This window comes from Triturus cristatus, chromosome 4_2, assembly GCF_964204655.1.
Source record: "Triturus cristatus chromosome 4_2, aTriCri1.1, whole genome shotgun sequence".
Lineage (NCBI taxonomy): Eukaryota > Metazoa > Chordata > Amphibia > Caudata > Salamandridae > Triturus > Triturus cristatus.
This window is the reverse complement of record NC_140586.1, coordinates 614364292-614508470: the sequence shown is the minus strand read 5'-3', so window position 1 is coordinate 614508470 and position 144179 is coordinate 614364292.

The window sequence follows — 144179 nt, the reverse complement described above, 5'->3', positions numbered from 1 at the left end:
GTTTTTGATATATGTTAGATTAGATATTTTTGTGATCTATATTTGTTTGTACAATATTAGTGACTTTTTTATTAAGTATAGGATCTCGATATTTTTGTTAACAATATTAAAGTTTCGATAATTCAGTAAGTCGATATTTGTTCTCTCGATATTGTGTCAGTGAACCTGCACTGACCAACACAAGACATGCGGCGTTGGAAAATGGACAATGCCCCCTTTCCAGCTCTATCTCTACTAGTAGATTTCAGTAATCAAACAGGATCCCTCCCACTAGACACTAGGGACTTATTTTTGTGAGGGGGGAGTGGCCCCTTAGGCAAGGGCCAGTGCTACACCAATAAGGGCAAGAGAGTCTTGGTGGGTTTGCCCTCAATCTGCCACCCTTTGGGGGATAGAAAGCTTCCTTTTATACATGAATAAGTCACCACTAAGTAGGCAGGAAGCCTGGCATTTAAAATTTAAAAGCTGGTTATGTGAAAATGTAATGTTAAATATGTCCCTACAGGTACTTGAACCTAAAAGCTATTTTCACTGTACCAAGGGTGGCCGTTCCATAAAGAAACACTGGGAAACACTAGGATTCAAAATTACATTTTATAATGTTATCTTCAGTTTGGAAAGACCTAGAAATATCATTCTTGTTCACATTGTACTGTTTATTAAAAGTCCAACTCATTAGTGATTTCCGTTTTTTTTTTTTAAATTAAACTTTTTATTAAACATTTTGCAAATTATGACAGCAGTATTTCTTTCACATGACATGTGGACTTAATTGTTCCGGTATCACCATAATCATTACTGTGCGTCTCATAGCGCCCCCCTCCTCGTTCCAACTCTGGCAGCTTTGCAGTCCCTCTACATATACCCCTTGTGCGTGTGTCCCCTCTAATCTGTTGATATACTTGCATCTGATTCCGATTCGTCCAGCGGGGGGCGGGGGGCTCACAGATATTGCCGCAATAGATGTTCCATCCTCCCCAGACCTTTTCCCATTTTTTAGGACACCCCCGGTGGATGTATACTGACTTTTCCGCCACCATTGCTATATCCATGTCTTTGCACCATTGATCAAGTGTGGGGCAGTTTCTGGATCCCCAGCGCTGGGCAATGTTACGCTTGGCTATCGTCATCCCCAAAGTTACCCAATCTTGAGCCACTGCATTTAAATCTGTTGGTTCCCAAATATTGAGCAGGCAACACCTCAGGCTTGGAGGTGTGCCGATTTGTGTGACCTGGGACAGCATCCGCATTACCGCCATCCAGTACTGTATTATTTTGGGGCATAGCCAGATAGTGTGGTAAAACATGCCCTCCTCCCCGCACTGCCGGAGACAGAGCGGTGTATCCGCTCGATGTATTTTATGTAGGAGTGTCCTAGTGTAGCACGTACGGTGCAGGATTTTTAATTGTACTAGTTGCAGTCTTGATGGGATTGCAACTTCTCTGGGGCAGGCTAGCTCCTCCCGCCAGTCTGTCTCATCAATCTCTCCAAGTTCGAGTTCCCACTTGGCCTTCAGCGCTACCATGGGGTCTTTCCGGTTATTAACTATTTTCCTGTATGTCAATGAGATTGCCTTTTTGCGGAGGTGGTCTGTTAGGAGCTGATCCTCCAACATTGACTGCTATGAAATACGCATCTGGGACTTGGAATGGTGTATTCTGTAGTGCGTACAAAAGCCGGGGGAGCGCCATCATTTTAAATAGGGCTCCCCGCCCTAGAAGCGTCAGGGATAGTTTACGCCAATGCTTAACATCTCTTTTAAATCGCACCAGGGTTTGGGCCAGGTTTTTTTCCGTGAATAGCGCGTGGTCATGTGTAACAAATATCCCCAGATATTTAAATCCGTCTGTGACTATTTGCAGTGGGCATCCTCTTGGGAGCCGCGGCGGGGGGCCGTGTAGGATATATAGCAGTGACTTTTCCCAGTTGATAGTGTATCCTGACATCCGCCCGTACGCAGCACATATATCTAGAAGACAGTTGATGGACCATGCAGGGGACGTTAAATACAGTAAAATATCATCCGCATATAGCGAAATACGATCTTCCCATCCGTTGGCCCATCGCAGCCCCTGTATTGTAAGATCTTGCCTAATCCATGTCGCCAGGGGCTCCAGTACCACTGCGAAGAGGAGTGGCGACAGTGGGCAAGCCTGTCTAGTCCCCCTAATGGGAACTCGTCCAATAAGTGGCCATTGACTACGACCTGCGCCACTGGCTGCGTTTACAACAGACGGATCCATGTACAGAATTTTGGCCCAAAGCCCATACGCTTAAGGACTGCGAATAGAAAGGGCCACTCCACTAGGTCAAAAGCCATTCTTGCATCTAACGAGAGTAGGACTGCGTCTTCATCTATAATTGATCTGCGCTCCATTACTCCGTGCAACCTTCTAATATTTAACGCTGTGTTGCGGTGGGGCATGAATCCAGATTGGTCTGGATGGATTATTGCAGAGAGATGCGGCTGCAGCCTTGCTGCCAGTGTCTTCGCAAGTATTTTTGCCTCTGCATTGAGGAGGGAAATCGGTCTGTAAGATCCGCATTCATGCGCCGGTTTACCGGACTTGTGTATAGCCACTATAGTGGCGAGTCGTTGATCTTTGGGCAGGATCCCTTTATCTAAGCTTTCAGTGTACATGGCCAGGAATGGGACGCCAGCTGAGGGGCTGCCAATTTAAAGAATTCTACTGGAATTCCATTGGGCCCCAGCGCCTTTCCTGTGTGCAGTGCCCTAATGGATTGTGTAAGCTCCTCTGGTGTAATATCCGCCTCGAGGGCAGTTATGGCGTCGCCGTCAAGTGAGGGCATACGTATATCCCGCAGGAACGCCAAGTGCTCTTACTCCGTCGCTGTAGCTATCGGTGTATAGATTCCCTTGTAGTGTTGCGCCAGTGCTGCAGTTATTGGCTGCGGTGCCGTCACTAAAGCTCCATCTCCTGCCCTTATCTGGGTTATCCAGTTACTCGCTCTTTCTTGCTTTCCCAACCAGGCCAGGAGTCGTCCCGCCTTATCCCCCTGCTCGTAGATTACATGTTGCGTCGTTGTCAGTCTATCTATAGCCTCTTCGTGCGTGTATGCCCTATATTCCTGCTGTGCCAAATGTAAATTGTGTGCCGTGTCGTCAGTGGTGTCTGCCACCAGGGCCGCCTCCGCCTGCAAGAGCTTTACCTCTAGGCCGTCAATCTGTTTCTGGTGGTCTCTCTTTTGTCCCACTATCAACGAAATGGCCTGCCCACGGAGCACTGTCTTATATGCCTCCCACAACGTAATCGATGAGGGTACTGAACATGAGTTTTCCTCAAAATAAAATGTTGTCGTCTTAAGGAGGCCCTTCCTTATTGTACGGTTCTTTAGGTGCCCTGGTCTGATGGGGAACAGTTTGCGGGTCTGCGGGGTAAATGGGGCATATGTGATGAGAATCGGGGAGTGGTCTGAGATACCTCTAGGCAAGTGCCTGTCGTCCGCCATGCCCAGCGTCCCTGTCGCTAATGTGAAGATGTAGTCTAATCTAGAGAGACTGTGGTGTACTCCAGAGCGGAAGGTGTATTGCTTTTCGCTCGGGTGCCTAGTCCTCCACACATCGAGCAGCCCGAGCGCTTCTACAAATTCCTGTAGTCTATAGGTTGGACCACTGGGATCTCTGGGAGGGTGCCGGTCTATAGCTGTATTCATGACGGCATTGAAATCGCCACCGAGTATAAGCTCCCCGCCTGGAAGGGCAAGCAGGAATTTCCCAAGATCTGTAACAGCAGTCTGGTGTAGCGTCGGGGGTACGTATACTGACAATATACTGCATATTCTACCATCCCATTGGCCCGTGATAGCCGCAAATCTACCCTGATCATCCCTATGTGTTGCAGTTACTGTCAAAGGGAAGCGTTTATTGAGAAGGACCCCTACCCCTCTAGACCCAGAGGTGAATTCGGAGTGCACTGCCATTCTGAAGCTCCAGCGATCTAGTGCTTTAACTGTCGTGCCCTACAAATACGACTCCTGAAGGAGCGCCACCGCTGGGTTTTTCCGCCGTAGGAATTGTAACACCAGCCCTCGTTTGATTTTGTCCCCTAATCCATTTACGTTCCATGTCATCACAGTAAATGGGGGCCCTCACGTTCGATCGTCTTGTGCGCATGAGGCGTTGCTACTGTCACCTTGGTTTGTGCCTGCCATCACGATTTGGAACGAGAACTGTGTCCCTTGCTATTTCCGGCTTGTCTGTCATGCTACAGTCTATAACATTCTGCGTCGCATCTTTGCAAAAGAGGATCGCCACCAGAACTAAAACCCCCCCCAACATGAACTGATCCCATCCCCCTAACCCCCACCCTGCCTCCCTGCCTAGCGGATGTGGAACTACCCGCCTCCCCAACACAGCAGAGCGCTTAAATCCCATACCCATGTACCTACGTGTAGGGGGGAGAGTCCCCCTCGGCTCACCGAGCACCCCTTATATAGAGTCTGTGAGTCGGTGGTGTACTAACTGTGTCTAGTGTCTTTCACACCTGGGGCTCTATAATTATACATCACCACTTAGAGGTGCCTGCAGTCCCCGCCTCGGAGCCTGTAGGTGCAGTTTGCAGTCCGCCGCACGGCATCATACCTGTGGGCTGACTTCTGGGCCTCCGCACAGAACAGCAGCCAGGCTCCTCAAGTCCATAGTGCTCCGACCCTGCCCCTGGGTCTGGAGCCTGCGCTTCAGATTATCACTCCACGTCGCTTCCATTCCTCTTCCCGGCGGTCGGTCCTTCCGCATCGTCCCTCCCTTCGTGTTGGGCCGGCTGCCCGGGCTGCCGTTGTCCTCTCGTCTCCCGCGTGCCACTTCCTCTAGCCGGTCGCCAGCCCTCCAGCCAGTCCTGCGCATCCCCTGGGGTTGCAAAGAACCAACTTTTACCTTCTGCTTCTACTCGCAACTTCGCCGGGTAGAGCATGGAGTACTTTAGTCCTCTGCTGCGAAGTTCTCGTTTGACTTCTGTGAAATTGTGCCGCTGCTTTGTGACTGCGTCAGTATAGTCCGGGTAGAGGGTTATCACACTGTTGTCCACCCGGAGCGGTGGTCCCACTCGGGCCGCTTGTAAGATCGCATCTCTGTCTCTGAAGTTGAATATTCGTGCCAGGATGGGTCTCGGGGGAGCCCCCGGCCTGGGCCGACCTCCCGGCACACGGTGGGCTCTCTCCACCAAAAATAATTTGGAGAGTCTGCGGGGCTGTAGCTGGTCCTGGATCAGCTCTTCCACAAACAGATCCAGCGTCGGTCCTGTAATACTCTCCGGCACACCCACCAAGCGCACGTTGTTTCGTCTAGCGCGCCCTTCTTGGTGGTCGAGCTTCTCTGCCATCTGCTTGTTGGCTAGTTCAAGATGGTGCACCTGCCGGTGTAGAGTCTTCGTGTCGGTTGAGAGGACTGCCATTGTGGCCTCGACTTCCGCCATCCTCGTACCCATTTTAGAAATGTCAGCCCTAAGCAGTGTCACGTCACAAGAAATGGTGCCGATGGAGGCCTGCATTTGCTGCAAAGTGGTCATCACATCATGGAGTGTGATTTCCTTTTGTGGTTCAGCAGGCTGACTAGTCAGGGCTCCCTGCGCCGCATCCGACGCGCCATGACGATCTTTGGTAGTGGCGTACTTATCAATGCTGTTGCTTTGCACCGATCTTGGGCCCCTGCCGCTCATGGCGCTCTAGGTATAGACGTGGGCGACCCCTGCCCAACCGGCGCAGGGCAGGCGGCGCCAACAGCCCACAAACAGCACCCTATCTGCCAGCTCCATCCACTGCTACTCCGGTCCCGGCCCAGGAAAGGATGAGAGCACACAAACTGGCACTGGCAGTGCAGTACGCAATTCACTATGCATGGAACAGGGTATGAGCCTTGGTCCTGGTGAGATCTCCGCACCTGCTCCCTCCACGGCCTCCGGAACCGACAAATACCGCTTCCTGCCAACTGTTTGTCACTGTGGCCTCTGGGGACCTCTCCTCTGCTGCACTTGCTGTCTGGCGAGCTGTCAGGGTGCTGGCGCCCCGTGCCCCACGTCTCTCACTCACCTCTGGTGCTCCTGCTCCTCTTCAAGCCCCAGCCACACGGGGACAGCCTCCCCCCAGTATGGGGCCCTTCTCACACTGGGCGGGGGTCACGAAGGGCCGTCCCGACCTTCCAAGTCGTGCTGTGCGCGAAGGTTCCAGCTCCGTCTTTATTCAGGGCCCTCTCGTTACTGCCTCACGGGTCCTTTCATCAATAGGCCTCTCCTCTACTTCAGGGGCGGGCTGATCGGCCTTCTCTTCGTCTGCCCTGCCATCTGCTACATGTGAGCTGCAGCGTCCCCGGTTGGCGCGCCACCCGCCACAGCTCACGCCTCCACTCCCGGCCGTCACTGTGTCTCCCGGCTTCGCCGCCGGGTCTAGGCCGCTGCTTCGTCTCTCGGCCTCCGGCGGGTCCGCAGGCACGTTTCGTTCTCCGGTCGCAGCAGTAGTCGCCACGGGTGGTGCGGCGCCTCCGCCACCGTGTCCTACCCACAGACGTCAGGATTAATGCCCGGATTGTCGGGGCTAGCTCGGCGTCCTCGGGAGCCCTCTTAGGCTGCGGCCATTTTCTCCGGTCGCAGACCACGCCCCCCCGATTTCAGATTTTTAATACACATTAAGGAAAATGTACTTTTAGAAAGTTACCTTTCCCTGCCTGAAGTCTCTGGAGGCTAGCTGTATATTCATGAATAAGGTGTAATAGCTGCTCCCAGAGCAGAAACAAATACCTGGTTGTGGGGAGATGTTTCTTTTCCTCTGGTTTCTCTGGGGGTGGTGCCCAGGAACTTAATTTACTTCAAGGGGCCACTTCTGTTACAAGCAAATGTAAGAAGATACCTGGACAGGCCACTTCCTTTGCTCACCCAGTCAGCCAAGCTCCAGTCCCAGTTGGAAGGGAGCTGCCCCCAGAACTAGTTTGACGTGACTACAGAGGAGGGGTTGCTCATTTCGCTTGCCACACCTCTGTGGTGGGCACATAGGCTCAGCACAAGTAGAAAATGGTTTCACCATCTTGGTTTTAGGTCAAGATGGGCACTGTGGAACTCTTTGCAGTAAGGTCACAGGAAATGCTGGAAAAGTGGGGAGCAAGGTGTCACAGTCTACCACAATCCTCTGCAAAGTATAAATGTGGCATCCCCAATATTCTCATCAGAACACTACTGGACCTGCTGCCTGAAACCTAAGTAGAGCCCGAAGAAATGGACCTGCTCTCTCTTGTACCCAGGACAAAGAAGTGAGCTCTAAAGTCCTACCTTTGACCCCCTGTTCAAGCTACAGGGACACAACAAGCTATGAGTTTTCCTCAACTACCCAGCTGACCAGTTCCAATTGAACCTGCCTTGGAACCTTCTGTTGGCCTCTGCTGGAATCCTGACCCTAAGTGCTCTTCCTGAGGTCCTGGTACCCTTGGCTGGGTCAGGGTGGATTTCTCCTACCACTCCTGAAAACCTGGGACTTAAAAATGTTTTGACTCCAAAGACCTCTGGAGGACTGTGACAGCTATCCAACCTTGTGAAGACCTTCCCAGCTACAGCCTTCTGCCTTGCCCTGCTAAAGATTTTGGACTTCCAATTTTGAGGCTAAGTCCCAAAGTAAAACTTCTGACCAGGTCAAACCTGGTTGCTGTATCCAACCCATGTTCCACCGCGGTAGGTCTCATATCACACTTAGGTCCCCGTCTACTAAGGCCACTTGACTTTAGTTGACCCTGAGTGCTTTTCGATGTTATTTTTATTTAAAAGTTTTAACAGTCATGTCTCTGGTTCCCTTATTAGATTTTTGTTGTTTTGGTGTCATTCCAGTTACTAAAATGTACTCTATTTTTTAAAAGTGGTTTGGGATTTGTCTTGTGTTGTTGATTGACTTTATTACTATTTTGGTACTGCATAAATACTTTATACATTTCTCTAAATTAAGCCTGTCCACCATAACTACCAGCGCGGTGAGTTCAGGGTAAATATGGTGACTTTAGTGGTTCATCCTGACAAGGATTGTATTTTTGCTTAAGTTGGGTAGTCATACCCCCTTAACTAAACCCCAATTTCTTGCAGTTATCGGATTCAATGGTAAAGTCAGATGTTTTGATAAATATTAAGAGAAAATATCTTTTAAACAGTTACATTTTTCTGCATGATGTTCCTAGGGGCTAACTTGTATTAACTGTCCGGCAACTTTCAATCTATGTTTGGCCTGGGGTAAAGGTGTGAAATAGTTTTGAAATTCCTCTCTCATGAGCACCCAATTGGCTCACCTGAATGGGTAGGGACGACTCCTCAAAGCTCAATAGAATATGCAGGGCGGAGGTTGCGGGCATTTTTTTGGACACCACAGTTCCTAATCCTGCCTGACAGATCTGTTCAGCTATATGCAACACTTTGGCACACTTGAATGGAAGAGAACAGGATACCAGAAGAATTCTTGTTGTTTTTGCATCTAGTTGCTGAAGGGCCTCGCTTTTGTCCTACTAAATTTCTATCTCTGGGTTTGTTGTGGGTACAGTGAGTGCTTCAAACTGGGTTTTAGTGTTAGGTGTGAAAGCACACTAGTGATGACCATAGTTAATTTCCCTTCAGACCCACAACCCCCAGAGCCCATGTTTAGAAGGACTGAAGACCTTTACCCTGCAATATTTATCCCTCATTGCCTTTATTCCACTGTCCTTGCTCTGTAGGTAAGTATAGTGCAGGTTGATATATACCCCACAATCTTTACTCTGCAAGTAATTAGAATGCAGGTAGGTATACATGATGACCACCCATCTTTTACCCCACAGTACTTTCTCACATATGCAAGTGTATATATACATTTTGTTAAATAATATGAATATTATGTTATTTAAAAATGGGGATTTTAGGTGCTGGTTCTGGTAAAAGGGAAAAAGTGTGCTTTTGGCGTTGAGGGGTGGATAGAGGTAAAGGGAGGTAAGGTTGATTTTAGGGTTAAGGAGTGGATAGAAGTAAATGGAGATGGGGTGATTTAGGATAAAGAGTAGTTGATGTAAATGCAGATAAGGGAATTTTTAGGCTTAAGGGGTGGGTGGAGAAAAATGGAGATAAGGATGACTTTACAGTTAAAAGGTAGGTAGAGGTAAATGGAGGTAAGGCTGAATTTGAGGTATGGATATTTAACCTCACTGGATGGTGTCATCAGTGATGTCATCAGTGATATCATTTGAGATGTCATCAGTGATGTCACTGACCAAGTCATGTGCGATGTAATATGTGAGGTCATAAACAATGCATTGTGGGGGCGTAAGTTATAGTTAGCGCAGGTAACTATAACTACTGAATTTCACTGATTTTGTATGAGTGAAAAATTTGACCCTAACTATAACGTCCCTGTAACCTCTATTTTTTTTCAGGGAATTTCTAAGGTTTTTTTTATTCGATTTCCTAACTATGACGTTCCTATAACTTTTGTTTTTTCAGTGAATTTCTAAAGTTTATCAAATTCTATCTTCTAATGATAATGTCCCTGTAACCTTTGTTTTTTAAATGTATTTCTATGTTTTTTTTAAACATGTAGTTGCATTCGAAGAGTGGTGGAGGAAGGATGTGGGGCCTCTGACCAGTTCTCATGATTCATTGTGTTGGACTTACTGGAGGTAACAGGAGGTCTTCTTGGCCCCCAGGTACTCTCAGCAACCAAAAGAACTTCATTCCCCAACCAGTATTGCATCAGGAGGCGCATTTTCAGAGTGGTGGAGAAAGGTGATGGTGCTTCCGACCAGCTCACAGCTGTTGCACTGTGTGGGACTTACTGGAGGTAACAGCAGGGGTTCTTGGCCCCCAAGGACCCTCAGCATCCAAGGGGATTTCACCCCCCAACCAGCAGTGTGCCAGGAGGCACGTTTGCAGAGTGATGGGGAAATGGTGTTTGGCCTCCGAAGACCTCTAAGTAATCCCACTGCGTGGGACTTACTGGAGGTAACAAGAAGGCTTGTTGTCCCCCAATGACCCTCAGGAGCCAAGAGGACTTCTTCCCCCAACTGGTAGCACGCCCAGGGGTGCATTTGCAGAGTGGTGGAGAAAGGGGGCGGGCCTATGATGACTTCTCATCAATCCTGCTGTTTGTGATTACTGAAGGTAATAGGAGGGGTTGTTGGCCCCCAAGGACCTTCAGGAGCCAAGGGGTCTTAATCCCCCAACTAGCACCCCAGGTGGTGCCTTTTTAGAGTGATGTTAATAGGTGCTGGGCCTCCGTGACTTTCCAGGCTGGCTTAGTAAAAACTTTTCTTGTTTTATTAGAGGAGGGGGGTCGCATGTCACCTCTTCCATGGGCCAATTTTGGCCCTGGGGACCCCATCTCTTTGGAATTGGGAAGGGGTTCTGCATGGCCCTTCTCCCAGGCCGGTTTTGTCCATGTGGAACCCATCTTCCAGTGTCTGGCCTTTTTTTATGTATTAATTTTTATTTAGGGGAGTGAGCTGTATGGCCCCCCCTTCCCAGGTCAATTTTGGCCCCTGGAAACCATCCCCCAGGGCCTGGTCTAGCTGTAATAGGGGAAGGGTTACCCTTGGCCCCCCTCCGTGGGCCGACTTGGCACCAGTGACCCCATCCCCCGGGGCCTGGCTATTAAGCGATGGGAAGGGGACTGCCTCACCCCATTCCCGAGGCCTGCCCTCTCTATTCTGGGTGCCCACAGAGCACCCAGTGATCTGTGTTGGGAACCACCGGGGGAGCCTCAGAACAGAACCCCTACATTAATGTATTTCAGCCCCCAGAAGGTGGCAGTCAATTGGGCTGTAGGGGGGGTGTTGTCCCACTTATTTTTGATAATTTGCCCCGAGGAGGTGGTGGTCACTGGGGCTGCAAGGGGGCCATGTGGGCCCTCCTGCATTCATTTACATATGCCCTGGGAAGGTGGCAGTCCCTGGGGCTGTGGGGGCCATGTAGGCCCCACCACATTTTTTAAATCAGGTTTTCCCAAGGAGAGGTGGCAGTCCCAGGGGCATGGGTAGGCTGTGTAGGTCTACCCACATGCATAATAAGAAGTGTCCCGGAACAGTGGCAGTTCCTGGGGCTTTCATAAGTTCTGGAGGGGGCCCCATGCTCCCCCCAATATATATTGCGAATTCAAAAATATTGTGATTTCGCAGCAATCTTTTGGGTAGATATTTCAGTGATCTAACAATGTATGTTGAAAATCTTTTTCATAATATCATATCTGGTACAATGTCAGAAATAAATGTGAAGTACTTTTCAATTTTGGAAATCGTTTTGAAAATATCACACCTGGTAGGCCAAATGATGTATTAACTTGTGATGATCCATTTAAACAAAGTCCCATGCCGTACGTTTTTCCTAGAAGTAGGATGTAGAAGTTTAGTTGGAGTTTGCAAATGGTACAATATATTACTTTTGAAGTCATTGTTTGGTTTCATCTTAAAGGTGCATTAATTGGAGTATGTGTATCTACTTTCAGAGTTTAATGAGAGAGCTTTGTTTAGTTGTTATAGAACGTCGTTTCTGTAATATATGGACTGAATAATCCCACACAGTAGCATGTAGAAGTCATTGTTGTTGGAGAAACAAAAGGGGTCAATTTAGTTCTAACTTAAGGCTGCTGTAATTGGAGTATATGTATTCAGTTTTTAACTGTAATTAGACAATGTAGTGTTTTGATGTTATATAAACTCCTTTGTTGAAAGGAAAATGAATCTTGATTTTGGAACATATTTTAGAGATATTACCCCCAAAAGGCCAAATAATGTCTAATAAATAGATAAACCACGTAATAAAAAACAACATTTACGGGTTTTTCATCCAAACATACTCCTCAGAACTTTGGTTGAAGAAGCAAGAGATATAGGTTTGGTAATCTCCTAGGTAGTCTTTCTTTAAATTTTAGATTAATGTCATTGGATTCTGCCTATCCAGACTGGGAACTTAAATAGACAGTGTAGTATTCAGACATTGTATTAACTGCTTTGTGAAAGATAATAGCCAGAGTAGTAAAATTTCTTCCTGAAATTGATATTTGTCCAGCTACAAAAGGGGATATTTACAAGAAACTGTTGGAGCAGTTTCAAAATGCAGGGATGCGCCATATTTACAAAAATACGGTGTACCCCTGCATTTCCCCGAGCGCTGGCACTAAATTGAGCTGCCTATCGCAAACCCAGGCACCCTTGCACCATAGTGGAATGCCCACAGCAACACCCATTGCCTGCCCCTTTTCCTCAGCAGACTGCTGCGGTAAGGGGCATATTTACATGGTGGCGTTAAGCTACGTTAAGTGGCTTAACGCCAGCTTGTAAATATGGAGTAGGGCATTGCGCCACAGGAACGTCATTAAAAGTGACGTTCCTGTGGCGCAATGTCCTTGTAAATATGCCCCAAAGTTTGTAATTTCAGACTCTAATTTTGATCCATCTGCTTTGCATCGTTCTAGCATCAGTATAATACATTTCTCAGTTGTTTATAGGAACAACATAGACATGACATCTGATCTGCAGTTTGGGCAGGTCATATTTTGGTTGGCCTTTTTCAACGATTTGTCATAAGTCACAGTTTTAGTATCTGATAATGTCAAGTACAGAAATCTTTCAGAATTAATTACAGACCTGGACGTAAATACACAATCTTGGCAGTCATGATTCAATTTTTAACTCAATCCATATAATTCATTAATATTTACTTCTTCTTCCTCTAATACGCCCAGCATTAACATAATTAATTATTGATCATCTTGTTGAATATTTAGAGAAAACAGTACTGATCCAGTGGCTATATCTATATAGTCTTGGATTCCTGAAACAAAGTCTATCACAGTTATGTCAGTCAATACACCTTACAGCAAACTATATAGTGCTGAACACATTCTCTTATCTCTTTTTTGTTCAATTTGGTTTACTACATGTGACAAATGGAACAGTACATTCAGAACAACATTTGCATTGCAGTTGACCCCTGAACTGGTTTCAAACTGGGAACCTACAAATTCTCCATCAATTAGCAGTTTCTCTTCTTTGATCCTTCAGAATTCTCCTTGTGTGATTCCTTTTCTTGAACATCTACACACTCTATTGTAATCTTCCGCACTTGCCCAAATGAGGAGCATATAGACTTCTTCTTCGATTGTATTCTCTCACCAGCTTCCATCAACACTAACTTTCTTCTCATCACAGTCAATCAAAAACTGGATAATGTTCTAATTTGTGACAGTGCCACATATGACACATTCCTTCTTTGAATATAGTACTTCCAATACTAACAGAAGCTACATCTACACACAAACCTTGAGATTTGTGGAGGGTTACTGCACATGCTAGAGACAATAGAAACTGCTTTTGCTGGACAAATAGGCATTTTACTAGCAAGAAACGTACAGCGCCTCAACCAATCTGCTTGACACCATCATCCTCATCAAATTTTATGACAAAGTATTCCACCTCATCTCTGTTTTGGTTATTATTGAAATGTATAACTTTACCCATTGAGCCATTTAATATGTCTTCTTCAACATTTACATTCTTACACAAAATTGCACAACAATTTTTGCGCACACGTAACCGCTTCTTTAACTCTGCAGTTTTTTATACAGACTTCTTCAAAGAATCCAATTTTGCTTGTAGTTTCTCTGTGAGTAGTATTGTCACTACCTGATGTCTCATTTTATCGGTAGCTATAATTTCCAAATTATCTTCTTTCTCCAATTGTAGTAATTGTTCATTGAATTTGGAGCACTCCAGAAGAGTAAGCATTAAACAGACTATAGACTTCTGTACATTAATGAAATTATACATAGGTTGTGCTGCTATAATATTAGATGGAAATAATTTCTGATAAGGTGACTATCCTAAGCACGTTATCCTTCTTTAGTAAGAACTCCTACTTTAATGCCCTTCAGTATAACTCCATATTGCAAATCTGATGCTTGAGGCCTATTTCTCACCAACTCTTTGTATTCAAAGTATTCCCAAATAATAACATTCCCAATACTTCCTGGGGAATTTCTTGTTTCATTATATAGAAGTGTTTTAAAGACAGGTTATCCTTTTACCGGTGTTAGTTGTAGTAGATCACCCAATAAAATTGCATGTTTTCAACCAAATGGTAAATCATTCAATATCTGCTGCATTCTTAAAAGTATGAAAGCAAGCATTAGGTTTGAGACCATACTTACTTCATTATTAATTAGACGCTTCAGTTTTTTGGATATTCTTGATACCTCATGACAAGCATCAACAGATACTTTCTGGTATTCTAGTTTGATGTCATGTTCCACAGGTAGCATTAATAGTCGATGAAGAGTTATTCCTTTAATGTGATGTGCAGCTAATCTTGTTGGTGCAGTAACTAGACATGACAAACTTGAATCTGTAGTTTTCTGTAGATAATTTGTCAGTACTTTAATTAAGAAGCTTTTTCCAGTACCGGTTTGACCACTTATGTATAGTAGAATTTCTTTAAATGAAGAACATTCACACTGTCTCTTCTCATGCAGGAATCCATGCTCTATTTTATCTTTAACTTCATTGAAAATGTATTTCTTTTCATTATTCAGTTGTTTTACTAACTGTTTGGAATCTACAATTTCCTGTCTTGCTTGCTGCATTGCATTCTTCACCTCACTCATAGCTATTGCTGCTCAATTTTGAATCAATCGCTCTCCAAGAGGATCTTGCCTTGCTGGTTCAGAACTTTGGCTGCTTTGAGAACTCTCCTTGGCTATCTCTGCAGCGATGGTTTCTTCCTGTTCAATCTCATCTCTCAACATTTGCAGGTTTGTTAGAAACACTGAGCACTCAATAGTATCTTTCACAGCATTGGAAGAGTTTTCATAAGAGTCATATTGTCCAAGTAATTCTGATTCTGCACACCATGGCTCAAACAATGGTAAAATTGCCATGTAGAAAAACTCTCTTTTCTCTGTAGTTTGGCTACTACGTTTTTTGTAGTTAATTAGATTACATTTGTTTGTGTCTAACTAAACAAACAATACATCCTAGGACTGCACCTCTTCCTTGTTCTAGTTTCACTTACATTACTTTTATATGTATAGTGCTGTAGTTCTTCATAGAGACACATGTTTTCAAGATGAGGACTCTTTCTTGGGTAGTATATATCTTCATGTTAGCATTCATAATGTCTGAACTCTCTGGTTCAAATTGTGTAAGGTATTCTATTTCTGGAAAAGACTTTAATACTCTATTACGAGTACTTGCAAGGCCTAAGTCTTACCCACAGAATTCCTCTTGATTTGGAAAATAAACTAGCCAAGCTTACATGTCCAAGCATTCATATGAACCTATTTCTCTGTGGGAAAGCATTTTCAAGCTGAAACTGTACAATTTCTTCGTAAGACTTTTTTCTGTAGAAATCTCCTCCTACATCTCTTTTATCTCTGTCTTTGTTATATATGAAGTCACGTAGCGAGCAACAGCGATGGTGTGGTCTGCCACAAACTGTCGATCCATATATGCTTTCCACATCTTCAGAATGACAGGATTGCAGTCATTGATATATTTTGAAGCCTCTGTTCTTCTCAGGTTGTATGTATTTTTTGGTGATTTTTGTGTGAGGGTATGTTTTACTGCAGACAAAAAGCTGTTCACTCTTCCTTCTGAGATCACAGGTCAGGGGAAACCAAAACAACATCTTTTATAAAATTTACCTTTGGATTTGTATTTTTGATGACAGCATTTTCCTTTTGTCTTCTCTCCTCCTTTTTGCTGAAATGTTATTTTGTTGGCTTTAAGACTCTTTTTACCACTTGTAACCAGTGCTAAAGTGCCTGTAGTCACTCCTTAAAACATAGTAGAATAGGCCTACATCTGATTCACACATATGATTTACTTATAAGTCTTCAGTACTGTGGTACTCCATGTACCCAGGGCTTGTAAAGTACATGCTCCTAGTGAGCCTGCAGAACTCAATGTGCCACTCATTTAAGTAGCCCTTTAAAACATGTCTCAAGCCTGCCACTGCAGCTTGTGTGCAGTTTTAAACTGCCAATTTGACCTGGCAAAATAAGCCTTTGCTGGGCCTAAACCACCTTTTTAAATACATATTAATCATTCCTAAGGTAGGCTCTAAACTGCCCATAGAGCAAGGAGCACTGAATTTAAAAGGTTGAACATATGCTTTTAAGTTTTATATGCCCTGGTACTAAAAAGCTCCCAAATTAATTTTTCACTACTGCGAAGCCTGCGGCTGCCATAGGATTACATTGTGTTACCTTATTACATTAAATAAGTGCTAACTTTTGATTGGGCACATGTCGAAAAGTCGTGTTTTGTCTCACCAGAATTGTAATTTAAATTCCTCTTTAGTGGTAAAGTCAAATCTTAAGTCACAATTCTGAAGATGTCACTTTTAGAAAGTTAGTATGAAAAAAGCAGCTACGATGCACTCAAAGAATCTAATTTAAACATGAATATACACAAATTAGCTAATAAACCAACTAATCATCGTTTGGTGTGCACCAGGTTGAGGGGCTCTGCAGGCCTCTGAATACTGAAAGTGAACAAAAATACCCAGATGTATATCTGGGGATGCCCAGTGCACTACAAGAATACACAATCCAGTGTGAATCAAAACTTCATATGAATATACAATTTTACTCCACTCGTGGAAAAAACAATTAGGCAATGTTCAATGTGACAAAAGTTCACTGACTCAAACAATCAAAAAAAGCCATCAAAAAAAGAGTCCAATCAATCTTTCTTGATGATCCAAAACGATTCTTCTTTATTACTGAAGAATATCGATGAGTGGAAATCAACAGCATACACAAATAATCATTCCCAATGCATTTCGTGCTATGTAGAGAGAAAGCCCTTCGTCAGGGGAATCTGTGGGAAATGAACAATAGTAAACTATATGCACTCCAAATCATCACATTATGAGGATAGACATTATGACTCATAAGCGGACTAGGACAAAACTAAACAGCATTTTCAATCTGAAGAAAACTGAACAAAAATGATCATGTTGTAAGAAACAGAATGAAAACGGAATGAAAAGATCCCCAAGTGCAATATTAAATAATGAAAAACCAAACACACACACAAAAGTGCAACAACACCCGAAACCGTAGTCGCAGAAAGCAAATGACAAAATAGGTGCAATAGGTGCAAAAAACAAGATGCTACCTTAAACGGTTGTAATACAAGTGTCAAGGAATCGTAGATTCGATAACAATGAACCAACGTCTCCTGCGATGCGTGCCCTAAGGAGATCAACAATGACAGTGATAAACCGCTTGGGAAGTGAGTTACTCAAATGACGTGAGTGACCAAACGAAACAAATCTTACCACAACAATATGCAAAACGGCAGCGAGGCCGAGTTTTGAAAGGATATCTAAAGACTTCTGTTAAAAACAAGTGAACCATGCATCAGGAAACACGGTCTAGTTTGCAAAAAAAGATATGGAATTGTGTGCAGAAATTAAAATCAAGTGGCATGCACGCTCGCGGCTTACCCGGAAACACGAACGCGAACGCTGAGGAAACAGACGATGGTTAACGCATGCGTATAGAGTGAACCAGTGAGTTTAAAGACAAAAAGAAGAAAGGGAAAACAGACAACGTGAACGAAACATAAAAAGTGGTAATGTGGCGGCCATCATGAAAACGACTGTGCACTAATGCAGACTATGAAGAGACTCAACGCCACCAGATCGAATATATCAAAAGTAAGGCCAAAAGTAAAATAAAAGTGACAATAATGGTTGAGAGATGCTAGTAAACATTGAGCAATGAAAATTGCTTAACAATTAATGCAATAACGGATGTTGAAAATGAAGCGAAATAAAAATAACAAAATAGCAAAATACAAATAACAATACTGATTGAGAGCTGCTAATGAACATGAAACAATGAAAAATGAATAACAATGAATGCAATACAGACTCATGTAGCAAATAGAGCACCAAGCCGAGAGATCAAGAGATGGCAGACATGGCAGCACAAGTCATGATGTTTATAGAAAACAGGCTAATTCAAATTTATCATTCAACCCCAAGGGGGACAAAGATTGCATAATCCAAATCCAATGAGATTCACGCTGGGATAACATTTTTGACATATTTCGCCCTGGGATCACTTCAACAATTTCAAGAACTCCGAATTTGAGCTGAGCAATGGTGTGTTTAGCTGCTAGCCAGTGTTGAGCCAGCGGGGAACTAATAGTTTTAGTACGAATCCGACTTTTGTGTTCAGTGATCCGAGTTCGAAGAATGCGTTCAGTTTTACCAACATAACATGAATCACAGGGACATTTAATAACATAAATAACATGATGGCTGTTACAGTTAGCATTGAAATTCAGGTTGATTTTTCTCCCAGTGCGGGGGTGTGGCAAACTATTGCCTACCATCACATTATTACAATGAGAACAGTTGTTACAATTAGACATACCCTTGTAAACCATATGGGATCTCATACAGGATTTATTCAACATTTCTTTTAAGTTCAATGACCTTTTATAGGCAAACAGTGGAACATCAGTAAACAATCCTTTGAGATCGGGTTCACATTTAAGCAAGTCCCATCTCTGTAGTATGCTCTTTTTTAACAAGTGAGAATCGGTGGAAAATGTGGAAACAAACACCTCTCTTGTTTTATTGTTATCTACTGTTTTCTTTTTAAGTAAATCATCCCGATTAAGGGATATCGCCCTTTTGGCTGCCTGGTCTACAATGTGTGCAGGATAACCTCTGACTAAAAACTTGTTTTTTGACGTTTCAATCGTCTGAAGGCTCACCACAGCATCAGAAGTGATGCACTTAATCCTTAGAAACTGTGAGTAAGGAAGGTGGCGTTTCAGGGGCCATGGATGGAAACTTTGAAACAGAAGAGAGTTGTTGCGATCAGTAGGTTTGGTAAAAACAGTCGTCTGAATCAAGTTACCAGATAAAGTCAATAGTACATCCAAAAATGCAATACTGTAAGATTCAATCTGATGTGTAAATTGAATGCGAGGATTAATGTGATTCAGTAACAAAATCTGTTTTTCCAAGTCGCTACGTGACCCGTGACAAATGATGAGGATATCATCAATATAGCGACGGTATAACGTAAGGTTATCAGTCCATCCACTGTCTGCAAAAATGTTTTCAGTTTCAAATTTAAGCATGAAAATATTAGCGTAGCTGGCGGGCTCCAGAAAAGCCCATCGAAGTGCCATTGGCTTGGAGGAAAAACTGACCCTTCCATTGAAAATAACTGTGAAACAAACAAAAATTCAAAATTTCAATCAAAAAAACTTTATTGGCTCTAACATCATTTTCACGTAGTAATGCCCATTCAATGGCTTCAATACCGTCACTGTGAGGAATAGACGTGTAAAGTGAAACAACGTCAATCATACATAACCAAAGTTGATGAGTATTGGAGATTTGAGTATTTTGAAGTATAGTGAGTAAATGTGTTGTGTCTTGACCATAAGACAAACTGTTTTGTACAATCAGTTGAAAAAAAGTATCAAGGTACCGCCCAAGCGGATCATGGATGGAATCACATCCGGAGACAATGGGTCTCAACGGGGGATCATTCAAATTCTTGTGAATTTTAGGAAGCATGTATAAACTCGGTCTCCGAGGAAACCGAGTGAATAGATACTCCCTAGTTTTCGACGTAATCCATTCCATTTCAATGGCATGTGACAAAATAGAATCCAAAGTTATCAAGAATTCATCAGTGGGGTCTTTGTCTAATGGCAGATAGGTGGAGCGATCTTGTAACATTTGATCGACCTTTAGCTCATATTTCATGCGGTCCATGACACTAAAGCACCACCTTTATCCGCTTAAGTGAAATGTAAAGTATCATTGAGTTGTAAAGATTTCAAAGCAGATCTTTCACTTTTAGATATATTGGAAATGCCTGGAGAACCAGATGGGAATTTAGCAATGTCTTGTTTGACCAGAGTTTCGAATAGATCAATAGCCTTGTGTGTGATGGGGGATAAGAAAGTACTGCGTGGTTTAAACTCGAGGTATTCAGTGTCAATGCCTGATTGAAACTCAGTGTCTATGGTGGAGAAGAAGTGTCTGAGGCGCAGTTTTCTGGTGAACTTATACAAGGCAACCAAGGAATCTAACCCTCTGGACTGATGTGTGGGTACAAACAAACACCCTTTATTCAGAACCGCAGTCTGTTTGTTCGTCAATTTTTTAGATGAAATGTTTACCACTAATGTTTCTTCGTCCGACGGCCTGTGCCTGTTTTTGCTGAATCGGTGGCCTCTGCGGGTTTGGCTGATTCTGTTGTGGGCTGCATAGGTGGTTGATTTGCAGCCGGGCTGGTGGCCAAAAAAGAAACCTTAGAAGTACTGGAAGTTGTCGGAATGGGTTCACTCACAGATGGTTGAACCAACGAGGATACAGGTGAACGAGATAACTGAGTATCACTTGTCGAGGCTACACTTTCTTCAGAAGAAGCAGTAGATGGCTTATGCCAGCTGCGTCTCTGGGCATAAACTTCAGCCCACGAGTATACTTCGTCAAGCTTATAGTCTATTGTATCACAGCGGAATTTTCTCACTTTCCGCTCGTGGATTTCTTTGGCATATGCATCTAGTTTTAAATTGATGTCAATGAGAGTACTAGACCATGCTTCAGTTTCCATTCGTGATATAAGACAAGCCTGCAAGTCTTTAATCTCAGACTCTAAACCCGTAAGTACTTGTGACAATTCTTCGACTATAAGTAAGATCAAGTCAAGGGAGCATTTGTTTAAAATTGCATACCACTTATCCATAAACTTTTTGTTCATTTTGAACAACATTGGCTTAATAGCAAGACGTAATCCCCTTGGTATACGGCTCGCTTTATGGTATTGGATAAGCGTGGTGGCGTGCAGACGTTGGTTGATCTCTCTGCGCATGAGGTACTCGAGCTGACGAATTTGTTGTGGTATAGGACCTGATGAAATGTCAAAAGATCTAGCCTCTTTTATGAGTCCATAAATGTCAGCCGCTTCAGCAGTGGAGTATACTTTAGTATGAGCTCTATTCTCAGTGAGATGGACAATGTCATCAAAAGACATGACTGAAACAAGTGAAACAAATCAATGAGGTGGTGCAACTAACACTGCAAGGCAGAAAAATTGAACAACAGTATGAAAAAAGCAGCTACGATGCACTCAAAGAATCTAATTTAAACATGAATATACACAAATTAGCTAATAAACCAACTAATCCTCGTTTGGTGTGCACCAGGTTGAGGGGCTCTGCAGGCCTCTGAATACTGAAAGTGAACAAAAATACCCAGATGTATATCTGGGGATGCCCAGTACACTACAAGAATACACAATCCAGTGTGAATCAAAACTTCATATGAATATACAATTTTACTCCACTCGTGGAAAAAACAATTAAGAAATGTTCAATGTGACAAAAGTTCACTGAATCAAACAATCAAAAAAAGCCATCAAAAAAAGAGTCCAATCAATCTTTCTTGATGATCCAAAACGATTCTTCTTTATTACTGAAGAATATCGATGAGTGGAAATCAACAGCACACACAAATAATCATTCAGACAACCGTCTCAATTTTGAATTTCCCAATGCATTTCGGGCTATGTAGAGAGAAAGCCCTTCGTCAGGGGAATCTGTGAGAAATGAACAATAGTAAACTATATGCACTCCAAATCATCACATTATGAGGATAGACATTATGACTCATAAGCGGACTAGGACAAAACTAAACAGCATTCTCAATCTGAAGAAAACTGAACAAAAATGATCATGTTGTAAGAAACAGAATGAAAACGGAATGAAAAGATCCCCAAGTGCAATATTAAATAATGAAAAACCAGACACACACACAAAAGTGCAACAACACCCGAAACCGTAGTCGCAGAAAGCAAATGACAAAATAGGTGCAATAGGTGCAAAAAACAAAATGCTACCTTAAACGGTTGTATTACAAGTGTCAAGGAAACGTTAACAATGAACCAACGTCTCCTGCGATGCGTGCCCTAAGGAGATCAACAATGACAGTGATAAACCGCTTGGGAAGTGAGTTACTCAAATGACGTGAGTGACCAAACAAAACAAATCTTACCACAACAATATGCAAAACGGCAGCGAGGCCGAGTTTTGAAAGGATATCTAAGGACTTCTGTAAAAAAATAAGTGAACCATGCATCAGGAAACACGGTCTAGTTTGCAAAAAAAGATACGGAATTGTGTGCAGAAATTAAAATCAAGTGGCATGCACGCTCTCGGCTTACCCGGAAACACGAACGCGAACGCTGAGGAAACAGACGATGGTTAACGCATGCGTATAGAGTGAACCAGTGAGTTTAAAGACAAAAAGAAGAAAGGGAAAACAGACAACGTGAACGAAACATAAAAAGTGGTAATGTGGCGGCCATCATGGAAACGACTGTGCACTAATGCAGACTATGAAGAGAATCAACGCCACCAGATCGAATATATCAAAAGTAAGGCCAAAAGTAAAATAAAAGTGACAATAGTGGTTGAGAGATGCTAGTAAACATTGAGCAATGAAAATTGCTTAACAATTACTGCAATAACGGATGTTGAAAATGAAGCGAAATAAAAATAACAAAATAGCAAAATAAAATAACAATACTGATTGAGAGCTGCTAATGAACATGAAACAATGAAACATGAATAACAATGAATGCAATACAGACTCATGTAGCAAATAGAGCACCAAGCCGAGAGATCAAGAGATGGCAGACATGGCAGCACAAGTCATGATGTTTATAGAAAACAGGTTAATTCAAATGTATCATTCAACCCCAAGGGGGACAAAGATTGCATAAACCAAATCCAATGAGATTCACGCTGGGATAAAATCTTTGACATATTTCGCCCTGGGATCACCTCAACAATTTCAAGAACTCCGAATTTGAGCTGAGCAATGGTGTGTTTCCTTGACACTTGTATTACAACCGTTTAAGGTAGCATTTTGTTTTTTGCACCTATTGCACCTATTTTGTCATTTGCTTTCTGCGACTACGGTTTCGGGTGTTGTTGCACTTTTGTGTGTGTGTTTGGTTTTTCATTATTTAATATTTCACTTGGGGATCTTTTCATTCCGTTTTCATTCTGTTTCTTACAACATGATCATTTTTGTTCAGTTTTCTTCAGATTGAGAATGCTGTTTAGTTTTGTCCTAGTCCACTTATGAGTCATAATATCTATCCTCATAATGTGATGATTTGGAGTGCATATAGTTTACTATTGTTCATTTCTCACAGATTCCCCTGACGAAGGGCTTTCTCTCTACATAGCCCGAAATGCATTGGGAAATTCAAAATTGAGACGGTTGTCTGAATGATTATTTGTGTATGCTGTTGATTTCCACTCATCGATATTCTTCAGTAATAAAGAAGAATCATTTTGGATCATCAAGAAAGATTGATTGGACTCTTTTTTTGATGGCTTTTTTTGATTGTTTGATTCAGTGAACTTTTGTCACATTGAACATTGCCTAATTGTTTTTTCCACGAGTGGAGTAAAATTGTATATTCATATGAAGTTTTGATTCACACTGGATTGTGTATTCTTGTAGTGCACTGGGCATCCCCAGATATACATCTGGGTATTTTTGTTCACTTTTAGAAAGTTGGCATTTTTGTGTCCTAACCATTTGGTGCCTGCAGCCTGTATCCTGGGTCACATGACTGTGATTAGCTGGCAGTTAGCCTTTGTGAATTCATCACAGACAATGAGACAAATTGAGATCAGGTGTTGGCAGGATTGGCCATCCTGCTGCTTAAGACCTGATTTTCTGCTTGAATCCAGGGCTTACAGAGTAACTGCAAGGGCTAGTTGACTGGCCTTCTAATCAGAGTCTAAGGGACAGAAAAGGCTCCAACCATCTTGAACACACACCTTGACCTAGCCTGAGTCAGACCTAACCCTCCAAATAGTGTTCCTCCAGTCCTGGTCCCTTGAAAGTGGTGTTAAAGGTGCCCAAACAGTCCAAATCCAAAACTTGGGAATTTTCTGCCAAAAAGTGCTTTCAGAACTGAAAGACCAGGAGAACTGAGAGGGACCTACCTACTCGCTGATCACCTGTCAGTCTCACTTCGCATTAGCTCTAACTACTTTCTTCCCTGCAGCAGCAAATCCTGTTCAGTGGTTCCTTTCAAAAGGGGTATCCAGACTTGTGGAGCCCTTGTTGTCTACAGCCAGCTTCGTCCTGCTGGAAATTTTTGACTTAAAGAAAGTGACAAAAAAAGTGTCAAACTCCAAATGTAGAAATCTCCAAAGAAACTTGGTCCAGTGGCTCTCCGATGACAAGGTCTCCTCCTTGACCTGAACCTTTTCAGAGACTTTTTCTTGAAAATACTTCTGTGTGAAGGTAAGCCGAGATCGGGCCCAATCCACCTTTTGATTCTACCACTGTCTCATGCAACCAGATATCCGCGGTTGGAGGTTTGATCTTTTTGGTTGATTTTTCACTCAAAATTTTAAAAATTCATACAGTTGTACTGATTGGATTTAATTTGTTTTGGTGTCATTTTATTCATTACAACTTACTTCATTTTTTTCTAAATTGGTTGGGAATTTTTTTGTGTTGTGTTTTCACTTTATTAATGTTGATGTGTTGCATAAATGCTTAACAGAGTGACTCTAAGTTAGGCTTGACTGATTTTGGGCCAAGTTACCAGAGGATTAAACACAGATTATTATAGTGGCTTTTGTGGTTCATACTGACAGGGATTGTGGTTGTTGCTTGAGATGGATCTTTACCCCCTCGTTCAAAAATCCAATTTCCTAGCTCTCCCATATTTCATCGCTCATGATATGCTCTATGACACCACGGATAACATCACTGCAACATCTGAAATGGCATCATTGATGACAACAGTGTGCATGGTGGGGTCTCAAATCATACTTAGAATTCCCAAAGAGTAGCCACACCTGCATCCACTTGTTTTTTTATTATGGTATGGTAACGCTCTAACCTAAAGAATAGTATGATTTACTATTCCAACACCTTCCCTACTGTTGCACAGGCTGGATTTGGAATAGTAAATTGTACTATTCCTAAATCCAGTACCCCCCCTACATCAAGTCTATCTAATGACTAGTGTTGTAAAGGTATCGCGTTCTAACAATGCGGTCGTTGTAATGACCGCGTTGTAAAGGAACATGATGTAATAGCATATGATGTAACATGCTATATTCTTGTTGGAATTTGACAAAGATACACACTTTTCAAGAGTTTTGTTGTGACATTGATACCAATTTGGAATACCTAGTGAACTTGTGTTGGTGGCAGCTTTACATTTAGACACTTGGCCTGGTTGTCACCTTCCCATTGTATTGGCTATGATTGCTCCAGCTGTTGCTAACAATGCATTTAATATGGGAATTGTTCAAAAGAAAGTTAGAGTGCATGAAGTGTAGTATAACCAGTTTACATTCAGTGGGTAAAAATAAATGTGAGTAACGTGAGCTATGTATCTTAAATTATGTAACAATAGTAGGGTGTTCTACTGTAGTGAAAAGATAGAAGGGTTTGGGTTCTTAGCTGGCCTGACTTTTGAATTTCCTGGAACAGATGGCCATATAGTGGATCAGGGTACATGGTAGAGATGTAGGGTGTGTGAGAGGAACACCAGACTGACTCCAGGAAGAACTTTGGCCATCTTTAACTTGGAAGACATCTCTTGTATCTTCTTCCACTCATCCTGACACTTTTTTAGGTTCCTCATGGTGTGCACCTCCACTCCCAATGCAGTGACAGAGTCTGTCACAACCTGCCACATGGCCACCTCATATGCTCCACTGATGTGGAGGCAGACCGTGTAGTTCCCAGTGGTGAGCTACAACAAAGGTCTTTCTCTTCCTCTGTGACGTTCATCTTCCTAATATACAACGGACGGGTGGATGGGTATGGTATGTGCTAAGTCGTGTGAAATTCATACAATCACATGAGATGCTCCAAGGATATTGGGTAACAACCACCCTGTATTGCAAACTGTGTAAACACATTTCTGAGCAAAGAGAGTTCATAATAATTAGAAAGAGTCCACACATTTTTTCTTCACAGAAGTCTTCTTTGATCTTTGTTTATTTCAAGCTTTGTACGTAACCAATGGCTCTGGCCAACAAAAAAGAACTCCTATCCACTGACTTCTTCAGGGCTAGAATTAAACAAGTAAGCCCACATTATAACCACTATGGTCACAGCAACAGTCATCTCTATATTCAATAGTTACAGAGAGAGCAGGATCAAATGGCAGAGGGCCATATGTGTCTTATATCCATTGTGCGAGAGAGACAAATAGAGCCAAGGATCAGAAAAGATCAACTAGAGACACCACTAGAAAAAATCAACGAGAAGAACTTCATAAGAAGATAACCCGTAGGTGACCGTAATAATAGAGAAAGTACTCACTAGCAGGAGAAAAAATTGACCCAACTGACCCGTGCACACACCCAACAAACTATCTAGAATTACCACACTCCCAACCAACTCATCAAATCTTGTATATAGTCTGGCAAAACAAGTATAAGCTCGGGTGCTTATGTCCAATACTAAATGCCTTAAGAGAACATCCAGGCGAAATACTGCAAACTAATGCATAAAACCATAAGTTCTAAGAATATGTAATAACCATAAGTCTATGGATTAATTAAACATCACTAATTAAGGCAATAGTTAATAATAAAAACAAAGATAATATGGTCTACAATTCCGTAAATCAGGCGTAATAAGTTCAGAGCCTATCTTAAAGGTCATATGTCAAACTATGGGCAAGTATATTTACGAAAATAAGGCACCTAAACAAACAATTAAATAAAGGTTCCTGTGTAACTACAAAAATCAGCAAACCATAAATAAAACATCACAAGCCCAAATTAATATTACAGCGAGGAGGCAACACGTGTTGAGTTACTATTACCTTGATACGGCACCTGTCCAAAGAAGAGTCGACAGTGTAAGCTAAAGAGAAAAAGGACAGACTACCGTTCGTCATAGGACGCCATGAGTGCCATCTTTAGATGACTTTGTAATGCATTTGAATGCGTAAAATCTAAGCCAGCAAGCTGAGTAGGTAGGTTCTAACAATTCTAAGACTATCTTTAAATGTTAATTAAAATAGAAATCGAGGAAAGGGAAGGACTGATTGTAATATATCAATGAGAAACAAGAATGCATACGTCTAAAGGACATCGTGAGTGCCATCTATAGATGACTCTGAATTGAGTCAAATTACTTCAAAAATCAACCCGCAGGCTACTATAAATGTAAGTGTCCAATAGTATAACCAAAAGTTCAATTAAAAGTCACCAAGAGTCTCCCAAATAGTAAAATGAATTCATAAGTCATAGATAATCATAGTGGCAGCCCAGATAGGTACAAAAATAAGAGTGCCCAATGTGTGTGTCTATGTGATACTTCCTTGAGCCGTTATATTCAAAGTCATGAATATAATGAATTGATAATCTGCACATGCTGCAGTTTCTACATCTGTATGAGCCTTCATTACGTTTGTGTAACCATGTCTGCCCAAATTGCCGCAACCTGGGATAACTTGGGCTAAGAATATTAAGTATAGTTTTGCCTTTGTGGTAGGTAACACTAGGATTTCTCAATTTATGCGGTTGCAATATGACATCTGATGTAAGAAGATACCAATGACCTTTAAGTATGCCATATATTTGTTATGACCATGGGTGGTAACTTGTAATCAATCTGACTGGGTGGATAATTCTACCCTCAGCTCTTGTCTTAGTCTTCACTGTTTTACTCCTGGCCTGATTAAAAGCTCTGTTTCTAGCTTTAAAAAGAGTACCTTTTTTATAGCTCCTTTCCAGGAATCTCTATTCTATATCAGTTGCACAGTTAACAAATTCAGCATTGTCACTACAATTTCTACTTGCTCTGAATAATCCTCCATAGGGGATAGAGTTAATTTGAGATTTCGGGTGTGCACTGCTGGCATGCAACACAGCATTACATGAGGTACTCTTTCTATATTTTTTTCTGCTAATTCTTCTTTGATCTGCATACAGTTCAACATCCAAAAATACAATTTTATCACTACTATGTGTTATGGTAAATGCCATATTAAAAAAATTATGGTTCATGTAAAGTTAATCCCATATGACTGTAAGAATGTATCAACAAATTCCGGGGGTGAATGGCCATTTTTATTACTGCTATTCTATCCACTAGGGAGAGAGGTAAGCCCAACCATCTATTCACTTGGTCCTCTGTGACGGACAGAGCCTTGCCGTAATTCTCTTTCAGCACTGTCTCTGGATCTGAGTGCACCCAAACCCCAAGATACCTCACAGGCCCCCTTGTCCATTCAAGGAGTTATTCCGTCTGGAACTGCAACATGCTTGGTGTGAGCGGGAAGACTGAAGATTTACCCCAGTTGATTCTGAGCCCCGATAAATGTTTGTATTTAAGGTATTCCCGGATAAGTGCATGCAGGTTCTCCTCTGGGATGCGGATATATAAAACCATGTCACCTGCATACATGGAGATTATCAGGGGACGTTGGCTGAATTGCAAAGCTGCCCTCACATATCTCTGTCACACAACACAAGCCAAAGATTCAATCATTGTGGCAAAAATGATGAGGGAGAGCAGGCACCCTTGCCTGGTCCCTTTTTGGATTTTAAAGGGTTGCGAGTGACAATTGTTGATTCGCACCCTCGCCGTTGGTGCAGTGTAAAGAATCTCTATCCATCTTAGAAATGGAAATGGCAGGCCCATCCTTCGTAGTGTGGCAAACATATACCCCCATCTAACTCAATCAAAAGCCTTAGAGGCGTCAAGCAACACCGCTACTTCTCTGTACTCTGGGTCTAGTTGGTCTAAAACCGCAAACAACGTGCGCAAATTATGGGACATCAAACGGGACGGCACAAAGCCTGATTGCTCTGGGAGAACCATGACTGGCAACAGTGGGCGTAATTTAGTAGCAATAACTTTAGCGATTGTTTTGGTGTCAATATTCAACAAGGACAGGGGGGGCGGTATGACTGACAACTATCCGCCCATTTCCCGGGCTTTATCAAAGTACCGATTAAGGCTTCTCTGAGGGTGGGTGGAAGCAAGCCTTTTTCATATGCTTCACTATACATATTCACCATATGAGGGGCCAGTATATCAACGTACTCCTTGTAAAATTCCCCCGGCAGTCCGTCCAGGCCTGCAGCTTTACCGGACGGTAGCGACCATATGGCCTCTTTTACGTCCTTTACTATGAGTGATTGCATTAGGTACTCACCTTGTGCATTGGAGAGCCAGACTAATGCCATCTCCTCTAAAAACTCTTGGATCTCCTCAGGGTCTGCTTCATCCCCTGATCCATAGAGGGAGGCATAATATTCCCTGAAGCAACCCACAATATCTGGGGAGTTATGATAAAGTGTTCCATCAGTCCCTTCTATCTTGGTAACATACTCCTGAGATCTCCCTCCTTTGAGTTTGACTGCCAGTGTGCGACCTGGCCCGACCCCCCTCACTGTACCATCTAGCCTTCCTGCGCTGATACATGTGTTGAATTTCTTGCTAAGCCGTCTCATTGTATTCAGTCACTAGCGGCCTGATCTCTGCCAGCTTATGCGTGTTCAACGTGTGGGTGTACTCCCTTTCATGGCGCATTATCTCCGCTTCGATATGTTTCATATGCGATCACAATGCCTTTAGAACCCCAGCCTGGAGCCCAATGCAAGTCCCGCTAATGGACGCCTTGAAGGCTTCCCAAAGCGTGCCCACTTCCTCCACAGTACCAACATTCCCTTCAAAGAACAGTTCTATGACTTGGTGTACTCCTTCCTCAAATACCGAATCTAGTAGGGAAGATGGTTGTAAGCGCCACTGGAATGGTTGATGATGCCTGGTCGGGAGGTTGATATCCAATACTACAGAGCATGATCTGAGAGTGTTTGTGGCATATGCTTAAACCCAGTTACCCAAGACGCCAGTGATTCAGAGAGAATCAAATAGTCCTGTCTAGACCACGATTTGTGAAACACCGACAGAAAGTTGCCCTCTCTAACATTTAGATGTCTGTGTCTCCAAACGTCTCTCAGGTGAAATGTATGCATAAAATCATGTTTTACTTTGCTAGACCGCTTCCCCTGCCATGGTGTGTTAGCGCTTTTGTCAATATCTGAATCTAAGTACGTATTCATGTCACCCCCCCCCCCCATAGCACTAGGCCGGATTGCATTTGAAATAATTTGGCTTTAAGGCATTGAAAAAAGTCAAGATCATCAACATTGGGGCCATATGTGTTGATAATCGTAAGCACCATTCCAGCCAGGTTCCCCTGCACCAATGTGAAGCGCCCTACATGTTCAGATTCCGACGATAGTAGCTTGAATGGTGTCCCTTTTTTTTACCAGTATCATTACCCCTCTGGCATAGCTGGAATATGAAACAGCTGCTTTTACCATTGCCCATTAGCCGCCTACCCTGCCCTCCCCCACCCATGTCAGGTGCGTCTCCTGTAAGAGAGCCAACTGCATCTGGTGTTTGTCAAAATACGCAAACACCTGTCTGATCTTTTTCGGATTATTCAGTCCCCTAACATTCCAGGTTAGCAGTCGAATGTCACTTTCTTTCATCCCCATATGTTGTGTAAAGATGATGTTGTACTTGTACTGTTTTGCGCACAACGAACCACTGAATGATATGTTCCTGCTGTACCAATTGCGTCACAATTCAAAAACAGATAAACCATCCCCCCCTACCCACTTCAGCATCTCAATCATGCCAAAGACATACCCCAAATAACATTGCAAAAAACATAGCAAACAACTTGGGGAATACCCACATGGGGATAGCCAGGTACCCTTTACCCACCCGCGAAGCAGGTGTGGCCGGGTTATATCACCATGGACCCCCCCATATCTGTGTGTGCACCTCTTGTAGACCTTTCAACCCACCAGTAGTAGTAGACCCCACTCACATCTATTATACCATTAGTAAACCTGACCCCTGAGACGGGACCAACAGCGTCTAAATATAACACAGTGCTAAAGAAAGTACTGCATTCTACTCATGCCACATATTCTGCCACGTTGGATAGAATAAAGGTCCCACACACAATGCCCATTACCCCACCATACATGTAAAAAAAAAACATGGCCCATTTGGTTCGGTCTCCCTGAACAGAATCCTGGGCACCATATCCCAAGCAGCTGTTAAGATTACAATCACATACTCCCCCTGGTACTCAGATTGTGCCTGAGATCCACATTGCATTACTTATCACCACAGTCCGTAAAGAGGTCAGATCCCACCATGAACATTGCATAACATTTCGATTACAATCATCAATAGAATAGCACCATCTAGAAAATATATACTTAGTACCAAGATGCCGTGGATTTTAGTGCCAAACCTGCCCCCGGGACAAACCCCCTATGCATTGTAAAGCATTGCAACTGTGTTAGAGCATTGTCCTGAGCACAAACATATGCCCAATGTTCGTGGAACTCAAACCTCAGCAATGTTGTCCAGGAGTCAATTGACAAACAGTTAGGAAGAACTTAAACACCTACAGTCTCAGGAGCAACCCCTTTGCCAATGCAGACGATTCCCCTGCATCCTGCAAGTCTCCTACAAGAGCCCCTCGATCAGTCAGAGATCACCCATTGGGGGAAGTGGCACTACCACCTCACAGATGCTAATATGGAGCATTCCGAGGTATCACACACCCATTAGTCATCCGTGTCCGATCTTGCTGAGTGTGTAGGGGATGCATTGCTCTTCGCTGCTTTCCGTTGAGATGGAAGCTGCCTGATTAAGTCCTGTGCTGCCCTCGGAGATTGAAAAACCCATACATTGCCGTCCTCCGTGATCTTTAGCCTAGCTGGATATAGCATTGCATATGGTATTTTCAGTGCGCGTAGTTTCATCTTCACTTCAGTGTATTCCCTGCGAGCTGCCTGCACTGCTATAGTGAAGTCAGGGAAAAAGGACATCATGTTGCCCTGATAACACATGTTCTGTTTTTCCCTCGCCAGCTGAAGGACCGAGTCCCGATCCCTGTAGGTTAAGATCTTTGCCACTATGGGGTGCAGTGGGGCACATAGAGGTGGCATGGGTGCCAATGAATGGTGCACAATTCCACAATCAGCACCTGTGAAAGATTCTCAACACCGAACAGTTCTTTCAGCATTGCCTCAGCATAATCCTCAAGGCAACCAGTATTGTACTCTCGGGAACAACAATTATTTATAGATTACATGGCCGTGAACGCGCCTCCAGGTCCTCATTTTTAGCTCTGATAACCTCCAGAAGCTTCTTCATTTCCTGGCACTGTCCCGTCGTAGCGTGGGATTCATCTTCCATGGCTGATATTCATTACTCTACCGTTGTGAGTCTCTCACCCTGTTTATCCAGCGATACGGCTATTTTTTCCATCCTGAGGGACAGGCTGTCATTCTTGCCATTAATGGCTTGTAGGCTCTGTTGAATAGCTTGCAGCGTGACCTCAAGAGTGGAGGACTGTGATTGAGGCTGCTCCAGATCCGTGTCTGAGTGTGTGCCTGCTGGACGGGACAATCGACGAGACTTGAACGACAGCTTAGGTTGTTGTTTGTCTGTCTTGCACGTGGTGGTATGCAGATGAGCGGATACAGCGACACCACCCCAGTGCTAAACACTGTGATCGATTACTTGTCTGTTACATACAGTGCCCCACGTTCCTCCTCACTGCAATGCGGGTTCAGGGCCGGACCTGTAACACAGCTTGCTGTGCGCTTTCACCCAAATGTGCCTGTGATAGGGACCACCTTCTCTGCGTTTGGTAGCACACACCAGTAGACCCCTCTGAGTGCTTCTGTCGAGTCAGGGAAACCCGCCGTCAGAGCAGCGTCAGCATATTCGGGCAAAGACGTGTATCAAAGGGCACCCACAGCTAGTCAGCCCATTCAAATGCCCCGAGCAGTCTCACCCAAGGCAAAAGATCACTTCACTCAAAGGCCCCAATCAGATCACCCAATGCCGTACTATTATCCCACCTGGCACTAGAGGTACCTGCGCTGTAACAGGTGATGAGGCGCACTCATGCAACTACTTTGTTCTCTTCAGACGTGGCCACACTCCTTTAGTCATGAAGCATAGGACGAGGGTGCACACGCTTACCACATCCACCCAGCGAAACTTGACCGCACAGGTGTATGGACCTGACGCTGTCGGCGCACTAAAGAACCTCTGCCAGTGGGCTACCTCAATGAGCAAACACCTGAGTCCAGAATGGCTCCAGCGTTGTCCCGCAAGCTCGTTGGTCAATGGATCAGCTACTTTTATACCAGTCACCACAAGTGGCCAGATCTCTGCTTGTGTGTCCTCCAGGCAAGGCAACCACCTGGCGCTACCACATAGTCCAATGCGCTCCGCTCCCGGGGGGACACGTACTATCAGCCGCCCACAGGGTGCACATCTGCGGTTGTGTGTCACCCCCCGCTGCTCACAGTCCCAGCACTTATTCAATCAGGGGACCTGAGGGTATTCACACTCACCACACCACTTTTAACAGCATCCTGCTGCTCAGGCACTCTGCTTCTTCACCCGGGGTGCCCGAGTGCACACAGCTTCTCGGCCTGGGCTCCCAGTAATCAGTGTTCAGGCGTATGCCAACTCAGGGACGCATCCACCTCTGCAGCTGTACCTCGCACCAGCCATGACAGCGCACCAGTCCTCACTGGTACTGGGCGATGACAATCAGGTTTGAGCGTCCACCTGCCCGTCAGCCCCAATACCAGGATTGCGCTGCTATGATAACGTTTCTGTGGCCCCAGAACACTCTCTGTCCCACTCTTCACCAGAGTGCATTAAGGCCCTGTCCCGCCGCCATCTTTTTCACCCTCAAGGTCACAGTAGAAACTTTAACGCTACGATTCTGCCTCCTCTATATCGTAGCCTGGCGCTGCTGCACACCGGGCGATTCCCCTGTGATTCCGCCACAAAATGCTGTCGTTGTTGGGGTCCGATGGTCAGCGGGTCCGCAGATAATTGTCAGATTGTTAGCCCGGCCGGCAGAGCCTCACTACAGTGCGGCCATCTTGCCTCGCACTCGCTAGTGCCCCCCCCAACAAATTCTGAAATTCTTTCAGTAGGCCCCCCCAATGCCTGAAAACAATCGGTCTCCCAGGTGGGTAGGAAGCATTCATATGTATCTTTGGTAGTGCATATAGACAGGGAAATCTCATTCTGTATACTTTGGGACAGCTAGATAATGCTTGTTGGTACATGAAAGTTACATATAATCCTATGCTGGAAATCACTAAAATCATCAATAGAGAACTAAAAAACTGGAATGCCCAGGGCCTACTTAATGATGATGAATATAAGTACCTATTAGTAGACAGGCCGAGATTTCCCTGTCTATACGTACTACCAAAGATACATAAGAATGCTTCCTCCCCGCTCGGGAGACCGATTGTTTTGGCCATTGGGGGGCCTACTGAAAGAATTTCGGAATGTGTTGATACATGCAGTCGTATGTGATTAACTTACCCTCTAGCATCAGAGACACTAAGCATATTCTGAATATTCTGAATGATATTTCATGGGATGTCTCTTTATAAAAATATTACTCACCAACAAGGTCTTTCTGCATTACAACATTTCCTGTACAAAAGACCAATAGAATTGTTAGAACAATCAGAAATGTGAATCACCATGTCACAATTGATTTTGAAATATAATGTCTTTATGTTCAATGGCAAAAGGTATCAGCAAATATGCGAGACTGCGATGGGTTCTAGATTTGCGCCGTCCTTTGCCTGCCTCTTTATGGGGTGGTTTGAGGTGGCGCATATCTGGGGCCCAGCTGGGGCCAAATGGCAAGATTTCATTTTTTACTATGCAAGGTATATTGATGACTGCTTCTTAATTTGGACTGGTAGTGAAGAAGACTTACAAGAATTTGTCACACATATGAACCATAATTCTTTTAATATGGCATTTACCATGACATATAGTAGAGATAAAATTGTATTTTTGGATGTCGAACTGTATGCAGATCAAGGGACAATTAGCAGCAAAATGTATAGAAAGAGTACATCATGTAATGCTGTATTGCATGCCAGCAGTGCACACCCGAAATCTCAAATTAACTCTATCCCTTACGGAGAATTATTTAGAGCACGTAGAAATTGTAGTGACAATGCTGAATTTGTTAACTGTGCGACTTATATAGAACAGAGGTTCCTGGCATGGAGCTATGAAAAAGGTACTATTCTTAAATCTAGAAAGAGAGCTTTTAATCTGGCCAGGAGTGAAACATTGAAGACTAAGACAAGAGCTGAGGGTAGAATTATCCCCCCAGTCATATTGATTACAAGTTACCACCCATGGCGATACAAAATATATGGCATACTTAAACGTCATTGGTATCTTCTTACATCAGATGTCATATTGCAACCACATTTACTGAGTCATCCTCGTGTTACCTACCGCAAAGGCAAAACTATACATAATATTCTTAGCCCAAGTTATCCCAGGTTGCGGGAATTTGGGCAGACATGGTTACACAAACGAAATGAAGGCTCATACAGATGTGAAAACTGCAGCATGTGCAGATTATCAAGTCATGATATTCATGAATTTGAATATAACGGCTCAAGGAAGTATCTCATAGACACACACATTGACTGCTCAACGAAATTTGAGATTTATGCCATCATTTGTAAATGTGATGAGGTCTATATAGGCAGTACAATCAGATGTCTTAAAGATCGTATCTCAGAACACTTTAGGGCTCTGAAGAATTTGGATACCAGATATCCCATTGTTGTTCATGCCCTAGAATGTGGGGCACAAGGCAAACAGTTGACCTTTACATTCCATGGTATTGAATCTGCGGAATTGGATGCTAGGGGTGGCAACCAAGAGCTTCAACTCAGACAAAGTGAAGCACAATGGATCCTAAGATTACGGGCCATAGAAATGGGTCTTATCAATAATGAATTACAGTACTTTTTAGGTACTTGATGTATGAGAGTACTTTGCACTCCTATACTATTTGGGTTTCTTTGCCTGCTCATATTTGTTTTACTGTTCTATTTTTACACTGTTATTGTTTGGTCTTACCTATGATGTACTGACATGATGATTCTTTATTTGATTTTATATCGGATCACTGTATATTAGGATATTGATGTGTTAGAGGACTCTTCATTGTATGACTTGTTCGGTCCACCGTATTGAGTGATATTGTACTCTGTGTTCTCCTACCTGCCTCTACATGTATCTCAACTTGGGGACTTTTCTTTTGGTACCTATCCGGGCTGCCACTATGACTATCTATAACCTATTAGTCCATTCTACTATTTGGGAGACTCTTGATGACTTTTAATTGAACTTTTGGTTATACTATTGGACACTTATATTTATCGTAGCCTGCAGGATGATTTTTGACATATTTTGACTCAATTCGGAGTCATCTAAAGATGGTGCTCATGACGTCCTTTTAGACGTATGCATTCTCGTTTCTCATTGATATATTACGATCAGTCCTTCACTTTCCTCAATTTCTATTTTAATAAACATTTAAAGATAGTCTTAGAATTGTTAGAACCTACCTACTCAACTTGCTGGCTTAGAATTTATGTATTCAAATGCATTACGGAGCCATTTAAGGATGGCGCTCACGGTTTCCTATGACCTGTGTAGTCTGTCCTATTTCTCTTTAGCTTACACTGTTGTTGCACTTCGTGATCAGTCCTTCTTTTGCTACTACTTTCAAAATATGGATATTTAAAGACACTCTAAGATGGTGTCTTTGGCAGACGCCACGTTGTTTGAGGAGCACTCTACTTTGGACCGGAGCCGTATCAAGGTAATGGTAAGTCAAGACAGGTTGCCTCCTCGTGATAATATTAATTTGGGCTTGGGATGCTGTTTTTTTCTGGTTCACTGATTTTGTAGTTACACAGGAACCTTTATTTAATTGTTTGTTTAGGTGCCTTGTTTTCGTAAATATACTCGCCCATAGTTTGACATATGACCTTTAAGATAGGCTCTGAACTTATTACGCCTGATTTACGAAATTGTAGACCATATTATCTTTGTTTTTATTATTAACTATTGCCGTAATTAGTGATGAATTAGGAATGCTCTTCCTTCGGAGTGGAAATTCCAATCCCGCCACTGCCTATTTAAAAAAACAGGTCAAATCGCTTTACCTTAGTGCCCATTAACGGCATCATTGTGTTCTTTTTACATGTCCCCTTGCTGACAGACATATCTCCCAACTTATTGTTCTCCATTTATTTTTAGGTTTGGTTGTTAATGGTTATCTTTCCCGAGGGCCCTCATCCATCAGGGTTGTTAATTATTGTACTATGTTGAGGCAAATTCTCTTTTGTCTGTTTTGCTAGATGTTACAGGTTTTATTTTACACCCTAGGAGAAATTGATCTAGTGTGGCCCACTACCAGGTCCCTGATCTTGACTGTGTACTCCTTGTGTTGTCACTTGTCACTCTACGGACTTCTAGTGTATACATTTCTATTCATGTCTTCGACGTCGAGTGCACTTTTACGTGTTTTGTCACAGAAAAGATTTTACGCCTTAGGAGAAATGGCTCTAATGTGGCCCATTACCAGGTCCCTAATCTTGACTGGGTACTCCGTGAGATTTCACTTAACTGACTTCTATTGTATGAAGTTTATGCATGCCTTTGCCATATGTACAGCATTCTGATACCCGCTAGGCTCATGTTCACGCTTTATAAAACTTTCTAAATAAAATAAAATAAAATAAATCCATAGACTTATGGTTATTACAGAGTCTTAGAACTTATGGTTATATGCATTACATTGGAGGATTTCGCCTGGATGTTCTCTTAAGATATTAAGTATTGAACATAAGCACCCAAGCTTATTCTTGTTTTGCCAGACTATATACAAGATTTCGTGAGTTGGTTGGGAGTGTGATAATTCTACATAGTTCATTGGTTGTGTTCACGGGTCGGTTGGGTCAATTTTTTCTCCTGATAGTGAGCAATTTCTCTGTTATTCCGGTCACCTACAGGTTATCTTCTTATGAAATTCCTCTCTGTGATTTTTTCAGGTGGTGTCTCTAGTTGATCTTTTCTGATCTGTGACTCTATTTTTCTCTGTCGCACAATGTATATAAGACAAATGTGGCCCTCTGCTATTTGCTCCCGCTCTCTCTGTAACTATAGCGATGACTGTTGCTGTGTCAGCTCCGATAGCTTCAAGTAGAGTCCGATGACCACCTCGGAGTTGGTTCGTTGCACAAAGGGTTCCACCTCTTGATCGTTTCCTCTCTGATTGCTATTATAGCGCAAGAGATAGATCGGATCAAGTGAGGGAAGGAAAGGATGGGAACAGCGGGGAGGGAGACCTGTAAAACATAAACATAGACCATTAACTTTATCTATACTTCCTTTCTACATAACTACATAAGGCATGGGAATGTACCCTGTGAAAAGCTTTCGTTACCTGTAAAGAAAAGAATTAAGAACTTAATTCAAAAAGACATATGCTATTCCAATCTCTGTGAATGTCTTGTATCAGGGGTTTGTATGGAGCTTATAGTTTTGTTACACAGTGAACAAGGTAAGCGTTATAACAGCACCAGAAACAACAGGGATTGATATTCATAGCTCCATATGATTTGAACTCCACCGTTTCTCAACACGGTTTCGGCAAAATAGATTCTGTGCACTACAGATGCCGGTTCTCAACCCGGCTTCGGCCCTCAGTGCTCCCCGTACTTCACTGGGTTACTCACGCTCTCTCTCTCTCATTCAACCGTAGAGCCGTTCACCTCACGGCGAGTTTAGTCACTCTCTCTTCTCTCTCAAAATGAACAGTGCCGTTACCTCACGGCGATGTTCTCGCTCTCACACGCACTTCTGCGTTCTCCAGGTTTGAGGGGCACCCCAATGTTTGACACCGTTCTCGTATCACCTGTCCCAACACAAATACCCTGGGAAGCGGTACGCCCACGATGCAGTTTGTAGCGTAGCGGCTTCCCCGAACCCAATGCCTCCACACTCTAAATATACCAGAGACTTGACTGGTGCAGCGGCACCCTTACCCGACCTCCTCCTCCTTCCGACTGACCCTCCGAATAACCGCAAGACTGGAACCAAAGTAGGAATATCCGACAGCGCCATGGTTCTTCCGTTCTTCTTTTCACGGCGCGTAAAGCCGGAACACGACGCAGAGCGTCGGAAGTGACGTCAGCGCGTGAGCACTGCGCCGCACAGGCTGCTGGGTAGGGTAGTTCCGGTGAACCTGACAACGTGTCGCTAATCACCCCGTAACAGTACATCCCTCCCAACGGGACGTTGTCAGGGTCTTGGTTTCAGTGGATTCAGAGCGTGAAACCTTTTTATCAGACGTGGAGCATGTACATCCTCCGCAGGCTCCCACGAATCTTCCTCAGGTCCGTATCCCTTCCAGGATATCAAATACCAGATCTTCCTTCCTCTTTTCTTGGAGTCCACCACTGCACGTACTTCGAATTCTGGTTCATTGTCAATGAGCATTGGCTTTGGGTGTTTGAGTGCAGGAGTGTGGGCTGGTTTTAACAAAGACACATGGAAGACCGGATGAATCCGCATGTGATTTGGTAACGCTAGTCTGACCGCTACCGGGTTGATGATCTTGAGTATTTTGTAAGGACCAATGTACCGAGGGTTGAAGATGCTATAGCGTCGGAAGCGGATATTCTTGGTGGATAACCATACTACATCTCCGCTCTTATACAAAGGTTCGGGCCTCCTATGTTTATCGGCTTGTGCCTTATACTTGATCTTTGCTGCCTGGATATTTCTTTGGGCGTTCCTCAAGATGCCTTGGATTCTGTGGATCCTAGTTTGCACTTCTGGTACCTTACTTGTGTTCTTGGGCAGAAGGAATGGGAGGAACCGGGGATGAAATCCATAAGTAACAAAAAACGGTGCTAATTTTGTGGTACTGTGTTGAGCGCTATTGTAGGCTATTTCTGCTAGCCATAACCACTCTACCCACCTTTCGGTAGTGCTTTGGACGTAGGCTTTCAAATATTGTTTCAATGTTTGATTTAACCTCTCCGTCTGTCCATCTGTTTGTGGGTGGAAACTAGTTGACATGTTAGACGTAATTTGCAAGGCAGAACACCATACTCTCCAGAACTGAGACGTGAATTGGGTGCCTCTATCTGTTATGATAGTCTTGGGAAGGCCGTGTAGACGTACTACATGAGTCAGTAATAGTTTGGCTACTTGTCCGGAAGTAGGAAGACTCGCACACGCAATAAAGTGTCCCATCTTAGTCAAACTATCGATCACCACCAGGATGGTGGTGCATCCGTTATCCTTAGGTAATCCTACAATGAAATCCAGCGATATGTGCTCCCAGGGTGTGTCTGGGGTGGGCAATGGCCGTAGCAGCCCATATGGTTTACCTCGATCCGGTTTCGTTTGCATGCAGACCTGACATGTTTGTACTAGTTCTCGTACATCGCTGGACAGTGTGGGCCACCAGAATTGTCTAAGAAGCCTGTCTTGGGTCTTTTCCCTTCCGTTGTGTCCGGCTGTGGGTGACGCATGACACCAATGTAATGCTTCCTGGCGTAAGCTGGGAGTAGGTACGAATAACTGTTTTCCTTTCATAGGGAGGCCTTCTCGAACCTTCCACTCTTTATGCTCCGCCAGCCATCTTCTCCATTTAGGTTTTCGCATTTCTGTTTTCACTTTAGTGAGGAATTGTTCGGACTGCACTGCACATATTGCCTGTTCAGGATGTATGATGGATCTTGCAATTGGTTCGGCTATTGTGGGTGTACTTTCCTGTCGTGAAAGGGCATCTGCCTTTTTGTTTGCACTTCCAGGTCTGTATGTGAGCACGAAACGAAATTCTTCAAAAAATAGCATCCACCTTAGTTGTCTGGGTGAGAGGAGGCGAGCTGAAGTCATATACTGTAGATTCCGATGATCGGAATATACAGTGGTCATGTGTTTGGCCCCCATTAAATAGTGTCTCCACTCCTTGAAAGCGTCTCGTATAGCGAGTAGCTCCTTTTCTGCGATTGTGTAGTTAATCTCCGGTCCACTGAGTTTTCTAGACATGTAAGCTATGGGGTGTAGCAGCCCATTCTGAGGATCCCTTTGGGATAGTACCGCACCAATTGCAATTTCGGAGGCTTCGGCCTCTACCAGGTATGGTCTGTCAGGATCAGGGTGGGCTAGCACAGGCGCAGTGGTAAACGCTTCTCTGAGTTGAGTGAACGCCTGTTGTGCCTCTGGAGTCCAACTGAATTTAACCTTTTTTCGGAGGAGTTGTGTTATGGGGGCTACTATATTTGAGAATTGAGAAATGAACCGCCTATAAAAGTTGGCAAATCCTAAAAAGGATTGCACGTCCTTTACATTCGTAGGGGTTGGCCACTTCTGTACTGCCGAAACCTTTCTTTCCGCCATGGTTTGTCCCCGAGCTGACAACATTACCCCCAGAAACTCAACCTGATCTGCATGGAACTCACATTTACTGAGTTTACAGTACAAATTATTGGTTCTCAAGGCCTCTAACACTTTCCCTACATGTTTTGGGTGATCCTGGTCGTTGTCTGAATAGATGAGGATGTCATCTATGTAGACAATTGCAAACCGATCCAAATATTCTCGCAAGACTTCGTTTAGAAAGAATTGGAATGCTGCAGGTGCATTGCACAGCCCAAACGGCATCACTCGATACTCGAATAACCCATATCGAGTGCGAAAAGCCGTTTTCCACTCATCACCCTGTCTCATGCGGACAAGGTGGTAAGCGCCCCTTAAATCCAGTTTGGTATAGATTACTGCCTTTTTCACTTGGTCCAACAGGACGGAGATCAAAGGAAGCGGGTAACTATTTTTTATTGTTACTTTATTCAAGGCGTGAAAGTCTATACAAGTTCTTAACTCGCCGTTAGCCTTGGGAATGAAGAAAAGGGGCGATGCTGCTGGGGACTTTGATGGTCTAATAAACCCATTTGCTTGGTACTTCTCGAGATAATCTCGCAAATGCTCGTTTTCTCCTTCCGAGAGAGCATAGATCCTCCCGCATGGGACCACTGCCCCCGGAACCAGATCTATTTGGCAGTCGTAAGAGCGATGGGGAGGAAGCCTATCAGCCTGCGTCTCATTAAAAACATCTATATATTCTTTATATATGTCAGGTAATTTGATGTCCTTTTCTGCCGCCGTAGCGATGGTATACCCCTGTGAAGGAGGAGCTTCCGTCTGCTTCTTCTCCATCCCGCAACATTGCTTACAAAACGGGGATGCGAAAACTAAACTGTGATTTATCCAATTTATGGTGGGGTTATGTTTGGTTAACCACGGTAACCCCAAAATTACCCCATACATAGGAGTCTTGATGATATTAAATGTCAACCATTCACTATGTCGTTCCCCACATCCAACCTTCAGGGAAGGGGTACAGAATCCTATGGGTCCGGAAGCTAGATTCCTACCATCCACCGTTAGCACAGTTTCCAACTGTTTCTTAGCTACTCTAGAGATGCCCAACTCCTGTACTACTTCGTCATCCATAAAGATACCTGTCGCGCCTGAATCCAAAAGGGCAGTTGCTTCAACTGGTTTCCCTTTGACATGTATCTGAATTTTGACAAAAAAATGTTTTTTCTGTCCTATCACTGAAGGTATTTCATATTGGCCCATGGAATTTCCTCCCCCAATCCCAGGGCCTGCTAGTTTTCCGTCTTAGTTACTGTCAATGGAGGAGCCCGTAAAAATCCGCTCTCCTTAACCTTGGGTTTAGCCATGCATTCTCTTACGTAATGCCCTTTCTTCCCACAATACATGCATAAGCCTTGCTTCCTCCTTGTTTCCCTTTCTTCCTGTGTAAGGGCCGCTCTCACGGTGCCTATTTCCATAGGTTCCACCGCTGGGCCGGACATAGCTCCCTGTGAACGTGGTCTTTCAGTCCTCACAAAAGGACGATCGTATTTTCTTCTGTCTCCCTTTCTATCCATGAGACGGTTATCTAAACGTCTCGCTAAATTAATGAGGTCTACACAGGACCTCGGTTGTGGATCGATTTGAGCAATCACATCCTTCAACTCATCCCGCAACCCGTGGTGAAAGACCGCTGCTTGCTTTTCTTCAGGCCAATTCGTCTCTGCTACTAATCGCTGAAACGCATTGACATATACCAATAATTCACGATTCCCTTGCTTTAACTCCAACAACTCTCTATCCACAGAATAGGTCTGAGCCCTATGGTCAAAAACACCTTCAAACTCCTCCCGAAACCCATCCCAATCATATAATAAGGGATCATCCTTCCGTACCAAGGGGACCGCCCATTGCGCTGCATCTCCTGCCAAATATGAGATTAAAAAGGCCACTCTAGCCTGATTTGTACTGAATACCTTGGGGCGACACGTGAAATGGAGCATGACTTGTGTCATAAATACTTGCACTTTCTTCTCGTCCCCATGGAACCGTTCTGGAGCGGCTAAGGGAATTGGGGTGGGTATTTCCACCGTAAATGGAGTGGACGGTGTTGTGGTAGCTCCCCCTGCCCAACTACCTCCACTAACTGTTCTGCTTCCCACTGCATCAAAAGGATTACGCTGTATCCGGTCTACGCGGTCCTGCAACACCGCTGTTTCTGCTCGGGAGGCTGCTACCTCGGTCTGCACTAATTGTAATGCCGCTAAAATCTCATCTAGGGTGGCCATTGTGCCCCGAACCAACTGGGAGGTAACAGTGTAAAGAAAGGTCGGATATTCTGTCAGCTCCGATAGCTTCAAGTAGAGTCCGATGACCACCTCGGAGTTGGTTCGTTGCACAAAGGGTTCCACCTCTTGATCGTTTCCTCTCTGATTGCTATTATAGCGCAAGAGATAGATCGGATCAAGTGAGGGAAGGAAAGGATGGGAACAGCGGGGAGGGACACCTGTAAAACATAAACATAGACCATTAACTTTATCTATACTTCCTTTCTACATAACTACATAAGGCATGGGAATGTACCCTGTGAAAAGCTTTCGTTACCTGTAAAGAAAAGAATTTAGAACTTAATTCAAAAAGGCATATGCTATTCCAATCTCTGTGAATGTCTTGTATCAGGGGTTTGTATGGAGCTTATAGTTTTGTTACACAGTGAACAAGGTAAGCGTTATAACAGCACCAGAAACAACAGGGATTGATATTCATAGCTCCATATGATTTGAACTCCACCGTTTCTCAACACGGTTTCGGCAAAATAGATTCTGTGCACTACAGATGCCGGTTCTCAACCCGGCTTCGGCCCTCAGTGCTCCCCGTACTTCACTGGGTTACTCACGCTCTCTCTCTCTCATTCAACCGTAGAGCCGTTCACCTCACGGCGAGTTTAGTCACTCTCTCTTCTCTCTCAAAATGAACAGTGCCGTTACCTCACGGCGATGTTCTCGCTCTCACACGCACTTCTGCGTTCTCCAGGTTTGAGGGGCACCCCAATGTTTGACACCGTTCTCGTATCACCTGTCCCAACACAAATACCCTGGGAAGCGGTACGCCCACGATGCAGTTTGTAGCGTAGCGGCTTCCCCGAACCCAATGCCTCCACACTCTAAATATACCAGAGACTTGACTGGTGCAGCGGCACCCTTACCCGACCTCCTCCTCCTTCCGACTGACCCTCCGAATAACCGCAAGACTGGAACCAAAGTAGGAATATCCGACAGCGCCATGGTTCTTCCGTTCTTCTTTTCACGGCGCGTAAAGCCGGAACACGACGCAGAGCGTCGGAAGTGACGTCAGCGCGTGAGCACTGTGCCGCACAGGCTGCTGGGTAGGGTAGTTCCGGTGAACCTGACAACGTGTCGCTAATCACCCCGTAACATGCTGTGGCCATATTGGTTATAATGTGGGATTATGTGTTTAATTCGAGCCCTGAAGAAGTCAGTGGATATTTCCACAGAGACTAAACACGTGTTGGCAAGGAGTTCTTTTGCGGTTGACCGGAGCCATTAGTTATGTACCGGTATGCTGGTGGCCAGAAGTAACTACTTGTGAGCAAAGCTTGAAATAAACAAAGATCAAAGAAGACTTCTGTGAAGAAAAACTGTGTAGACTCTTTCTAATTATTATGAACTCTCTTTGCTCAGGATATTATTCATTTGGCTTACGTTCATCTTCCTCTTGAGAGGCAGGAGCTACATCTTGGTCGTGAGAAATGCGCATGCGCGGGCATCCGTGCATGTGCATTTGTGAAAAGAAGTTGCCGTCAACGCGGAAGAGGGAGCCCCGGGACGCCACGCTGCTGGTAAGGCATTTTATCTTATTTTTTATCATAGTTTAACTTATTTTAAAAGGAGCGCGGGTGGGAGGCGGGCGGCGCGTAGTGGGGCTACGCGGAGCGCGCGAGTGTGCGTAGATTTGGCCACACTACGCGATGCTCCACGTAGCCCCACTACGCCCACTACGTCCACTACGCCCAGGGTTAAATAATACTTAAGGTATAATGGCTCTCTGAATTCTATGGACGTGAGAGATTGTTCAAGAAAAGTTGTATTAATAAAGGAAGTCCTTAGCTGGTTTTAACCAAGCCAAGTCCGAACAAGATCTACCCAGGATTGGGTCCTGGAAACCTTAAGTCCGAATCATTTATCCCAAAAAGCGTTCAGAAAAGAGTGGTGGTACCAAATGCCGTGGGAGCCAGGCTACCAGACGTATACAGCTCTGTGCTCATAGTTCTTGAATAAATTATTTTCCATGCATCTATGTATTTCATGTATCTATAAATTAGTATTTATATAGCGTGAACCTAGCTGGTGAGCAACAGAGCTCCATGCATTATGTGGGTTTTGGAAGATCAAAAAGATAAGCAGCAAAAGGTATTTGCATCGTTGAATTACACAAGTACATTATATTTTACATGTTTTTAATAACATTCAACATATTAAGATTTTTAGACAAAAAAGGGAGATTCAGTGATTTGCACAAGCTCACATGATTCTTGGTCAAGTGCCAGGTTTTGAACTAACAAACTTAGGATCCAAAGCCAGCAGCTGTGGTGTTGGCTCTCTTTACAGCATAGATTCAGGCTCTGCTCTAGGGGAAAGGGATGGGGAGCAGGTGGGCCAGAACTCCTATCTCCCAAGGGACAGCTGTTCCACAATTAGAAAAACCTCTGTTTCTTAATTGTTCATGTGGCATGGCTCTCTTCTTAATTAATTATATTGGAAGATAACAAGCAATGACTTGAGCTATTTAAAGTGTCTTAGATGTGCTAGGATAGAAGCTGATGTTTCCCAGCAACAAACAAACAGCAGGGTGTCGTGCTACACTCCCACTATAACTAAAGAAAAAAAATGCAAGCCATATCAAAAGCTAATTAAGAGCCAAAGACAGTGAAATAGTAGAAACAACCTGCAAAAATATGTTTTTCCCTTGAAGCAAAAAAGTAAATAAAAAAGAGAATGCAATTAGAGCCACAAATTAGTAATGCGTTTGTTTCATTCGCTTCTTGTTTTAAGACAATTCTAACTTATATTGTACTAAATTATTGGTTTCAAATAAGAACATTCAATGGTTCCTTTTACTTAATTGCAGTGATCTGTGTCTAAAATTTGGACCATGTTTTGGAACCCGGGAGGGATATCTCTGCATTGCCTCTTTCTGATATTCATTAAATGTGTTGTTTACAGAGCTACAAAACAGGAAAATGTGCTATAGCTCTAAAGAAAACTTAAGTTATTATATTTGGTAATGAAAATACCAAATGTTACAATGGAAGCTAAAGTTAAAATGGGTGTAATGCTGCCACGCGCACACAAGAACTGCAAAATTAGTAAGTCCGTGTTTACTGTGTCAAATCATATAGTGTTAGCACATTAGAATAATATTTAGGGAGAAAGCCAGAAGGAGTGGACTGAGTGGGTCAAAGTTGTACAGTTGACACTTATGAAGTTCGATGCCAGAGCAGATGTGAAAGGATACACCCAAACAGCTCATAGCATTAACTGAAAGATGAATGCTCCATTAGGCTATGCCAAGACATGATTGACAAAGTCTCCAGTCAATGACTGAAAGAGGCTAGTTGAAAAAAGTGAAGGGGCATATCCAAAGCCCACTCTATGAAAATGGTAAGCAAGAGATCTGATTGACAGCTGTGTTCTCTAAACCTACACCTAAAAAGAACAAGTTACAAAAGTAGTGATGCAAATCAATTAAGATGTATTTAAAAATGCTTCAGAGGATTATACAAATACCTTTCCTGTTCCTGTGTAATGAAGGCAGCTGTGAGGAGCTAGCCAAGTGTCCATGGTATAGGATGCACACAGCGGAGCTCTCACCTGAGAAACCCCATCCAATTCCATCCTGTTGAAATTAGAGGGCCTGGGGGCAGCAATAGACAGATATAAGCTCCCACAGCACACTCCGCATCGAGTGCTAAGCCACAGGAGGTTCCCTGTGCCCCACACAGACTTTCTATACCTGATCTTGTGTGCGGCCCTCAAATTGGTGGATGTGGGCCGAGACTGACTGCTGAGTGGAGGCTGGAGTTGAGACCCCCCGAGGTCTGTTCTATCTGCTGGGCAGGGCACCTGGGGACCAAAGAACGTGACTGCGATCCCAGAAGGGCCACAGCACCCAAGTGGCCCTGAATGTGCGAGCGTGGATGTCTGTATGGTGGCTTGGAGGACTGCGGCAACCTGGCACTTGGGCCTGCAGTGTCCGGGATCTGGTGTGGAGCTGTCGGACCATGCCCCTCTGTGTGGCCGAACTACCCTGCCTCTGGAGCAAAATGACTGATAAGACAACAAAACCCGAAAGAGAGGTCAGTGACATTGCTAATTTGGCCCAGGCTGCCCCCCCCACAGGATGGTGGGAAAGAGCATCATAAAGGGAGCAGCCTGGATTGGCACAGCAGTAATGGCTCCTCTACATCAGGGTCAGGGGGAAGTGCACGGGCGGTATTGAGCCTCCCACACACAGGAGACAAGTAATATGATAGTGGAGACCCGAGCCACCACCTCCCCGATCCAACCATGAGCATGATGACTTTCTGGGAGTGTGCCCTAGTCGGCAGAACCCTGGGCAGCTCCCCACCACATTGAAATTGCCCTTTCCCATTTATGTGGGGCCTGCAGTGGCTCAAATAAAGAAGTGGGCTGCTGGGGGGCAACAACACTAAGTTCATCCTAAAGCCACATTGAGATTGTAGTCTAATGAGTAAAGGGAAGTGAACTGCCCTCTGCCTGCCCAACGGCCTTCATATGGGCCTTCTATGCCATAAGAGACAGATCCTGAGAGAGAACTTATAAGCACCACACAATTAGGGATACTCTCTTATACCATTATACACCTAAAATACTTGGCAAATCTAATCGACTACTCTAGGGCTGGCAACCCATTCAAATGGGACTCTGTACATTACAGTGCCTGAATGTGTTGGAAATGACTACTCCCTCAAAAGTGCTCATCCCTGTGGCCCCTTCCCTAAAGTGGATAATATTTAGGAGCCCCTTGCATTGATGAAGGACTTGCGATGCTCTGCCAACTGGGCATTGCTATAGTGTAGTGTCTCATTGTTCTTCTGAGTGGCCTACGCAGTCCTTGGGAGGCCTGCTACCAGTGGACACACCCTACTGGTCCCAACTTTATGATTTGAAATGAATGCTGGGATAAACTCCATTGGGGAGTGCTGAACCTGCTCTAACCGGCACCAATTGCGCGACTAGGTGCTCCTTTGCCGGAGTTCTGAGAGGCTGACCCCTGGGACCAGCATGTTTTTCATACTCTCTTAAGCGAAGGACATGCCTCTGAACCTGTGCTGCCGGAACACCACCATGGGGAAGGTGACTCGCAAGAAGGACCTGTACATGGGGTGCATGCCAGCAGAGATGTTAATGACCAAACGCAAGAGTAGTGCGCCCTGACCCTGAAGTTAGGTCCACCAGGAGGCCCTATTCTCCAGGACATTTTCCAGGCTATAACCACAACTAGAGAGGTTCTGGAGTCAAAGATAGAGACCTTAATGGCAGACATGGCATCATGAAAGATGACCATCGCCGACTGGTGGAGCTAGTCACAACAGCAGAGAGGTAATTGGCGGAACTCCCCCAGATCTGCTGACCATGAAAAAGCATCTAGCGGAGCTGGAGTCCAAAGTTCCTACACTGGAACTCAGGGTGGAGGATGCAGAACGCATGTCACAACATGACAACGTGCGAGTGATAGGGGTGCCAGAAAGAGGAGAGGGGAATAACATGTTCGACTACCTTGAGCGACGGCTGCGAGAGGTAGTAGCACCAGAGGGTCTTTTCCCTTTTTATGCCCTGGAGAGGGAGAATAGAGTACCAGCGAGGCCCCCATTACCTGGAGTGCCCCGAGACCAGTGATCACCAAACCATTGCACTATAAAGATTGGGACCACATCCTGAGTCAAGCCAGGCAGCGAGGGGATATCAGAGTGGAGAACAATAAAGTAATGATTTTCCCGGAATTCACCAGGGATGTGCAAAAGCAGTGCTCAACATTCCTGGAAGCAAAGTGATTTCTCCGTCAAATAGGTTCGACATCTTCCATGATGTTTCCTGCCTGGCTCTGAGTGGTGACCCCGGATGGGACATACTTTTTCCAAACTCCACAGGAGGTATGATAATGGATTTATTCACATCCACAATCAGACTCTGGCTTGCAGCTTCTACATAGAAAAATGAAGAGACATTGATCAAGACGTAGGGGTACCTATCTACGGAAGAAGTGCAGCACAAATGGCAAAGAGCAGTGGCAGTTGTAGCCACGCTGAGCAGCAGCAGAACAAACCCGATATTCTCAAAGGAGGATAACTGCACTCTGGAATTGAACTCTGACCACAGATCCATTTCCTCTGGAGCCTCCAATGCTGAACTTCCCCAAGTGCTCCTGGAACTGACGACAAACTCATATGACATCGATGCACTACAGTATGAACTGAACATAATATTGAGAGTATTGGCATTATAGAGACAGGGGGATCACAGTGAGGATGCAGTAACCCCCAATACCTAGAGTCCTTTGTCTTTGCTTTTTAGTGGAGGGCAATGTTCCCTCTAATTTATTCTTCTGTGTGCAGCAGTATAAGGTTTCTGTGCGCTGCAGCCAAGGCTATGTGCACCAAGAACCCAACTGTGTGTGTGGGTGCAGCAATAACTATCAGTGCAAATATCATTCAAACATTTGCTTAATAAAGTGAAAAGACACATACAGCACCACATGAAGGGTTTTGAGGTCGGTTTGCAACATACAACAAACATAAAAAGGATAAAGTATTCAAAAGCAAATTCTCCATTAAAAGTCTTTTAATGTAGCAATGTGTCCTTACTATCACTTGTGTCAAATGTGAATGCTACATTCCTGAGAGGTGTCTGTGTTTTTTTAAGATTACACCACAATGGAATCTGTAAAAACGCATTGTTGTGTCCTATCCTTGGCCAACTATAGAACATTCCTTATATGCGTTTTATCTACTGCTGCATTTCTTGCATGCCTTTCGCAGCCCTGTCAGTACCACACCTCAGGCTAGACTAACGCATTTTAGTGTGGTGGTCTGCATAACCACACTAAAATGCATTACTCACATATTTGTAGCGCCTTGACAACACCTGCGTACTGTGAGGGAGAAGCTGGAACTGCAGCTGCAAAGTGCATACCATGTGCACAATTGCAGTAGATAACCGTGCTTTATTCAAGCTGCTAGTTTGTGGTCTCATTGTGCAATATACTTTTGATCATCTGGATCTTCTTCTGCTACCACTACTACTAGGCATAGTCGGGAACAACGACACAAATGGTAGCTGTATTTAACCAACAGCATACTTCTGTCTTTTTTCTAAATCGCAGAGAACATACTGGATGTTGGATAGCAGAAAATGCTGCTTAAATTAAGCGCTGGGGTGACATTCACAAACAAAGGAAATGGTGCCGTAGAGAAGTAAGATGGTTGCTATGCGGGTGCGAGGTTGGGACCCTAATGTCTTTCTATTCTGGATGTGTGGGCGGCCGGGACCTGGCTGTGGGCCTAGAGGACACTTGCATCTGTCTGAAAGGGTAGTTAGTGCCCTGATAGTGATGCACCACTGGAAGCATCATGCAGCAAATACATGGTAGCAGTGCAGGAGAGTGACCCCTCTGCTGTGGGGACATGGTGGCCTGTCACTTGGGGGTGCTCAGTAAGTGAAGTGGCCCGGGTCCATTGGGGCCTCCCCTGACCCAGCACTTGGTGTGAGTTAGAATGGAAGGACCCATCATACATTCCACTCACCTCCTGGGCGCAGTACCCAAAAAACAGCTTAGGTGTCTGCTCATTTCCAGCACCACTGTCGCCAGGAATACTCAGCTGCGGAGCTCCACTTTGTTTAGGGACAATTTGTGTTGCCCATTGTCTGGACCTCCTTGGGAACTGACAGTCTTTGGAATGAGTGAGTGCTTGATACCCTCTTAGTGAGAGAGCAACAAGGAGTGTGGGGCTATTTTCCCACAGGAGGAAGAAAAGCACACACTGAAGAAAGCAAGAAAGTAAGCACGGCAGAGGGAGAGTTTAAAGGTAGGAGAAACACAGGAGTGAGAAAGCAGCATGGAGCAGTTGGGATTTCAGAGAAATGCACAAGAGGGACATGGAGCATCATGGAATGCAGGAGTGTTTTGCAGAAGGAGAAACACACAGAGAGAAAAGCAACATGGATCAGGAAAGCATACAAGGGAAAGAGCAACACGGAGTGCAGGAGGTAGTGCCTCAGTGACTGCTTCAAAATGTGCTTTAAAATTTTATTATAGATATAGCACGCCGCAGTGGTGCCGGTCCGACTACCTCATACCTTGATTTTTGCTCGTGAGAAAGTGTCAGTCATAGTCATTGAAACGGCACTCATAATACACTGAAATTAAGAAAATCTTACACGTAGCAATCAAAAAAACTTGGTAGCTATGCATTTCTTAATAAAGCTTGGCAGATTTTGTGCCTTTCAGTGCCCGTCTTGCTGATACACAGCACTGCAATTAACTTGAGTACTTTCAAAAAGACACCTAATCTACACCTCTCTATCAACAGGTTGACCATACATCACGGATTTGCAGGGACAGTCCTGGTTTTTCCACCACCTGTCCCAGTAGATTTCGGTAAATTTGGCTCATGTCCTGGTTTTTAGAGTGGGTCAACTGAAAATGGAGGAGGAGCCTTTTGTAGGTTTTGTAGGTTTTCCAAAGCAGGGACGGTTAGAAGCTATTATAAAAAATCAATTTAATTAACTGACATGATACTGGCTTTAAAATCTTTATTTTATCAATGTTTTTACTGCCTCTTCTGTAATTCTATGCTGATGAGCGCTGTTATTCTGTGTGCTCCATTATAGTAAAAATTGTAGTCAGTCCCGCCAAGTACCACGCATCAGGCGTTAGACTAACGCATTTCAGTGTGGTGGTCTGCATCACTGAACTGAAATGCGTAGTCACGCATTTATAAATCCTCCTCCGATGTCAAGTCCAGTGCCATCTAGTAATTAGCACCACTTACAGAGAACTGGCAGCGCGTAGTCAGCCCTGCTTGCGCAGACTTGGGAGTTGGCTCAGCTAGCTTTGGGCTGGCTTTAGGAGCTACAATGTAACAACTTCACCCATAGTGAGCTGGCACCACATTCAGCTTTACTGACCTCACGTGACACAGTCACAGTGTACTGGCACCAGGGTCACCATCAAAGTCCTGGTGACAGCGACCTGAGACTTAGAGCTACCCAGTGCAGTTTACTTTGGGACTCAGACTCAGTGCAGCCCCTAGGACACACAGGCAGCAGCCCCTCTCTGCTGAGACAGACCAAAAGCTGTGTGCAATACCCATAATGAAGCACCGAACAATCAGAGGCCAGTCCTGAAAGGCCAGGCCCGGCCTCTCTCCTGCAATAATCAGGAAAGCAACAGCAATGACCCCTAGCCCCATCTCAACCTGGCCCGAATCTTGCTTGGCACAGGTGAGCTGAACACTGCGGATGTGAATGTGGTTGAGATGGACTGCGATGGAGCAGGTTGGTTCTGGTGGATATGAATGGAGTTAGTTCTAATGGCTGTGTGGTGTTTGAATGCACTGTGTGGGGCAGGTTGGTTCAAGTGTACTGGGTAGAAATAGGCTGATTTTTCTCTCAAGAAAGTGTCACTCAAAGCCGTTGAAATGTCACTGATAATTGCACCCAAGGCACGAGTCGGGGGTACACGTGGGTGGATGGCGTCCACCCACTTTTTTCACAGGGTGAACATCCACCCTGCCAAGAATGTGGGCCCCACTGAATAATGTGCTGAATTCGTCCGGGTGTAATTTCAAACACTGGGACACTTTCAGCAGCACATGCACGTTGTCTGCTTTCCATCTGCAACAAGCAACAATGTGCAGGCAGGGATGGGGCTTTCTCATTTAAGACGCCTGCTGGGCCCATAACAAAGAAGGTCATCACGCCTCCTTTTGTTCGAGTCTCTTGGCTGGGAGCAGTCAGGGGCCTCACACCAGATGCAAATGAAGTGGAGGGGAAACAAAGGCTCACACCTTGTTAGCTCTTCACACTCACTTAAGAGAGGCAGCTTTTCACTCCTTTCAGTCCCTGGTTAGGAGAAATGCATGCACTGTAAGAATATCAGATGTGTTGGTCTTTCCCAGTATTTACACAGAGCAAATTGCATTTATACAGAGCTCACTTCCCCTGAGATGGCGTTGAAATCATTTAAGTACCACAATTTTTTCTTGTATAGCCCTACTCATTCCAATGCAGGGTGTCAAAGTGCTTTGAAAATAAATTATATAAGTTTGTAAATTAATGTACAGGATATGTAACATAACATAACATAACATTGCTCTCAAACGTACACATGATAGACCGGCTAAACATATATGTGAAGGCTTTAGATCTGATGTCACTTTCTATAAAGTCGTGGCTTGTGATGCCACTTTCTATGATGTCAATTCCTGTGATGCCATGTGTGATGTCAATTCCTGTGATGCCATGTGTGATGTCGCATGCCGTGATGTCATGTGCCTTGATGTCACTTGCATACTGCCTAACTAGGTTAGTCCCCCCACTTCTTTTTTTTAGGACTTGTGCCCTGATTGCACTGAAATTTTGAAAATGTCACACGTCACACATAGAAATCTGAAACCTTGGCAGCTATGTGTAGTCCATTTTCTGTTTGTGTGAAATGTCCCGGTTTTTGGCTATAAAATTCTAGTCGCCCTAATTTTTTTATTTATGCATATTTATATAGCGCGAACTCGACCCGAAGGTATTGGAGTGCTTTCCATGAGCACCGGTTAAGTTACACAAGGACACATTCATTTTTTTGGTAGGCACGGGGAGATTAAGTGATTTCAAAAGTGACTCTCAAAAAGGCACTCAATCTGCTGCGCTCTATCAACAAAAGGCACACAGCAAGCCTAACAGCACTTCACAATCCCTAATATATATTAGGGATTGTGAAAGCATACGTCGTGCTATTAGGCTTGCTGCGTTCCTTTTGTTAATAGAGCGCAGCAGATTGGGTGCCTTTTTGAGAGTGTTCATGTTAATTTGCAGCTCCCGACATGCTTACGCTCGGGGTTGCATTTATCATAAAAACTTTCCAAAAGGCACACAAACTGCTGCGCTCTGTTAGGAAAAGGCAGGCAGCAAGCCCGAAAGCGCCACGTGTGCTTTCACAATCACTAATATATGTTAATGATTGTGAAAGCACACGTTGTGCTTTTAGGGTTGCTGCTTGACTTTTCTTGATAGAGCAGGAGGGGGGCAGATTGTCTGCTTTTCTTCAAGTATTCATGTTAATCGCAGCGCCCATCATTTTTCTACAGTGCGCAGCGATTAACATGAATACCTATGGTGGTGTGCGCGCTTCAAAGAAGTCACTGCGCTATCAGATTCAGTAGGTGCACGGGCGTGCAGGCGCGCACCTTAAAGGGAACAGTGGTGGAGGGGGGGATTTGTTGGGATGCCCTAAATCACCACATAATCACTGTTTATAGTTTGAGTGGATTTTCCCGTCAGTGTTAGTGGCTTTGTTTGTTAGTGCAAGTTTGAATAGGGGGTAGTTGCCTGCTTAACCTGGGGAATGGGAGTTGGGTTGCCTCTTGTTTGTTTGTTGAAGGGGAGTATGTAAATCATGTCCTATCGGGGATTTTTGCTCTGTCTCAGCATTGAATGAGTGCAGAACTTATTGGGGTTGACTTCCATGGGAGGTTACAATTAAACATCTGTACACCAAGACAACAACATCCCTCTTTACATATTGAATTCTCTCCTGGAATTAAGGGGACACACACAATGAACCAAAGGTACTATGTGTTTTTACTCTTCAATAGACGTGTGATTCAAATAGCATTTCTAAGGAAACACACCTGATGGCTAAGGAAGGGGCGACACTTCAAAGGAGATGGACCGGACACGCTTATTATACCACCTACTCAGGTTTTGCAAGGGGGTCATTGATGTGGATATGAGCAGGGGTTGCATTTTAACATACAAGGGATCTCATAGACCCAGCAGCAGATTTGTAGTGGTAACAGGCACACTTGTGGTGCCCGATATTGCACCAATTAATACATGTGCCCCGAATATAGACCAGGGAACATTCTTTGCAGAATTATCAAGGTCATTAGCTCCCTTCCTGGTGTACTTGGTTATTATGGGTGGGGACTACAACTGAGTGGTGGGTCCAACCCTAGACCGCATCCACCCCCCAATGCAGGACTCTCGGGCTACCAAGGGTTTAGCTGGCAATCGCAGTGGGAACTAATTGATACTTGGGGTCGGACCCATCAGATAACGAGAGACTATTCCTTTTTTGTGGGTCTGCATGACCTCCATGTACATCTAGACATGTTTATTTGCACCCCGGATATACATGGCTGGGATCATGAGGTTGAATACCTCAATAGAACTGTATCGGACCATAATCCAATACTTCTTTACTTAAGTTGGGAATGCCTAAGGCCCTGTATTCCAACACAGAGACTAAAACCCGAGTCTATGTAGGACCTGCTCTTCCATGACTCTATAGGGGAGTCCATCCGGCAGTACTTCGAAAATAATTCTGCTATGGCGTTGTCCCCCATGGTGGAATGAGACACGTTTAAAACTGTGCTTAGAGGGAAGTGCATAGCAGAATCGGTGGGAGTAAGGTGCACTCTGTTGCATGATATGATATCATGAAGGCAGAGGACAAGCCGAGGATGCTAGAAAAGAGACAACCAGGCTGACCACAACTACAACAACCCTTGTTAGACACTAAGGAAACAGTAGCGAAGTACAGTGAGAAATTACAATACTTCACCTACCGGATGTTCATGACCCAAGCTCATGTGGCGCATGACCACACTGACTCATTGTTAACGTGGCTCCCCAACCCTGCGAAGTGGGGATCGGTTATAGTGGAACTTGAAACAGCCCAGGGAAAGAGGTTATATACACAGGATAAAATTAATTGACAATTGTGCGATTTTGCACTACACATCAGTGCCTCTGGGCAAGCAGACCTTGACATCTGGTAATTCTTGGCACCTCTGCCTTTCACAGCACTTACGTCTGAAGAGGTAGAGGAGATTCAAGGGGATACCACATTACGAGAGGTCCGAGTGGCTATTAAGATATTAGCACAACGCAAAATGCTGGAAAAGGATGGGCACCCGGTTAAGGAGTATGACACATACGTGGATGAGTTAGCCCCACAATTGGTGGAGTTGTACAAAACAGCTAAAGATATGGTCCTTTTGCTGACCTCCACCCGAGAGGTGCTAGAAGTACCATTACTGAAACCAGGATGATCAGCACATGATATGAAAGCTTACCACCCGCTATTGATGCCCAACGTTGACTATAAAATCCTCAGTCAGACCCTAACCACTAAGCTCTTCCTACATAAGACAAAACTGGTCCATCCTGATCAGGTGGGGTTTATCCCTGGGCACAACACTGCTCTCAATATTGGATGGCTCCTAATGCTTATGATTGCCCTGAAGCAGCGATCTTTGCGGTAGACCTAGAGAAGGCTTTTGACAGCTTGGAGTGGAGCTTTCTCTATTGTGTAAGGAAGCACTTCAATTGGGACATGGCTTTATAGCATGTACATTATTACTATACACAGACCCCATGGCCAGAGTCAGAATGTGAAGATATATGTCAGAGAACTCTAAGGTGGGTCATGGGACTTGACAGGGATGCCCCCTCCTCCCCTGAGCTATTTGCCCTGGCAATGGAGCCACTTGCTGCTTGGGCCAGGACGGGAGACAGATACTGAGGAATAGAGGCCTTGGAACAAATCCATTATATTGCCTTGTACACGGAGGACTTCTTAATATTCTTAAGAGATACAAATGTGGATCTGACAGGGGCTTGGTGTTACTGGAAGAATTTGTCTCTGTCTCTGGGCTACAGGTCAAGTGGCAGAAATTGAGACTGTTCCCAGCAGAGGCATACCAAGGTTCCCCAAGGGGACTAGAACTACTTCAATGGGAACCTAGCTGTCTACAATACCTGGGAAAAACCCATTTACCACACACTGGCTGACTTATTAGACGGGAATGTGGGGGAGGCAATTAGGGTGCTCAGAGAGCGAGTGTTGAGTTCTGGAAAACACTCCCCTTCTCTATGGTAGGGTGGGTGGTATTGCTAAAAATGATAGCACTTCCCGTCTACTATACTTCTCTGTAGCGTTACCACTGTGTATCCCCCGAGCACTTATAAAGAACTCAATTGCTCCTAATAGATTTTATCTGGGGGGTCAGGCAGAAAACATGTAGCCCTCACCATGTTACAGAGCCCTACAGAGGAGGACGGATTAGCTATCCCCGATTTTGAATCTTATTTCCTTGCAGCTTCAGTGGCTGATGCAAGGTGTAACCAACAGACAAACACCGGGTGAGCGATGATAAACTCCGTACCTGATCTCCCCCAACTGACCAAAGTGCAGCTGAGGCTGAGATGTTCCCACGAGAATGATACCACTGAATTTCTAATGCTTCAGTGCAGTCGGATTAGATGTTTGCAGAAAACTCAGGTGGCTGACCAGTCTCACCTGACACGCCTTTGATTATGCTTGAGGCATTACCAGATGGGGGGGGGCAGGCGTGGCACTCAGGACTAGATGACAGTGGGGTCTCAAAGTTGGGTGATGTGTTCCGAGAGGAGGTGCTTCTTCTATTTGAGGAGTTTGAATTAACATTGAATCTGACTCCTTGCCATTTCTTACTATATGGGGTGGTGACAGCCATGATGCACAGGTGCTGGAATGCCGGTCTCACTGCACCACCCCAACATAAGGTTTGTCAATACATAGTAATGGCCACGGGCACCTTCAAGGTGGTCACCTGTTTATACAGAGCAATAAGGGAGACATACTGATGCCCCTTAACACCCTATGGGCTCGCTAGGAAGAAGACTTGGGGACCTCAATACCTGCAGGTGACTGGGTGGGCTATCCTGGGTGGGATCCCCAAAGTGTCAAGAAATGCCTGATTCAGGTTAATTAACTACTAAGGCCCCGATTACACTGTTGGACAGACCTGAGTCTGACCGACCTCATTTGGGAACTCGGACCGAACAACCTCTTGTCGGCAGTCCCAACCTAGCAAGAAGAATGCGACCGAACACTGTTCAGTCGCATTCCTATTCTTTACAATGGGAGCATGCATTCTGACCAGAATGCATGCTCTCATTGTAAAGAGCTGAGATGCAGTTCATCCCTGCACCCTGTGGCAGGCACCTCTAGGTGCCTGCTACCCAGTGGCTGCTTGCAGAGGGAGTGCTGTGGGGTGGTGAGGTGGGGCGGGGGGGTAGTGGTCTCGGACACACGAAGGACAGGAGTAAAGGAAATAACTAAATAAATAAAACTATTCTTGCGCTCGCTGCATCGCCAAAGCGCATGGTAAATAGTTTTATTTATTTAATTACTTACTTTACTCCTGTCCGTTGTATGTCTGAGTCCACTACCCCCCACCCTGCCCCTCCCCTGCTCACCGCCCGCAGCACTCCCTCTGCGAGCCGCCACTGCTGCCAACGTGTGCAGGGATTAACAGGGGGGGCACCATGGGCTGCCATCCGGCGGCCTTGCACCCATGTGGCCCCTGCTGGGGGCCCCAAAGTGGGATTCCCACAGTCTTTCTGTGTCAGAAAGGCCAGCACAGAAAGGCTGTGGGAATCTGCCATCGTAATCCCTCGGGTGGAAAGAACCAACTGAGGGATTACTGAAAGCTTTGCAAATGGCTGATGGGCTCTATGAGCCCGTCGGTGGCCATTCAGGAATCCGGTTCGGATTCCTTTCTGACAGACCCCATCAAAATGGGCCAGTCGGAAAGGAATCTGAACAGCCAATTACGATGCTGTAAGAACGGTTTTCTACGGCATCGTAATCGGGCCCTGTGTCTTACATTGGGCATACCTTATCCCCGGTAGAATCAATAGACGCTTTCATACAACGGGAGCAACATGTCCAAAGATGTGGGTAAGAGGGAGCGGAGTTCCTACATATCCTGTGGAACAGCCCGCTGCTCACGGAGTACTGGGTGAGGTCACAGACGCGGTTGCAGACATTATTTCAAAAGAGGTACCCAGTATGCTGGGGCACTGCCTACTGGGCTGTTTCTCGCATACTTCCTAAAACCAAAGCCACAATTAGGTCTCAAGACTTGGCCTTTATCATAGCAAAGAGGGACATTTCCAAGAATTGGAAGGCGGTTGGGGAGGGGCAGAGTAGAAGCATGGCATAGAGAGCTTGAGGGATGGGCGGGTTATGAGAGTGAAGTGCTGCTCCAGGAAGTCAGACAAGGATGGAGCTCATTAGGTATGGTTAGGGTCTTTGAAATGTCATAAGATAGTATAAAAGATCCTGATCCCCGTTCACTAGCGACGTCCTCAGGTAATCTCCGGTAGGAGGTCCCTTATTAAACGGAATGGGAAACTTATGATTCTGTTTTCTGCTGTTATTTAGATAATTCCAATGGAGCACAGCTGATTAAAGTATGGACACATGCACATGACTGAGGGAGGTTGGTGGGTACTATGGGGGGAAATAGTAAGCTGATGCAGTTGAATTCATGTGGCTCAGCATAAATTTAATACTTATATTGTTGATATAATCCCTGAGAATGACCATAAACTGATATGTGAAACTCAATAAAATATGTTTAAAAGAAAAGGCAGTCATGTTGTGGATTATTGGTGATCATTCAGAATAAGTTAATGATTGTGTACACCACAGTTATGTGTTTTTGTCAAAAGAACACTTACTGATAGATAACAGTAAATGTCACATTTATTTTTAAGTGTCATAGTCTACACCTATTGCACCTTTAACTCCAGTTGAAAACTCGGTATTAATTAAATCAGAGTGACAAAGTAAAGTTATGTGTGGTATAGTGAGTAAATGAAAAGTCCGAAAATGTATTCTTTCCATGTTTGTTCAGTACAGTGTACATATTATTGTTTTCCTGAAGGAATAAAACTTATTTCATCGGCAGTTCACTTGGTGTGGATGATGGTGATCGCCTTAAGGGAGGGCATACTGTGTTTATATCACCATGTCTTTATCTAATAATAAAACGAAAACCAAAAATGTGCAATTATAGCAGTTAGAAGAAAAAAAGAAATGTAAATCCTCAGCTAAACTGACAAACAAGAACTTCTCATGAGTCTGTTCCGAAGAGTCCTATGAGGTTTTTTGCATAACTGTATGAGGAGCTGAAATGTTGTATCAGGTTCCACTGCAGTGTGACACACCTCATTGCTGCGCACATAAAAGACAGAGGAAAAAGGTCCTCAGTAAATTTGCAGCCTCTCAGGGGATAGACCAGAAGACATTGGCCTGTCGAGTGTCATCACTCTCTTTTAGTTCAGTCTTATGTTCACACACAGTATTAGATGGTAGAGTAGGAGAGAAGGAGCCAGTCGGCTTGTCTGAGGCCTATGGAACGTGTTCCCGCAGTGGGGATTATGATGTCAGTTTCCTACAGGCTTTTCATGTCAATCTTTCCGACATAAAAAGCCTGTCAGAAAGTGACTTTGGGGGCCCCCAGCAGGGCCCTCTATGCCTCAGCGGCCTCTGGTTGGGGGCCTGAGGGAATCCTATTGCACCCCCCTGTTAATCCCTGCACCATGAGGCAGGCACCCTCATGAATACTCATTTAGATGTTTTACTTTGAGCAGAAAATTAAGGGCCTGGTTTAAGGTTTTGTGGAATATATTGTACCCATCAAGGTGGCAAAGGACATTACCTCTGCCACCCTGACGGGCTAGCATCCACCAAATGTAAAGATGAAAGCCAGTACAGCTGTCATCTCTACATTTAAACGAACAGCCATCATAGCAGTTCCTTTAAATGCAAAAATATTTCGGGAATGACTGCCTTCAGTTTTGACATCCATTCATCAAACCTTTTCAAATTTTTTGCTTTTCAGAAATAAACTCTAAAAGCAGGTGTTTTTTTTTAAAGACCAAAAACTAGAAAACTTACATGGTGCAGGCTTTGCCTTATAGCAGCAGGTATTAAAAAAAGAAATATTTACACCATCCACTCAAAGGGGCCGATTCCGATTCCGGCCGCAAAACTAACCGACCGACAGAGACCCGGACCGAATACCGACCGACACGGACCAGCGCCGTAAGACCCGTGCAGTACGATGCAATGCGTGTGAATTACAACCGACACGTACGGAAAACAAGCCGTACGACCGAGCCGTAGGGAAAATAGTGATCCGGCCGGAAAGCCGACGAGATTTTCACCGACCGACTCAAACCCGGAATTAACCAGACCGACCCGTACCTGCAATGTACGATTAGCGCAGTATGATGCAATGCGTGTAAAACCAGACCGACTCGCACGGAGACCAAGGCGCACGACCGACACGCACAGACAACCGGGCACACAAGCTATAGAGACCGCCGTGAACGACGCGTACCAAACACAGAAGACAGGCAGCGTGAACGAGGCAGAGAAGCCCGCACGAGACAACAGCAGCGTCCATTTCCGTCACATGAACGTCTCCTTCATGCCTACAAAACACAATGGAAAAAAGACAAAAAAAAGACCAAACAAGCAATGACAAAGCCAATAAATACCACAAAAAAAACATGGGACAAAGACACATCCACAACTCCAACTATATAAAGGACTACAATCACTACCATCATCCCTTGCAAACAGGAGACACAGCCAGCAGCAAACACCAGTACACAGCAACCACAGAAACACTCACAACTCACCCATCACACAACTCATACACCATTAGCACCTCATACAAAAGCACACACACATACACACAGCAAAACCAACACCAACCCAACATCACTTGCACCCTCACACACACATCCCCCACCACCACCACCCATCACCATGCCTCCAAAGAAGAATCCAAAGTTCACAGATAGTGAGTTAGAAGTGCTGGTAGACGAGATCATCAGAGTAGAGCCACATTTGTTTGGTACATTGGTTCAAAGGACCCCCATCTCACAGAAAACCAAGATGTGGGCGAGGATTGTGGACAAGGTGAACGCACAAGCACCAACGTCGCGCACAAAGGACGATATCCAGAACAGGTGGTATGACGTGTGCAGGAGGGTCAAGAAACTCATCGAGAAAGATCACTCCTTGAGTCAGCGCACCGGCAGTGGCCCTCCTGCCAAACCAGTCTACTTCAGGACCTGGGAGGAGAAGGTGCGGGACATCCTACCACCAGAGAGCGTCCATGGCCTAACACACATCCCAGAGCCTGGTGATTACACAAACAACATACCCAAGATTGTGTGGCAAGGGGACAATGAAACCATGCACCACAAGCAAAGCTACACTAACCAATAGATAAACATACCACGATGTGTATGCCAGTCAGACACACACAATACCTGCCATCTCATAGTGACTGGGGACTGTGTCATGACATGCACCAACCTACAAACAAATAGAGCAAGCCAGTGGCACTAAGCCAAATAGACACTGCCAGACATTTTGCCACCACAAACACACAACCTCACAGTGCAGCTGACTGTCAGGAAGGAATAGTGGGGATGCAGGTGAAGTGAGTGTAGCCAAAAGCATGATGGGGCCTGTAGTCACAGATAATGCTCCCCCTACTGATTGGCCCATCAAGACCTCTCAGAAACATACCCACAACACAGGGAGTGGAAAATGACTGACAAGATGGCTGACACTGGCTCCTGCTGTGGGGAGCACAAGGCCCTGCTAGGGCTTGTGTGCAAATCACAAGCAGGACACCACTGACTGACATCCTGAAAGACAATTTGCACGCCCTACAATGGAAGCACGTTTCATGATGGGAAGGAGAACTGACAGCCCTGACCAGACTACTCAGCATGGGGAGACACCCCCGCTCAACACAAACTCCACACAACTCACCGTGTACAATGCATTGACACACACCTCATTGAAATATCAGCAAAATATACCCCGTACTGGGTGCTGCTGTGTGAAGCACAGGGACTCACTTGGGACTTGTAGCCAAACAAACACCAGGATTTCACATTCAGCCATCTTGCCATTGCTGTCACACCCCCTCGCAGGGAAGCAGAGTCAAGAGGGAGGAAGTATGGGCATGCTGGGAAGGGGGGTGTAGCCAAGAGTATGATGGGAGTCACAGTCACAGACAACCTACACCCACCCACATAGCCCAGCAAGATCAAAGTGAAACATACTCGCCTCACAGGGAGTGGGAAGGGATTGACAAGATGTCTGACACTGGGCACTGTCGTGGGGAGCACAAGGCCATGCTGGGTTATGGCCAACAACAATATCAAACTCTGTCCGTGACAAGCTGGGAAAAAGCAGTGTACAGGCAGGCATCTGTTTGAAAAGTAGAAAATGTCATGTTTGTGAACCAACGATGCATGTAGAAACATAAATCACATTGTGTGTCTCTTCCAAACACAGGTGGTGCTGGGCACCCAGCACCAAATAACGAGGATACCCAGGCCCAGACTCTGGTGGACACTGAGCTCTCTGGTCTGACTCTGTCCTCTTCGGATGACGACGACCAACCTGGCCCCTCCGGTGTGAGCCATCATGCAGCACCAGCAGCATCAACATCTGCCCCCCCTGTACCCACGCCTCCAGCATCTATACACTGACAGGGCACCCCCGCCAACACGGACAGGCCAAGGACAATCAACACCCACAGCACAGGGACACAGGATCCCCCGGAAGCTACAGCCAACACCACCAGCAACACCACCCAAGGGGTCCCAGTGTCACCTGTGCGTACCGCCGCTGGTCCTGACCGTGTGGAGAGGGGTGCAGGGAGGGGTGAGAGGCTCAGGGCATGCCTTGCAGAGGGGTCTGGACTGCATGATGACCCCCAACTGGCACGCATCTTAGATGCGTACCAGGATAGCACCGGAGGATTTGGCCAAGTAGTGGGGATCCTCAAGAACATGCAACACGAGCAGGTCACACACCATGTCCACATAGAGGCCAAGTGGGATGACATCACTGTGGTGCATCGGGATATACTACAATGCCTCTGCCAGATCAACACCAACCTGTCCACACCCCCCTGTGTGCCCACAACATCTGTCGCAACACCATCTGCCAGCGCCACAGGGAGAGAGGAGGACTCTGGCGGAGAGTCCCCTGCAGAGGCCTGCACATGAGGATCCCCCCCCCCGGAAAAAGAGGGGTCGTCCGACGAAGGACATGTGAGAGGCAGATATCCCAGCACGTCCCCCAGGGCCTCAAAACCTGTTCTGGACAATGTTCTTTGTGTGCAACCCATACACCTTGTCCATTCGCACACAACTCGCCCACATGACATGGAGGGTTCATGTTGGGCCAATGTATCAGATGACTGTGGACTTTACTCTGGGCATTTCATCTACCAGCACTTCCAACTCCAATGTGAACTTTGGATTCCCAAACCACTGTACAGCACCTACCATCCTGTGCACTTCCCTCATACATGTTTGTAAATAAACTCACCAGTACACCATACTTGCCTCTGTTGTGATTCCAACTCGTCATGTTCAGGGAGATGTCGATCTGCTACACAACACAGTGCATGCCAAATACTGCAACAATGTGACCAACGTAAGGTGAGTCATGGGGATGTGACACATGTGAGGGAGACACACCACTATGGCAACACAAAACATACTCACCATGGCCATGTTACTCATCACACACAAAGATGTTGACCTGGAACACATTGGCATGCACAGACACAACACCAAGCCCAGTCAGTGGCAACAAGTCCACAGGTGAGGTAAGAGGATGTCACTCAGATGTGGGAAGACAGACAGCGCGCATAACAAAGCGTAGCACAGGTTCATTACACATCAGCAACACGTTTATTCCACACTAGTTGCACGGTAATTCTGCGTAACAGTGGACACAGGCTCACAATGTGTTGGGGAATGGAAGTCCAGGGATGTGGGGTACATCAGTTGATGGGAATTGTCAACTTCCACACTGGTGTTGGCTTCTGGGTGTTGGGGGTCAGTGTTGACCACACAACAGGCAAAGTACCCTGGGAAAGACAGACAAGTTACAGTCAAAAGCACAGAAGAACAGGAGAGAAATGCAATACACATGCACAAAACATGTTGCAAAACACCTACACAAACACTAGTTAGCAGTACTACCCTATTGTGAAGTACACACCAGCTGAATGGACACATCACAGCACGCATCCAGTCAAGTGGCACACAGACACACTCAGACAGCAACAGAGCTGGCTTAACACATTCCAGGCTACCTCCATACATTCACATAACAACCCTGGAAACTCACATTCAGGTGAAGAAGTTGTTGAGCTGGGAGCGGACGTCACCATCATCTTAATCATCACTGGCATCTTGGCCCAGGCCAGGGTCCTCCACAGGTGCCGGAGGTTGGTCGTCGTCATCATCATCCTGGATGAGAGGCACCTCCTTCCGGTGCGGAAGGAGGTGCCTCTCATCCAGGATGATGATGATGACGTGTTGTGTAGCATGCAGCAGACCAGTATTATTTTGCACACCTTTGCTGGCTCATATGGGAGGGCCCCTCCGGTCTTGTCCAGGCAGCGAAAGCGGCTTTTCAGGAGGCCGAATGTCCGCTCAATCACCCTCCTGGTCCAACCATGTGCCTCATTGTAGCGCAGCTCGGCTGGTGTCACAGGGTTCCTGAGGGGTGTCAGCAACCACGGCATGTTGGGGTATCCGGAGTCACCTACACACACAAAAATTAACAAGTAGCTGAGTTTTGTAGGAGTGCGGAATACAACAGTGACAAATACACACAATGAGAAACAGTCAGTACACACCGACAAGCCAGGCATGCTGAGCTGGCATCGGTGACATCAGCGTTGCAATGCGACTACTCCTCATAATGTAGGCATTGTGCGCCAAACCAGGGAACCGTGCACACACATGTGTGATCGACATGTCAGCAAGACAGACCACCAGAGTATTGATCGAATGGTAGTGCTTCCTGTTCCGGTATGCCTGCTCATGTGCCTGTGGTGGTATCAGGGCAACATGTGTCTCATCAATAGATCCAATGACGTTCGGCATCCTCCCCGGTGTATAAAAGGCATCCTTAATTTCAGGGAGTTCATCTGGGCTCGGGAACTTGATAAACAGGCCGAGGAAGTGCAACATCCCCTCCAAGACATCGCGTAGCACCCGACTAAACATCGTTTGCGACATACCACCAGCAGTAGCCACAGTGTACTGGAAGGTACCGGTAGCAAAGAAGTGCAGGGCTGCCATCACCTTCACCTCTGGGGTCAGTGCTGTAGGGTATGTCCAGCCAGGTAGCAGATGTGGCGCCGACTGCTTCGCCAACTCCGCAATCAGTGGCCTGGTGAAGTGGTACCGTCTGATGCAGTCACGCTCCTGCATGGTTGCAAGGTCTGGGAACGGACGATGAACAGCTGGTGCCCTGCAGTACAGAGATGCATAAAGGAAGATTGTCAGTACATCCACCCATGTGGCCATGACGACCATCACTATCACATGCTAGTTCATTACATTACACAACGTACTGAGGTGTGTGCTGTTGGGCATGGACACATATGTCACCTACAAGACCACCACCTCACATCTCAATTCCACATGTCCACATGAGTGCCATGTAGTGCAATGGGCCAATCATCTGGCTGTGTCACCCAACCTATGTGCTGCTGCAACGTTCAAAAAACACACCCCAGTGACAATGGAGGCCTCATGTCTCCCAGGCATCACAGATCTTTGCCATGCAGAAACCCAGGCTCCCTGTATTGCCACTTCAACACAGCAATGTATGTATAACACACTTATAAAGCGCTCATGTCACCCAACGGGCATCCTGGCGCTGTGATCTAACAGATCCTGAAACACAGTCAATACTATATCAGCAAGCTACACTATCCTAGGGAACAGGTGAGTTTTTAGTTCTTTTTTAAAGGAGAGAAGGTCTCCTAAGCATCTGAGCGGCAGTGGCAGATCATTCCACAACTTGGATGCCGTAAAGCCAAAAGAACGGCCACCCATCCGCTTTCTCCGGATCTTGGGGACAACTACCAAGTAAGCTGAAGCAGAGCGGAGAGATCTAGTAGGGATGTACCAAGCAATGGACATGGCATAGCACGTACACACCACAAGGCAAGCGTAAGTCCCACAGGTAGTGGCCACTGTTGTTCCTGCCGGCCCTACATGTAGGTCTCTTAGACACACACCCCATCAAGGTTGATGCATATACCACATGGATGTGGAGACCTTCAGCCATTGGTAACATGATCAGACACATCTGAGACAAAACATGCACACAGACTGTGGGGGCACATCAGTATTGGGGCTACAGGTCTCACTGTGACATACATGCCATCACCCCCAGGACTCAGGGTGTATGTGACATGTCTTAAACATATCCAACCTGACACTGTGGCCTTGACTCATGCCCATTACTGTCCAATTGCACATCACAGTGGTAATGTGCACAACACACAAAGGATTCTGCCCTCATGTACACGTGCACAGCCTGGGAGTGACTGCGCAAAGTGCCAGCCAAAAAAACAGATGTGGCCCCCCCAAACACCCAGGGAATGCAGCCTTACATGCCATGGGACACTGTGTGGCCAATGCTATAGTGTGGCAGGTGTGCGCAGGTGTCCATGGCCAGTATATGTGTGTTGCATCCGTATAATAGTCACACTAATGAGGTCCGACGCGGGTGACAATACGTACGCATTGCACCGTTCATGACCGAGCCGTGCGTACGCTTTGTCATTGAATGCAATAAGGTCCGACGTGGGTTACAATGCGTACGCATTGCACGGTTCATGACCGAGCCGTGCGTACGCTTTGTCATTGAATGCAATGAGGTCAGACGCAGGTGACAATGCGTAAGCATTGCACGGTTCATGCCCGAGGCGTGCATACGCTTTGTCATTGAATGCAATGAGGTCTGACGCGGGTGACTATCATGCATACAAGTCGGACAGGCATGGTCCGAGACAGGCGTACGCCTTGGCCATTAAATCGTATGGAGATGGGTGCATGTGTATATTCAAAATACGCGTTGTACAGTCAGTTGAACGAGTCGGGTGCACCCATTGGCTCAGGACTGTCATGGAGATGGATGCGGATTCAACACTTGTACGAGTTGTGCACTGCAAATTCAGTTGGATGCCTACAACAATGTTGCAATTTCAAGTGTTCCATGAAGGTGAAGATTTGAACGATGCGGAAGGCATGTACGAGTCGTACTTTTGATTGGCCAGATTCATAGAATGCAACCGTGTTGGACCTATCACTTGGGACACATGGCACAGAGTCTGCCTCTGCAGTACAGATATAAGGCTGCCTGGCCCCCAGGGAGCTCACTTGCCTGCACTACATGCTACTGGACCGCATCCCTGCTACCACTGCTGCTGTCTATGCATCCTCTGGCTCCTGCTATGGCACGTACTCTGGAGAGGCCCCAGCCTTCACTGAGGAGGAAAACCAGGGCCTGCTGGACAAGCTCCTTACAGAGTACAGAAAGCTCTATGGGACACCAGGGGAGCAGGTGAGTGTGCTGTCCACTGCCTTCCTAATCATGCATGTTGTCTGACTAGCAGTACTAGCAGTGTGTACAGCAGTGGCAAGCATTCTCACTGACTACTTTCATCACCCAAAGTGTGTAGGTACATGTAATGAATAGTTTTCCTGCTGCTAAAGTGCATTATTGCAAGCCTAAACTATCCAGGCATTGTTAACATGTCAGACATGCATGTGAGTTTTCACTCCCCATGGTTGCACTACCTGTGTAATTTATTTCCCTTTGTTATGATGACATGTATATCCAAATGTGTGCTGCACAAATCTGGGGCATGTGTGTTAATGTACTTTTCACTTTGTCATCCTCACAGGTTGATGCCCACCAGAAGCAGGAGATCTGGCTGACCATCGCCCGGGCTGTTTGTTCTGTGGGGGTCTACAAGAGCCGCATCCGCAACTGCCAGAAGAGGTGGCAGGACCTTCGGGGCTGGACCCGGAGGATAGCTAGAGTCCAGCTGAAGCTGTCACCTCCACGCTGGAGGGGCGGACACCGGACCCTGACTCCCCACATGCTCCGTATCCTGGCGGTGGTCTTACCGGACCTGGATAGGCAGCTGAAGGCCAGACAGCAGCAGGAAGGGGGTAAGTCCATGCCTGATCTGTGTACTATGTCTGACATGCAAATAGCAGTCTTTTGTCCTGGTCACACTTCCACATTACGTAGGTCTTGTAGTCCCAACCTCAGGTCCCTCATTTGTGTGATGCACCCTCCTCATCTGTTCCACAGGTGTGGCCCCTTGTTGCTTGTGTCACTAGGGCACTGTGTCCCTGCAGTCAGCTATGCTTCAGGTACCGCGCAGAAACACAGAGTTGCCAAGTCCTGCTAATTAGCTGTGTCATTGAATTTTGTGCCTTGCCTTTTAAAAACTGAACCTAGATTGCTACTGTTATTTTAAAAATCGCACCATTTGCACTTTAAAATTGACGTTCACCTGCTACATTGCTATTTGCACATAAACTGTTTTAAAATTGTCTTTTGATTCTGCATTTTACCGTGTTTGCCGTGACCGGTTGCCCCTCCCCGTTCCACCGCGGGTGTAGTCCCGATTGTTGTGGAGGGAGTCTAGCAACTTCCGGTGCTCAGGGGTTGGCGCTCTAGTTGTTGCGCCTTCCCTTCCTTAAAAACAGATGCCTTGGCTAACGCGCAGCGGACGCGTGCAGAAACACAGAGTTGCCAAGTCCTGCTAATTAGCTGTGTCATTGAATTTTGTGCCTTGCCTTTTAAAAACTGAACCTAGATCGCTACTGTTATTTTAAAAATCGCACCATTTGCACTTTAAAATTGACGTTCACCTGCTACATTGCTATTTGCACATAAACTGTTTTAAAATTGTCTTTTGATTCTGCATTTTACCGTGTTTGCCGTGACCGGTTGCCCCTCCCCGTTCCACCGCGGGTGTAGTCCCGATTGTTGTGGAGGGAGTCTAGCAACTTCCGGTGCTCAGGGGTTGGCGCTCTAGTTGTTGCACCTTCCCTTCCTTAAAAACAGATGCCTTGGCTAACGCACAGCGGATGCGCGCAGAAACACAGAGTTGCCAAGTGCTGCTAATTAGCTGTGTCATTGAATTTTGTGCCTTGCCTTTTAAAAACTGAACCTAGATCGCTACAGTTATTTTAAAAATCGCACCATTTCCACTTTAAAATTGACGTTCACCTGCTACATTGCTATTTGCACATAAACTGTTATAAAATTGTCTTTTGATTCTGCATTTTACCGTGTTTGCCGTGACCGGTTGCCCCTCCCCGTTCCACCGCGGGTGTAGTCCCGATTGTTGTGGAGGGAGTCTAGCAACTTCCGGTGCTCAGGGGTTGGCGCTCTAGTTGTTGCGCCTTCCCTTCCTTAAAAACAGATGCCTTGGCTAACGTGCAGTGGACGCGCGCAGAAACACAGAGTTGCCAAGTCCTGCTAATTAGCTGTGTCATTGAATTTTGTGCCTTGCCTTTTAAAAACTGAACCTAGATCGCTACTGTTATTTTAAAAATCGCACCATTTGCACTTTAAAATTGACGTTCACCTGCTACATTGCTATTTGCACATAAACTGTTTTAAAATTGTCTTTTGATTCTGCATTATACCGTGTTTGCCGTGACCGGTTGCCCCTCCCCGTTCCACCGCGGGTGTAGTCCCGATTGTTGTGGAGGGAGTCTAGCAACTTCCGGTGCTCAGGGGTTGGCGCTCTAGTTGTTGCGCCTTCCCTTCCTTAAAAACAGATGCCTTGGCTAACGCACAGCGGACGCGCGCAGAAACACAGAGTTGCCAAGTCCTGCTAATTAGCTGTGTCATTGAATTTTGTGCCTTGCCTTTTAAAAACTGAACCTAGATCGCTACTGTTATTTTAAAAATCGCACCATTTGCACTTTAAAATTGACGTTCACCTGCTACATTGCTATTTGCACATAAACTGTTTTAAAATTGTCTTTTGATTCTGCATTTTACCGTGTTTGCCGTGACCGGTTGCCCCTCCCCGTTCCACTGCGGGTGTAGTCCTGATTGTTGTGGAGGGAGTCTAGCAACTTCCGGTGCTCAGGGGTTGGCGCTCTAGTTGTTGCGCCTTCCCTTCCTTAAAAACAGATGCCTTGGCTAACGCACAGCGGACGCGCGCAGAAACACAGAGTTGCCAAGTCCTGCTAATTAGCTGTGTCATTGAATTTTGTGCCTTGCCTTTTAAAAACTGAACCTAGATCGCTACTGTTATTTTAAAAATCGCACCATTTGCACTTTAAAATTGACGTTCACCTGCTACATTGCTATTTGCACATAAACTGTTTTAAAATTGTCTTTTGATTCTGCATTTTACCGTGTTTGCCGTGACCGGTTGCCCCTCCCCGTTCCACCGTGGGTGTAGTCCCGATTGTTGTGGAGGGAGTCTAGCAACTTCCGGTGCTCAGGGGTTGGCGCTCTAGTTGTCGCGCCTTCCCTTCCTTAAAAACAGATGCCTTGGCCAATGCGCAGCGTGCGCGCCGGTGGCGTGCCGAGGGCGCACCAAAGGCTAGCCCGTCTGCGCCCGTCCGCGACCAGACTGCGGCCGGGGCCAGACATGCTGCTTGTGAGGGGTTTTCCGAGGGGAGGATCGTGTGGTCGCGGGAAGACCTGTGGATGCTCAACATGGCTGCCGTGTGCGGCGCTCAAAGGTTAGACCTAAGGTCTGAATCCCTCCCTCAGATATGTGGGGCTTGTGGGAAATCTCTGGGTGTGAGGGACGATGGAGGGGAGGAGGTGTATAACAGGCCCAGGCCGCTCATTAACAGAGGCTTCAGAGCTGGCCTTCTGAATTGTAGATCCCTATCGAAGCACGCAGATGACATTTGGCTGCTATTGGAAGGTCAGGAGTGGGATGCCCTGTTTTTAACAGAGACCTGACTTAATGAGGATAATGTGACCGCCATTGCGCTGGCGGTACCCCCAGGATACACAATGTGCTTCTCTAACCGGGTAGGCGCTAGAAGAGGAGGGGGGGTGGCTGCTATATTTAAGGAGCAGTTCATACTGACATCCTCTGCCCCTACCTTGATTCTGGAGGGATTACACTTTTGCTTTCAGGTGGGACCGCAGCTATCACTAGCGGGACTAGTCATATACCGCCCTCCCGGTGGAGATGAGCCCAACCTGATAGCTCCGCTGGATGTGATAGTGCAGAGCTCCCTCCTTCATCCTTATTTCCTCATAGTAGGGGATTTTAACATCCATATGGCCATATGGATAAGGAGGGCTGCGCCCCTGCAGAGACATTGAGGGCCACTCTGAATGCTGCCAATCTGAGATTAATCAATGATGGCCCCACACATAGAGCGGGTCACACGCTTGATTTAATTCTTTCTAATATTGAAAATGTGACGATGGAAGCGGCATTGCCTTTACTCTGGTCAGACCACTTGCTTATTCCATTTATAATAAATTTAGCGGCTGATAGACCTGCGCCAAGCAAGCGCGTTTTTTTGAGGAGACAATGGAAGAAGCTAGTCCCTGCCAACATGGGCCCAGTACTGGCTCAGAATAAACCTATTTTAACCTTGAATGCCAACATTGATGCACAGCGGTTTAATGATTGTATTGGGAACATGGTGTCATCCATTGCTCCAGCAAAACGCACATTGTCCAAGAGGGAATCCCCCTCTGCTCCTTGGTTCTCGCAGGACCTTAGAGTAGAGAAAGCAGCGTGTAAAAGCTAGAGAGGCAATGGAGGGTAAATTACGGGACTCTGGAAAAAACACAATACAAGGAAGCCTCCCATAAATTGCAGAAGGCTGTTAGAAAGGCTAAAAAACAGTTCTTTGCGGCTTCGATTCAGCAGGCAGAACTCTCAAGCAAGGAAATCTTTAAGGTGGTCCAGTCCTTTTTCAAACCCAGGTGCATTGAGAGGGAGATACCTCCGTCGGTTACGCTATGTGATAGCATTTCTGACTTTTTTGACAAAAAAATTAAGCGAGTTTATGAGTCATTCGGCCCAGAGAGGAGGACGGTAAAGACAGATTGGACTGTCAAAGACATGACCGGTAATTCTATGACTCATTTTCAGCCTATAGCTTTGTCCTCGGTCATGCAGGAATTAAGACGCTGTAAGTCAGGATCACCTGACGACCCATGTCCCCCTAAGCTTTGGAGCACAATGGCTGATTTTGTGGCTCCCACTGTACAGCACATCTGGAATACGTCCATTTCCTCCGGGGTGTTCCCGGAGATATGGAAACACGCCACCATCCTCCCATTAAAGAAAAAACCTAATGGGGATCCCACGGACCTCAGTAACCTTCGTCCAATTTCTCTGTTGGCTGCCCCGTGTAAAATGCTTGAGAAAGTAATCCAGCGGCAGCTAAGTAAATTTATAGAGGAAAATAGGATTCTGCATGAGACGCAGTCAGGTTTTAGACCCTGCTTTAGTACTGAGACAACACTGATTGAGGTGGCAGAGTCAGTAAGGTGGTCGATGGATTCGGGAGACTCAGCTATGCTGGTGCTCCTGGATCTATCGGCAGCTTTCGATACAGTCGACCACGCAAGGCTGTTAAAGCGACTGGCAGAGGTTGGCCTCCAGGATCAAGCGCTGGGCTGGATACAGTCGTATCTGTCTCAGAGAACCCAGAAGGTGGCACTGGGGACCGTTTCGTCTGCACCTAAGGTTCTCAGTTGTGGTGTTCCTCAGGGATCGGCACTCAGCCCATTACTATTCAATATTTACCTGGCTCCGCTCTTTACGTTGATTGCCAATTGGGGGATCAAGGCAATATCCTATGCCGATGATACCCAACTGGTGTTTCCATATTCGGAGGTGTCAGAGGCGGCTTTCTCAAGTTTCAAGGGCTGTCTTCAAGAAGTTGCGTGTTGGATGAACACCAACAAATTAAAACTTAACGCGGATAAGACGGAGGTGATTTTCTACGGTAAAGGCTCCCCTCCCCCCTCTGAGTTTTGGTGGCCGACGGCAATGGGACCGGCACCTTCTCCCAGCCAAACGGCAAAAAACCTGGGAGTGCGTTGGGACAATAATTTGTCCTTTGCCTCGCATACCCAACAGCTAGTTGGGTGTTGTCTAGGTAAGTTGAGGAATCTTCGGAAGATTCTGCGACTTCTACCAGAGAGTTGCCGAAAAACAGTAATCCATGTGACAGTAACATCAAGACTGGATTACGCTGACGGCCTCTATCTGGGCTTGCCAAAGTACCTAATTCAGTGTTTACAAATGGTCCAGAATGCGGCTGCGAGACTGTTAATGCGTATTCCATTCAAGCATTCAGTCTCTCCGCATCTTCTCTCACTTCACTGGTTACCTGTAGCCAATAGGATCAAATTTAAGGCACTTACGCTGGCCTTTAGATCTTTGTATGGTACCTATCCAAACTACCTGAGAGTGCGGCTTCCGCGATACTCTCAGGCTCGCTCCCTTCGCTCCAACTGCCGAGTTCAGTTAGCAGTCCCTCGAATAAAAAGGGCTCGGCTGGGAGGGAGAACCTTCTCGGCCAACGTGGCGGCGTTATGGAATTCACTGCCCCCAGAGCTTCAGCAGGCCCCCTCCGAACCCTGCTTTAAGCAGATATTGAAGACTTGGCTCTTCACCCAACCACGCTAATTACTTGGTATTTGTATTTATGCCTGCGTTTAGCGCCGGGCCACCTCCTTGTGAGGTAGCTGTTCGCGCTCTAGAAAATGCTGTATTATTATTATTATTATTATTATTATTATTATTATTATTATTATTATTATTATTATTATTATTCCCGTGAATCTGTTGTGTGTTTCATGGGTGGGTCAATTGTTTACACAATGTCTGAGATATGACATGTGATCTGTGTGTGCCCTTGAGATGTGTACCAATTGCTGGTCTGACTCGCAACATGTGGCTGGGGTATTCCAAACAAACCCATGCAGCAGGGGACTCCAATTTTTGGCCATCAGGAGTATGTATATCAAGTATATCACACTTGCTTAGCCACCTGGCTACTGTCCGGGGCAAAACACTGTTTCACTTAGTCCTGGCCAGTCATGCCCCCTCAAGGGCATTCAGAAACACTCTGTAATCCCACTCCTGTGTATGAAATTGCAGGTTGTGCTTAGTGACATGTGCCCTCAGGTGTCTGCCTCTGTGTCATTAGGGTGTGGCTTGTTGCTACGTACTACTGGGGTGTCCATGATTCAGAGGGTCAGCATGACATCTGCGATGTGACTGTGAGAGACAAGACCTGTGTGACATATAGGTGTGTGATCATCTGACAGCACACAATGGTGTATGCAACTGTGTCCTTCATGCATCTGGGTTACATGCATGGCAGACTGTGATGTGTTAATGTACAGGGATTTGTGTTTACTGAGACTCATATGAATGATTTGCATGATGTGGGGTCTTCTGGGTCCTGGATATGTTGTTTGCATGGGATGGGCAAGTGCGCCGGTCATCTGCAGAGCCAGCTTTACCCCTGAGCTAGGATTGTGAGTCAGTGCATATTGTTGTTGTCTGGATGCTCTGCCCCTGTGACAGGAGATAGTGTTGACTGACTTTCAGGGCATCCCAGTGCCATGGCATTTAACTTGCTATGAGTGAGCCTGCGTTGTGTTCAAGTGTGCACCATGCACCCCATTGTGGCCTTGCCCATCAGGGCATGAGTACATCATAGTGTGTGTTGCTGGCATGCATCCCAAGCATGTGAAATAAGTCTGCCCATCCATTCATCCGGACACCTGTACTGAGTCAGTCGCAAGAGATGTTCTGTTTGTATACTGACATACTCCTACATGTTCACTTGCATGTAGAACTAATGTGTGGGTGGTGCATGTTGGCACATTGGTGTGTTAGCATCCAACATGCAACGGACATATGTGTGAAAGTCAAGGAGGGATATGTGTGCCATGGTTGATTTTGAGAATGACAATTGTCTTATCCTAAACCGTTTTGGCACTTTGAGCTGTCTTCAGCTGATGATGCCAGGGCTTGCCGTGTGATGTGATGTACTCACTTTGGTGTATGCAGTCGGTGCAGGTGACTGATGTAGTTCTGTTACTTCCTATTCCTATACATCCACGGCCACAGGAGGGGACAGCTCCACAGACCAGGAGGAGCCACAGAGCCTTACAGGGACATAAGGAGGGGAGTCGGGTGGACCCAGTGCCACGGAGGGCGAGTTGAGCCACACAGAGTCATCAGCACCATCCCCCCCCCAGCTGAAGGCCACAGCAGCTCTGAGGATGACTCCCTTGTGGAGGCGGGTGTCAGCAGCCACCAAACCCCAGCTATAGAGGCTGTCTCCGCCCCGCCACCGCCACCACCACCATCACCACCACCACCACCCCCCTCCCATCGGCTCCCATCCCAGAGGTCCCTGCGGGCTCCCGTGTTCGTGAGCATGTCTCCTTTGTTCCAGGCACCGCACCCCCTGCCCCTCTGTCCCCTGCTGCCCTGAGTGAGGAGTCTGTGGACTTACTTAGACAGATCCATGTAGGGCAGACGTCGATGCTGAAGGTCTTCCATGCACACACAAGTCTGTTGATACAACTGGTGTCGTTCATGGAGGGCATTTCCTCGGGCATGTCTGCCCTACAGAGGACCAATCAGTCCATGGCCTCCTCCATGACGGCAGCAGTGTCCCTCCTCCAACAGTCCCGCACCGCTCCTACCCCTGCACCACCCACGATTCCTAGCACCCTACCTGTCCCAAGCACAGAAACCCCCAAACCAAGGGCTAGACATGCACACAAGCAAGCGCAGGGGACTGATTCCAAACTCACAGGGGCTGGTTTGCTGACACACATACAGTCATCCACAGCCACTCCGCAGTCTTCCGAGACCTCTCCCTCCCAGCCCCCTTCCCTTGCCTCACCTGCAACCCCATCCCCCCAGAAGCTCTTCCTCTGTGATCTTGGCCTCTTCCCCGCCGACCCTGCAGATCCTGATTACAAGGGGAAGAGGAAGTCCCCGCACACAGAAGGGAGTGCCCCTCACACCCGGACACCCTCCCCCAGGCGCAGTCAGACCGAGACGCCCACCCGCAAGTACCCCCAGCGCAAGAAGAGCAAGACCCCCGCCACCACGCAGCTCCAAGGCAAACTCTCCGTCCTCCATCCCCCAGGCCACCACTCCAGAGGTTCCCCCGCCACTCCCTGCCCCAGGTTCCCCCACACACAGATACACCATCCCCAAAATGCTAAGGCCATCCCCCCCAGCACTTGCTCCTCCACTGTGGAAATATGAATTTTTATGGTCAATTGTGTCCCCTATCTTAGACCCCAACGGCTCCATGTACATGCTATAAGTACATGTATGTTCCCTCCAGTTCCAGCTATGAAGACGCAAATACATGTGCATCCAACGTCAACATGCCCTCTTTCAAATCCGCCATGAATGGGTCGAATATTCCATTCCTAAGTATGAAAGGCCACAGACTTTATGTGGTTCACTTTTCTAGTTTTGCAGTTAAGGCGAGTAGGCCCTGAATTCTGCCATCAAGCCTTTTTCTGTTTCTGCCTCTGAAATGCTCCAGCTTGGACCTGCATCCGTGTCCATGAACTTTGTCTTACTCCCTGCGCGGCTAACGGTGCCTGACGCGGCCTGTTGCCTGCCAAAAAAACTGTATTCAGCCTTCAAGTTATCTGCTCCGCTCCTCATCCAATGCATTCCTGTCTAGTAGTTTAGGTAAACATCCCTCCAGCTACCGAGCAAAAGGCTCGGCCTCGCTGTCTTTTTGCAAGTAATTCATAGCCCCTGTTACTATGAAAGATTCCTGCCCCCTCGCATCACATGTAGACACATAGACGCTTGTACACGCACTAACAGTCAGTATAAAATAGGATCTGTCCGAGAAGACCCTTCCTTCCAGATAATATAGTTCATTAAACACAAGATATTAGATATGATTTAGGACTAGGTTGTCCTGACACCCCAGACTTCTGTCTCCACATGTAGGGCCAAATGTCAAGTTCCCTTCACCCTCTAGTTGTACGTCAATCATGCGTCATGCAGCTGCGCGCGCATCTCTGTCAAATATTTTTGCTGACACTGCAGGATTCTCTTATGGATCCACCCACTTGTGACATCATTTTTAATGACGTTTCTAGTATACGCCTATTTTTCATTACGTATGTGTATTCTTATCTGTATTATCAGCCGTTACGCCTCCTGCATCTGTCCTAATGCAATGCTTTCCATATAAATATTGTTACTTGTCAATAATGTATTGCTGATCCCTTCCTGAACCTTCGTGGTGATGGAATATGGTTGCCTAGTTCGAACTATAATTCCTTTGTAAGGAATAAAGCCCTTTTCAGAACCTCTAATACCACGGATTCTGCCTCTTATTTTGACTGAGTTATTCTTACTAGACTTTACCGCATAAAAAATAGTACAGGTAATTTAAATATTTACCACAGAAATTGGCGCCCGAACAGGGACACTTTCTCATCTCACGCGCCGGAGGTGCGTTGCAGGCCCGGTCTCCTGCCACAGCCGGACGGACAACAACGCGTACCCGCAGGATTTCCTGTATCTCCCTCCGACCAAGCGGGGGTGACTGAGGCTGCGATCAACACCCAGACGAGGCGGTGAGAAGTGCGAAGTATCCCGACCAGAGCCTAGCTGAGAGAGCAAGATCCGAGGTATACAGAGGCCCACCAGGTTCCGAAGTTCCGAGTCGAGTCCAGTCCGGTCCAGTTCAGTTCAGTTCCGAGGCCTTCCGTTCCGTGCTACCCGGTGAGTACCGTTGCTGGGGAGGCAGTTAGACGTGCACATTAATTTGTGCCGGTCCTGACGGGTTTGGGTACACAGATCCGGTCTGCACTGTTTTAGCAGTGTATCTGTACTGTTTAGCAGTATATCCAGTATGTTCATGTATATAATTCAGTATTATCTAGTATTAGTATTATGTCAGTAACTAGTTTTCTTCTAAATTATCATTGTTCGTTAAAAATTAAATGTTAAATGTTAAATGTTTTACTGTGTCCAAAAATTGTGGTATGAATGAGTGTTCAATATTGTGTTTATCGTATTTATTGTGTTCAAGTCCAGTTCGAGTAAGAACCAAGTAACAAGGTTTAAAGATGCCGTTCTTTTCAAAATTAAGACAGATCAAAACTAGAAAAGGAGTACTCGAAGAAGCTGTTCCCATTCCACCTAGGGACACTCCAGGGTATTTTATGTATCATAAACATGGCCTAGATGCCGTATTATATCTTGACTTATGGGTGGACTACACCAAGGATCTAGCAGAAAGTCAGAGGTGGCCCGCAGCTGGGACATGGGATGCAGATTGCATCATGAGAGTAGAAGAAGAATTATGGAAAAAGAAAGCCAGACAGTCACAGAAAGATGCTATTGAGTTATGGCGTAAAGAATCGCATAGGCGTACAGAGAAAGCGCTCAGACTGGAAGAGAAAAGTAGGGAGAACTCAAATAGAGCCCGAGAAAACGTATTAGTTAAGGAAGGTATCCGAGTAAAAACAGAACAAGTAGACAGACAACGAAACACTCTTATGAATGGTATGTATCCTCTTTTGGCCGAAGGTTTACCTAAGGCCACCCCGGAAATACCGAAAGATTTGCCACCCCCATTACTCCCGATTAAAGCACATCCCAAGACCGCAAAAGATATTTTCCTTTTCTCCTATTTAGACGACGTAGCTCCCGAATATGTTAATGATCCACCACACACGCCACCCGTCGTTGGAGCTCAACACCGAGATCATCTGCCCCCACCTCCGCAACAACAAACTCCTCCGCACAATCCAACAGGTCCATCTGTTTCCACCGATTTTCCTGCATCCACAGTCTCTACCTTACACCCCACAAATCCTTTCATGCCTAGCACCTCAGAAGGTGCGACAGCAATTTTTGCCACACCACCATCAAGAAGCAAATCGTCTCTTAGAGATTTAGCAAACCAACGTACACCCCAAATAGCAACATCCGACATGTTTAAGGAACATCTTGTAGATTGTAGATATGATCCAGTGCCCGGTAAAAATGACAGAATGGTGCTATCATCACTACGTATACGACGAGCCTCAATATATTTAACGACGCTACCAGGAATGATTAAACATTTAGACAATATATATCGCTTTGTCCAAACAGGGCAAGGCCCTGAAAGTATTGACGAAGCCATGGAATACCAGAAAGCGGATATACAGAGACAACTGTTACGTTTCTTCATAAACTGCTTGATCAGAGACAGAGATAGGTCCGAGGTAGACCAGGATGAAATGCAAGTACTTACCCGATGGGGTCAGAATATATCCGAGGGAAAGCATGATAAACAGACATGCATAGTAGTTATGTGCCGAAAGATCCGCAAAGAAGTAGAACGAATACATAAAGCCAGATTAGAGGCAGACAAAACTGAATCAGAGGGAGAGGAGGAGGAAGAATCAGAAATGCCCACAGGACAATTAGAAACGATAGCTTATGTAGGTAGGGGAAGACCTTGTAACAATACCAGATACTTTAATGACCCGATACGCCCGATACGTCCAGAATGTAACAGACATTTTCAAGCCCCTATGTTAAATATGAAGTCCCCTGAACACTTATTCCAGGCTGCTGATAAATTACTCCGAGACCGAAGGGGGTATCATATGCTCGATTCTATGGATGAACAAGAATTAGCCAGGTCAGCAGTACAATGGGCTGACAGTTCTGAAAAATACAGTGATGATGCGTTGGCACACACGTTTTTGAATCTTACCCCAGACGAACAGCGTTTAGCTGGTATATACATGATACAACATCTCGTTATATTATATAGAAGCCAACACTCCGATCCCGGTCCCCTGCCTGATATACTGATAGAATTACTCACGAATAGATGGAGAGGTTCAGGTACTGATTTAATTAAGGAAATTCTAGAATATCGACACCAGTACATTGTCTTCGTATCCCCAGAGCATGTTTCAGTTCCCCCCAAGTTGGAAAGAAAAACGTATCACATAGACAGACAGAATCCCTTACGCGAAGTGCACCCAGTCAGAGGTGAGGACAATATTTTTAAACGCGTGTTTGTGTACGCGCCCATAACTAAAATTGAATTATTAGAGATGAAGAAAGTAGTACCTAGCCATGACAAAGACCCAGCAGGTTTCCACCGTGAGATAAAAGACATGTTACTCTTGGGAGAGTATACTTACCCGGACCTTATGAAAATATTAAAAGTCCTATTACCCGCCGGTATTTACGAGAAACTCAAAGAAAAGGAATGGGAGGTGGGAGACCAAAAGATAGATTGGACAGTATTAGAAAACGAAGAAAAGGCCCGAGCTGCAGGTTCAGGGCTTGGGGAAAGGACTACAGCATTACCAGGATTATTAGTGCAGGTACTACCACGTTTATTAACTACGAAAAAGGAAGATTGGGGTGCAATCTCAGCCTGTAAACAAAAACAAGATGAAGACACTAGTGATTTCTATTCCCGATTTGAAAAATGTTTTGGTATTAATAGTGGCATAAAAGCAAGCAGTGAATCGTATCCACATCTGTTTGTGACAAAATTAGTTGAGAATTCCCTGCCCCAAGTCAAGAGTAGAGTACTGAAATTCGAGAGTACCTGGCAAGGAAACACACCGTCACAGATGTTACAAATGTTACAATATCATCACAATAGAATTAGGGAAGAACAAGAACATGAACAAAGACGTATGAAAGACACAAAAATGAAAATGCTTGTTGCTCAGTCAGTTCCAGTTGACGGTCATAAAAAGGGTATGACACAGTCCAATGATTCAGTAGGTCCTGTTAGAGGGACATGCAACTATTGTAAACAGCCAGGTCATTATATACACGATTGCGCAGTTCTGAAACATAATATCTCTACGGGTATAACGAAAGAGAGACCACGTCCGCCTAGACAGGATCAGATCCAACAACAAGTACCTCAGAATATACAGCCTATGCCAGCTGTACAACAGACCGCACCACAACCACAACAACAATTACAACAACAGCCACAGCCTATTGCTGCAACACAAAACACGACACAACAGATGTACCAGTATGCACAAAATGACTATCCAGAGTATCAGCGCTACACATGAAATAGCCTAGAGAGGGAAGTTGGCTTACCCCTTATTGAGGTTCCAGTAGACCAAGAGGGTCCTTATGTACAAAGTCAGTTATTAGGGAAAGATAGAAAGTTTCTACTCGATACAGGGGCAAGCAGAACTACTATCCGTCACAGCGAAGTCCCAGGGGTACCCCTCTCAGGCTCACAAAATATTTCCCTTGGTTTTTCAGGAAAGCCTACTGTTAACGAAGTATCGCAACCACTTGCATTTACAGTCGGTCCATTAACACGGACTACAGATCTATTACTTACGAAATCATGTCCAGAAAACTTGTTAGGTATAAAAACATTGAAGGCTCTAGGAGCTGTAATATGTTGTTCTCCGGAAGGAGTACGACTATTTTTGCGTGACTTTAAAGGTCACTACGTGTCTAGAGACATGGATCACTGGTTACAGAATCTACCTGCACATTTATGGGCACAAGGCCCCACTGATGTAGGTTGTATGCACATTACACCATATCGAGTCACACTCAAAACAGGAGTGGTACTACCACGAATGCGACAATACAAATTACCGCCAGATGCTGTTGTGGCTTTACTGCAAATCATTGACGAGCTCATCGCACAAGGAGTGGTTGTAGAAACCGACTCCAATATATGTAATTCCCCGATAATTCCGATTCTTAAACGAACCGATCCAAAAGCACCACCAGTATATCAATTAGTTATTGATCTGCGAGAATTAAATAAATGCATTGTACCACAATACCCCGTGGTCCCAGATATCTCTTCATTATTAACGGCCATAGATTCAGAAGCAACGTTCTTTACTGTAATTGATCTCAAGAACGCTTTCTTTAGCGTCCCAATCAATCCGGAAAGCCAATATTTGTTCGGATTCAGTTTAAATGGACGAAGTTTTAAATTCACACGCGCACCTCAAGGATTCACAGAAAGCCCCAGCATCTATAGCCAAGCACTGAAAAGAGAACTTGACAGTATTCACATGCCAGCTAACACTGCCCTGCTTCAATACGTCGATGATCTGCTGATCACCGCACGAAGCGAACCTGAATGTGAAAAAGCATCACTGACGGTTTTACATTTCTTAGCCGACAAGGGGCACAAAGTGTCCCCTTCGAAACTACAATTCTGTGTACAGCAAGTTGTGTACCTAGGGCACTTGCTGTCCAAATGGGGGAGACAGCTCACACCTGATCGCATCCAGTTAATTGTAAACATGCCACCACCCAAGACACAAAAGGAGGTACGGGCCTTCATAGGCCTCACTTCGTACTGTAGGCAGTGGATCCCCCAATATGCATTTTTAGCTAAACCACTCATTCAGTTAACAACACAGGAGGCAGCGACACCGACTGTCCTCCCTTGGACTCAGGAACATACACAAGCTTTTGAAAGCTTAAAGAAAGCTTTATGCCTAGCACCTGTTTTAGCAACGCCATGTTACAGCAAACGTTTTACACTTTTTGTTACAGAACGTGAAGGTACTGCTTTGTCAGTACTCACGCAGGAACAAGCAGGATCACACAAGCCATGTGCTTATTTTTCTAGTACATTAGATCCCGTAGCTCAGGCTCTTCCTGCGTGCCTGAAATCAGTCGCAGCAACAGCTTTAGCAATCAGACAAAGCGACGCCATAGTGTTAGGACATCAATTGACAGTACAAGTACCACACGCAGTAGAGGTTCTCCTGAACCGGACCCAAACACAACACTTGACTATAGCAAGACTGACGGGTTACGAATTAACATTGTTCCAGCCACACATAGAAATCAGACGCTGTAGTACATTAAATCCTGCCACACTTTTGCCATTAAATGGAACAGACCCATTGGCACATGATTGTATTGAAGTCATTACTATTACAACGAAACCCAGACAAGACTTGACAGATATTCCATTATCAGACCCAGACCTGACATTATATGTAGATGGTTCATGCATGAGAACAAATGCAGGAGAATTAGTGGCCGCTTATGCAGTCACAACAGACACTGAAATTATTGAAACAAATTGTATCGATACCTTGTCAGCTCAAGCAGCAGAGCTCATCGCTCTGACACAAGCCTGTATCCAAGCCAAAAATAAGAAAGTCAACATATACACAGATTCACGTTATGCATTCGGAGTCGTCCATGACTTCGGCGTACTGTGGCGAGAGAGAGGTTATTTAACTTCTCACGGTGCCCACATCCAGCACGGTCCCCTTATTCAAGTTCTGTTAGATGCAATACATCTGCCTACTTCAATATCTATCATGAAGTGTAAAGCCCATACAAAAGTAACTGACATTATTTCTCAGGGTAATGACCTAGCTGACAGAACAGCTAAACAGACTGCTCAGAATCAGACTCGTCCAATTGGCACGACAAAGACAATAGTTCCGACACCAACACACTGCATGACAGTTAAGGATCCCGCCCTTGATGTAATTGACATACAGACACATGCTACACCAGAAGAAATAAAGAGATGGACTGAATTAGGAGGGATCCAAACGGATCAAGGATGGATAACGAAGGGAAAATCTATATGGTTTCTCCCCGACTCAATGGTTCAGGTCATCATTAACACAATACATAGTCCAGCGCACCTAGGAGAGAAAGCTATGCTAGACAGTATTCAACACATTTGGTTTAATAAACACTTACGAGCAGCGGCTAAACAGAAAGTACGTACCTGTATGATTTGTTGTCAGTTCAATCCAGGAAAAGGCGTACCTGTAGACCAGGGTGGATTTCAACCCCCCGATCACCCTTTTGAAGTCCTCCAGATGGATTATATCCAGATGGAACGTTGTCGAGGATTCAAATATGTCCTCGTAGTTGTATGCGCTCTTTCCCGGTGGACAGAGGCGTATCCCGTCTCAGATTACACTGCCCCGACTACTGCCAAACAGTTAGTTCGAGAATTCTTCCCACGGTATGGTTTGCCCCGTATCGTGTACTCAGATAATGGCCAACCGTTCTCATCCGAGCTCATGAAACATGTTTCACTTCTGTTAGGCTACCAATGGAAATTCCACTGTGTCCGACATCCCGAGGCAGCAGGTCTCGTGGAACGACATAATCAAACTCTGAAAATTAGACTGTCAAAAATATGTAGAGAAAAAGGTGTCGACTGGATAGTAGCTTTACCAGTTGCGCTCTTTTACATGAGAATGGTAGCACACTCTCGAACAGGGCTATCCCCGTATGAGGTGATCTTCGGTAGACCACCAAATATGTGGGGGACGCCTATACCTCGTAAAATAACTGATGTTGATTGTAATATGCTGACAGATTACCTGGCTTCCTTGATGTCTGCACTACAATCTTGTCGTTCACAGGTAGCTGCAGCTTTTCCCGACAACACTGAGGTGAAGCCCCACGACGTGATTCCGGGGGACCTCGTGTTTGTGAGGAATTTTGACAGGAGGAGCCAGCTGGAGCCTCGGTGGCGGTCGCCGAAGCTCGTCATTTTGACCACAAGGACAGCCGTGAAGATTGAGGGACGTAAAGGGTGGTTGCACTCGAGCCACATCAAAAAATTTTATGGACTACCGTCCGACGTGAACCCTCAGCCCTGCATTCCCTCACAGACTGATTCAAAACTACCCCTGGTTGAACAAACCAAGAGTGAAAACTATAAACTGAAACTAAGGTCTAGCAAGTCAGACAATTTGATTGTTTAAGTCCTCTCCAAGGTGAATCGGTTGAATTTGTCTCTGACATGTATCCTCTAGACCGAAATAGAGAGAAAAATGGACAGAAACAGCTCAGGACACATGCGTACTGTAAATCACTTCGTAGTCACTGCATAGTGACATTGTTAATTATGTTTTTTCTAAGTCTTCTGATTATTATCTCCGGTATAGTATTACACATGTATTACCCTATCTCCAAGCGTGCTTCCAATGCTACTACCGAACACTCTTTTAGCGAATTACCCCCACATGAGTTGTCCTATAGATTTGCGCTGCGCAATAACACATTCATTAGTATGTTACATCATTCTCATCAGACCAGCAATGCTACAAATTGTTGGATATGTGGCCGACTCCCTCCCTATCAGAAACACAAGGGAGTTCTGCCCCTCTTTCCGTATCCGTTCACACACAATGGCTCCTGTGGAGCATGGTTTAGTTTGATTAATTCCCTAGATTCAAATACAGTAGTTTACCAAGACAATTGGGTATGGGGAAACCTGAACCTAGTTTTACTTAAAGTCTGCTACCCTAACAAGGAGGGACTTCCCAAAAGAACAGGAACTGATCTAGAAAATGAAGTATATGGATTAGGTAACTTTACACTTAATCTTATGATCCTGAATATTGAATCCGAAGCTACACCAATCTTGCCCGCTATGTCTGTATTTCCAGTTAGAGGCGAATTATGTGTAAGAAAGAATGGTTCAAAACACATGGGCCATAGTAAATGTACCACTGTAATAGAATTCAGTGATAAAGGCAAATCTACATTTAGAGCTTCCCGTCACTCCTACTTCATCTGTGGTCACACCGCATACATACTCCTACCCCTAGATTGGGATGGTACCTGTTACATTGCATTCCTTCTACCACCTGTTTTCCTAGCCCCGCCTGATTATCATAGGAACACCCATTTAGTACACAATAGACAGCAGAGAGACCTCCCGATTGTCGACTACACTGAAACAGCATGGGAGAAATACACAGATTTCAATAAAGGTTTCTTTCCCTACATAGGTACAGTCACCAATAGTAAGCTGATACGTAGATAAACTAGAACCCTTGAAGCAGTAGTGAATGAAACTACTTCCGCTTTGGGCAACTTAACGGAGGAGCAGTCTGCGATGCGGATTGTTGTTCTCCAAAATCGTCTTGTCCTTGACGTCATTCTGGCCGATAGGGGTGGAGCTTGTAGGGTCATCGGATCAAGTTGCTGTGTTTTCATACCAGAAAACGCGCCGTCAGTATATAAAGCCATAACTCGACTTCATAAGATCGTAAGCCAGATACACCAGAATCCAGGCACCTGGACTTGGTCCGGTTGGTTCTGGAGCGTGTTGTCAGCCTGGGGATGGAGGATCCTATCCTTCCTAGGTATTGGCTTTCTCATACTATTCAGTTGCTGCTTGTGTCTACAATGTGGGCCAGCGATTTGTGGTCTGTGTGCCACATCGTGTATCCCGCCTTCAAATTTTCATTCAAGATCTCGGAAGAAGAAAGAAGAACAAATGATGCTATATGAACAGATTGATGGATTAATGAAGATGGATATTTCATGAGGGTCCGTAGGGGACAAGGAGGGAATGTGGAAATATGAATTTTTATGGTCAATTGTGTCCCCTATCTTAGACCCCAACGGCTCCATGTACATGCTATAAGTACATGTATGTTCCCTCCAGTTCCAGCTATGAAGACGCAAATACATGTGCGTCCAACGTCAACATGCCCTCTTTCAAATCCGCCATGAATGGGTCGAATATTCCATTCCTAAGTATGAAAGGCCACCGACTTTATGTGGTTCACTTTTCTAGTTTTGCAGTTAAGGCGAGTAGGCCCTGAATTCTGCCATCAAGCCTTTTTCTGTTTCTGCCTCTGAAATGCTCCAGCTTGGACCTGCATCCGTGTCCATGAACTTTGTCTTACTCCCTGCGCGGCTAACGGTGCCTGACGCGGCCTGTTGCCTGCCAAAAAAACTGTATTCAGCCTTCAAGTTATCTGCTCCGCTCCTCATCCAATGCATTCCTGTCTAGTAGTTTAGGTAAACATCCCTCCAGCTACCGAGCAAAAGGCTCGGCCTCGCTGTCTTTTTGCAAGTAATTCATAGCCCCTGTTACTATGAAAGATTCCTGCCCCCTCGCATCACATGTAGACACATAGACGCTTGTACACGCACTAACAGTCAGTATAAAATAGGATCTGTCCGAGAAGACCCTTCCTTCCAGATAATATAGTTCATTAAACACAAGATATTAGATATGATTTAGGACTAGGTTGTCCTGACACCCCAGACTTCTGTCTCCACATGTAGGGCCAAATGTCAAGTTCCCTTCACCCTCTAGTTGTACGTCAATCATGCGTCATGCAGCTGCGCGCGCATCTCTGTCAAATATTTTTGCTGACACTGCAGGATTCTCTTATGGATCCACCCACTTGTGACATCATTTTTAATGACGTTTCTAGTATACGCCTATTTTTCATTACGTATGTGTATTCTTATCTGTATTATCAGCTGTTACGCCTCCTGCATCTGTCCTAATGCAATGCTTTCCATATAAATATTGTTACTTGTCAATAATGTATTGCTGATCCCTTCCTGAACCTTCGTGGTGATGGAATATGGTTGCCTAGTTCGAACTATAATTCCTTTGTAAGGGATAAAGCCCTTTTCAGAACCTCTAATACCACGGATTCTGCCTCTTATTTTGACTGAGTTATTCTTACTAGACTTTACCGCATAAAAAATAGTACAGGTAATTTAAATATTTACCACACCACACCTGGTCAGACAGTTGGTGCCACTGATGTGGGGACCGTTTCCCCCCCCCTGCCCTGCCGACCTCACCTGTCTCCCATTCCGCTCCCATGGATGTAGGCACTGCTTTGGAGTCCACAACCACCCCGTCTGACTTGGGGACTGCAGTGGTGAGCCAATCCACTCCATCTGACCAGCCCACTGGAGTTGTGCCGGCACCCACTCCATCTGACTTGTGCCCCACAGTTGTGACAGCACCCACCACTTCAGTCAGCTCCAATGCAGTTGCAAGTGTCTCACCTGCATCCCCCACCTCTTCACTATACCTTCTGCTGCACCCTGATCCTGTCCCTGCGGTGCCTGGCCTGCCCCCATGTATGCCCCTCCGAGGGGATGACCCCGGTCCTTAGCAGTGCAGGCAAGCAAGGTGTGACAGTTGTCACTCTAGTTCACTCCTTGGCATTTGGACATGGACTGGCCATTGGCCTTTTGTTAGAACAGACGTTTCACTTTTAATATGCTGAATAAAGCTTTTTTCTTTGTCCCTGTGAACTTGATTTAGCTGTACATCATGTTGATGTTGTTTTACATGCACCTGTAATGCTTGGTTTACAATGTTGCATACTGATGTGTTGATGTGAGGTACTCCCTGTGGTCCATGAGATATGTTCTATTCTGGTTGGTATCCATGTCATCCTTTGCAGCTACCTGGGTGTGTCAGGATAAATTATTTGTGTACATCTCTCTGTGAGCATTTCATTGGCATGGACACATCTGTGGCTTGCACCCCTGCACATATGATGTGCTTCCCATTGTCCAAATTGTCACTTCCACATACTTTGTGCTCATCAAGACTGGACCTACAGGTGTGGGCATCATTGTAATAGGAGCAATTGGGGCCTCTGTGCAACTTGCTAGACATATGTTTTGGGTATGTGCAGATGACTTAGGGGAGACTCACGTACCCAGGCTGTTGTGACCAGAGCCTTCATTGTGTGGTAACTGATGGCTGACTGACCAAGTGTTCTGCAGACATGAGTGGGACTCGCAGTGAATATGTTTGGCACAGCTGGGCTCCCACAGGAGTTATGTCCCCTCAAGTTAGTGTGTTGTCCAGTGACATGGCCTGGGCCCATGGTGTGTGTTGTATGTGCATGTGTGTGTGTCCACATCCCTGTTCATACACAGACAGTGTTCCCTTGATATGTTTGTGTTGTTGATGCTTGCTGAGTGGTACTGGGTTCATCCCACTACTTTTCCAATGGGCTACCAGATGTGTGGGTGCATGACACACTACTGTTAATTGGTGTATCATCATTGTGATTTGTCAGTTCTGAGTGGTGATGATGTTGTCAGACAGAGATGGGACACAGTTAGGGTTCCTCAAGGCACTTGTTTGTTTGCAATATCATGTAGTTGTCCCTAGGTGGTAGTTTTCAGTGATTGAGACATTTGTATGTGTGTGTGACTGCTCCCATTTGTTGGGTTCATGGCTGCGATGCTGGCAGGTGTCAGCATGGGTGCCTTGTGTTTCTCCTTGGCATCTGCATTGTCCTGGGACTGTGGCAGGGATTCTGAAGGTTACATGAGCTTTGAGGTCATGGCCATGTACCGCATACTGTGCAGTATGTCTGTAATTCTCCAGGGTTGTAAACCGTCCTTGTGTGATGTGTCTGTGCACCTTAGTTCCTCCCAACATTCCTGTGTTTATCATGGGTGCATGTGCAATGTCACCTGTCCATGTGGACTTCACAGATACACACTGTTGCAGTTCAGGTGTGTGGTGTTGAGGGTGGACTGATGTGAATGTTTGCATGGATGATCCCCTAGCTCCCATTTGTCCATGGATGAGGGGCCATGCTGAGTGATTTGTGTTTGTGTATGTGTGATGTACGTTTGTGGCACAGGACACATGTCTAGGTTTCCCGGTTTGTACGACATCTGCCTTTGTCATCACAGTGGAGGTGTCATGCATGCTTGTGTCACCCCACTGTCTGGTCCCTGGGGGTAGTGGTGTTGTGTGTCAGTCTCTTGTTGTGTTAGTTGGTGTTCATTACAGCTTGTGTCACATGTGTCTGTTGTGCTTCCTCTCATCTCCCAACGCCTGATTGCCCACTGAGGGTGTCCTAATGATGGTTTACTTTTGTATGGCACTGTGTCCACATCTCTGTCACTGTGGTTCAGCCCCCCTCATGTGTTGTGTAGTTGCCTGGGGATACTGTGACACACACTCACATGTTGTGTCCGATGTGCAGTGTGAGTTGCCTGTTTGTGCATCTGCACCAGTGCATTGGTATTGCTGTTGTGGGCCTTGGTCTGGATGCTGTTTATGTGATTTTGCATGCTGTCCCTGTGAGTCATTTCACATCATTGTGCACATTCATCCTGGTTGTTGGGTGCCATTGCTGGCATGGAATGTGAGTTTGTGAGCTTACACCTACAGTCTACACATGTTGTTTTGATTGGTGTGTCTATTTTCGAGATGTGTGCATGCTTGGTGATGGTCACTTCTGCTGTTGTGTCATTGTACGCTGTATGCATTGTCAGACCCCATGTGTGGTGCTTGTCTGCACATGGCCGAGAGTGTTATGTTTTCACAGCACTGTTAGCCTCACCACATCTCTGTGTGTACGGGACACAACTACTAGTTTGCCCCAGAAGTGTTTGATGTGTTGGGAGCATGGAACATACATGCTGTTTGTTATTTGCAGCTTTGACCATGATGACACTTACCTTTTGGTCACTGTGATGAGGCAGGTTTGGTCCCCATCACCACAATGCTCCACATCTGCTGCATTTTGTGAACCCCCATTTAACTTCTGTTCTACACAGTGAGGGGGTGTTCTTTTTACATTGCCACAGTGCTATGGTGATGCTTGCCTTGTGTATGTCACACTCATGTGTTGGTCACACATGTGCGGTTTCTTACATTGTATGTTCGTAGCCATAATCACTGTTGTGGGCATTTGTCACAGACTACACACTTTTGTCATGATGTTATGGGGGATGTATTTTGCAGACATACCTGATGTTTGCGTATGCTGGATGTGTTGCGCATCACCCATCCTATGGATGGGGGTGGCAGGGGTGATGGGCAACATAAGCACTATGGCTGGGGGTGGCAGGGGTGATGGGCAACATAAGCACTATGGCTGGGGGTGGCAGGGGTGATGGGCAACATAGTCCCTATGGGTGGGGGTGGCAGTAGTGATGGGCAACAGGTCCCCTATGGGTGTGGGTGGCAGGGGTGATGGGCAACATAAGCCCTATGGCTGGGGGTGGCAGGGGTGATGGGCAACAGGTCCCCTGTGAGTGGGGGTGGCAGGGGTGATGGGCAACAGGTCCCCTGTGAGTGGGGGTGGCAGGGGTGATGGGTAACATAAGCACTATGGGTGGGGGTGGCAGGGGTGATGGGCAACATAAGCACTATGGCTGGGGGTGGCAGGGGTGATGGGCAACATAGTCCCTATGGGTGGGGGTGGCAGTAGTGATGGGCAACAGGTCCCCTATGGGTGTGGGTGGCAGGGGTGATGGGCAACATAAGCCCTATGGCTGGGGGTGGCAGGGGTGATGGGCAACAGGTCCCCTGTGAGTGGGGGTGGCAGGGGTGATGGGCAACATGTCCCCTGTGAGTAGAGGTGGCAGGGGTGATGGGCAACAGGTCCCCTGTGAGTGGGGGTGGCAGGGGTGATGGGCAACATAAGCCCTGTGAGTGGGGGTGGCAGGGGTGATGGACAACAGGTCCCCTGTGGGTGGGGGTGGCAGGGGTGATGGGCAACATAAGCCCTATGGCTGGGGGTGGCAGGGGTGATGGGCAACAGGTCCCCTGTGAGTGGGGGTGGCAGGGGTGATGGGCAACATAAGCCCTATGGCTGGGGGTGGCAGGGGTGATGGGCAACATAAGCACTATGGGTGGGGGTGGCAGGGGTGATGGGCAACATAAGCACTATCGCTGGGGGTGGCAGGGGTGATGGGCAACAGGTCCCCTGTGAGTGGGGGTGGCAGGGGTGATGGGCAACAGGTCCCCTGTGAGTGGGGGTGGCAGGGGTGATGGGCAACATAAGCACTATGGGTGGGTGTGGCAGGGGTGATGGGCAACATAAGCACTATGGCTGGGGGTGGCAGGGGTGATGGGCAACATAGTCCCTATGGGTGGGGGTGGCAGTAGTGATGGGCAACAGGTCCCCTATGGGTGGGGGTGGCAGGGGTGATGGGCAACATAAGCCCTGTGGCTGTGGGTGGCAGAGGTGAAGGGAAACAGATCCCCTGTGAGTGGGGGTGGCAGGGGTGATGGGCAACAGGTCCCCTGTGAGTGAGGGTGGCAAGGGTGATGGGCAACAGGTTCCCTATGGGTAGGTGTGTTAGTGGTGCTGGCCATGGAACCCCTATGGTGGGCTGTTGTTAGTGGCCAGGCTGTGGATCCCCTGTGTGTGTGCCATTTTGCGGGTACATGTCGTTTGTTTGTGTTGTAGGTGTCTGACTTACCGTCTGCGCTGTCGGCGTCGGTCCCTGATCCGCTCATAGATGTAGAGTACTGGTATGACCTGCGCGATGGGATTCATGATGTGTTCGTGTCGTACACGCCGCTTATTGTTCCATCTCGTACCCGCTGCAAGCTGTTCCATCTCGTAGCCGTGTATTGATTTGTGGCGCGAATCGTAGCTGATATGCTTGGTTTCCGGATGCTGTCACGTCCCGTGCATGACGACCCGTCTGGCGCGTAGGAAGTACGCATCGTACTTGTCATGCCTGAAACTGCTATGGATACTGCTTCTGGGCGACTCGGTTCCTCTTTAGGAGTTACGGCTCGGACGGAGAATGGGGCTTGATTCACAGCCTATGTGTCGGTCGTGTTTTTGGCAGTTATTCACATCGTACTTACTCTACAGGACGGACCGGCTCCGGGTACGTGTCGGTCGCACGGTAAAGCTACGGACAGCTGTCCGAACGGCCATCGGAATCGGCCCCTTAATGTAAGGATTCTTCAGAATTTGAGAAACAGGATGAATTTGTTAGAACCAAATCCTAGGTTAACACAGTATGAGGCTTTGGAAGAATGGGAAGTTGAGGCATTTGAACACCAAAGTCGAGTTTGGGCACAATTTACTTTTTAAAAGCAGTCCTGGCACCCAGTGCTGCTTTTAAACTGACCTCAGGCTTCAGCAGTGCATACATGCAAGTGCAAAAAGAGCTACTGGCCACTAAACCGCCATGCCCCAGGGTACTAGGTACTTCTAGGTTTCAATCCCCTGCCCTATTATATACTAGGGGCTTATAGGGTAGGTCATGCCAATCACAGGGGTACCCCACCATACCATTGTGTACCCTAGTGTATGTAGGTGCTTTAACTGTATTCTAATGTGCCTCTTTCAGAATAGCATTGGCCCCGGGCCTGGTTAGGCAGCGCCCAGTGTCAGTCACAGTCAGTTACCACCAGTATCAGTCAGCATAAAGTTGGGGGGTAAATAGGGCACAGGATGACTTTCCAACATCCTGTTATTCCATTGTCTGGTGACAAACGTGGTACACCAAAACCACAAAATGTGACAATTTCACAGAATGGTGTTAGAAAAGAGAAAGTGAAGTTAGAAGATCAAACTAGTGAGGGTGATTCGAATGTTTCATTATTAGATCTCCCGGATCTTGAAACTGTGACTGAGACCCCAGAAAGAATTTTACCTATAGATACAAGGAGGAAAGTAACAACCGTTACCCCAGTGACAGGAAATTCTACTGGATTTTCACTTGAAGATCTAGAAGAATGGGCAAAAGGATTAGAAAAGAAGAAACACCAACCAAAAACTATAGATGTAAGCAAGTTGAGAGTGGATTTGGAGGAAATGATTATTGGTACAATACGTCCAGACATATTAGGTTCATATGGAGATGAAGAATTGTTGTTTTTGTGTAAAAGTATAACCTCGAGAACAAAGAATCTTCATGAGAAGATATTGGAAGCAGCTTTAGAATTTGGAATGGATGTGGAAAAGTCAAAAATATTACAAAAACCTTATAGATCAGAATTTACCGAAAATAATTTAGAGAGTTTGAATGAGTCAGGAAGGAGATTGCCAATAAAGGAATTAATGCACATTTTAAAGAAATGGGGAAATGTAGATCGATGGAGAAGTAGATGGACAAAAAAGAGGGATGAAGCAGCTACAAAAGAAGCATCCACATTCCCATTGAGAGAAGTAGAAAAGGTTGAAAGGAGGTGTTCGATGAGAGAAGTTCCAGGTGGTGGATATGTTCATGTTCCATGGAGTAGACAGGATATTTTATTTTTACGAATGACTTCCCTAGATTGAGAGAAAAACTGATTGAATGGTATAAGCAGGTAGAGAGATTTGTAAAGGTTTTAAAGGTTTTGTTGAAAGATTTGAATGGCCTGTTTGACATAGTGGTACCAACAGATTTGTGGACAGAATGTAAAATTACAGTTGATTGGCCAACTGAAAAGTATCCTAGCGACGCAAAGATGAGCGCCTTCAGAGGATGTGATGAAGAAATATAATCAAGTGATTACCTTCCTGAAAGGGAAAATTCCCCCTAAAGAAACAGATTGGATTAAAATAGTTAGAACATCTCAAGAACCAAAGGAGTCAGTGCATGCCTACTACGAAAGGTTGATACAGGTGTTTAAGCAGTATAGTGGATTTGAAAATATTGGTGATAAAGATATGGGACATTTTGTATATAGGTTTGTGTATGGATTAAGGTAAAAAATTAGTCAGATGATTCAGCAGCATATGCTTTGCTGGCAAAGCAAGCCGATTGATGATATTTTGAAGTATGCAAAGTACTGCAGTGATGACATTGATGTCAAACACAAAAAGTTAAAAGAGAAAATTATGTGCGCACAAGTGAAATTAGCAGCTCACCAAGAGGCAACTTCTGGTTCTCAAAGTGATAACCAGATGAATGTGCAGAATCAGAATAGTCAGTGTCAAATGGAAATAAGGGAAAAGGACGAACGAGTAGAGAAGAAGCGAAAAACAAATATCCTTGTCAAGGATGCAGAAAGCTTGGACATTGGATTAACGAGTCTAGAAATATTCAACAGAATAATGTGGTAAATCAAATTTTAAATCCACAGATGCAGAATGAGGTGGTTGTGAATCAACAACAGGTAGTTACTCCTCAGTTGCAGGTGCCACAAGCCCCTATGCCCAACAATGTGAATGCTCAGGTGCAGAGAAACAGTGTGAACACCGGATTTCGTGGAGAAAGTGGTAAGAATACACAGACGGTTCAACAATATTGGATGCAAAGTAATGAGTGATTCGGAAAAGTCCCAATGACGGTGCCTGAGGGGGAGGAAGAGTGCGTGCTTGGCGCATCCTTGGCGGTATATCAGTCAGGTCCATTTGTTGATGGAAAGGTTGAAGGAAATGACATCACTTTTCTAGTGGATCCTGGCGCTACCCATTCTACTTCGTTGCTTCTGTATTGTCCAACTTCAATAAAGCACTTTCGTGCTACGGCGTGAGTACACGATACAGAAGCCACGATTACAACAATATTTTATGCACAGGACACAGCCTTTCAAGACGGACCCAGTTTTATTCCCTGTCCTTTTGGCCAGGACGGAATTATAAGCGAATCACAAGGTTGAAATCTTCATCACTTCATACCTATTAGCCCTGAGGAAGTCGCGGGCACTCCCGGGCGACGAAACACGTGTTGACTGGACCAACAGAAGAAAAAAAAAGGAAAGTGCAACCACTACGAAATTGTCCTGTTTTATATTGTTACATGATAAGAATCAGTGTCTGATATGATATGTGTGCTCGGGTACGGAAACTACAAAGACACAGATTGTCCCAACGTCCAGTAGTCAAGTGAATACTATTTCTGTGTTCTCTATCATTCAGAGTTTTCCATTGCATTGGCGGAGATCTTCATCTCAGTTGCGGAGAACTCCACCTAAAGACACACACCTGAACTCTAGCCGCAAACCTTCGAGTATTAACTTTACAGTTGTAAATTCACTCATTTGAGGTCTACTACTAGATGGATATTTCCACCTGGAAATGGTGAAAACCAACTGGAAGGAGATCTATGTGCCCAGAGATCTAGGCAGATGGATTTCCCCATGTGAATAGGGCCCTCAACCTTGTCTTATCATCATCATTATCTTTATTCGGATATGCATTATCCATAAAAGTACAAACATTACTCAAAATCTGACCCGATCTCCTGAGGCGGCAAGCCGGGAATGTGAATTGTTTTTAAATAACTTTGAGTGTCACCAATTTATTGGGTATTTTACTCACCCCTTGCCCCCTCCTGCACCTTGCAAGCAACTTGTGTGCTCCTAACCTGGCCGCGCAGCAGTTACAGCGCTGTCGCTGAAGCTGCACAGGGTTCACTGCTGCCGCCATCACCGGCGTTCGCTGAGGCCACGCCCCTTTTTGAGGCCACGCCCCCTCCGAGCCTTTAAAGGCGTGGAATACATTCGCCGCTCAGACTGACCAGATCTCCTGAGGCGGAAAGCCGGGAGTGTGAATTGTTTTTAACTAACTTTGAGTGTCACCAATTTATTGTGTATTTTACTCACCCCTTGCCCCCTCCTGCACCTTGCAAGCAACTTGTGTGCTCCTAACCTGGCCGCGCAGCAGTTACAGTGCTGTCGCTGAAGCTGCACAGGGTTCACTGCTGCCGCCATCACCGGCGTTCGCTGAGGTCACGCCCCTTTTTGAGGCCACGCCCCCTCCGAGCCTTTAAAGGCGTGTAATACATTCGCTGCTCAGACTGACCTGATCTCCTGAGGCGGAAAGCCGGGAGTGTGAATTGTTTTTAAATAACTTTGAGTGTCACCAATTTATTGTGTATTTTACTCACCCCTTGCCCCCTCCTGCACCTTGCAAGCAACTTGTGTGCTCCTAACCTGGCCGCGCAGCAGTTACAGCGCTGTCGCTGAAGCTGCACAGGGTTCACTGCTGCCGCCATCACCGGCGTTCGCTGAGGCCATGCCCCTTTTTGAGGCCACGCCCCCTCCGAGCCTTTAAAGGCGTGGAATACATTCGCCGCTCAGACTGACCTGATCTCCTGAGGCGGAAAGCCGGGAGTGTGAATTGTTTTTAAATAACTTTGAGTGTCACCAATTTATTGTGTATTTTACTCACCCCTTGCCCCCTCCTGCACCTTGCAAGCAACTTGTGTGCTCCTAACCTGGCCGCGCAGCAGTTACAGCGCTGTCGCTGAAGCTGCACAGGGTTCACTGCTGCCGCCATCACCGGCGTTCGCTGAGGCCACGCCCCTTTTTGAGGCCACCCCCCCCCTCCCCTATTTTCCTCTTCCTTAAATCATGTGCCATGTCCGGACGCGCAGCGGACGAGCGCAGCTGGCGCGCCGATTGCGCGCCGAAGGCGCGCTTAAGGCAAGCCCGTCTGCGCCCGTCCGCGCCAGCTACGCTACCTGTTTGAGCCCAACCGACCTCAGCATGCCTCCTGCTGGCCCTCCCTACTCCAGAGAGGCGCTCTTGCAATTGGGTAAGCTACACGCAAACAAAGGCACTGTTACCTTATTACATGCAGCCTTTCCGCGAGCCGATTTTCTGGGTAACAATCTGTTAAAATGTGGCCTTTTGAATGTAAGGTCCCTGCCTAGGCATAGTATTGAGATCCAGCTACTTACTGAAACTCATGAACTAGATGTTCTGTTCATGACGGAAACATGGACTCGCCCTGATTGCCTGGTTGATCCTGGCTTCACATGTCCTCCTGGGTATAAATTTCTACACACCCCTAGGGCTAGTGGGAGGGGTGGGGGGGTAGGCATCATTTTTAAGGCATCCTGTAGCATTAAAACTCTCGCTCTAGACCCGACCGTAGGCATTGAATTGTTGGGATTATCATTCCAGGCCCTCCCTGGCATTATTGTCACCGGGATACTATGTTATCGCCCTCCTGGGGCGTTTAGCCTCCAGCATCAACAAGCGCTCCTGGTCACCCTGACTAATATTGCACTTTCCCATCACAAACTGTTCATTCTTGGGGATTTTAACCTCTGGCGCAATGGCACTCTCGACTCTGGTCTCAATAACCATCTTCACTCCTGCGCTAGCTTTGGCCTCTCTCAGTTGGTCACCGGAGCAACCCATAAAGGCGGACATCTCTTAGATATACTGTTCGCAGATCCCCAGTTAGTTGGGATGGGGGAAACCCTACCTATGGATTGGACGGACCATTCACTTATCAAATTTTTTATACACGTGAAGTATCGCCATTATAAGGCTCCTGGGCTGACCATAAAAATTAACTGTAGAGATTGGAAAGCTCTTACTCGTCTGCACTCTTCAGGGGTAGTGTTCCAGTTGGAACAAGTCTTTGATGAGAAAAAACAGGTAGATGATAACTACTCCTCACTCTGCACAGGTATGACATCTATCCTTGACGTCCATGCCCCTTTGAAATTGCGCGGCTGTAAGGGCAATGACTCCGCTCCTTGGTTCAATGAATCCTTAAAAGATCTGAAGCAATGCTGTAAACAAGCTGAGAGAAGGCGGAGACGTGACTATTCAGACACTTTTAAGGAGCTGTGGAAAAATAAAGTTCGTGAATATAAGAAACTGATTAATAAATCAAAAGCGGATTATTATTCCTCCACGATCTGTAATTCCACCAACAGCTCCAGAAACATCTTTAATATCCTGAATAGTGTCACCAATCCGGAATGCACCAAAAATTCCATCATCCCCTCGCAAGAACTCTGTGAGAACCTTGCTGTTTTCTTTAAGGAAAAAGTTGAGCTTATCATTAAGGACTTGGAAGTCTCGCCAGACTTTATCCCTCCCCCTGATCTGAGATTGGGATCCTCAGTGGACCTTCTTGTAGGTCCATCTCTGGCTTCAAACGATCTCTTACTCGAGTTTCCACCTCTTACGTATGAAGTTTTCGGCAAATTAGCCAGAGAGATTTCCTCGGGGTCGCCCTTAGACCCTGTTCCACAAAAAATATGGAAGGAATTTGAGAAGGAACTTTTCCCATCCCTCCATCTTATTTGCAATCAATCTCTTGTGACTGGGACTGTTCCAGCTCAATGGAAGCGGGCGCTAGTATCTCCTTTACTAAAAAAGCCCTCTTTAGACCCGGACTGCTCAAAAAACTACCGTCCCATCTCTCTGTTACCATTTCCAGCCAAGATTGTTGAGAGATGGGTTAGCAACACCATCTCCAATCATCTGGAACGCCTTCAACTACTAGATGGTGATCAATTCGGCTTCCGGCCCGCCCACGGTACCGAGACCGCCCTTATCACCGCTATGGACGAACTTCAAAGGCGTGCAGATAGAAAGCAGGCAACGTTTTTGATCCTGCTTGACATGTCTGCCGCCTTCGACACTGTGAACCATAAGATTTTGTTGAAGCGGTTGTCTGAGGCGGGAGTACGAGGGTCGGCAGTGCAGTGGTTCCACTCCTTTCTACAGGATAGGCAGCAGGCGGTGTCTATCCCTCCCTTTCAGTCAGTCTTTACTCTAATTTCACACGGGGTCCCCCAGGGCTCAGCAATTAGCCCAATTCTTTTTAACCTCTATCTTAGACCCCTGATTACACTAATTAAAAGTTTCGATATTAAAATTGTCAACTACGCCGACGACACGCAATTGATCCTCTCCTTGGAGGGTGAGGACTCTTCTTCGGTTGAGATCTTTCACAACTGCCTGCGTGCCACCTCCCGTTGGCTCAGGGACAACTCCCTTCAGTTTAACGCAGGGAAAACGGAGGTGCTCTTCTGCGCTGGAACTAAGATTCCCCGACCCTTCCCAGATAATTTCTGGCCCCCTGAAACTGGGACCACTGTCCGGCCGGTGGAATCAGTTCGTAACCTAGGGGTCATGCTGGACTATAAGCTCATTTTGGAGACACATATCTATAAGACTACTGCTTGCTGCTTTGCTATCCTCCGTTCCCTAAGGAAAGTCCTTCCTCTCCTCCCCCTACATGCTCGTGTTCAAGTGGTAAGATGCACCATTCTCAGCAGATTGGATTATTGCAATGCCCTTCTGCTGCGATCCCCTGGATTCTTGCTGGACAGGCTCCAAAGGGTTCAATCAGCAGCTGCTAAGATGGCCTTGGGGCTTTCGAGTAGAGCACACGGGCTCTCCTCTCTGAGCAAACTACACTGGTTGCCGGTGAGGCAGAGAGTACAATTCAAAGCCCTTTGTATAGCATTTAGGGCGCTCCATGGAACTGGCCCTGCCTCCCTACAATCGAAATTCACGTGGTACACTCCAGCCAGGCAGCTTCGCTCCTCTGAAGCCAAACTGGCAGCTGTTCCCAGATTCAAGAGAGTTAGATCTGGAGGCAGATCCTTCGAAGTAACCGCTGCCAAGCTCTGGAACTCGCTCCCAGCTGATATTAGGCACATTTCTGAACTTCTTCCATTTAGGAGAAGGATCAAAACCTGGTTATTCCCTAAAACTTCTGTCTGACAACTCTCGGTTTTTTGCTTCATTTTACGTCTCCCTCTGATCTAGTCAGCGCCAGGATGCCTGCAATGGTGACAGTGCGCTTTATAAATGCTTAAAATAAAATAATAAATACATAGTCCATCATCATTAAAATATTAAAAATAAAACTCATCATTAAAACTAATCAGTTAAAATATTACTAAATTATCCATAACTTGATATCATCGACATTGTTAAAATGACAGTGTGTAAAATGCAAATATTTCACGGAAGAGCAGCTAAAGACAGGCAAATCCTTAAATCTCAGTAAGGTTACAGTTAGCAGCATTAAATGAAAGTGCAGGTGTGCATAGTACAAAATGTAAATACAAGCAATACAAAATCCAAAAATACATATTGTACAGCCTAATCCAGCAATCATCAATTCATAGAAAAACGTGAGCGGATGGCCATTTTCAGGAAGGTGCACACTCGATATGTTATATCATCATCATTAAGCTGGAAAATAATTTTGTATGCAACCTTAAAATCCGTTGTGCCCTTTGACCTGAAAAACTGTATCAATAACTGCATACTATATTTTTGATAAAAAGAGCAAAAGAACAGAAAGTGTAACATAGACTGTTTCCCTAAGTTACCACATGGGCAAACCAAGTTCTCAATATTAGGTTGATAACCTATAGGAAAGCACAACAGATACTTTATTGAGCCCGATCTAAGACGAAAAAGAAGGCTTCACTCCCAGCGAGTAATATCTCTTAAGAGATAACTAATAGGAGATCATAAAAGAGATCCGCCCTCGCCTGTCATTAAAATATATTGTTTCACAGATACTTTGGCGGATTCCTGGGCATATCTTGCATCCCCGTTATATTGATATAAAACTTTGCGGATAGTCTTTCCATCAATTCCATCTAGTTGCTCAGGATTATAAAAAATATGCTCTAGATTGACCGCAGTCAAATTTGCCCGTACTTGGGCCAGCCAAGGGATATCACCGACCTTATCACATTTTAGACAATCTGCCAGAATCTCCCTTGTTAATAAGGCTGCTGGATTTTTCCAAACCTTTAGCCAAAATAAAACAGGGCGGGACCTAATGTAATCTTCCAAGTATGGCATTCTTAACTCGTTATGGCATACAAAGGTGGACGATGAGATTGGTAGGCCCAAAAGTCTCCTGCAAAATCTGTTTTCTTCGGCCTGGACACTTTTCAAATTTATATGGCCCCAAATTTCAGCCCCATAGGTCATAATTGGAACACATTGTGTCCTATAGATTTTAAGTAGGGACAGTACCACCTCAAATCTTTTCGGTTGGGAGAGATTTATTACTGAGTTTATGGCTCTTGAAATTTAGTCCGTCCATAAGCCAAATGTGGTGTCCAGGACCCATTATCAGAAAATTGTAAGCCCAAATAAGGGAAAGTGCGAGTGCATATCAAAGAATCAGGGCTCAAGGTAGTAGTATTAATGGAACATTTCTTAGGGCCACAACACATTAAAAAAGTTTTTTTTAAATTTGTGCAAAGATCCAGATTATTCATAAAAACTGCAAATCCCCTAACTAAAATTCTCAAGGCATTAGGTGTTCGGCCCATTAAAACAGCATCATCTGCATATAGTAAGGCGGGCAGTTTGTTACCATTAATTATAGGGACATCGGTGGTTTGGTTAGACAGGACATTATAAAGTTCATTAATATATAAAATAAATAAGAGTGGGGCGAGAACGCACCCTTGTCTAACGCCTCTCCCAACCACTATGTCTCCTGACACTGCCCCATCCATACTTATTCTTACCCGGGCCCTTAAGTCCCTATGTAGATATGCTAAAAAATACACCAAATCTTTATCTAACCCATAATCTAAAAGGCATTGCCAGAGCCTGGATCTATTAACAAAATCAAAAGCGGGCGAAAGGTCCATAAATGCTAGGTAAAGAGGACTGTGCCGGGCGATATTGTATTTCCCTATGATTAAATTAAGATTCAAACACTGTTCCACAGTACCAAGATGACTACGAAAACCCAACTGACATTTATTTATTATATTTTCATCCTCTGCCCAAGTTCTGATCTTGTTAAATAGAACTCTCCTCAATATTTTAAGGGTGTTATCGATTAGGGAAATGGGTCTGTAACAGCCTGGGCTCGATCTATCTCCTTTTTTAAAAATGGGGATAATTACAGATGTGGACCATGTATTTGGGATTTTTGTTGTGATTAAATTGTTAAAAACTTTAAGTAGCAGAGGAGCCCAGAACTCTGGCCTTGATTTTATAAGGTCAATGGGCAGCCCATCCGGGCCTGAGGCTTTATTTCCCGCACTCTGGAATATTGCCTCCTCGACCTCAATCAAAGAAATTTGAATTTGGGTAGGCATAACATTTTCCAGAGTGTCTTCGCATTGGGGCGGGGAGGCATATATTTTCGAGAAATGAGCAACCCACACTTCACTAGTTATATTGCAACTTAGGGGGGTGGATGTATTCCCAAAAGCTCTCAGGGACTTAGTGGCAGACCAAAAATTGTTTATATTATTAAGTTTGGCAGCACAAGCCAGGTTATTCCAATACTCGTTTAAGACCACGTCTCGCCTTAGTTTTATTACACTTTTATAATTGTGCCTTAGGGTTCTAATAAGAATGGGATCTCTAGGGGAAACTGATAAAGCTGCTCTGAGATCCCTATTAGCCCTAGAGCAGGTGTTGTCAAACCACCTAGGGTCAAATTTGTGTAGGGCTGCAGGTCTGGAGATCAGTTCCTTAATGCTTACACATAATAGAGTAAAAGCAGAAACTGCCTCTGGGTTGGGGTCAGCCAAAGTGTGACAAGTCTCACAGAGAGATGGATACGTTTTTGCCATCTTCTGGAAGACCTCCCTACAATCCATACCCTTCCATTTAACTCTTATACTATCAGTTGAGAGTTCTAAGTTTCCCACTCCCAATTCTCTTCTAATATTTGGTCGCGGGGCTACCCTTAACAAGACCGTAATAGGATTGTGATCACCAAAAGTGGATGCCCTGACCTCTGCCTCAACTAAGTAGTCTTCTAATGATGGAGATATGAAGACATAGTCTATAGTTGAGGCTCGTCCTAGGCCTCTATAAGTGGGTAATGGATTATCATTAGTGTTTGCAGCTGCAATATCCATCACGTTTAAAAGACTTCTACTTGATAGGTGGTCTAATAGCTCGTGTCCTCTCTTGCATGGGTTGGGTGGAATAAATTGGGAAGAACACCCAGTAGTTCCTTCTCCTGTCTTTACATTAAAATCACCCCCCAGGCATATCCCTGCCAGTTTGTACTTTCCAAATGAATTATCCAGCTCCTGAATAAAGTTAAAAAGGTGAACAAAATTAACATTTGGTGTACTTAAGAAATCATTATTATAGAAATTAATAAAACAAATAGAGGCCCCCCCGTGTGTAGATCAGTACTTGAAAATTAACATTCTCGGTGGGAATTAGTTTTACTCTACCACCTGAAGCGATGCTGACCCATATTGATAAACCCCCTGAAGGTCTGCCATGTTTAGGTTTAGGGGAAATAATATTAAAACACTCATACCCTTCGAGATATAGCTCTTTAGTTGCCCAGGTTTCTTGGAACATAAGGATGTCAAATTTATTTATCATATTTGCCCAATCTTCTATATTTAATTTTGAGGCCAAACCTGCCACATTCCAACTCAACACCTTCAATATTGAGTCAGAGCAATCAATTAATTGGGTCATTTCCACCCCAGGGCTGATATTAGAAGTCTTCTTAGGTACCATATAGACCAATCCAGTAGTTTGAGTTTTGGGTGAAAGTCAATCAAGGGTGTCTAAGTCAGAAATAGCCAAAAATCTATTTACCGACTGATAAGAAGGTCTGAGGAGTGGGCACTGTATAGATGGCGGTTTATAGAAGAAACTAAGGGGTAATGCACAGATGTTTGTAGAGGAAAGACAGTTGGTCTCTTTAACTGCTAATATGGATCCAACGGTCCTAGGCTGGGAAAAAATAATAACAATGCAATCGCCCCTGATAGTTTTCGCTGCAGGTCCCACCTAGCCTACCCTTCGTACCATTAAAATGTCATGTATATCAGACCTCCTGTACCCTTTGTGTTTAGCCATCCAGTCCACACATTTATTCCGTAGTTGTTCCCAGGACTCTGATTTATTTTTCTCTAGTGGGGGTACCCCTACAAGAGTTAGCACATATGGACAGGATGCAGGGGGTAAATTTAAAACATCCTTGTTTGGTTCTACATGCCCCCTGGTGCGAATGTCAACAACACTCGTGCTAACTATCGGACCATCTTGGGAATCATCAGGGTTTACATTTTGGGTATTGACAGATCGAGTGTATAGCTTAGAAGCTAGGGGGTTTCTCGTTTTATTATTAGAATCAAGGGGAACAGGCAACGACTTTATGGTTTGGGGCACTTGTCGAGCCAGTTGCACATTCTGAGGTGGATTTTCCAGAGTGCTGACCTGTCGAGCTGGCTCATTGTGTTCCCTGCAAGGTGGTGTTGCCTCAGTAGTTAGGGATTCCAGGCGATCTAAACGCTTCCATAACTTATCAAAACTTTTATCCACAAGCCCTTTAACACGATCATACAATGTATCAACTATGATATCTATAGCAGTATCCCCAAGTGTGAAGTTAGAAAAAGCAGTCTGCGTGGACTTCGTCTGAGAGGAATTACTTTGGGTATCCACATCAGCTAGATCAATTGAGACACTACTGGGGATTGGGTCTGCGGGGACCATGGGGCCCTTAATCCATGTGTTTAACATTGTATGTTGTGAGTTCAAGCGTGGGGGCAGTTTTCGTTTAGAGCAGGCTGGTTTCACCACCTTCCTCTTCTTTCTCGCTCCACTTACTTCTGGGTTAGGGGTTGTGTCCAGGCTGGCTGTAGTTAATGTCAATGGAACAGTTGGGCTACACCCAGGTTCAACATTTGCAGTTGTTCCTATAGAGCCAAGCCCTTCCATGCCCAGCGTATTCTCTCCAGTAGAGGTTTGAGGGGAATATTCAATGATTCTCTGTGTCAGTACCTCAGGATCGCTTATATCAGTTTGTGCTTCACATTGGGTTTTTGTGGGGCCCAGGGACAATCTTCTCTCCGTCAGCTCGATCTCGGTGCTGACCATATTCACCACCCGCTCCAACATAGTGTCTATGGATGTAATTTTGCATGCTGGGGTAGTAGCGCTACGTTTGACCATAATGACAGAACCCTCCAGACATCCAAAAAGTACCAGGAAGAAAAAACACACCACTCACCACTACAGGATACAGTTGTATTTTTTAGCTCTGGTTGTTAAGAGAGTGGCCCAGCCCGGCCTCCCTCGGCCCCTGACGGCCTGCCCTTTGCCCGGCCTTAGCCCGGCGCCCGCCCGCGTGCGTCCCGCAAGGCGGGAGGCGTTCCATGTTCTTCTAGCGCCTCCGGGCGCGGCGGGAGCGTCACGAGTGCGCCGGTGGTCCCCGGGACAGCCGGGAGATGTAGTAGCTGGCCGTTGCCCTCACGGCGTGAGAAATGTGCTGGAAGCTCGGCCGTTGCCCTCACGGCCTCCTGATCACTGCCAGTATGTTTCTAATCCCCAAGGCACACTCGGCGCTCCGCGTTCTTCTAGCGCCTCCAGGCGCGGAGGGAGCGTCACAAGTGCGCCGGTGGTCCCCGGGGCAGCCGGGAGATGTAGTAGCTGGCTGTTGCCCTCACGGCGTGAGAAATGCACTGGAAGCTCGGCCGTTGCCGTTGCCCTCACGGCCTCCTGATCACTCCTTGTCACTGCCGGTATGTTTCTAATCCCCAAGGCGCACTCGGCGCTCTGCGTTCTTGTAGCGCCTCCGGGCGCAGCGGGAGCGTCACGAGTGCGCCGGTGGTCCCCGGGGCAGCCGGGAGATGTAGTAGCTGGCCGTTGCCCTCACGGCATGAGAAATGCGCTGGAAGCTCGCCGTTGCCGTTGCCCTCACGGCCTCCTGATCACTCCTTGTCACTGCCGGTATGTTTCTAATCCCCAAGGCACACTCGGCGCACCGCGTTCTTCTAGCGCCTCCAGGCGCGGCGGGAGCATCACGAGTGTGCCGGTGGTCCCCGGGGCAGCCGGGAGATGTAGTAGCTGGCCGTTGCCCTCACGCGTGAGAAATGTGCTGGAAGCTCGGCCGTTGCCCTCACGGCCTCCTGATGACTCCTGGTCACTGCCGGTATGTTTCTAATCCCCCTTGTCTTATATTTCTCATTTAATATTCATGTTGTTTGCTGGCACCAAAAGTCTTTGCAAAGCGATTTTTGGGAGCGGCAGCAAAAACAAACATTTACCACTACCCAAGACAGTAAAACACTGCTCCTGCAGCTTTAAAAAATGAAATGAGCTCAACCAGCCCAAAAAACATGGAACACACTCATGCTATAAATAGCACTTTACCAGATTTCTTTATGTGATCTGTGCTGATGAATAAACATTTCAAACATTTATAAAATTAGGATGAAGGCGTTACTTAGTTATATCCACAATACTAAAAGGGCACAAAGAAACAGCAGCCCATTCAAAATTAAAATTATCTAAAGTTCACCAATAATATTTAAGGGTCAATGGCTCACTGAATTCTGTGGAAGTGAGAGATTGTTCAAAAAAGATTTTATTAATAAAGTTAGTCCTTAGCTGGTCTTAGCCAAGCCAAGTCTGAACAAGATCTACCCAGCATTGGGTTCTGGGAACCTTCACCTTGTATCATTCATCACAAAAAGCGTTCAGACAAGAGTGGTGGTACCTAATGCCCTGGGAGCCAGGCTACAAAACGTGTACAGCTCTGTGCGCATAGTTCTTGAAGAAATTATTTTCCATGCATGTATGTATTACATCTATCTATAAATTAATATTTATACAGCATGAACCTAGATGATGATCAACAGAGCTCTAAGCGTTATGTGGGTTTTGGAAGATTAAAAAGCTCGGCATCAAAACGTATTTGCACCTTTGAATTGCACAAGTACATTAGATTTTGCATGTTGTAATCACATTTCACATATTTATATTTTTAGACAAAGGAAGATCTCGGGGCATATGTATCAAATACCGTATTTGCGATTCTCAAACAGCGATTTTTAGGGAATCGCTATTTGAGAATCGCAAACGGGATGTAACAAATAATTTGCAAATGTTTTGCGATTCCTTGGCATTCCTTAATTGCGATTAGCAAATTGCTAATCGCAATTAAGGAATGCCTTCCCATTCATTCCTATGGGCTAGGAGGCCCATAGGAATGAATGGGAAGAAATTGTCAATTTGCGATTCGCAATTTGAGAATCGCAAAATGAGAATGCAATTTCAAGGGTGCCAGGGTGTCAAAAGGAAATATGTATGTGTGCACATGTGGCGCACATAAATGCCCTAAGGGCATGTCTGTGCGTCACATGGCACTTTGAAAAATGCCAAAAAGTGCATTTTTTAAAGAAATCGCAAATTACCACCAACTTGAAGTTGGTGGTAATTTGCGATTCCTTACGGCCAAATTGCACTTTTTCTGTGCTTCATACATTGCATTTAAGGAATCGCAATTTGCGATTCCTTAAATGGAATCGCAAAATAGAGAATCGCAAATTTTGCGATTCTCTAATTTGTGATGCCCTTTTGGGATGATACATCCCAAAAGGCTTTTTCCCGTTCGCAAACGAGCCGATTCTGAGAATCGGCCCATTTGCAAATTAGAAAAGGGCTTGATACATATGCCCCTAAGTGATTTGCACAAGCTCACATGGTTTTTGTTCAAGTGCCAGGTATCCAAAGTCAGCAGCTGTGGTGCTGGCTCTCTTTACAGCAGCTTTGATCCTCTTCGACCTCTCAGCAGCCTTCAACACCATATCCCACCATACACTGAGCAAAAAACTCCACCACATCAGCATCCAAGGGGACACACTCAGATGGATCACCGCCTTCCTCACTGGAAAAAAACAGAGGATCCACCTCCCCCGTTCAACTCTGAACCCAAGGAGATAACCTGCAGTGTCCCCCAGGACTCATCCCTCAGCCCCATGCACTTCAACACATATATAACTCAGCTGGCCAAAATCGTCAGATCCCACCACGTCTCATCCTCTCACTCACCGACAACCCCACTGTCACCAGAACCAACTTCTACATATGCATGACAAACGTTGCCATCTGAATGAAGAACAACTGCCTGAAGCTGAAAATAGACAAGACAAAAGTACTGATCTTTTGCAAAAACAGCTACACATGGAACAACTTCTGGGTGGCATCAGACCTAGGACCCACACCCACTCCCTCCAACCATGCCAGAAACCTCGGAATCATCATCGACAACAAGCTCACCAAGAAATCACGTATCAATGTCTCCTCCACCTGCGCATGCTACGCAAGATCTTCAGGTGTTTCCCCTACACAGGAGATGCTCCATGACACAAGCCCTCATCACCAGCCGACTGGACTATGGAAATGCCCTCTATACTGGAATCGCCACATACCTTCTACGGAGACTTCAGACCATACAGAATGCCGCAGCCACACTCATCCTCAGCCTTCCCCAATGAACCTACATCACACCCCACCTTAGGAAAGTCCACTGGCTCTCCGTACAGATCAGTTGGCAATTCAAGCTGCTGACCCAAGCGAACAAAGCTCTACACAACCAAGGACCCGCCTACATTATGCACCACCTGAACTTCCACCAACCATCAAGACCACAACGCTCCACCTCCCTTTCACTTGCCCATACTCCCTGCATCTACTAAAACAGAAGTGGAGGATGCTCCTTCTCCCACATCCCAGAACAGACCTGGAACAGCCCCCCACGCACCTCTGGATCATCACCTCAGTTCTGGAATTCCGAATGGCCCTCATGATCTGGCTGTTCCAATAAGCCTCCAGGGACTGCAAGCGCCTGGAAACCATATCGGGTAAGTAGTTATAAATCCTGATTGATAGAATATTTTACATACTGATTAACACTTACAAGCGATATTACTTACAACAATATTTTCTTCATTGATATTTTTTATAACAATATTAAAAACAATACTAAAAACAATATTTTTACCTTCGATATTCCTGTCCACAATGTTTTTGATGTCACGATATTCTTGACATGCTATTTTTGCATCAAGATGTTATTTTTCCGATATTTGGTGCTAATACCATCCCTATGCTATGTAGCTGCCTACGTACACCCTATGCCTGACCTCCTGGCTCAGGTAATTCCAACTGCCTGCTCCACAACCTGTTCCGCTGCTCCACAGCTCCGTCCATGGCAGTGTTTGCATCGGCATCTGAGTGCTGGAGCGGTGTAAATCAATTTTCTCTGGAGCTGGACGAATCCCTTGTCTGCAGCTTGCATGCATACAGTATATTCTGCCAAAGAGTCAGTCGGCAGGTCCACGGGTAATGGTGATTGTGATGATTATATCTTTAATACAGTTGTTACTCACCCAGCTAATATTGCAAGACACTGGGTTTAGATTCTAATAAAATGAAGGGTCTGATATAGAGTTAAATGGACAGGGTTCTCCGTCGAACATATGGTAGGGTGCCTGTTTGCCAAACCCTTGGTTCACCTGCCTCACTTAGAGATGGGCAGACTTTACGTTTATCCATTGATCAACTGATGGAGAAACCATTGACTCAGCCCACATAAAGCTTCCTTTTCTGGAATAGGGATCATCAGAGAAAAGACTTTACAATATTCTTCCTATTTAGAGTGGATGGTGTAATGTCGTTATATTTGTTATGGCTCTTGCCATAAGGAAAAGTCTGGAGGTAAGGTTCAGAAAAAATAATAATGACCTTTGCACCCTGGCACTTTTCTACTAGGAAGTGGGGGTCATTCGTTTTTGGCTCTTAAAAAGCAAACTTCTGCTTCTAGAGCTTATTTCTGAAAAGCAAAATCTTTGAAAAGGTTTGATGAATGGGCGTCAAAACTGATGGCAGTTGTTTCATCAAATATTTTGCACATTGAAAGGAATTGCTGTGATGGCTGTTTCTTTCAATGTACAGAGATGACTGCTGAGCCGGCTGTCATCTTTAAATTTGGTGGACGGTAGTCCGTCAGAGTGGCAGAGGTAATAATGTCCTCTGCCACCCTGCTCAGTGCAATATATTCCGGAAAACCTTAAATCAAGCCCTACACTTTCTGCACAAAGTAAAACATCTAAATGACTATTCCTGAGTTCAGGAAGAATGCATGTACTTCTGAAACATAGGATGGAGTGCCTGCAAAGGACAGCGGAAAGATCAATGGGGCCAGAACACACCCTTCCTTGAGTCCATTGAGTATCCGAATTTTTCCCTGTTGATCCCCCTTTGTCAGTAAATTGGCACTTTGTCAATTAGTATTATAAAAAAACTTAGTCAAGGCCAGAGACTTTTTTCCTCTCATTTTGTTCATCTTCACCCATAAACATTCACGATCAGTACAGTCAACCGTTTTCTCAAAACAACAACAAAACATGCTTAAAGATTTCCATAATGTCATGAATTACAGACAGCAAACCATAAAGCGGGTATATGGTGGGTGGTATACTAGAAATGTACAGAATATTTTAGAGACAGTGTCTTGAAACAAAATCACTTAATATGATCTATGGCTGCTTTTAACACCTTTTTTTAACACATTGGTTTAGTTAATGAACCCTTCCAGAAATTGGCAATTCAATGTCTGACTCAAAAGTGAGAGTTTCATTTGTTAGATTGTAATGGGCTGATACAAAACTGTTAAAAATCAAACCAAAATGTATTCAGAAATCTCAGAGTTCTCCCCCTGACATACCCATTTGATACCCCTGACCAAAAGGTCTTTGAGTCTCCCTGGGCAAGCACTTTATCCATCCATGTCCAGGCTTTTGCTTGATAAATTTATTTTCCTATTTACCATTAATGACTTGCAGGTCCACATAGCTAACTTATATGTCTAATGCATCTCTATTTTTAAATCTATGATAAGCTCAAAGTAATTTCCACTATTATTTGGAAGCTTACCCATTCATTATTGGTATTTTATCTTTTATCAATTCTAACAGCTCATAAAGTGGACAACATAGTATGGAACTGCCTTGTGTGGAAATTAGTTGGGCAAGCTACACTTGAGTAAATAAATCATTTGATTTAGTGACAGTATTATGCCATAAAGTTCCTTCCATATGAATATACTTAATTCTATGCCTGATAGCAGTACTACGTTTAGTCCTACTAGTAGTACAATTGATTATAGCTGCCATCCATTGCAATGCTATGGGAAGGTGCTTCCTTCACATAGAAATGCCTTTAATGTGAAATGTTTGAAAACTCAAAGGTCACGACTACAATAATCTCTGGGAATATCTAGTTTTCCTACTAGAAAAGTTCTCCTAGCTGGGACATTGGTGTCAAAGTGGACAATTGATGGAATCAGGGCCAAAGCTAACAGCTAATTGTTTATTCTTTTTTCGGCATCAATGTTGACATCACCATTCAATTGAATAAGGCCCAAAGCTGAAAACTAAGGGCCTGTTTACGAGTTTGATGGTGTGAGAGCAGGACCCCGCATCAGCCCTCCGCTCCCATGCAGCCTAACACATCCGCACACCACCCTCCAGATTATTGCTTTATTTGTAGTCTGGTGGGTGGTGCTTTGGCGGTCCCACAGCAGTGCCTGTTAGAAAGGCACCGCAATGGGAGGCTTTGAAGTCGATGCCATGGGGTGCACGCACACGGGGGCACTGTGTGCCTCCTTGCATGCATCCCCAGGACCTGAGCCACGAGGGGGCCTTGTAGGGCTCACTTAGTTTCCTCACCGCCACACTTTTCATGGTAGGTTCATCACCATGAAAACTGTGGCAGTGAGGAAAATCGTAATATTGTTTGCGGTGCTGCAGCAGCACCACCAGCATATTGCAGCGTCAGACCACTGCCAAGGGATCATGGATCCCTGGCAGTTTTGGCGGCCCAATGGCATTCCGAGTGCCAAAGTCATAATACAGTCGTCGGACCACTGGTGGGCACTGCCACCACTGCTATTATAGAATGAGTATTTGCGTGCGCAACAACCAATTTCATAGAGTTCGTGTGAAAATTTTAGAATTTGTATGGTGCTCCTGGGGTGACGTACCGGTCCCTGTACGTCATGTAAAATGAGTAAAAGTAGCACGTTCAAATTTGAATGTGTCCCCCTGGGCACACAGAAAGAGGAAAAGCGTTCCAATTTTTTCATATGTTTAGCAATTTTATTCATTGCTTGGTTTGAGTCAATAAAGTTTTCAATGTTGTCAATACATTGTAAAAATGGATTTTAGTGGATGGTCCGTATGGCCACCAGACTATCCATACGGACCATCCACTAAAATCCATTTTTAGTTTTTACACACCTAGTGAGTCCGTCGTTTAAAAACCCACACTACAACACGTACACACCGTAACACCGCCATCAGATAACCGAAAAACCCAGACACCGAATACCCAATGTAAGTACCTCTTTCTCAATCTTTCTCAACCTTTTGAATATAGATCATCCCGATACCAAAAACACTCACGTTTTCCCTACTACAAAACCGCATTAACTTGGTTATTTTTTACGGAGAACAATCTGAAAACTTTACCCCCATAAACACGCACTTGATTACCAGAATCCATTGAGGTATACCTTTCTCTCCCCCCTTAGATGTTCAAATGCAAATAATGGATTAAAACGTATATAACGGATTAATGGTGATATACAGTTCCTAAATGCCTCCTCAGTTCTGATTGCGTTTACAGGTTTGTCCCTGACGAAGGGTTCTCAGTAACCCGAAATGCATTGGATTACAAACAGACATTGATTTGGTGAAAAAATATGTACATTCCAAAGAATACAATGTATTGACAACATTGAAAACTTTATTGACTCAAACCAAGCAATGAATAACATTGCTAAACATATGAAAAAATTGTAACGCTTTTCCTCTTTCTGTGTGCCCAGGGGGACACATTCAAATTTGAACGTGCTACTTTTACTGCCACCACTGCGCCACCCAGGGTTTGGCGGTCCACAGGCTGCCAAACTCGGAATAAGGCCCTAATTCTTTACCAGTTTTTCTTGGGAATAGGTTTTACAGGCATGAAGTAATGCTTCCAGAATTTAGAGAAACCTCCCCACTTACAACATTCAACATAAATTATCACATAGTCATAGATTATAATCACCTCCTATTAAAACAGGCATGCTGGGATAGTCTTCGCTTATCTATTTGTTTTTTTTAAGTAAGGCCAACATGAAAGCAAAACATGTATATTCTTATTTGTTTTCAGGAACACATTTACTACAATTAGCTCATCAATTGTCCTTTGACTCAATTTCTATATGATCAGCTAGTGTAAAATTTAAATAAAGAAAGATCAAAGTGTTTTTAGCCTTTCTCTTGAAAAGACATAAAACTCTTGGATGGTCATCCCATCGGGCTTGTATCACCCCTGCTAGAAACTAATAAGAGACCATATAGTGTTCAACAATACAGTTCAGTCTCTGTCTAAAGTTGTGTAATTACTTTTGGGAGGGAAAGCAACAGAAAATAAACCTGCATCAAAGGTGAATGTCAGAGGATCATTTTGAGTGGATATTGTCATGCTATTATCCATTGTTTTAGTTAGGGCATCTAACTTGTTTTTTATTTGTACATCCTACATTTCCCACCTACTTTCATTATTTATAGTCATTATCTCTGTAGCAGATTCAGAAATACAAATTCCTAAACTTTGAGCTATAGTTTAGCTTCCTTTAGCAGATCAAGCTAAACAGCAGGAAAAAAATCAATCTGAATGTGTTTAATTCTGTATACACTTTTATAAGATGTCAGAGTATTTCAGTTTGATTACAGGGCCAATGTCGGACGGATCTGAGTCCGTCCGACATTGTTCTTTACCTGGGACTGACTGACCTCCTGTCAGCGGTCCCAAGCCAGCAATTAGGATGCAACCAAACACTGTTTGGTCGCAATCCTATTCTTTACAATGTGAGCATGCATTCTGACCGGAATGCATGCTCTCATTGTAAAGAGCTGAGGTGCAGTTCATTCCTGCACCCCATGGCAGGCACCGGGTGCAGGCATCAACAGAGGGACAGCATAGGTGCCCCCTAGACCGCTACCGGGAGGCCTTGCACCCATGGGGGCCCTGCTGAGGGCCCCAAAGCCAGATTTCCACTGCTTCTCTGTGTCAGAAAGGCCAGCCCAGAAAGACTGTAGGAATCAGCCATCGTAATCCCTCGGGCAGAAAGAGCCACCATTGGGGATTACAGGCCTCTTTCCGAATGACAGACATGCTCTCCAAACCCATCGTAAGCCATTCGGAAATCCTGGTTGGATTAATTTCAGACTGACTCCATCAAAATGGGTTGGTTGGAAATGAATCCAAACAGGAGATTACGATGCCGTAGGAATGGCTCCGACTGAGGGTCAGAGCTGTTTTCTACGCCATCACAATCGGCCCCTAAGAGAAGAGATTCTGGAAGCCAATGATAAAAACACACTCTTATTCCAAGTTGCACTATTTCACCAATCATGCTCAAATAGGGTGAGTGACTCTTACTGTGCTATCATAAAATACTTCTTTTTTAGAGGCACGTTCAGATGTGGAATTTCAACTGGGGTTTTAGTCTCCATGTTGGAATACAGGGCCTTAGGCGTTCCCAACCTAAGTAAAGAAGGATCGTATTATGGTCCAATATGGTTCTATTGAGGTATTCAACCTCATGTTCCATGCCATGTATATCCGGGGTGCAAATAAACAGGTCTAGATGTACATGAAGGTCATGCAGACCCGGAAAATAGAAAAAGTCTCTTGTTATTGGATATGTCAGACGCCACATTTCAATTAGTCCCCATTGTAATTGCCAGTCCAAAAATACCTGAGCCCAAGAGTCCCGCAGTGGGGGTGGGAGCAGTTTAGGGTTGGATCCGCCATGCAGTTGTAGTCCCCACCCATAATAACCTAGTGCACCAGGTAGGGAGCCAAAGACCTTGATGATTCTACAAAGAATGCTCCCTGATCTACATTCGGGGCATAAATATTAATCAGCGCAATATCGCGTCCTGTAGTCTGCCTGCTACTACTTCAAATCTGCTGCCTGGATGTATGAGATCCCCCATATGTTGAAATGGAACCCCACTCATATCCATATTGATGGCCCCCTCTCATAAGCTGAGTAGGTGGTTTAATAGGCTTGTCACCTCCATCTCCTTTTGAAGTGCCGCCCCTTCCTTAGCCATCAATTGTGTTTCCTGTAGAAATGCAATTTGAATCCCCCGTCTATTGAGGTGTGAAAACACTTCGTACCTTTTGGTCATCATGTGCATCCCCTTAACATTCCAGAAGAGAATTCGATATGTCAAGGGGCTGCCATCGTATTGGCGTACAAATGTTCAATTGCGACCTTCCCTGGATGTCAACCCTAATAAGTTCTGCACTCATCCAATGCTGGTACGGAGCAAAAATCCCCGCTAGGACATGACTTACATACTCCCCTTCAACAAACAAACACTAGGCAAGCCAACTCCCATTCCCCAGAATGAGAAGGCAACTACACTCTATCCAAACTTGCTCTAACAAACAAAGCTGCTCAGACTTGTGGGAGAATCCACGCAAACTATAAACAGTGAAGATGTGGTGATTCAAGGCGTCCTGCCGAGTATGTCCACAATAGAATGCAAAGAGAAAGGACTTAAGGGGGTCAATGCATCTTGAGTGTGCTCCGCACCAATCTCTATAATGCCAATACTCTCAATATTAATTCCAGTTCTTACTGTATTGTATTGATTTCACATGATTTTGTCTGCAATTCCAGGTGCACTTGTGACAGTTCAGCATTGTAGGCTCCAGAAGAACTAAATCTGTTGTCAGAGTCTGACTCCAGAGAGTAGTTATACCCCATTGAGGATATCGGGTCCGTTCTGCTGCTGCTCAGCATGACTACAGCTGCCACTGGTCGTGCTATTCGTGCTGCGCTTTTTCCCTAGATGGAGCCACCCTAGTGTTGCTGGTAGCCCTATGTCTTGATCTGTGTCTTTTCATTTTTCTACTTTGAAGCCATAAGCCAGAGTCTAATTGTGGATGTGAATCAATTCATTATCATCCTTCATGAAGAGTTCAGAAAAACTGTGTCCCATCTGGAGTCGCCACTTGGAGCCGCGCAAGAAACATCGTGGCATATGTCAGACATATTTGGCGGAGACATCACTTTGATTCCTGGAACGTGGAGCTCTGCGTTTGCATATCCCTGGTGTAATCTGGGAAAATCATTAGTTTATTGTTCTCCACTCTGATATCACCTCACTGCCTGGCTTGACTCAGGATGAGGTCCCAGTCATTATAGTACAACAATTTAGTGAAATACAAAAAGAGGGACAGGAGGGGCTTTTTCCACTCACATAGGAATGGGAGGTCCAGCAGGAACGAAAGCCCCAGTTATAATGATTACAAAAAAGGTGTTCCTACTGTTCCTCAAAAACAGAGTTGGTGAAGTCAAAGAGAAGGCTGGATCCAACTTAATTCACCATGTGTCCATGGTTGGGAATCCATATGTTGGATTATGGTGCCCTCACACACCCTTTCAGGTGTCATGCTTCATCATATGGGCTGCTCCTCGTCGGGCCTGCGGTGCAATGCCCAACGGGCTCCCCTAAAAGGGGCACTTTGTCGGAGATCTTTTATCCAACTGCCGTATGGTGAAGTGCGGGTGTGGGGCCTGGATAGTGTAGATATGTGTTGGTGAGTTAAAACAAGGTTGAGAGTGCCTGGTGGAAATTAATTTTAATCTGGGGGCCTCCTATCCTGATTAAAAATGTGTAAACATGGCACTTATTTGAGTATAATGTCTCATGTCAGAGTGTCATGTGTTTATAGAAAGTGGGTCAACATGTTTCTCGCATGGAGTAAGTGTACTCGCGATTCGTCAGGACCTAGAACAAAAATAATCTACATCTAAAAAACTTTTTGTGCTGAAGTTTCTGTCACACTAAGTGTTATTTTCAAAACATAATACCTGTTTGAGTCAGGAACTACCTGTAATGAAAGAAGGATAGGTTAAAGAAACATACATAGGTATGTATTGTACAGAACGGTTGGAAAGGGAGCCTTCAGTGTGACTCACACTCTTATCTTGACTAAAAAGTGGTGATTACTGATGCGTCGCGAGATACATCAGCACTTAAAAACAAATAGTGGTGGATCCCCACGGTGAGCTAACGTAACTACTCACCAATGTGGATATCCTATTAAAAAACAGCAGAAAATACACAGGTGTGACTCACCCTATTCAGTCATTGTCCAGACATCAACAGTACTCGGTGGGCTGTACATGAGTGTGAACTCCTCAATGATTAGGACTGCACCAGAAAAGGTAACATAATTCAATAGTTAAATGTGATCTAACATATCATATAAGAAAACAAAAAGAACAGTAAAGCAATCAGTAAGGTCTCTGAAAAAGGACGGACCGGATGATGTCAGGTAATCATCATCATAGTAGACACATCCCTCTCTGTCTGAATATGGTGCCCCAGGGAGTGATCGAGGACTAAAAGAAAACGATGTGGCCCAATCAGTAAGGTCTCTGAAAAAAGACGGACCGGATGATGTCAGGTAATCCTCATCATAGTAGACACATCCCTCTCTATCTGAATAAGGTTGCCAAGGGAGTGATAAAGGACTGAAGGAAAACGATGTGGCCCATAGCAATGGTATATGTCAGAAATCGTTTGTGAACTTGTGTCACTTGGAGTCATCATACTATATAGTTTATCCACTGATTTAAAATACCATATGGTCACTAGGAGTCATCATACTATATAGATTGTCCAATGATTTAAAGTGCCATATGGTCGGGAATTGAGGGGTAAACGTTTCGGAGCTACATGAATGTGTGTAGCCGTGTGAGCACCGTACCGTGTAATCATATGCCCCACACGGCCTCATGTATGATCGCAAAAGCAGATTGTATAAAGAGGAGAGTTCAAGAATTATTATCGGGTATGGGGCGGGGAACTCTTTTTTTTAAAACAAAACTTTATTGTTAAATTACTTAATCAATGGCGGTAACTGCTAATTTGGTGCGTTCGCCATCGCAAGGATGGGATTTCCCTTCTGCCGTATGCCAAAAGTAATACACAAGTTGCTTAATCGGTTTGATCGGTTACTCACATTTTCCCTCCTCACGCAGCTCACTTTGACCTACCCACTCCACCGAGTCCGGGAGGTAGCGTGGAGAAAAGTAACAAAGGACTTATGCAGAAAGTCATGTCATGTGACAAGGGGTGGAGTTCGTGGCCAAACCCATTACTGATGCGAGTGTGCATGGCAGACATTTTGGAATGGGATTCATGATGTATTGGCCCACAGAAATGGTTATAGATAGAACGATTTCCCAAATATCAAATCATCGCAATTGGAAAGGGGGATGCACATCATATGAAAAAAACGTAACGCAGGATTTTTTCAGGGAATTATGTCATATGACTGGCAGTGGAATATGTGACCAAGTCCATTGTTAATACAGGTGTGTATGGCAGACATCTTGGAGTGGAGTTCACGACATACTTGCTCACGGAATTAATTGTGTAGAGAGTGATTATTCAAAAACTATATCATAGCGATTTGAGAAAGGAATCACGTCACATAGACAGTGGTTAATGTCAGTTACTCGGGCAATCCTAGATAAAAAGGCTATAAGCCAAAACAAGATCAATGTGGAGGTTGTAGGGAATATATGTAGCGTATGTCGATGAGGTGTAGGAGGGGTTGGGCACCACCAGTCCACAGATAATCAGTATGACCAGTTTCGAACAATATTGATCACTGGACAAATTAGATCTTGATTGAACCCCAGGGAATTTCATTGTTAAGACCATTAGTATCAGAAGATAAGCGATGTATCCATCGCTGTTCTTTCGCGAAGAGACTCTGTTTGGTTATATTGGGATTCGCTTCTAGGAAAAATCACAGAGAAGGTCTTTTGGAACATAAAATCAAAAACAATCCTGAGGTACTGACTTGTATAACTACGTTTACACCAGCATCTAACCAGTTGACCAAAGTGTTGTCACATATTCCACTGCCAGTCATATGACATAATTCCCTGAAAAAATCCTGCGTTACGTTGTTTTCATATGACGTACATCCCCCTTTCCAATTGCGATGATTTGATATTTGGGAAATCGTTCTATCTATAACCATTTCTGTGGGCCAATACATCACGAACCCCATTCCAAAATGTCTGCCATGCACACTCGCATCAGTAATGGGTTTGGCCACAAACTCCACCCCTTGTCACATGACATGACTTTCTCCATAAGTCCTTTGTTACTTTTCTCCACGCTACCTCCCGGACTCGGTGGAGTGGGTAGGTCACAGTGAGCTGCGTGAGGGGGGAAAATGTGAGTAACCGATCAAACTGATTAGGCAACTTGTGTATTACTTTTGGCATACGGCAGGAGGGAAATCCCATCCTTGCGATGGCGAACGCACCAAATTACTGCCATTGATTAAGTAATTTAACAATAAAGTTTTGTTTTCAATAAAAGAGTTCCCCGCCCCATACCCGATAATAATTCTTGAACTCTCCTCTTTATTACGGACCTTGTGCGTGGTGATCAGCCTATGCGGAGCGCAACCAGAATACAATCTGCTTTTGCGATCATACATGAGGCTGTGTGGGGCATATGATTACACGGTACGGTGCTCACACGGCTACACACATTCATGTAGCCCCGAAACTTTTACCCCTCAATTCCCGACCATATTGCACTTTAAATCATTGGACAAACTATATAGTATGATGACTCCTAGTGACCATATGGTATTTTAAATCAGTGGATAAACTATATAGTATGATGACTCCAAGTGACACAAGTTCACAAACGATTTCTGACATATACCATTGGTATGGGCCACATCGTTTTCTTTCAGTCCTTTATCACTCCCTTGGCAACATTATTCAGATAGAGAGGGATGTGTCTACTATGATGAGGATTACCTGACATCATCCGGTCCGTCTTTTTTCAGAGACCTTACTGATTGGGCCACATCGTTTTCTTTTAGTCCTTGATCACTCCCTGGGGCACCGTATTCAGACAGAGAGGGATGTGTCTTCTATGATGAGGATTACCTGACATCATCCGGTCCGTCCTTTTTCAGAGACCTTACTGATTGCTTTACTGTTCTTTTTATTGTCTTATATGATATGTTAGATCACATTGAACTATTGAATTATGTTACCTTTTCTGGTGCAGTCCTAATCATTGAGGAGTTCACACTCATGTACAGCCCACCGAGTACTGTTGATGTCTGGACAATGACTGAATAGGGTGAGTCACACCTGTGTATTTTCTGCTGTTTTTTAATAGGATTTCCACATTGGTGAGTAGTCACGTTAGCTCACAGTGGGGATCCACCACTATTTGTTTTTAATTGCTGATGTATCTCGCGACGCATCAGTAATCACCACTTTTTAGTCAAGATAAGAGTGTGAGTCACACTGAAGGCTCCCTTTCCAACCGTTCTGTACAATACATACCTATGTATGTTTCTTTAACCTACCTTCTTTCATTACAGGTAGTTCCTGACTCAAACAGGTATTATGTTTTGAAAATAACACTTATTTTGACAGAAACTTCAGCACAAATAGTTTTTTAGATGTAGATAGTTTTTGTTCTAGGTCCTGACGAATTGCGAGTACACTTACTCCATGCGAGAAACATGTTGACCCACTTTCTATAAACACATGACACTCTGACATGAGACATTATACTCAAATAAGTGCCATGTTTACATGTTTTTAATCAGGGTAGGAGGCCCCCAGAATAAAATTAATTTCCACCAGGCACTCTTAACCTTGTTTTAACTCACCAACACATATCTACACTATCCAGGCCCCACACCCGCACTTAACCATATGGCAGTTGGATAAAAGATCTCCGACAAAGTGCCCCTTTTAAGGGAGCCCGTTGGGCATTGCACCGCCGGCCTGACTAGGAGCAGCCCATATGATGAAGCATGACACCTGAAAGGGGGTGTGAGGGCACCATAATCCAACATATGGATTCCCAACCATGGACACATGGTGAATTAAGTTGGATCCAGCCTTCTCTTTGACTTCACCAACTCTACTTTTGAGGAACAGTAGGAACACCTTTTTTGTAATCACAACAGTTTAGTGGCCACTGGTCTCTCTTGGGGTTCTACCAGTAATGAAGGCCTCGTTGGTACTTTATGTTCCGTCGCCAGGACATAGGAAGGGTAAAGACCCTCTGGTGCTACTTCCTCTCACAGCCATCGCTTAAAGTAGTCCAACATGTTATTCCCCTCCACTCTTTCTGGTAGCCCTATCACTCTCACGTAGTTGCATTGTCACCGTTTTCTGCATCCTCCACCCTGAGATCCAGTGTATGAAGTTTAGACTCCAGCTACACTGGATGCTGTTTCATGGCCACCAGATCTGGGGGCAGTTCCGCCAATTCCCTCTCTGCTGTTGAGACTCGCTCAACCAGTCGGCGATGGTCATCTTTCGTGATCCCCATGTCTGCCACTAAGGTGTCTACCTTTGACTCCAGAACCTTTCTAGATGTGGTTATAGCCTAAAAAAATGTCCTGTAGAGCAGAGCCTCCCAGTGGATTTGACTACGGGATCGAGGTGCAATCTTCTTGTGTTCGGTCATTAGCATCTCCTGCAAGCGTGCCCCCCAATGTCCAGGTCCTTCTTGCGAGTCACCATTCCCCATGGTGGTGCAGGAAATGCACGCCGGTCCCAAAGGTTTGCCTTTCAGAGCTCCATCAAAGGAGCCCCCAATCCCGCAGTGGGTGCCAGTTGAAACAGGTTCAGCACCCAGAGAAGTTCAAGATGCCCCCAAATGGGGTTTGTCTCAGCACTCATATCCAGTCAAAAAGTTGGAACCAATAGGGTGCCTCCACTGGTATCTGGCCTCCCAGAAACTGCATAGGCCGCTTAACAGAGCAATGAGACACTGGACTATACCAATGCTCGGTTGGTAGAGTATCACAGGTCCATCGTCAGTATAGGGGGCTCCTCGATATTTCCCAGAGTTGGGAAGGGGCCACAGGCCTGAGCCCCGTTGAGGGAGCAGTCATTTTCAACACATTCATACAGTGTACTGTGCGGAGTCCCATTCAACTGGGTTTCCAGCCATGTAGTATTCGATTAGGTTCGCCAAGTATTTTAGGTGGATAATAGAAAAAGTGAGTACCTCCAAGTGTAGTTGTTATAAGCTCTCTCTCAGGATCTGGCGCTTAAGGCAAAGAAGGCCCATGTGAAGGTCGCTGGGTATGCAGTTCACAGGCCTTTACTCATTAGACCGCCATCTCAGAGGGGGCTGTCAGATGAACTAACTGTTATTGCCCCAGCAGGCCGATTACTTATATGAGCTACTGTAGGCCCTGCAGAAGTGAGAAATGGCAATTTCAATGTGGTGGGGAGCCGCCTAGGATTCTGACGACTAGGGCACACTCCCAGAAAGTCACCGCGCTCGTTCCTGGCTCAGCAATAGGGGAGGTGGTGGCTTGGGTCTCCCCATCATATAACTTGTCTCCTGTGCATGGGGAAGCTTAATTGTACCCCTGTGCATTTCCCCCTAACCCTGATGGACAGGAGCTGGTCACTGCTGTGTTGATCCAGGTGCCCTCCCTTTATCGTGCTTTGTCCCACCGTCTTGTGGGGGGCAGCCCGGGCCCAATTAGCAATGGCACTGACTTCTCTCCTGGGGTTTGATGTCTGATCCGTCATGTTGCTCCAGATCCCCACTAGGCAGGGTAGTCTGGCCACACAAAGGGGCATGGTCCGGCAGCTCTACACCAGGCCCCCGGACGCTGTAGGCCAAAGTGCCAGGTCTCCACGGTACTCTGACCTGCCAAGCAGCCATCTGCTCTCGCTGATGCAGCACCTCTTGGTCCGCGAGTAGCGTAGTCAAGTTCTTTGGTCCCTAGGTGCCAGGTGGCAGAACAGGGCTCGTTGGGGCTCGACTCCATCCTCTACTCGCTAGTCAGGAGAGGCCCTTGTCTACCAATTTGAGGATGCACACACAATCTGCTATAGAATGTCCGTGTGGGGTGCAGAGAGAGTCCTGCGGCTCAGAACTTGATGTGAAGTATGCTGCGTGGGCTTATAGCTGTCTATTGCTGCCCCCCAGCTTCCCTAATTTCAACAGGATTCTTAGAAATGGGGGTCTCTAGTTGGTAGAGGTAGGTACCTTTGACCAAATAGGGACCCTTGCTTTTAAGTCAGAGAAAGGGGATTACACTTCTGGATAACCCCTGCTCACCCCCTTGGTAGCTTGGCACGAGCAGACAGGCTTATCTCAGAGGCAGTGTGCTAAGCATTTGTGAACACATACAGTAACACAGTGAAAACACTATAGTTGGACACCACACAGGTTTTATGAAAATAAGTATTCTTTATATAGACTTAACACAAGACCACAAATGCCAAAAATCCACAATACTGTGCTCAAAATAGACTTAAAGATGGTAGAAATAACTTAGTTCAAGTTGATGATAAAGGCAACACGTTTCTCACAAAAGTACCTGAATGCCTAATGCAAAACAAACAAAAGGTTCGCAGGGAGGGAGATGCGTCGGTTCCTTGGTTCGGGGGAGGAGATGTGTTATATCCTGAGTATTGCATTTAATTGTAATTAGCCTAGTGCTTCCTAGCTGCTCAGCCCATCTCCAAGTGGGTGAAAGGCAGTCAATTCATACCCTAACATAGAGACCATACCTGTGGTCAAGTGCTATCAATCAAGGATCAGCCATGTACCAGCTCCTACACTAGCCCCACCAGGAGCAGCCTGCCTAGCTGCTCAGCCCATCTCCAACTGTCATCACTCAACCACACAGGTACCCAGGCATTCCATTCATCACAGTCACACCAACATTCCGTTACCATCTCTCACTGTGGCTGAGCAGCTAGGAAGACCTAGGCTAATTACAATTAAATGCAATACTCAGGATATAACATTATCCCTTTCCTTTTAAAATGAAAACAAAGATTACAATACTGAAGCAGATAACTACACACAAGATAAGCAGTGATGTTCATAACACAAGGATGCAACTAAAAATAAAACATCACAAAAGAGAGAACAATGCAAATAAAGAAAAGATGGGCAAAATACGACATATATAAAAAACATGCATCAAAAATTCCCCATCCTCCCTCAAGAAGATTATTAATTCAAATAGTTATTAAATCACAAACCAAGTTAACGCAGGAAGGAGTATAAATTGTAAAACAACTAAAATTACATACTAACAGTAACCCCATCCTTCCCTCTGAACATTTGAAAACCATGTAGTGAAACGTGAACACACCCCACGACAAACACCCGAGGCCAGAAACAAACCACAATGGTGAACCAACACTATAGATACATGTGTACCACAATATGGACCACATAGAGGGTACACACAGTGAGGCGCAGGGCAACTTACACACGACCACATCTGAAGCGCGGGGCGACTTACACAGGACAACACGTGATGCGCAGGGCGACTTACACACAACAACTGAAGCGCAGGGCGACTTACACAGGACAACACGTGAGGCGCAGGGCGACTTACACACAACATCTGAAGCGCAGGGCGACTTACACAGGACAACATGTGAAGCAGAGGATGACTTACACACATACAACATCTGAAGCGCAGGACGACTTACACAGAAGAACACGTGCAGCGCAAAGCGACTTACACACATTGATCACAACACAAAACCGCAAATGTAATATCACCACAATACATAGAGGCAGGAAACCACCCACCAAGACCAGAACAACAATCATGTAAGGCAAAAAACTGTGACATACAAACACAATGTACCCTTGTACATAAATCGGGAATTACACCCACTGGTATAAGAGAGATAATCCATATACCTACCCCCATGTAGAGGTCACCTACTGGGACTAAAACCCAACCTCACCCCTCACCTAAGGGATAAACTGTGAAGACCACCCACTAGGAGACTAGGACGTCCCAACAAATAACAGCATAAAACTGTGGCATCACGACATAAATTGAACACTGTAGAACACCAGAAGACTGTGCCCTACGCCGGTGAGAGACCTCTCACCCGAGTACCAATCAAGACACAAATTAATAATGTTCTCATTCCACAGCTATGAGATTTTCATATATGCTATTTTGACTCTCATAAACTAAGACTGGCCGCACTAATATTAAAGATGCACAACACATCATCAAACCCATGTCAAACCGGCCAGTGTAACACAATAGCTGCTGGGCTCCTTATGATATCACGTTTCCACTCCGTCAAAGTTATATTCCACTGAAATGTGTCTCCTGCTTTGGAAGCTTACCGGCAAAGACAAAGTTCCGTGAGACTGTCAGACCTCCTTGCAAAGTCGACACGAGTCCGACACTCCTCCTTCAGACATCGATGCATACATCAAGTATATCTCGCGTTGTCCCCAGAGATTATGTCGTTATGCTAAAACTTTATTTGAAGATGAAAAAACAACAACGTGGTTGGCAGCACATAGCATGTATGACAATGACGAAGGCAAACACGGTAGATCGCCTCCAAACACAAGATGGCGGTACGTTTAATTACGTGCGCCGGGTGGCTCACGACACGCTGAAGCTCCCAAAGCGTCTAACGACAGAGCTCAGCACTGGAATCCACCTCACAGAAGTTCGAAGAGGGAACACGCGCAACTCCAAGTGTAAAGTGAGTGGCACGCGCATATTTGAAATTTGAAATTAGAGAAAACGGTTGTTTTAAGCAAAGGTTGAGGGCAGATTGTTGATGCCAGTAAGATAAAGTAGATAAACTCACCAAACTTTCACAGAGCGCTTAACAGAAGCGCCCCTTCTGCCCCCTTCTGGTGCCTACTTCCGCCGGCGATTAAAGCTCACCGACAACGTGTTGCCACAAATCCCCATTACACACATGACTCGCTTCACAGACAAACGTCGCATTTCCAATGTTTCCAGAAAAAGTCCGATGTGACGTTCCCTTTATATCCATTACCTTCTGCAGATTATCTTAAGAAACTACGTAGACAAAAACAAAATGTGAGCCATGTCCCACGCTGTCCACGATCAATGTATGTTGCAAACTCCAATCCAATTTGTAGAAATGTAGAGGATCAAATCAAAATCACTTTGTTAAAATGTGCTTAGAAGTGCACATCATGAGACAAAGGACTAGACTTAGCAAGCTTCCAGTCATCCATTCCGTGTGCACTTGACTCCCGATCGTGAAGATTGTTTAGAAGAAAGAATAAGCAGATGTGTGCGTTGCTTTGTAAAATAACTTCCAGGGACAATATCCACATTGTACAATGACCGTACTTGCACTTTCAATTTGGCATAAAAGTACCAATCTTAGCAGAGCCACACCGCTCTTGTGAATCACCTGTGAATTTACTTCACTGAGTTGGACCACAACTCACAACTTGAACAGCCACAATTCCTTTGCGCAGTGGATACATCCATACGGCAGATTCAAAAGGAAGTGGTAGGGTGAAAGACAGTCAATTCATACCCTAACATAGAGACCATACCTGTGGTCAAGTTCATGGAGCAAGATCAGACAGGACACAGGTTGGGGCTGTCCGATGACAGGACACTGGTGAAGCTGGCTTGCCTTTTACTCCATTCTGCTTCATGTATTTTTCTTTCTTTTTTCTTTGTAGTTGCGCTGGTTACAATGGTTTCTTTGTAGACTCTGGGTTATTGTTCAGTCCTTAAGCACACTTTGGTCCAGATCCGCTCGTCGCCAAAATTATGTTGTGCTCTGTACATGATGACACTGGTAGCCATGTTGTAAGTTTTTAAGTCTTCTTTATTAGTTCCAAGTCAAGTGCTAGCAATCAAGGATCAGCCATGTACCAGCTCCTACACCAGCCCCACCAGGAGCAGCCTGCCTAGCTGCTCAGCCCATCTCCAACTGTCATCACTCAACCACACAGGCACCCAGGCATTCCATTCATCATAGTCACACCAACATTCCGTTACCATCTCTCACTCTGGCTGAGCAGCTAGGAAGACCTAGGCTAATTACAATTAAATGCAATACTCAGGATATAACAAGATGCGTCGCTCCTCAATGCTTAAGCAGAGTAGGGGATGCGTCTTCTTCCTTACTGGAGAGGATTTGATTCTCGTACTCCGTTCCGGTTCCGATGCGGCAAGATGTCGCCTCGATGCTATGCGACAATCCAGTGTGATGCGATAAGATGGCGCCCTTGATGCGATGCGACGACGTGAAGATGATGCGTGCACACCCAGTGGCCGTGCGGTGAACTCTGCAACTTTGGAGCAGCGACAGGCCCTGCGACACGCTTCTCCGGTGATGCGATGGCGACCCTCATGTTGGCGACATGCTTCGCCGGTGATGCTTAGGTAAATAGCTGCGACGAAGGCACACTTCTCTGGTGATGCGGCAGCGACCCCTGCGGCGGCGACACGCTTCTCCGGCAATGCGACGGCAACAGCTCCAACTACGACATGCTTCTCCTCATTGAGTCTCGCCTTCCAGCTCCCAGCAACATGCAGGCTTCTGCAGACAGAATTCCCAGAAAGGAAATTAAGAGGGGAGCTAGTGGGGAAGTCTTTTGTCCCTGAGACTTCAGCAGGAGGCAAGCACAAGTTCAAGCCCTTGGAGAAATATTCTGCAAGATGATGAAAGTTCTTTAAAAGTTCCTTCTTTCCTTGGCAATGAAGACACCACTACAGGCCAACCCAGCAACATAGCACACTGGCAGGGGGGCAGTCCAAACTCCTGCAGCATCCTTGGTTCTTCTCCTTGGCGAAGTTTTGTCTTGTTGTTCCAGAAGTGATCTAAAGTCCTGGGGTCTGGGCCCCAATATTTATATTGCAAAGTCCTTTGTCCTCTGAAGACAGAGGGTCCTGTACCTAGTTCAAACCAGTTCTGGGTGCATTCTGCAAGTGCACACCTTCTTCCTTTGTCAGTGTTGGCCAGGGTCCTCAGACACTCCACAGGAGATGGAGCCAGCATTGTGAAAGGCAGGCACAGCCCTATTCAGACCCAGGTGCAATTCCTCCCGCCACTCACCTTGTATCCTGGAGTCTCCCCAGCCCCTGTCACTCACAAACCAGACATACAATACACAAGCTAGCAGAGGCAGGCTGGATGGTTAGGTAAGAAAATATCTACTTTCTAAAAGTGGTATTTTCAAACACATAATGTTAAAACCAACTTCACTAAAAGATGTATTTGATCATTCTGAGTTCAGGCATACTAAACTCTAATTTCTACCATGTTCCCTGGGTCAGTTAGGATTATAAGATGTTATAATTAAACTGCCCATTCTGGCCTATGGGGACAGGTAGCCTTGCAGTAGCGAAAAACAAAAATGGCAGTAATTCACTATCAGGACATGCCACACACACTAGGGCATGTCCTACCTTATACTTACAATGCACCCTGCCCTTGGGCCTACCTTAGGGGTGGCTAACATGTAGTAAAGGGAAGGTTTAGGGACTGGCAAGTGGGTGCGCTTACTCAATCAACATGGCAGTACTGGACTGCACGCAGGCTCTGCAATGGCAGGCCTGAGACACACTTTACAGGCTTTACGGGCTTCTTCTGCAGGTGGCACAATCAGTGCTGCAAGCCCACCACCAGTAGCCCTGGGCACACATGGTGCACTATACTAAGGTCTGACAAGTAAATCAAATAAGCCAATCATGGAGTCACTAATCAATACATCAATTTAACATAGGGAGCACTTGCACGGTGGCACTGAATAGCAGTGGCACAGTGCCCAAAGAATCTAAACCAGCAAAACATATCAAAAACAGAGGAGGCAATCAGTAAAAAATGGAAGGGAGACTCACACCAATGGTACCAGGTCAAACAAGGAGAGAACTAGATGGGGATTCTCTGGTGTGAGCTCTACTGGTGTGTGTCCTATTCCATGGACACTCAACCACGCCCTTAGAACAATTTTCAGAGTGTGGGCTTTGGGTATGCCCCTTCACTTTCTCCAACCAGTGTCTTACAGTCATTGATTGGAGACTTTAAAATATATGAATTCAATCGAAATCCCTCAGAACAATCCAAAGTATCTAGCTTCTATTAAAACATTTTTTTCTTTTTTTAATAAGAACCTCCTCAGAAGCTCTCTAAAAAGAAAATCAAAGTAAAAACCATTGGTTGAATATAAACTAGAACGGATTACATGTAAACAATAAATGTAAACTCCAAATACCCATTGAACACGTTTGTAGACAAAAACCTGTAAAGGAAATTTTAAAAAACACCTGCAAAGCACATTGCATTCCCAAAAATACATATACATTAGAGTTAATCATCAAAATATAACCAACATCTCTCAAATCAACAGCATGGTAATACATTACTAAAGCAGTGTAGAAAAAAATGAAACGACAAACTAGCATTTAACATTAACAGCAGTGCATATAAATATACCAAAAACCCACAGACAACACTATAACTAACTTTTAAATCTCTCTCCTACATGGTTTATACCCTCGAAAGTGCCCGCTAAATGAATTATAAAAACTAGACATGCTTCATAGAAATAAATGGGAAATAGTGTAAAAAAGCTGAAAAAGGTTTTAGAAAATGCAACAAAATATTGGAAATGTAAATATTATCAAACAATGTTATAAACAATTATGAAAAAATTGTAATGTATACATTAAGTAATAGTATAAAATATATAAAATTATTTAATACTACTAAAACATATGTTAAAATAATGTTGAATATATATAATATATTATATATAAAAAAAGTTTAGAAATTTAAAAAAGTGTACAAAATTATTAAACATATCAAAAAATCAGCACAATAAGAAAATTACTGAAAGGAATTTGGACAATGGAGGCACCTTAGTATTATGGCCTCTGAATGTGTACGTACATGAAGCTTATAGCCAATTGAACGACAAAAGATTATACATGAAATGCAATTAAAAAATTACTTACCCGAACTCAACTTGAGTACATTAAAGAATTGGAGGGCAGGTGGACTGATGGGGTCATCACGTTTGAAGAGCTACAGTTTAAAAAAAATTAAACCCCTTTTACACCAATGATGTATTTGTTTCCAAAAATACATAGGAATGCTTCAGTACCACCAGGACAACCAATAGTGTTTGGCCAGGGCAGCTTACTTGAGAATACATCTCAGTACATAGGCTTCTTTTTGCAGGACTATGTGAAAAATCTGCACTCGTATGTAAAAGACAGTGGAGATTTTCTGCGACGACTATATGACAAGCCAATGGAAGATATTTATGTCCTAATTGCACTTGTTGTAACATCACTATATACTAGCATCCACCATAAGGATGGCCTGAGAGCCATAGAATACTTTTTACAGAATAGAAAAATATGTCTGTATAAACATACTAAGATGATTCTTGCCATGGCTAGTTGTTGGAGGAGATCTCTTTCAGCAGATCCGGGGTATTTGTGATGAGCACTTGTTTTGTCCCCAGTTACGCATGCTTGCATGTGGGCTGGCGAGAGGAACAGGTGCGCTTTATGATCTATGATCTATGGTGGAATCTGGGAGGAGCATGTGGTGTTGTGGTCTAGGTTTATAAACAACCTATTTGTGGTGTGGAAAGGCTCCATAGAATCAGCTGAAAGTTTTGCAAAAAAGATCAATATGAAATATTTGAATCTGAGGTTCATCTAGGAAATAAGTAAAGAGAGTGTAACATTCCTTGATATAGAAGTATTTGTGAGGAACAAGAAGCTAAAAAGCAGGCTGCAAAGAAAGACAATAGCTGGTAATACAATGCTACACACCACTAGTTTTCATCCAAAACCAAAATAATGAGTATCCCTTCTGGGGAAATAATCCGAGCAAGAAGAAATTGTAGCACTGCCATTTATACAAACCAAATGCCAGGTGGAAACGACAGAGAGGTTTGAACAGAGAGGGTATATTTTGCAAGAAATTGTAAAGGCAAAGAGAGCAGTATATAAAAAAGAGACGGGGTAATCCTATTCCCCAAAAATACAAGAAAGGAAAATCACCACTAATGATGAAATAAGATTTATAACCACTTAGAGTGTTCAGGGCAAAAAAATGGCAGCCTTGATTAGACAGAACTGGCACATAGTAAAGGCAGACCCTATCATAGACACTCTTGTTCCTAGGTGGCAAAAAATAACGTACAGACGTGCTCCCACACTTAAGGATGCACTAGTATGAAGCAGTCCAGAGGTAGGGAAAGAGAAGGTTGATAAAGGCCAAAACCTGGTTTTAGAAAATGTATAAAATGCGAAGAATGTAGTGTAGGTCAAAATACGACTTTCAACAGGCAACCAAAGAAAGTCATTGAATTGCAAAACAGAATTTTCATTTTTTTTCTAACTTGTAGATGCAGTCTGAGATACATAGGAAGCACTACCCAACCAGTGAATAAATGAATCCTACAGCATATGCGTGCCATTGCCAATAATGATCCAGCGTATCTGATGGCAAGACACTGTGCAGAACATCACAGTAGAGACCCCAATCAGATTTCATATTTTGTGATTGATGCGATAGCACCCAACAGAAGAGGAGGGGACAGAATTAAGAAGTTGAGGGAGCTGAAAATGAAATTTATAATCAATTTGAACTGTATAACATCTAATGGCCTAAACATGGATGAATAATTATATTCTAGCTTATAGGAGAATGATAAAAAGTTGTAAGTATGTCAGTTAAGAGAACTGATCATGTTGATTCAGGTTTTGTTGTTATAAACAAACACCGCTGATAGGGGTTAATGAATTTCATTCAATGGCATATGTTTAAATCATGTGACAAATTACCAATGATCACCCTAAAGTTACAAATGCACAATATTATAATGCACACAGTATTTACTCACTTGAGGTTAATAACATTGTTTTACATGAGTGTAGGATTGTAATGCCTGGGTGGGGAAGTTATGCCAATAATAAAGCCACTGTGGCACAAATGAAAATCAGTATCCATGAGGACTGCCAAATAACTACGTGTGCAAAACAAAATATTGTGTGGTGGAGAAAAAAATACTTTCCATTAGGGGTTAAAGAGTCATTGGGTTATATTGAGGTGATCGGTACAAAATAGAGTTGGTCACAATGTGGACAGCAAAATTTGATTCACATAATGAATTGAAGCCCAAATGTAATCTGTTATATTAATGTGATTGAAACTGTGTGATTAACAACAGTAACAACAAAAAACTGATGAATTGAGAGGAAAAACTGCTGAATTGAAATAACACGAATGACATTTCTTTATGTTCAAGTTGTGAAAGTATACGTGATGACGTATAAACATAATGAGTAGGGCAGCCATTTCATGTGACCAAGACCGAAGGGACAGTCAAAACGCATAATGGCGAGCAAAGGAAAATGAAATAGTGAAACTGCAATTTGTGTCTGGCTCGATCTTGTTAAAACCACAAAGAGGGATATAGAAATATAGAATATATATATATATATATGCGAAAAACAACACCGCCCCACTCCTTTGCTCTCTGCAGTGCGGGTGCACCAATTGCGCGGGCGATAGCGCAAATAATAATTGCCAAACACCAAGTCTCTGGAAAAAACGTGCGGCGCACTCAGGCTCATTTGAAAGAAATTTGCTTTATTCGTTCTTCTCCGTGAAGACTAACACACGCGTTCCGGCACCCTGGCCTTCGTCAGTGTGGAGAAGAGAAGAACGAATAAAGCAAATTTCTTTCGATTGAGCCTGAGTGCGCCGCACGTTTTTTCCAGAGACGTGGTGTTTGGCAAATATATATATATATATACTTTTTTTCACTGAAAAAACCCTAGGTTTCAGAGACGTTATAGTTAGTTTGACATTTCGCTCATATAAAACCAGAGAGATTTGCCTGTTATAGTTAGTTGAGCTAACTATAATTTGCACGCTCGCAATGCACTGCTGATGACATCACATATTACATCACTCATGACATGGTCAGTGACATCACTCATGACATCACTGATGACATCTCAAATGACATCACTGATGACATCATCCAGTGAATGTGTTTTTCTGTAAACTGTAAAAAAAATTCTTATATATCTATGCCAAGGTCTATTGAAGAATGAGTCGATGTATAAGTGCCTGAATGGATTATTTAGTAGATGCATGACTGACTCTATAAGTCACTGATTGAACGTATGTTACTGAATGCATGGATTGGTGACCAAACTGTGTGAATGTCTCTATTAGTCTCTCAGTTGGTGTGTAAGCAGGTGTATGGGTTGGTGAGTAGCTACATGAGTGTCTATATGGGTATTTGATTGTTTGTATAAGTATCTGTATGGGTGTCTGAGTGTCTATCTGAGTGGGTGGAGGGTATCTGACTCAATGCATACATGTCTGAATAGCTGTTTCAATGGTTCTATACATTCTAAGTGCATCTCGGAAGGGCTGTATGGGTAGCTAAATGTGTTTACAGGTGTGTTGATAAGTGAATTGATGTCTCAGGTGTATATATGTGAGTAACTATATATGTTTTTAGACAGTATATGTGAGTGTTGGGGTGTATAATTGACTATACGTGAGAGAGAGTGATTGCAAGAGTGTCTACATACACAAATGTGTACTTGTATTAGTGACTGTATAAGAGAGTAAGTATGTGATAGTATCTATATAAATAAGGGAAGTAGTGTGTATAAATAAGTCAGATGGTGTGTATATATCTGCATAGGTGAGTACATGGGTGTGTGATTGATTTTTGGCATGACTGAGTAGATGTGTGAGTAACTATGGATCAGTAGCACTGTGTGAATGTATGTAAAGGTATATGAGTGGATATTATACTGATGTAATGATGAGTGACAGCATGTATGAGTGACTGTATCAGTGTATGTCCGGCTCACAATATATAGATAGGCATCAGTGGATGGGTATCTAGTATCTGGTATTGGTGTGTCTATGGTTTTGAAAATGGGAGTCTGTATTTTAGATCGGGTGTATTAAAGGTTATATTAGAGTGTGAAGAGGTGTGTCAGACTATCACGTAGATGATGTCATCAGTGATGCCATTTGAGATGTCATCAGTGATGACATGAGTGATGTCACTGACCATGTCATGAGTGATGTAATATGTGACATCATCAGCAGTGCATTGCGAGCGCGCGAGTTATAGTTAGCTCAACTAACTATAACGGGCTAATTTCTCTGGTTTTATATGAGTCAAATGTCCAACTAACTATAACGTCTCTGAAACCTATGGTTTTTTTCAGTGAATTTCTAAGGTTTTTTAAATGCTAGTTTCTAACTATAACATCCCTGAAACCTATGGTTTTTTTCAGTGAATTTCTAAGGTTTATTAACTGTAAATTTCTAACTATAACGTCTGTAAAACCTATGGTTTTTTCAGTGAATTTCAAAGGTTTTTTAAATATCGAACTACTATTGTGCTATTTGTCATTACTCCTGTTTTTTCTAACTTTTCAACTACATAAAATAAACTGCAAAACTACTATGTAATGTAATATATTTCACAAATTACAGTGAGTTTTTAAATAATACAAAATAATGTAACATTCAGAAAACAATTTTTCTCCCTTTTTTGCTGTCATCAGCTACTACTTAACTTCACTATTCACAGTGATGTCAGAGTAGTTTCATCATAAACAGCAGGGAAAAAAAACAATCAACTAGATTGTTGAAAAAAACAAGGGGCATGTTATCAAGCACGGCATTAACATTATCGCCACTTTAGCGGCAGAAAACTGCCGCTAAAGCGGCGATAATGGACTTGATAATATGCACTAGAGAATTCCAACAGAAGCCCAGGTTGACACCAGAACCTGGGCTTCTATTGGAATTCTTTGCAGCATATTATCAAGCCCATTATCGCCGCTTTAGCGACAGTTTTCTGCCGCTAAAGCAGCGATAATTTTAACGCCCTTTCTTGATAATATGCCCCCAAATCCCTAATTCTCACAAATATAATACAAAATCAACACAAATAACACATCCAATATTATTTCCAATCTTCAAATCTTACCTTTACTTCGTAGTTTCTGTGAACATTTTCCCAATACACCAAATAATGTATCAAACATTTCGCTTTGAAACCATCCAGTATGAATTCCTTAAACTATCTTTACACCTTCCCACAAAGCCGAATGGTGTATCTAAAATCTTTGTTTCAGAAATATCAAGTATGAGTTGGGTAATTCATAAGGCCATCTCGGTTTCATTTCCAAGTGCGTATCGTTGCAGTGACTCCAACCATTATTACACTTTAAATAAACTGTATAATGTCCACTTGTGGTAGTACTTCCAGCATGGAAAACAATAGCAACTGTTGCAAAAGTTCTTCCAGAAATAGATACTTGACTAGCAACAACATTTTTAATTTTGGTTTCCACTTTTCTTCCATTTGGTCTACAGCGTTATAGCATTATGCTCAAATATTTTCCATATCTTTGTAGGCATAATGTAGATAGCATTGTTGATTTACAACGAGAACAGATCATCTCGTGATTTGCTTCTTTTAGTAATTTGGAAAATGGTACAGATTTGCAGTCAGGTATTTTCAAATATAGAAATTGTTCTCTGTCAACTATAGTGCTTGAAGTTAATGAACACTGTTCACATTTATATTGCCATTTGTAACTGCGTTCAAATAAACTCTCAATCTGAATTCCTTCATCTTCTAGTACTCCAAGCATAACCATCAGAAATTCTTGTGCACCTTGTTGTATATTTGCACTGAACGTTAAAGATCCAGTACATGTATCCAACAGTTGGCGAATACCAGAAGCAGAATGGATCTTACTTCTATCAGTTCTCAATTCTTGAAATAAAGCATAAAGTGCCGAACATAATCTTTTTTCCTGACTTTCCATAATTTCATCATAAACATCTTCAAGATAAAATATAACGTTTAGAATAACATTACCATAGCAGTTGACACCAGAAGCATTTTCTAATTGGAATCCGACAACATCATCACTTGTTTGTATTTTCTGCTTCTTTACATCTTTTCTTTTCGCTTGATTTTGTTTCTGGTTTCCAACCATAGTTGATTCTTCACCATGTTTGCGTTTTGAACACACAACACGTTTCTCATAAATAGGATATTCACCTAAACTTGGAGCATAAAGCCTTCTCAAACGAATATATTCTCTTACACAATTAACATCAGCACTAACCTTGTTCTCATTAAAATCAATTAAATACAAACCAGACAACGTTCTAACTCGAGATAATGCAACATATACCATTCCCTCTTTAAACACAGTTCTTCCTACATTTATCAAAGCATTATCTACACTTAAACCTTGAGATTTATGAATAGTTATTTCATATGCTAAACAGATGAGAAACTATTTTCTACGAACATACAAGTATTTTACAAGCAAAAAATGTACAGCACAACGCACAATCTGTCTTACCTCTGTAATCTGATCAAATGTAACTTTCAAGAATTCAATTCCATTTCTATTTTGATATTTCACAAAATCAACAACTTTCCCCATTGCTCCATTCACTAAACCTTCTTCTACATTCAGATTATGCCTCAAAATTACCCGACAGTTTAAACATACATCTAAAAAAAAATTCTAAGCCAGCAGTTTTTGATACAGACTTTTCCAAAGAATCCAATTTAGTCTGTAGTTTTTCTGAAAGAAGAATTGTTATTCCTTGATGCTCAATTTTATCAATAGCTTCAATGTGAACTATTTCTTCATTGTCCAATTTCATAAGCTCTCTATTAAATGTATAACACTCTTCCACTGTAGGCATTAAGCAAACTATAGACTTTTTTTCTTTCATTTTCTTGTACATTACTTCTGCTGGTGTGTTTTCATTTGTAAACAAATTCTTTAGTAAAAGACTTTGAAAAGCTTATTTACCATGTTTGCTTAGAACACCAATTCTTACATCTTTTAGAATATTTCCATAAGCTTCAACTCTTGCTTGTCGCATATTCTGAGTGAGTTCTTTATATTCAAAATGTAACCACAGATTCACATTTCCAATACTTCACAGATATTTCTTTGTGTCTTCATGTAGAAGAGTTTTAAACACTGGTTCTCCTTTTACAGGTGTTAGTTGTAGCAGATCTCCAAATACAATTACATGTTTTCCTCCAAAGAGTACATCATAATCTTTCTTTAATACCTGTTGCAATCTTAAGTGTACAAAAGCAAGCAATAAGTTTGAGACCATGCTCTCCTCATCAATAATTAATAGTTTCATTTTCTTCAGCACTCTTGACACTTCATGAGAAGCTTCTTCAGACAACTTCTGATATTGTAATTTACTATCATGCTCAAATGGTAACATCAGTAATCTCTGCAAAGTAACTCCTTTAACATTGTGTGCATCTAATCCAGTTGGAGCTGTTACCACAGAACATAAATGTGAACCAGTAGTTTTTTTAAGATAACTGGTCAAAACTTTAATTAAAACACTTTTACCTGTCCCAGCTTGACCACTGATGTACATCAGAAGAGGTTTAAAAGATGAACACACACATTCTTTTTTTTCATGCAACAAACCATGTTCTATCTGTTCTCTCATTTATACATATATTTCTTTCTGTTCAACATTTAGTTGTTCTTCTAACTTTTCCAATGTAATATTCTCATCGTGTGCTTGTTGCATTGCAATTTCGACTTCATGCATAGCAATTGCTGCTTCATTTTCCACTATTGGTTGTCCAAGAGGATCTTGACTACATTGACCACTACTTTGACTATCTTGAGCACTTTCATTAGCTATTTCAGCTGTAATAGTCTTTTCCTGTTCAACTTCATCATTCAACATTTTCAAATATGTAGGGAAAATTGTACATGCAATGCTATCTTTACATGCATTAAACAAATCTTCATAGCAGTCAAAGTCTCCAAGTAATTCACTTTCGCTACGCCATGGTTTAAAGAGTTGGAGAAGTGCAAAATAGTAACATTTTTGCTTATCTAGAGTTTCACAACTGAGTTTCTTGTGGTTTATAAGATTACCCTTTGCATGTTTTATTAAACAACCATGACATCCAACTACTGCATATTTTCCTTCTTTTAAATTCTGTTTAACATTTCTTTGGAAGCTGTAATGTTGAAGTACTTCATACAGACAAAGCTGTTCCAGATGTCGACTCCTTTTCGGATAGTATGTATCCAACATATTAGTTTTAAGAATGTCTGTACTGTCTGGTTCATTTGCTGCTAAGTATTCAATTTCTTCTAATGATTTCAACACTCTATGCCATGAGCAGGCAAGACCTAAACTTACCCAAATGATTCCTCGAGACTTTGAATATAAACTTGAAGAGCACAAGCGGTCTGAACATTCATAGGATCCAATTTCTCAGTGGGAAAGCATTTTCAAAGTAAAGCTGTATAATCTTTTGCTAACGCTTTTCTCTTGGGCAATTTCTTCACACATTTGTTTCATCTCTGTTTTTTCTGATTTTGTTATGTACGATGTAACATAACGGGCAACAGCAATTGAGTTATCTGCAACATACTGGATGTCCATGTTCGCATTCCACATTTTTAAAAAGACTGGATTGTAGTCATTGATATACTTTGACACTTCTGTTCTTTTTAAGTTGTAGGTATTCTTTGGAGATTTCCGAATTATTGTGTGCCTTACAGAAGAAAAAAAAAATTTACTCTTCCTTTACAAATGACTGGACATGGAAAGCCAAATCGACATTTGGTGTAAAATTTTCCTTTAGACTTGTATTTACTTCTGCAGTACTTTCCACAACGGTGACTTTGGAAACGTAAAACTTGCTGTCTCATGCTTCTATCTCCTTCTTCTCTCGGAATCTCACATGTCACATACTGTTCGATGAAAGACAATACTGTTTCACCGGAATCAGTTCCAAATTTAGGTGCATCCTTGACCCATAGTAGCATATGTATATGAGGTGCACCTCTTGCTTGGTACTCCTTTCTCCAAAAGAAATCGGTAAGTTCTCCAAGAGATGGATTCTTTTTATTGCAGATAAAAGACATCATAGCTTGAAACCTATGATTAAAATATCTGCACACATTTACAGGATCAAATGAACACAGTTCACCAGGAGTCTTTATTTCAACATTTTTAATATTCCAATTCACTTCTCTTAGAAACTCAAGCAAATCTTCCCATGCATACTCTGCACAGCTAAGTGTGACAAACAATGTTGGTGTACCTAAGTTCCGTAACATACACTTGAGTTCTCCATGACGACGATACCAATACTAATTTGTTCCACGTTGGCATGCCATCAAATTGATTAACTGTACTTCTAAATTTTCATCTGTTTTTTCAACTTTCTCCACAAATTCTTTCACAGAAAGAAGTGATTGATGAACTCCAGTTTTAAGTATGTGGTTCACTGCATGCGACAGAGAAAATAAATCACTTTCAAACAAAAGGTGAAATATCTATGAATGCACTGTCGAAATCTAGGATCTTCAGAATATAATCTTGTTGACCGATATTCTGAAGCTGGAATACGTACAGGTCGGTCATCATATCGTCCACCTTCTCCAGTAGGAAACAGCTGTGGAAAACGAGCTTCTAAACTCTTCTCCCATACACTCACTGGAGTTCCCTGTGCTTTTTTCATTTGAAATAAGTCAATGCTGCTTCCTGTTACTTCTTTTGAATCCAAAGGACATATTGTGTAATGTTCATAAATCTCTTCAGTCCTTGACTTGTCCACTTTCTCTATTTGACCACTTGAAATTTCACATTCACAATCTAAACTTATTACCTGTTCATCCATATTTACAGTCTTGTAATAAATATTGTTCTCTATAAGATATAAGGTAGCCTTTTCAACTTTATTAACATCCACAAATTCTTGCCATATTTTCCGACTCTTTGTTGCTACACCATTTACTAGAATGACTACTGCCTCATTTTCCACTTTCTCTCCAGCAATAGTTTCAATAATTTTCTTAAAATCCAAAGGTAAGTACACCACTCTTCCTTTCAGCTCTATTTGCAAGTCTGTTGGTGGCAGTTTACCTGTTTTAGGCTCTATCGGAATTATAGTTTGAAAAGGATGAACAGATTGAATTAGAACCGACTCATATGTATTCAGTTCTGCCAGTTCCTCCGGAATAGCTACTAATTCTAAGTTATTATGTACTGCTCTAGCAGGCATTTTGTTCTCTTCTAATTTGTTGTAAGAATATTTACATATACGTTGATCACTACCTAACTCAAATCGACCTTCCACCAACAAATACATTGCAGATTCTTCCCACTTACTATTATTCTCCTTTTCACTTTCCAAATACAAATCAACATTCCTAGTTTGACTTTTATAATGAGTACATCGACAACAAACACAAACATAGTTTGGTATTTCAGAGCACACTACATTAAACCTTCCAATATCTTCTTCAAACTGATCAGTGCTAATCACTTTCCCATCTCCTTCAACATCTGGAATTGTCAAACTTTCACTTTCTAATGACTGCTCTTCTGAACCAAAATATCGCATTTCAAATATCACCACACTTTTATTGAAGATATAATAAAGAACCATAAAAAAGAGCTGTATTCAGTTCACTTAAACATAATGCAGGACTTTATTACATAGTACAGTTTCCTTACAAACTTCTGCATTTCTGAATGGTGTACTGCTAACATCCTCAAGTGATGAAAAACACTTTTACACACTTTTCTTGAAAGACAAGCCAGAGAATGCCCATGTTTCTCAGTATATTTTCTTACATTACATGGATCTAGTCCTTGCAACAACGTAATCTTCTGTTTTATACCTTCCTGAGTATATTCTCATAGCAAATTTTGCATTATATCAATAGATTCCTGTCGAATACTACAAATACTGCTACAACCCCACTTATATACAGGAGCTTGTGTACGTTTCCCTTGCACTTCTTCAACTATTAACTCTTCTGCACTTTTACCAACCAATTCCTCTTTTGGAAGGGAACAACCATCCTGAACTTCGTAGCAACGATCTCCAGTATCAACTGCAAATTGTAAACTATTTTCCTGGAAGTAACTTTCCTCATTAAAAAAAGGCTCACTACTAGAAGTATGTTTCCAATGTCCACTAAAGATTTAGCAAAAGTTGGTTCTGTTCACAAGTCTTTTTCTTCTACTTTTCTCTTTCAACACTTTGATTACTTTATCTAATACTTTGATCCTCTTCAAAATCACAATGAATAACTTCTGTTTTAAAGTAAAAGCAGTATCCACTATACTTTCGATACGCTGCTTCTGTTTGAATTGCAGCACTTTCTTTTTATATTTGCAGCATGTTCTCATTAAATTCTGAATCACTCTAGTTCAAAAAAGTCTCTGACGAATTTCTTGAAATTGTTTTTGTCTCCGGGTAACAGATACTGTTTCTTTAGCATGTTTTCTTTTCCTTGTATTTGAAATTGAAGTCTCCTTCTCCTTACTTGAAAAATTCTTTGTTTTCCTTTGTGTGACGTTATTTTCATTAAATGTTCGTAATATTTTTTTCAGAAATTGTCTAGTGTTTTTACCAGAAGAAACTGTTTGTGTAATGCTCTCATTTTTTTGTAATTCAAAATCTTTTCTTTTCTGCGAATATAAATGCTTCTTTTCTTGTCTTTTTTTCTCAGTTCTTCTAGGCATTTTCAAATTTTGATTCAAACAAAATAATTTTCTGATTCTATTATTTTTTACATCAGTTCAATATATTACAATAATAACATACAATTACATAAATTATACTAACGGCTTCCAGAGGCACTGCTGCAACGGGATGGAGCATGGCAGGGGAGCAGTAGGATGACGGGTAGTGCCGTAGAACATACATAAAGTATTTATTTAATTATTTACATACACCTTTACAATTTACATGTAACTGCACTACCTTGTACTTTTCACCTCTCCACTGCACCCCACCACCCCACACACTCCCTCTGCAACCCACCGCAGACAACTTTATAGATATTTTTTAAAAATTGTAATCTATATACTTAGGATGATATTTTCAACCAAACGACACACAGAAAAATTACCATTATTAGCCTAACAATTTTATCTACAACTTCGCAAACATAACACTGCACCCAAAGCTTTAATTGGAGGGGAGGGAGTCTGAGCACCGGCAGTTTATGTTTGGGGCCTCGAAATGCATCTCTATGGGGCTCTATTTTTGGGCCTCACAAAGTAGTCCGTTGTTTTTTTTTATTGGACTGTAGAGAGACAGGGAGACCATGCACATTGCTCTCTACTAAAAAGTGGAGACATCATGCCAGGTGAGTAGCGTTGTAGGAGAAAAGAAATCCTTTAAAGAGAGCCATATTCTCTCATGATTTCCCTTCTCTTTTTGCAGTGCAGGAGCAACATCATTGTGGCGTGATTAGCAGAGAGACCACCAGGCGCACAACGCCCATTGCCCGGACTCCCTGAGACAGCTTCCCAATAGCACACACAGAGCCGCACCCGAGTACTTCACAGGTCTTCAAAAGACCAGTTGCTTGTAAATGATGCTCTGTTTTTTCCACCCCTTTTTAGAGCCCCTACATCCCCACTCTGCCTATTGCTGAAAGAACTAGCCTCCCCCGAAATTTCGCTCTGGTTGCGCCTTTGGAGACGACCACATGCAGCCAACTCCAACACAACCCTGCTCTCACCTTTCACAGGGTGTTGTTGTAGTGCTATAAAAACACACGCTTTGCCTGGCTCACTTAGGGGCATATTATCAAGAACGGCGTTAAAATTATCGCCTGTTTAGCGGCAGGAAACTGCTGCTAAAGCGGCGATAATGCCCTTGTGAATTCCCATAGAAGCTCAGCTTCACACCACAACCTGGCCGGCTATGGGAATTGACAAGGGTATATTATCAAGCCCATTATCGCCGCTTTAGCTGCAGTTTCCTGCTGCTAAAGCGACAA